Source organism: Rhopalosiphum maidis, chromosome 1 (assembly GCF_003676215.2).
Source record: "Rhopalosiphum maidis isolate BTI-1 chromosome 1, ASM367621v3, whole genome shotgun sequence".
NCBI classification, from domain to species: domain Eukaryota; kingdom Metazoa; phylum Arthropoda; class Insecta; order Hemiptera; family Aphididae; genus Rhopalosiphum; species Rhopalosiphum maidis.
Window position 1 is genome coordinate 66,333,910 of NC_040877.1, and position 144,179 is coordinate 66,478,088.

A 144,179-nucleotide genomic window follows, 5' to 3' on the forward strand; every position below is an offset into this window, starting at 1 on the left:
ATACCACTATGTTGGTCGCAAATTTCTCACTATATTGGACGACAGATGTTTATAATATTGCTGATAACAAACATGGGTCAAGTTAGTAATAACATGTAATACCTCTAGAGAACCTCATTAAATTACACGTAATCCTTAGTTAAAGCGCAGATAGTAAACTTCATCGATTTGAATACAACAGGGGTCGCCAACCTTTTCAAACAAGTGAGCAACTTTTGAAATTTTAAGACTCTAGGAAAGATTTATTTGATGAGAAAAAAAAGGTGTTTTTTCAAATAATAATAATATACGAGAAAAGTAAACAAAAAAAATTTAATTTATCAATGTGATAACTGGCATTGGTTTTCTTCTGCAAGTTTTGAAAATTCTGATATATAATTAGAAATAGCTGCTCGTATACTTGAATCCAAATTACTGTTTGTAATTTTTGACCAATGTTTGTTCTTCAAGTATTTCATACTCGAAAATATTGACTCGCATAACCAAATTGAACCAAAAAATTAAATTTTACGAAGGGCAATGCTTCGTAGATTTGGGTATTTTTGAGTACTTGCGTGTTTCCAAAACTGTGTCTCAAAATCCCAGAAAATGGATTTGATATAAACTGCGGAACTGACTCAAGTATTTTAGTCATTGAATTGTCTTTTAAATTCGGAAAGTAAATGTTGAATTATATTTATGTGGTTTGTAGGATCACAAATATTTTCAGAATAATTAATTATTGTTTCTTGAAGCGTAGGGAAATTCTGGACATCATCATTTTTCATTTTATTTTCCCAATATGCTAATTTACTAGAAAACGCTTGAATATCTGATATCATATAAATGATTTGTTTTTCTTGTAACTCTAAATTTAGGAAATTAATTTATTCAGTAATATCTACTAAAAATGCAAGATCTTCAAGCCATTTTATATACCGATAGTGGTGAATTCCTAGAATACAATATAGCAATTCACATTATCCGATTATTTATTACGTGATCGACCGATAGTGGTAAAATTAATTTTTATAACGATCGACATGTATTCCTAGAAAGATCGACTGGTTGACGACCCCTGAATACAAGATAAAAACAGTGAATCAATTTGATTATTTGGACTAGGTATCGAAACAAAAAATATGCTAAGCAATAAGACATAACTATTTAAGATACTCTTTAAATATTTTTGCAGTTATATAATGCTCAATGTGGATTGGTTCCCAATCATTACGGAATTTACTCCCGGATGATATGCTTGGTAACATTTAAATCGGTCCCGACGAGGGACTTTCACATTAATAATACAACTATGTTAAAATTATTTTTTTAACTTTAGTACAAGCAACAACATTTTGTTCCTCAATTTCCATTTACTTGATAATGTGTAAACTCTAGAACACAGTCTTAGGTATAGTTAATGCATTTGTGTATTATAACACAGTCAGTCTAAAAATATAGTTATAAACACATGTATCAATACTTATAATAAAATAGGTATTTAATACTGATTTAACTCAGCAAGTTCATATTAATTAAAAAAAACAATTATTATGATAAAATAATGCAGTAATAAATATAACAATACATTTAGAAAAACGGTTTTTTTCGAAATGTTAACTCAAAACTCATCAGTCCTTCAATTTATTTTAAGTTTATCTTGTTCACCAATTAAATTTTCCTTTTCAATTGGTTTTCTTTACTTAAAGAGTATTTCTTTGTGCTTCAAATTGGATCCATTTTTAAATTAATTAAAATATATTTTGGTGGGTAAAACTAAATATTGCATTCATTCCAACAAACGATTTACAACAGTACTATGTAGTTCGTGCTGAATTCCTGATATTGACAGTTATTAACAATATCATAATTATAATAATATTTTCACGAATGTTGTGATGATATTATGTAATTTCTATCGTGAACGCGTTCGTATATTTAATTTCTACCCGGAACCGAAGACGGTTATAATCGGATGACCCGTTTCGACGCGTGTCACCACAATATGGACAGTATTACTACCATGGTATAACGGTATATATTGTGTATACGACGAGAATCCTGCGATGGCGATGTTTGTCAAAAACCGTAGTGCGGTTTGAAAAAAAAAAATCGTTTACGATAAATCGCGAGCGATATTCAGCGCGGAGAAAGATTTCGTTTGCGCGTGCTGGACACCACCGCCGCAGTCCTATCCGAGTGAAATTTGCATTATACAAATCGCGCGTGGGTAATATTATTATAATGATATAAAGTTAGCCCGATACGTACGTGCGATTTGTGAAATATTCTGATCGTTTGTGCGCGCGAATTTCCGAGAAATATTTCGCTGTTTCCTCAGCCAGCCTATATACGATAATAATACACTCGTGCCCCGTCCAACTCGGTGGTCCAGTTCCGGGCGCGACAAATAAGGGGTTGTGGGGAACGCACAGACGATCGCGCTGGCGGTTGCTGATGTGGTATACGACGACGACGACGACGACGACGATGATGATAATAGTAATAATAATAATAATAATATAGGGTGAGCGCATGCGTTCCGCGTGCGGGTCCGAAATGCCGCCGTCTCCGACTTTTGAAAACGGCATTTGTACATCGCCGCGTAACGTCGCGGTTGTAATCCGCCGAGTTCGAGTTCACGGGTTTTTTTTTTTTTTCATATATATATTTGATTTTGATGTGTCGTCGTTTTTGTTGTCATCTATTCGTTTCGCTTGTTTTTTTTTTTTTTTTTTTGGCGTACGGACCTGATCCGCTTACGAGTTCCGGACGAGATTATCTCCGACAAACGAACGACAGACGATTCTAAAACACGATAAACGGAGTTTAATAATAATAAAAATTAAAACTAAAAGAACGATCGAAAAACGTCGTGGTCCAATTTGATGTTGTGTAGAAGTGTCAATTGACGGTTTCCCTACGTTTGACTAATTCACAAGTTTCAACGGTCGCTCTAAAGTTGTCGTTTGTTTGTTTTTGTTTTTTTTTTTTTTTATCGAGTTACGCAAGAATTTTTTTTGTAAGTATATAATATAATAATAAAATACTATAGCTGATATTAGTAACGGTTTCATAGTATATTGTAATATAGTTCAATTTGAATATGTATAGACAAACGTTTACTTCGTAAGCTTGAAGAATATTGTATCGTAATCGTGTGATGAGTAAACTCTGAACAACACTATTATCATATTAATTCATGTAACACTAATGACCGCAAGTTTTCGATGCGAAATAAAGATCGATTAAAAAAAAAAATAAACTTTGTATAAAAATAAATCCCGATTATAGAAAAAACGGAAATATTGTGATACAAAGCTTTGATATTTTACGCTGTTACATTGTAACTTTCTACAAAGTCAGGTGTTTGCGTAAAACTTTTTAGAGAAACGGTAAATTCACGAGAAAATATTTTATTATACAAATAAAATTTTTTTTTTTAGGAGTCAAAGTATTGTTGTCAGCAGGTTTACATAATTAATGATTTTAATTTTCAATAATTAAATAAAGAAATAGGTACATTATCAAAAATTAAGTTGTAATACTTAATAGGTTCCTATGTACGAGGTTTGGCTATTTAAAAACGGAATTTTTGTTATAAAAATGATTTATTTGTAAAATTACAATTATTAAATGTGATACCCTTCTATATACTCCCCACCCATTACTATACACGGTTCCATACGTGTTCTCCATTGTTCGAAGCAGTGTTGCAATTCTTCAGATGTCAAGCCCTTAAGTAGGTCTGCGGCTTTAGTCTTCACCTCTTCCACGGATCGAAAATGAGTCTCCTTCAACGCAGTTTTTATTTTTGGAAATAGATAAAAGTCGCAGGGTGCTAAATCTGGCGAATATGGAGGATGCTCGAGTACTGGAATTGGCTAAAAACTGCCCAACAGAAAAAGCATTGTGTGCAGGCGCATTGTCTTGATGCAGAATCCACGCATTGTCCTTCCACAAACCTGGTCTCTTTTTCCAAACTCTTTCCCTGAACTTAATAAGAACCTCAGTATAATATTTTCGATTAACTGTTTGACCTCGAGGAATCCATTCGATCATAATTATGCATATTTTGTTTGTAGTATATTTTTGTATTTCTATATTGTACCTCAAAAATATAATTTAAAAACGGCACAAAACGTTTGATAAGATATTGCATCTATACATTTTCTCAGAAAAACCTTTTATTTTACTCTAATTTATTGAATCATTTGGTTTTTATCGTATCAGTCCTATCACTCTTAATAAATTAAAGCTTTTATCGTTTTGTTTGAGATTGAATTTTATTTTCGAACCTGCTAATAATATTCAAATAAAATATAACTGAGATTAAGTTATTTATAAACGTGGTTTTAATGTAATATCATTCAGCTTATGAAGGAGCTAATGATTTTCTGCAAAATAGTATGTCAACTTAAAATAGTATAATGCATTATTATTTATGCATAGGTATTAATATTAAATATGAATAGTAAATTAGATAATTTTAATTTATTTTTATAACACTAAGAATTATAATTTGTTTCTTTCATACACAATTACCAGATTATAAATTATGCGAAATTCCTTTATTACAGTGAATTCGAGTAAAAATAATTATACAATAAACATATTATAGTAAAAAAACAACTCGTGACTTTTTACTCGTAATGCATTGTACATATTATAAACTATTGTCTTATGGCTTTTGAACATACACCTAAATCCACGAATACATGCAAACAATGTAGACTGTTGGTAATGATTTCCTTTTATTTAAAAATTTCATCGTTAATATTTACGTACTGCATCTATTCAATACGAATAATCCATTTATTATTTACATTGATTGGTCAACTTTTTTTTACAATATAGAGGTACAGATATCATACCGTATCCAATAACTCTGCTACACTCGTCAAGTTCGTAATATCCATTGTACCCATTCTTTGCATTCTCATAAAACATTCTGAAATTTTTCACGACATTTTCAAAGATTAATTTTAAATTTGGAATTCCATCCCATGCATTGTAATCGCAACAGTATAATAATAAAATATCTTCTATGAAAAAGAAGAAAAAAAAAATGTGTTCGGTGGTTCACACAGTTTCGTTTTTTGGAATAAGGATAGGGGAATGTATTCATCTGAATAAAACATAATACTTTGAGTAAATATTATAAGTGTATATACTATAGCATAATATTATACGGGCATTGTGGAGCTCTTTATCATATATTCCGAAGCCATAGGTATAAAGCCGTTTAATTTTCACCGGGAGCTATCGGTATCCAGCTTAACATATGCCAATATAATATTATGATGATATATAGATAATTATTTTTCCCAATTCTGTATAATAATAATAGCTTATTGTCAAAATAATATTTTACATACATTAAAATGTAATTCAAACAAAACTACGATTATTTGGTATTTTCCAGTTTTTAAAGTATTAACAATAGGTAACAATTTGGTGATAAAACAAACATTGCTTTTCTTCGCGAATCTGTGATGCTTTAAGGCGTTAATACGTTGGTCATAATAATAATTATTTTGAATAATTATTATGATCTCATTTGACAATGGCGTACGCCTGAAACGGATGCTGTCGACTTCTAATGTCGTCTCAACAATGTGTTAAATAATAATAATAATAATACGATGTAACTGTTACTGTCATCAAGTGATTAATATAATGAATAGTTTACCAACGTATCATAATAAATCGCTGAAGGTTTTGTTCTCTAGCCGCTATTCATAACGAATAAAATGCAACATATTCTTAAGAAATTTGTATATGAAGTAATCATCACTATTCGACAGTAAATAATATGAATTCTAAACATTTTATACGAACTATATCTAATTTAAATTACACCATATCAATTTTATATAACTGAAATAATAATTGATGAGTATAATATAGCCAATAATTGTCGTGAAATTAAAGAATTGTGTTTACTATTATTTTAATCAAAATCTATTTCAATTGAAAATTGTATTATATTTTTCTTAAATATACAAGTATTTGAGTGCAGCTTTCAACGAAATAAAAGAAAAAAAACCACAATGATCAAAGTAACCGTTCAAATAATGTGCTGTTGGAAAAAAAACAATAAACGGCGTGCACCTACTAAGAATGTTTGTGCACCTATACTAAACAACGTCAGCCTTTATATTGTCTGCAGCATTATGTAAGTACCCTCGAATTACGTTTAAAAACGGCTACCGTCGTATAAACGATTTTCAGTGGCATGGTATTTGCTGTTAAGATTCGGAAAATTATGAAAAATTGGCAATTTTCAAATACTTGAATAATTCTAGTGTTAAGTTCAGATTGCAGAGTCATCACAAAGTTCTCGACGTACATTTTTTATATTTAATTGTTAAAAAAAAAAAAAAAACAAAATCAAATTACGTAATTTCTTAGTTTTCTCACCCCGGCGCTAATCATGGAATCTAAAACACATGAGTGTTTTTATACGGCGATATAACAAAAATCATATGATAATATCATTATGATAAGGTAATATTATTATGCCTTTTATATTGGGACAGGACATTCTTTGCGTTCATTCGGCTAGCTAATTAATACCGTTCAGCAATTCGGACAATCGACGGACGTATTATTGGAAAACGCTGAAATAACAGCAGTAATTAAGGATCATAAAACTGTCACCATAATTAAACGCACGTAATATTTGAATCGTTAGTGATTAATATTATGCCATTACAATTAATAATGACCACCGACGATAAATTAATTAGTTCTTATGACAAAAATGCATAATATTCCAATATGACACGTATAGTGTAAAATATACGTCTTATCGCATGAAACATGTTGAAATATTTGGTAAGTAATCAATTGTATCACGACGATGATACGTTTTAACGTTGATTGGTACATAATATTGAGCACAAGTGTTTTTGTATCATTCACACCCGGAATAAAATATTGTTACCGGGGTGGCTCGAAGACGAACTCTAATATTTCAAAAACGTATCACAACCCGTTATAGCATATTCTATATATATAAAAAAAAAAAAACCAATAATCGAGGAACATTGAGGTAGGAATATATTACATTAATGATTTATATTAAGCTGAGATAAATTATTAAATTTCATAACCAATTTAAATCTTATATTAGATAGCACAGAAAATTATCAATATTTTGTGAAGTCCGATATAATGGTGCGTACTGAATGAGTATTAATTATTTGTTAATATTTTTTTAGAAGTTCTTTTTCCTACTGAAGTGACACAACAATAAAGTTTAAATTTGTTGTACTGTAGTCGCAAGATTTTTTTTTCCCTCAAAAAATACATATTACCGTAAATGAATAGAATACACCTCTGAAATTTTGATTAATCTAAATACTAAATAAATAATATAATTTATCAGAGAAAATTCGCTTGTAACTTAATAGGTACTTAAAAATACTTGAATTCGCTGTGGACAGCGATTACGTGTTCTTCAAAAACAATCAAATAATTATCCCTTTCTGAAATTAATAATTTATAACTAAGAAGGTGGGTTTTATTTTGTGCACCTGAGTGATTGTATAATACTAATATTATCTTAGGATTTATAGTAATTGAGCCTTAAAATTAATTGTTATATTTTCACAAATTGAGTCAAAATTAAAAATATAAGACTTTTAGTAGATTAAAAAATTAAATAACAGTTTAAACAGAATAATATTGCTTCGTAATAATTATGTTTTCGATTTTGACGTTTGTCTTATTAATTTGTCGGTTGATTAAAGAAAACGATTAAAGAATTAAATTTTAATTAAAAGTTATTGACAAAAAAAAAAAACAGAATATTCTTTGTAATAGTAGTATTTTAATATAAAAGCTCAGCCATAATTCAGCTATTAAAAACCCAATTAAATAAATTTAAATTGATAACCTGAATACAAAGTGGTTAAATAAGTTGACTAACAGAATTTATTAGTAAATTGTATATACATAGAAAAAATATATTTTCCTCACTTATTTTGTATTTATTTATTTTACCTTATGACCGTTTTGGTGTTACAATTTGTTCTATTAATATTAAAATATGCTATAATTAAATCACAATTATGTTCATTTCATACAAACATTTTTTGGTCACGATCTTACATTTAATTTATTATACTTTCATACTCACAAATTAAAAACCATTGAATAGTGCTATACACAATTATTGTGCTTAAGTAATTTAAGGTATTATTCTTCTAACAAATGTCACCATATTATTCATTCTGTACAAAAGCTTTTTTTTTTGTTATTATTATTGCAATTTTATAGTTAATTCGAAAACAAATAGCTTTGGCAATCGCACAAAAGTTTATTTTGCCAGAAATCGCCATACGTATTTTTCATATGCTATATATACGTATAAATTCTCTAGAGAACATTTTTTTTCCAACATCGAAAACAAAATCTAAAAATTTGTTGAAATATAACACATCGAGGTTTTTGAAAAATGTCAATAGTCTAGTAATTTGAAATATATAATATCAGGTTACACGCGATGTCAAAATGCGTCTGAAATAATAAACAATCACCAATACCAAAATATTTATACATTAATATATTTTTATTTTTCGTAGTTAATCTTCATAAATTATATTATAAATAATAATAGTTGCAATTTGTAGTGTGTACCATTCGATACGAACTGAAATGTTATTATATTGTACGGATTTTTTTAAACATAGTATATTATATATATATATTATTTATATTTAAATAGGTACCTAATATATATATATATTATAATAATTATGAGATATTATGTCAACTATAACGAGATTCTCTTTTCGAAGCGGTTTGCTCCCCGCATGATATGATTAAATTTAAACATGAACTAAATAATTGATATTGAATTTCGGGGTTAATTAAAAGGGCTTAAAATGTTGATTGGTGAGGGGGAAGGAAAGAGTTACTTCTCGAGCCGGTCCAAAGGCATCAAGGGATAACTTTTAACACGTCAGGCCACGCGTAGGATCGACCACCGTGTCCCTTGACAAGACGCGATATTATAATAACAACAGACTACTAAATACCACGGCACGTCATAAACATTATAAATTAATAATATTATGACGCGTATCGAATAGAACGATAATCGACACTGGACGTCCGTTGATCAGCAGTCAGTGTTCATTATTATAGCAAAAAGAAATATAATAATTATGTCATGTCATACACATTGTCGTCTGCAAACGGTCAAAATTATTTTTAGAAAAACAAACCAGATGCGACATAATATTGTGTATTTGTGTGTAATATTGTGTAAGATACATCAAATACTATAAAGTTGATCCGGGCAGTCAAGTCGCAGACGTGCGACGTCGTGACGGCGGATTTTTCGAAAAAGCGTGTTTTTCTTTATTATTATTTATTTATTTATTTATTTATTTCGTATGTCTTGTTCTCATTTCCGGTAAATCTAGCTTATATAAGTGGTCGAGGATACACCGCATAATACGACTTTGCTATACAAAAAATCCACGACGATCAACCTCTCTCCCTTCCCACCACCACCCACCTATTACAGATCAACCCACGCACGACTACATGGTTTAACTTTGACTCGACACTGACCAGAAATAAACCTATTCGGTTAGGAACTTTGTTGCTTTACACTGTCTGTAACAATCGCGATAAAACCAACGGTGGCACTATATGCTACGTTAAACGTGCAATTTAAATGATTCACGGTGTATCTCGACGTCCAAGTATCATTGTTTAGCGGCCAGCATAACAAACACCTTCATGCATTTATGAATAAACATAATTAATTACATACGCCCTTCTAGATGAACGTCACTTAAGCATCCTCAATAATTATGACTAATGTACTACTTGTAACGCTTCTATTGTTACGAGACCACGACGATGGATACATATTATATCCTAGTAATTTGTAAATCTGCAGATAACGATTTCATACATACAAAAAATAATATATAATATTATTGCTTTAAGTCTAAATATAAAAAAAAGTATAATATCATCGTTTTGAAAATATAATATTTATGATAATTTTAATGTAAAACATCGATTATAACTCAAAAATGTATATTTACTATACATAAGCTGCACATAGTTATTAAAAAAAAACACACACATAAAGAGTTTAGAATTAAAAATTCTCATTGAGATCGCAATGCCATTTACTGTTGTGCGAAATTTTAAAAAATATCGATTGCATACCTATATCAAACCAAAATTTATTTAATGGTTGCGTATTACAATTATTACGAAATGGATGTACATCGCGTACCTGACTTTCGCAAAAGTATGTAATGATATCCTCTGAGCTCCTTGCACTGGTTAGATAAACAACGCGTCCTTTGATATACAATATTAAAACCTACACACGAATATTACTTATCTGCCGTCTTATTGAACGCCTTAATATGAAGTCTAATTCTCAAAATCATATTTAATGATATACTGGCGTTTGTGCACGGTCGTCGAATGATTTATTCTCAACAACAACTTAGAGATTTGGTCCAAAGAAAAAAAAATGAAAAATAATATATAAAAAACTCTCATTCGCGATCGATGGAAGTGGCGCTACGACTGTGTAAAAATAAAACAAACAATCTGACATTATACTGATGGCAACCATGGATTTTCAGAGACAATAATCAAGTGGCTAAGTGTGTCGCGGACGTGTGATAGACGGAGTGATGAATGGAAACGGTTCTTGTACGACGTCGTCGTCGTCGGTAAAATTTCCACCGCCACTTTCATGCGCTATCGACAAAACTAGCTAGTGAGCGTTTGTCATAAAATAGCGTCCAAGCGAGAGTGGTGGTTAGAGCGATATTAGAAGAACCGATGAGGCGGACAATGAGAAAAGGAGGAGACAGTGACATAGAAAGAAAGAGAGAGAGTGAGAGAGAGCAACACACACACACACACACTCACACCCATGCGGAGACTTACACTTTATACCGGTGGAAGAAGCTCACCCACTACCATCGTCACGTGTTTTATTTTTTTTCTTGACGAGAAATACATTTAGTAGACGAATGGAAAAAAAAAGCCACTCGCGGGTGTAGGACCGTATCGAAGGGCGGCGTCGACGTCACCAAAATAGTGGTCGTTAAAACGATATTATTTAAACTCTTCTTTTACCCACACCAGAACAGACTTATTACTTTTATTATTTTTAATACAGTGTCCTCTCGCTGCAGAGAAACGACATAATATTATCATATCATCACGGCACTGTCTACAAAGACGACGCGCGACGCTTACTGTGATTGAGTAGTTTGTTATGTAGAGGCGTATTATATATTATAATATATATATATATATAACAACGTAGATTTAGAAAAAAAATTTTCTGGCATAGAAAATCTCCTCACTAGATCTTCACGGCTCGCAGCTAGACAAATATTGTCGTATTTTTTTTTTTTGTTTTGTATAATAAATAAAATAAAATCTCTTAAGACTAAAAAAAAAAAGTACGTAAAACTTAACTTGTGAACATTATATGATTACAAATAGGTATTATAGCGATAAAACAGCAATTTAAAACTATACGTCGAAAAGTACATCTTGATACTTAAAAAAATATGACGCTACATTTTATTAGTGAAAGGCAAACTAATAAATTTATCACTGATTTCAACAATTTAATATACACTTTTTACCCATTTAATATTTGTATACATCGATAGATAACCGTTGCTTATTTAAATAGGTCGTAATCTTATATATTTTAATAATACGTCCATTGACCATTGTGCATTTTAATATTATGTGATGACTGATTAGTTTTATTATAGACAGAAGTGAACAATTAATTGAGACATATAATTGAATTTCTTGAAGATTTTTTTTCTTTTTAATGATTTTTTCTCTATTAAATATATTATAATATTATATTGTTCAACGATGTCATTGTCACCGAAAAAAACGATACTATTATGTTCAGTTTATATTTTGTTTCGTAAGGTAATTGCTCCTTGAAAATATAATCACTGGCAACTAAATATACACCCATATTACAATTTGAATAAACTCATATAAATAATTTCTTCCGACATACGCCGAATTTGTAGAGTTCAAAACTTTTATATTTATTTTGCAACGATTGTGGAGTTCTCTATTGTTCAGCTAATCTGAAGAAAATTACTAAAGTTTAAATTTATTCCTTTCTTATTCCGTTCACGTGGTCATTGTTAGATAATTGTGCATTCTCAGTGATCAGTTAATTTTTTACTCATATCATTACTCTAATAAATATTTTATTTTCGAAATTTACTCATGACTTGTTGATTGTTTCTAATTTTCTATACGAAATTATCGATGTTTGATAGCCTCTTTAACTCCAACAGTGGATTAATAATTGTTTAGTCAAATGTTGAAATGCGTTTTAATCTTTGTTGATTTGTTCATAAATTGCATTACTCAGACAATAGTATTTTAGTTTTTGATAAAATTTTACATCAGTTTATGACCATTATTGGGTTTCGTTAAACGCCGATTATTATTCGTCTAGATTCATACGACTATATTGTTTTCTTATATTCATAATTAATTTAAAATTATCATTCGACATAATATTATATTTATGCGAAACTATTCAATATACGAATAATTAAGAAAACTGAACGAAGGATCTAAATTTAGATACGGAAATGTATGAGTATTCACGAGTTTGTGGCATTCAACATTTTTTAGACACCAATATATTTTCAATGCGCTTAAAAAATCGGTAATCATTTTATACCTACTACTCACTATATAGTTTACAATTTGATGTGTTCATAATAAATTAAAATAATATAGAGTTTTTGTATGTAATACTATTTTATGGATATAACTATCGTATAAAAATATAATGTCAATGTTCATATTAAATGTACTATAATAATATAGTTTTTAACTTAAATAACAAATAATTAAAGTATAGAATATTTACTGTTTAATCGTATTTGATGAGTGATCATCTATATTTGATACATTTTACAGTATAAAAAATATGAACATTACTATAGTGATCTGCAGTAAGAAAAATATTTTTAATAACCTTTAATCTAAACAACAGCAATAACAATTATTAAATTAGTACAAGAAAAAATAAATAAAACTATAAACTAACTCTTTCACCTCGTGAATAGTCAGATTTCGATAATTTTATTTTTTATTTGAAAAATAAACACTTAATGTCGATTAAGTTTTCCTCTAATTTCAAATACTTTATTTAAATTTTAACGATTGGCAAGATACATATCACATATTATTTTAGTGTTGGAAAATATATTTTTCTGAAATTATTTAAAGTTAATTTAAAAATCAGAGTTTATGTGACACGAATAAAGTTTTTTATTTGAAATAAAAAAAACAAATGACCAAAATCTGACAGTCGTGTTGGTTTTTGCTTGTATAGTCATTTTTGGTCGTTAAAAATGTTTGATTTTATTTTTCCGCACAGCTTAATACTTAGTGTGTGACCCTGTAGTGTAGTCTGTACTATGTAACAAGAAATTTCTTAAATAATCCTTTATAATAATCCATTAATAAACAACCAGCTCGGATAGATTTAAGTATACATTATATGATACAATATAAAAGAAAAAATACCAAATATTTAAAAACACGAATGCTACGCTAATGAAACTTCCAAAATTAATTAAACCCAATTCGGGATTAGGTTAAACGTAACCTAACATATTCTAATCTCATCATATTACCTGGTTTTAAACTTTTGTCAGTCTTGAAGCAATTTCAGCTTCTCTTATTTATATTATGCTCAACCCAACCAATTCTTTATAACACCCTTGTCGTAGATTATGTGAACGATAAGGCAATATTGACCCACACAATGATCTAGTTATTGCTGTTGATCACTTTCTAATGGTATACTAAATAGCATTTTACAGTTAATGAGACACAATATTATACACACATACAATTCTTCTTAAGTCAAATAACCTTCTCTTACGTAATTTTTAGTATTATTAAAGTTCCGAATTTCAGTAAAGCCGAATATTTAATGTATGATAAGCGACTTACTTAAATTCCTTGTATATGCAAAAGGAGATTACTACGCTGACCCATAGAAAACGCTTATTTCACAATCTACATCTACGTCTTATCTAAGTCTTCAAGACTTAATATTCATCCTAAACTAAATATTTACAAACTTTTTTTTCAGATTATTATAGCTGCATAGTATCCAAATTTTGGGAATCCCTCAAAAATAGTGAAAATTCAAACTTTTTAAACCGAAACTTTTAGTTATATTAAAAATACCACTTATACTATATAAGAAAATAAACGCACCAAACAAATTGTCATATCCGGTACTGTAGAATAAACTATCAGTAAAATTCTATTGTCGCAATCGCTCTAAAATCCAAAATTAGTATAATAATTATGTCTAAAAGAATTATGCCCAAAAACTCTATTTAGAAAATGTGGTACTGTGAGCTTTTACGAGACTAATAACCAAAACACATATTCCCAAATAAACGTTATAACGTCAGCATTGATTTCATCACATACGTTTATTAGATATTATTATGTTATTTAGATTGTGCACAGGTTAATTTTCTCAACAATAAAAATAATAATAATCTTATGAAAAAATGATTTTTTAAATAAAAAATATTACAAGTTGGTTAGTAATAGTTGCACGCTTTTAATATAGTATAATAATATACAATATATATTTATTTATGTCTAAAATTGCATATTTTTCGATATAGAATTAAAGACAAGAAGTTTAATTAAAAATAAACACATAAAATTAAAATACAAATAATTTTGAGACCATTTAATTCACGAAATTATATTTACTCGGTAACTCAGTATAGTTATAATATTATAAATAAATAATTTATTTTAAAAGTTACACATTTTATTAATTAATTCTATTTTTTTTTTTTACAGCTTTCAAACTAAATAATTAATCTAACACATTAATCCCAGGAAAACAGTTATTTTTTAATGTTAAACTTATTTGTTAAAAAATAAAAGTGTTAAGATCATTTTTTGCTTTTATTTTAGTGAATGATATTCCATTTTTCGTAATAAGTTATCTTATAAAACAAATGGTTCGTGTTAACCCGGTTTAATTTGTTTAACAAGGTCGTTAAAATATAAATATTTTATTATGAAGCGACAGAAAAAAATTCACAGAAGAAATACTTACTAAAACTAATTATCACTAATTGTTATTTAAAAAAAAAAAATGTTTTTTTACATTATATAATACTTAGATTAATGTATGTTATTATAGTATCAAAATTCGGGTCAAAATATTTTATGTCTATACAATTATTATTTTAGCTCAACGAATTGATCACTAGTGTAATTTCTCATAGGTTATAATAATTATCTTATTATTTGCATAACTATGTTGATTTATTGGAAAATACGAATTGATGACAAGAATTGAATTTAATTAATGACACTTAGATTTAACTCTTCTATTTTTTGGTCAAGAACTATTTAAACCACTTCTTTATAGCAGCATTTTATAATCCCTCTTATTGTTTGTGTTATGTGTATACCATATTTCACCAAGTTTATTTTTATTCTTGCACCATCTACTTAAATTTTGTTTAGTGTCTTGCATGGAACGTATGGGAGGTCATTTTCAGTAGATGTCTTTATTTTTTTGGAAACTGTGAGAATATTCTCTCAGTCTTAGTTGTATCCACCTCTAGAGATGAAACACCTAGTGGTTCACAATTGTTTAGAAAACTTATCTAAGGACACAGATTTTTTGGCGGTGGTATCTGTCTGTAATAGGGGGCCGCCTGTATATTTCCTATTTTGTTCTTTCTGTCACTGTGCTTACTTTTCATCGAATTCGTAGTGGAGTAATAGCGCTTATTTTAGTCTGTTTTTAATTTATCTAGTAATCGTTTGATCTGTTTCAGTTAGTGCCGTATCTAATTTAGTCGAGTATGCTAATTTCTCCTAGTCAGATAATATAATGATTAATAATAATGTTTAAATATATGGTTACAATTATACAAACAATCGATATCCAATTTAGTTGAGCTCTAACAACAGTTAGATTTAAAATGTGTTTTCAATTTTAATTTACACGTGACTACATGACCCTGTTATGGAAATAAACAATAACATAAATGAACGCTTTATAATAACAATACGATGCGCTATATGGAGAAATACAACAAAAAGTATTAATTAGACAATTTTAACAGTCACATCAAAAACAGAATTTTATTAAAACGGAAATTATTGAACTCAATAAATTGGCAAATTATATTACCAGTTTGCGTATTAGTATTCGTAATAATTGCAAGTGATTCTACGTATACGAATTGAATAAATCATTTAACATTACTGCACGTGAATAATACTTGTAAATTTTAATCATCAATAATTTATTTTAAAAAAACTATTGATTTTTTAATGTTCTTTTCATGTTAAATTTGATTGTCTGTTATTTAAAAAAAATATGTTTTTAAATATCAACCGCATTTATTGTCTCTACAATTTATTTCGAATCAAATTAAATTTTTTCATAATCAAATACAATTTTATGCTTTAAATTGGATATGTTTATATTTATTTTATTTATTTGTGAATAGTAGAAAACTGTAATAATTGATTGACGAGAAACTACTAACACATATATTTATTTTATTCTAGATATCTAATATATTTTCGTAAAAATAAAGTTCTGTATATTATCAAGACCATGTTTTTTTCTATGTAATTGTTATAAATATATATTGAAATATATGTAATAAAATCAATACAAAATTTAAAAATCAAAACCAAAATATCATACAAATTGATGAATTATTTAACAAATAATCACTAAAATATAAACTAAAGCCTGATTTATTAGATATAACATTGAATTGTTTCTATCAGAAATGTTCTGAATGATTTCAATTTTAGTAATTGTAATATTTTTCTAAAAATCAACATCGAGTAGAACTTTATTAAAAGTATCTAAGAATTTATCTAATTTATAAAAAATATATCAAGGTAAAACAAATGGTATGGTTTACTCAAAAATTATAATTTTTGTTTTAAATTAAATTACAACTTATAACTTATAATTAATCTATAAATACAATTCTAGATCTAGGACTGTTTTGTATAATACCTCTTTAAATACATAAGAATATTGTATTTTTATTTTTGCACTAAAAATAATAACTCCATACAACAATTATTTATGATGCACTGAAAATAAAAACACATTTTGTGACTCGTATACAACATGTGAAATTGGTATAATTGGTCAATGTATTTTTTAGGCTAAAAAATATAATGCTTGTATTTTTATATAAGTTTCTTTTATGTTACAGCATAATATTTGAATTATGCTTATAGACACACATTTAGAAAATACGTCTCATTTAAAATGAATATATTTCAACACATATAATAAATAACAGTATTATATTATTATAGATTACATTTGTTAGAATTCATCATAATAATCAGTACTTAGAAAACAATAATTACCAACTGAAATATTGTGACATTGTGTAATACATATACGCTCCACGGATTATAAAATAATGAGACAATATTATTGTTATTAAATTGAAATATCTATAGACGATATAGCTGTTGAAAAAAAAAATAAAAATAAAAATTGTATTTATTGTTGACATTATTATCAATGTCTTGATTTCGAGTATTTAAAACTGAAAATTTCAAAATATTCTCCACTATAAATTATGGAAAAATTTATTTTTAAATCGCAATTAACCATTATAAAGAGAAACTTATGAAGTTGATAATCATTAAATACCATATTATTGATTTGATATTTTCTTTTTAAATAATATGTATCGGTTATTACAAACCAATATTGGCAATATTCATATTTTTTAACATTAACTTGAAATCGTATTTATTTTCCTAGAAAATATTCGACTTCCAAATTTATTATTTTGTTTTCATAGTTTACTCCGCAAACATAAATTTGAGCACACGTGTAAATTATTTAAAGTTTGTTTAATAGTTTCGAATTTATTATTTTAATTTGATTTATTACTTTAGTTAATATATTATGGAGGTTTTAAGAATAACTTGATTATTTAACCGCATTAACGACGATAAAATGTTTAAAATATTTTGACTTAATGAATTCTGCCTGGGTCTAATACTATCTTGTAAGCACATGCGTGTATAAAGTTATTTCAAAATAAAAAAAAAATAAAAAATTCTTTAACTTTATATGATAATACAAAGTATATAAATTTTACTTAAATCAAGTAATGTGGTTTTCTCAAATATTTCTTACAAGTGTAGCTGTTAAAAATGAATAATATGTTTTATATATGAAACATTTTATTAATAGTCATATAGATAGAAGATAGAATTATTTTATTTAACAATGATTATATTGTATGTATAAATGTGTTCTGAGTGTAAAAACGAGGAATAACAGAAATAATTACAAGTGTAGTACATCTGTTAATTGGAAATAAATAATTATTCAAAAACATAAAATGATTGTATTTGTATATCATGTATAATATGATTGTTTTAGTTATTTCATTTGTTAATTAAAGTTATTGTACGAGTATAATAGAGAGTATAAATTATCCCCTAAAAATAAGATGAAAATAAAAAGGCCATCTCAAAACTTTAACTCCAAGACAAATAACAGTACGCCTTCCGCAATTCCGTTGATTCGGTTAATTTAAAATCGAAGCTTGTCACCCCGGGCTTTTACATTTTAGACAAACGTAATATTTAATTGCGTTATTGGTTTAATAATTGGTGGGTTCAGCTGCAATAGCATAACGCCAAATATCGTTAACGATTGATTCTGAATGTGAATATTGTTTTTGTTTTCGAAAGATAAAACTTAATCAGTAATACGAGTATAATTTAAAAAAATATATTCGTTTTTTTCCGAATGTTATTGTATTTATATTATAATGTTGTCAAACCACGTGCCAGGGTTTTTTGTTTTAAATTTTATTTCGTAATTTTATCTTATATTTTGTTTATAGAAAACGATGAATGGCTAGTTAAATATTATTGAAATAATATTATGTTCATGCCGTGTACATTTTTACAAAAGTAAATAAACACGCGTTACTGTATTATGAGCTGTATAAGTGGTATACACTAGGTTGATTAAGTTAATTCATAAATTGTGTCAGTGTAATTATTATGTATCGTGTTCTTATAAGCTCAACACATTTTATAATTAATTGTATTAAAAAGAAACAAAGCAGATGAGACAAACATAACAAAGTGGGCAAATAAGTACCGCTCTGCTGTATTGTAGGTGTCAAGTGTACCTCGTTGTAATTGAATAGGCCACTATAATGTATGTACTAAATTTGAATTGAATGATAAATCATTAACTCAGAAAAACGACTCTGTACTGAGAAGTGTCAATGACAGTCTACATTATTAAGTTTATTTTCCCTATATATTAGTAGTTATTTATTTTATAATATTAGTAATAATGCGGGTTAAATATAATTTTTGTTGAAAAAATTGCAATATTTATAATATTCTTAATATTATAATATATAGTATATACTATATACTTAATTATTAATTATTATATTGGTAAATATTCATATAATTTATCATTTTTATTAATTTTTGAGTTAATAACGAATTACCGTAGAACGTTATAATCATTTAAATAGGTTTGAGGTAAAAATAGGTGAAAATTATATAAAATATATTTTAAGTGTGTTATTGACTTAGTGTGTATATACAATTTAATATAAATGTTAAAGTGTTAATCCTACGAATAATATTATATTTGAATTGCAAATAAATAATTAAATTAAAATTGTAATTCATTGTTTATATATAAAAAAAAAAAATATGGTGATAATAATATCAAGTGATATTTTGGTGTACGATTTTGATTGTACCTATAATGTTTTGATAAGTGTGTGTGTATATTTCATCAGGCACTTATTGTTCCTGTGATAAGCGTAGGTATATAGGAACCGTATCATCGAGTCATTGACTGTATTGAATTCCAAACGAATAATGTAGATATACTATGTTTATGTATATATATATATTCGTTGAAATAACTAAGTAATAAATTATCATTAGCCAGACATTATATTACTAAATCCTATTTTATATATACCAGAACTCAAATGCTAGTCGTTTAAAATTTGAAACATAATAACTAGGTATATAATATAATTGCGCACTAGATTTTTACTTTTAACGGCCTTTAAATCATCAGGTTCCCAGATATATATCACGAGTTACGTGACATCGTACGCACGTGTACTTGAAACAAAATGATTTGTTTTTTCGTTTTAACGGAAACGAGATTTTTAGCTGTTAACATTCATTTGAAAAACCACGTAAAGCAGATTTATGGAGATTTCAATAAAAAATAAAAATAAAACCATGGCATTTGCTTAAAAACACTAAATTGAAATACGACAAATACCTACTTATATTTATAAAACTATTAAAAAGTAAAACTTAGTTTAAATTGTATTTATATGCAGCTCAGTAACACATTCTAAATGTGCAACAAGATAATCTTTTACGTTTTTCAAATATAACAGGATTTTTTTACTACTTATACTTATAATGTGAATTGAAATCTTGAATTATAATTTATAAATCAGAATTAAATACAATATAATAAAATATTTTATCATAATATAGTATTTATAGTTCTATATTATTTATATTCCTGTAATAAACAGTTTTATATTTTAATTTTAATTAATTAATTCATAAAAATGAACTTTAAATATTTGTAGTTTTGAATATCCATTTAATTTGGTTAATACAATAAGATTATCGTTTCTGTTTGAAATTTTTAAAATATCTATAAATATTAAAATTAATAAAAAATTTAAAAAATTAAGTTATTTATTATTCAATAGTTCTAATATTTAACAAAAAAAAAAAAAACAAATTAAACTAAATATTCAAAATATATTTTAAGAAATACTATAAACATTAAACGTATTAATGATATATAGCATGTTATATGCTTTAAAATACGTTACCTATATTTAATACACATTTGTCTAAACGTAAAATAGTGAATTTAATATATAAAACATTGTTGAATATTTTTATTCAAAATAATTTAACAATATTAGTACATCACTCTAATAAATGCATGTAAATGCACGGACAAATCGTTTTGAATAGCGTTTCTTCCGAACCTCGCGTATTTTTCACTCACGCTTATATTATATAATTAAAACATCATAATAAAATATTACATAAATTAATTGTGTAAAATAGAATTTTCATCTAGTAAGATACACTTTACAATGTTTTGTAAGTTGCATACAATTCTTCTAACTTAAATTATATGTTTTAAAAAAAATACATATTAATTTAAATACGTGGTGTTATGATTTTTTCACCAGGTCGCATTGATAATTAATAGGTACTTATTATAAATTATATTGAATACATGCTTAAATTTGTATGTGAACATGATGTAAAATAAAGCCATAAATAATTACTTAAGTCATCCTCATTAATAAATACAACAATAATATGAAATCTTATACTTAATGATTTGGATAAAAACAACATTTTTCGTCATTAAAATTATACGCAAGGAAATATATTTTAAATACCAGTTGATTTTAGACGAATTAATCGAATTTTATTCGTCGTTGTCAATTGTTTTTCGCGGAGATAATTTTTAAATTTAATATACATTGTTAAATAACATTATATTTAGTATAATATATTTTGACAACGTATCTTTTTGTTATTGACCAAAAATTATCTATAGTTGGTTATATAGTGTCTTATGATGATGTTATTTTTGCCATTTACTTAACCATTAAATGAGTATTACGTTTTTATATTATGTTAATAAAATATTTAGGTACGTATATTTTTTAATATGTAATATATTATGTATGTCGTTCCACATTCAAAAATAATCATTTATTAATTTATAGATTAACCATGTTTATCTTTACTGTAGCCGTTAAAGTAACTTATTTGATTTCATGTAAGTTAATTAATTATATACTAATATACTTATCAAATATCTGTAGGTAATGTGATAATATGAATCACAAACAGTTGTTTGCAGTTGATAAATGTTTGCTTTCCCAAAAGTAAGTTAATAATTCTTACTGATTCCAAAAATTTTCAAGTATAAATTATTCGAAGTGCTATAAGTAAATCAATATAATATTTATTATTTATGTTCGTCTGTAGTAAATAAACAACAAGATAAATTAAATAAAAATGTTTTATGTTTTTAAAATCATGTATATATTTTTTAGCTAACGCATAAGTAACTATGAAAAATAAAAAAATACTATTACTTAATATTGAACAGTTTATGTGTATATTTATTTGCTATATACTATTTAAAAATATATTTCAATTAAATTATCGAAATAAATAAAGATAAAGATTAAAGATCAGCTGTAACCTATTTAAGTTTCTAAATTCTAGTATTTCATATAAAACGCAAAAGCTATAAATGTAGCAAAAAAATGTTTTAGAACTTATAACAAATATCATTTAATTAGCAGTGAACTGAAAATAAAATGAAGTAATGAATTTAAATCTTAAATTGAACAATTGTGTTAATTAAAAGTTTTTATTTTTTCACATCTATAATAATAATAATGTTTTTGTAAGATATATAGTTTATTCTTCGTTATTTATTTATTTTTATGAGACTCAGAAAATGGAATTATGTTAACATAACGTGTTTAATAAAATAAAGTACCCGCTATGAATCTGACTAGAATTTTATTTCATTCTTACACTGAAAAAAATAAAACGGTGTGCCCAATGACATTAAAGTATTAGGATTATTGTTATCGATAAAGCGAATACGACTGTGATACAGTTAACGGTAGGTATATATTATAAAAATATAATATGTGTGGTGCGTTATTTGTGTTGGCATAATAATAATATTTTACCTGCGAAATTCGCGAAAAAGAGAAAAGAAAACGAAAAACGCCATAAGCTGTGTACACTGTTGTATTATACCGACCCACTAGCAGTGTATATGGCGCACATACCCTCTCCGAATTTCCATTTGGCAATAGCTTCCAACCAACAAAAACGCACCATCCTGAAAACGGTTAGCCGATATCCGTTAACCATTCAACGGATGTAAACACGCATAGCACGCCAAATATGCCTTAATGAAGTAATCGATATAGTATAAATCTATCGGCTTTGATGTTATGTATACGTGTCGTGGCGTGCGCCATAACCGAAATCTACTGGCGTAAATCTCTTTAACGGTCAACAAAGGGCCTACATCAAAATTATATTATTATAAATGCAAAGAGTGTGGAGGATTTTCGACCGAGTGTACTTAGTAATGCGCATCCAGAATCTCTATAATATATTTTTAATTTAAATTCACCGACGCAATAATGAACCGGTGAGGATTACAGCGTGTGCACTGTGCAGCGCCGTCGCACCCCCATTGGCCGCCGCCGCCGTCAGTTCAACAAACTGCGGGCAAAACGAGCGGAATGAATAAAAAAAAAAAAAAAAAAGATCTACTCAATGTTATCTATGCCACATCGTCGTCTTTGTCCCGCTCCACGACCCACCGTGAAAGTGAAGGAGCGAAGGAAATTTATTTTCTCATCGCATTACCCACCGCCGCCGCCGCCGTCGCCAACGCCGAGAATCCCTAAGCCAATTAGTTCTTATCCATTTGATTTGATAGCCCGCCCCGTGTGTTCAATACAAATAGGTGTCTGAATAAAAACCAATTTGCATTGAAAAAACAGTGTATTTTTTTTACTCTGAATAAACGTTTAAGAATTGAAAGCCGTTCAAAATATCCATTATGCTGTATACATATATATATATATTGTTAGGGTACGCGAATACTTTGAAGTTTTCAATTTTTCAATAGTAGTTTAAACCACACGATAAAATTAAAACGTCGTCATCGAATTACGTGCATGTCCGTACATTTATTCGATGATAAAAATCAGTTATAAATAAAAAAAAAGCGTTTGATATTATAATAACACAAAACAATATAATAACTTAACCTTTTAACCAATAAATACTTCAGAAACTTTATTACCGCACGCTTCAGCGTGGGTAGGTACTAGGTACTAGGTACAATGTACACAATGTATGTATATCGTAATAGTTCGACGTGTTTTTGCAATTAAATTATAATAGATAATAATATTGAGTGCTGATTTAATGTTTGTAATAAACATTAAGATATACAACAGTACTTTGAAATCTGTTTCCGGACGATAAAATATCGTTATTCTCAGATTGAGTTTGTCTTTAAAAGTTTCCATAGATTTTCATTAAGGCCAAAGGTACACCTATATAACCGGCCGTTATGTCGAGTAGTTTTCGTGTACCATTATAATAATAATAGGTATCTGAATTCGTAATTTGTTTACATGACTCGATATTGTGTACGTCTTTGGATATATAGTGTAAACGTTAAAATAATAATTATCCTGCGCGCGTACTCTTATTCGTTTCTGACTATCCAAGTTATCCACCACCCGAACGAAACGTTTGCTTCCACGGGTGAGTACACGATAACGGTTAGTTAGCGGTCAAATGGCAGAAAAGTAGTTAAATCGATCTTGTTTACAATAGAATTTGTAATATTCTGTTAATAATTTATGAATGTATAATTCTTGTCCGCTTACGAAATCAATTACCGTATTCTTAGAGAGGACCCAGAAGTTATTGTATCAATAATGAGTGAACCATAGTTAAACCATATTTAAAGGGCAAATAAAAAAAAGATACAAGTTTACTTAATATTATTAACGAAATATATAATTTGGTTTATGAAATATATGTAACAGTACATTATTATACTACAGTTACAAGAATTTTTGAAAATGGATTAAAACATTCTTGAAATTTATTGATAAGTGAATTTTATATATTGACTTAATATACATTGTTAAATAGTAAAATCAATATAGTTGTTATTTACAAATAATTCATTTTAAATAAAAGACCTAAAAATGCAATTTGTTTAAGTTTAAACTAAAATAATAAATTTAATTCTTTAAATTGGGATTAATTCCTTAACAAGTATATTATAATATTATCATGTACTACATTATTTCTAAATAATATTGATCACATTTTTGGTAAAGAAAATGTTACGATATACTTAATACTTGATTATTAAATCAGTGAAGACTTATATGTTTATTGTCAATGTTATAAACAACAGCTTTTTACAATCTACCTATTTGTTAAATAAATGCAAATGTGATTTACGTTTTTGGTGTTCACTATAGGCGTAGAATTGTAGTAAAAATATGTATATATGGACGTTAAATGGGATCTGTGAAATATGTTTAGTCAAAAATGTCAAAGGAGAATAAAATCTTGAGTGTCATCTTTTCTTATCTCCATCCTCCCTTTCTACCAATAAGAATATGTCTTAAGGGCATTGCCTTAAATCCGACTATTCATAATAATATACTTCATCTTCGTTGTCATTGAGCATTTCCATTTTTTATACGTATACATAAATACAAGTAAACCACTAAACAAATAACAAATCTACAGTAAGTTTAAGTGTATTTTAATATAGTTTTATAGTTGGAATTTTTAATGCTGAAACTAAAAAGATTGATTTTTATAACTAAACTTTATATTTACGTGTGTAGCGTGGTTGTTTTCGTTAAAAACGACTTTTCTAGTTCATTATTATTATTATTTTTTTTTAATGTCATATTATAACTGTGCAATCACATTATATTGGATCCTGTAACGATAATTATTTCAATTCAATGGTTTTTGGTATACAAATAAACTGAAAATAAAATAAAAACAACATTAATTTAAGTAAGGCAATCTATAATTTTTTTAAAAATTAACCTTATTGCTCAATTATAATTCACCTATACAATGTTTAAAACTATAAATATTACTATAAAATTATTAAATATTAGGTACAGTTTAATTGAAATATACTTATAATATGTTTTAACAAAACAAGTTCAAGTACAGTTAAATTATAATATTAATGTTCTATAACAATATGATTAAATGTTTTGATACTTTATGAGTTGGATTTATGTTTAAAATGGTATTTTCCAACAAAATAAACAAAGGTTAGTCAGCGAGAAAATATTGGTATATTTTAATAACAATAAACAGTATGAAAAATATGCGCATCGTAGAAAATAACAAAAATCTAATACTTTAAAAATTATTTCTATGCAATATTGAAAATAATTTGACCTTAATATTGTGATAAGCCGATTTTGCTCGCGGAAATTATTTCCAAATATGCAGTATTCATGTTTATGACTAAAAATAATTTAATAGTAATTGTTTACAAATATTAAATTATAAATACTTTGAAATAAATTTAAAATACTGCATTTTAAAATAATCAATTCTAGATTAATTCTTTTAAACAGATAATTAAATGGTTCATTACATTTTAAATTATCACAAAATGTTCAAATGATTAAAACAAGTGTCTAATTCCATTAGCATAATATGTTTGTCATAATAATTGATATTTATTTATTATATGCAATCAAGTTTATTAATCACTATTCCTTTTCATTTTTTTTGTTTTAGTTTCAAAAATATCATGCTGAATAAATAGCTCTAACAAATCGAATTCACCAAATTGTTAATAACAGGTTTGTGTATTATATTTATGTAATATTGTGTGAGTCATATTATTGTACCTTAAACATAATTTTCAAAATCCCGTGTCGTTAAACTAAACAATGACTGTCATTTGTTTGATTTTTTGATAAATATTAATGTATTCAATTTATTTTGTTTACAAATTCATTAAAATATAGAATTCACAATATACCATAAGGGAATATACGTTAGGAACTAAAATGTATATGAAATTGATAGCACGATAAATGAAGAAATTCTATTGAAACAATTTCAGGTATAATTTGGTTGGGAATAGTTATTTAGAATTAAATATTAAGGATATAGCTTTATAATTTTCTTTCGCGATAAGTAGCGGATAATCCAAAACAGTATTGCAGTATTGATTAATAATGAATTAGAGTGGTTTTGAGTGTATGCGTACTAAGTAATATACTTAGTAAGACTTTGTAATTTGTATAGCTACCTAATAGTGTAGAGTCAATGTGAATAGAGTTTGAATATTTATGTCGTTGTAAAGCGTTCTATGGTTGACACTCTAAAAGGTTTTAATTATAAGCCAAAAATGTATTGATTAGAAATATTTAAATAAAGTTCAATAAATATTTAATATTTTAACTGAACCCAAAATTTGATGCAATACACAGCTCAATTTAGTTGTATATTATCAATAATAATTTTGGTTTTAAGTGAAATTTTTGAACACATGAATTTACTTAATTTTCTGAGTTTTTAATTAAAATTATATGTATATATTTTTTTTTTTTTTTGATACAATTTGTTTCATATTTGTACAAAACAACATCTAAGATAAATAAAATAGTGTTATTTAAGTTATAAAATAATAAAAAAATATAATATTCCAGTTCTAAAACAAACAATTTCTTTTGAAGAGATTTATTTACCATAATAATCTATTTTAAATACTATTAAAATATGTAAAGTACATAATACGAGTATAAAGTATAAAGCAGTGGTGGATTCAAGGGGGAGACTCGAAGGTCCTGGGCCCATCTTTGACAGTTATATAATGTATTTAAGGCCTAAAATCAAATCCTAAATATTGTGCTTACAAAATTATATGTATTGAATATAATAATATGATAAATGTTGAACTCCCCTCCTAAAATAAAATCCTAAATGCGCACTGGTATTTAGGTGACAACGTCTATGTTTGTTTGAATTTTATTTAATGTTTATATTACATATTATAATGGATTATAGTTATGTTATATTGCATTTTAAGCTAACATTTTAGTTAGGACTAAATTGTTAGGTTATAGGTTGAACATTACAATAAATAAGCATAATATATATATTTTGGTACATGACATCGAATTATCTAACATTATCGGTATAATGTCAATAATCTATTTTTTTTTTAACCAAGCTTATTAATATGTAATTACAAAATTATAACACAACATTACTGGACTAGATTAATTAGCTCACTATAACTTGTAAGTTGTCATAATAATAAATTAAAATCATTTTGAAAAATTGGCTTACACAAAAGGTCAACGTTATCGTAAATACTAATCAGTGTACTCTCGTCGAAATACCATTGAACTTGTAATTATGCGGAGAAACAACAGCTTACTACTGTAAATTGGTGGTTTTTATCTCAAAAACCATTTTTTAGTTTAGCTGTACACTATTCATAAAAGCCGTTCACAAAATTAAGGGAATATATTTTACCTCTTTTATGACTATACTCGTTAATATTAATCAATTATAATGCACCTTGGTTGTTACTATCCACACTCGTTTAATGTAATGTGAATGTGGTTGTAGTTCCTATTTCTATAAAACTGGGAACGGTTTTCTCATAAAGTATTACATAGATACTTTATCGTACTTGCATAGATAGAAATGATAACACGTGGATGAGATGAAAAGTCATTGGTAATAATATTTACCAAATGTCTTTACAACTAACGAGTATCAGAACAGAACATTTATGGCACTTAAAATTGGATATTATTACTAAAATACTTATAATCGCATAAATCAATTATGGTAATACAATGCTAATATTATATTTCAGTGGATATTTTTTTTAATAATATATTTAAAAATTAAGATAGTTAAATTGTCTACATATTCGTTGGTATAGAAATTTAAAAAACAATTGCTAAAATATATCGCAATAATTACTCGTACGCACGTCCTCAAAATCTATGTATAAATTTGTTTAATGCTTTTATTATTTACTCGTTACAATATACCTAGGTTTATTCCGTGATAAATTTCCAGAATTCTATATATATAAGAAAGATAAAAATATATATTGTAGTTTAAGTACGTAGTATACTATTAAGATGTTTTTTTTTTATAAAATCACGGGTATACCGTGTATACTCACAAGTCTCAATGAATTAGCGAAAAAAATAGTTATTGTTTCTGTTGTAAGCGATTACATTTTTTTATCGAAAATCAAATTGTAAATGTAATTTAAATAAATTTAAAGGAGGTACATAAATTATTTTCCGCTGGAAAAATATTTGCACTATAATGGCATATGTTGTTTTTATTCGAATAGATTCGTTTTATATTTAACTGACAATACCGATAATAATAATTTTAAAATATAATATATATTCAATGTTATGCTGACAACGTTGAATTGAAAAGACTAAATCTATTTTTATCACGAAATTATTATTATTTTGTAAATGACGTCATATGATGATACACGGAAATCTTTTTTTAATATCCTAAAGTTATCAATTGAAATTATTAAATTGTGCTGAGTAAACCTTTAACAAATTTGATGATAACATCATTGAGTTTATTGTTTATTATATACTGCATTGTAAGAAAATAGTTTAGAAGTTTGAAACATAATATTTGAACCAAAAGGAAAAAATTGAAAATCAAATGAATATATTTCAGTGTAATTGGCTCGTTAATTTTCTATGACGACACATTCATATATCATTTTGAACATGCGATTAATTTAACATAACTAAGTGCTTATTATAAATAAAATAAATTGCCCTTGTGTATTTAGTTTTTTTTTTTTTTAAATATAAAATTAAGTATCAATGTAATTTGGTTAACTTTAGAGTAAATAATATTTGTTGTCAAATATATTGTATTAAAAACAAAAAAATAAATTTCAATAAAAACAAAAAGTGTGTTTCATAATGAATTTTTAGTTCAGATGGATTTTACTTAACAATACATTCTGGAAATGTAACTTGCACATTTATATTTATTTAAAAATGCCATAGTTTAAATCATCTGGACTATCAACAAAATATAGTTCCAAATATTAATTTAAAATAATTTCCATACAAATACCTTGAAATATACATTGCATGATATATCGGCTAAGAATATCATGCTGTTGTAGGCACGGCCGTATTACATAATGTTTAAGTTCAATATATTTTTATAAATGAATATAAAATACTTTTTTTAAAGCGTTTAAAACACATTAAACCATCATAATGAAAAAAAAAAATAATAAACTGTATACAAATAAAAAATAAATATATGTATTGGTAGGTTCAATTTTTAAATGTAAATTTGACAATATAATTTTTTTTTATGCTCCAACTTAAATTTGAAAAACAGCTGCTGAACGCTGAACATTTAAGTACATATATATTATATGATTCTTAAATAATCTTATTAAAAAAAAAATAATAATAAATAAACAAAATATCCAAAGGAAAATTATTTACTAACAATATTTGAAATTTATATTTGTGAATGTTTCATTCTTAGAGTTATTAAAAAAACTAATATGTATGTAGATTATACTAGATTTAACTAAAAAAACAAAATGTATAAGTTAGTTTTTAAATAATCATTTTTTAACTCATCGGATACATTTTTACGGAACAAACTTTATTTTGAGCTAAGTCATATTATTTTATTCTAACAGAAGTCGAAGTTTTTATTACCAATAATATATAAAATAAAGGACTGCTTGATCAAAATACATATATGTACAGTTTTTTTGTCATTAATACTTCAGTGTTTATTTAAATTTGATTGAGGTTTGTCTGACAGAACGTCGGCATTACCGTCGTGTAGTAGTAACATTTTTTTTTTTTTAATTACTGAAATTATTTTATAACTTTATTTTTATTTTTATTTAATTGAAAATGTCTGCTCATATTAAATAAAAATATTCCAAATATGTTTGATCACAAATCATATATTTTTGTCTTATTTACACAATTTACATGTACCTAGTCAATATAATAATCATACTTATCTGATTTTACATGACTTAATTTAAAAAAACATAATTAATACAATCGGAAAACAAAAATATTTATCCACAAAAAAAAAATGAATTGGGTCATTTTAAATATGATACAATAAAATTACATTATATACATGTTTTATAAAATGGAAAAGTATGAGAAACAGCTCTGATGTATAGTAGGTACCTCATCATTCAGGAAGCACTTAAGTGAATATGTTAAATTGTAATTCAATGATGAATTATCACATACGAAAAAAGATTGTGAGTGAAGACAATCTGTCAGCCTATATTACTATACAAATAATTTATGCTCTATTTATATTTTAATAATGGACATTTATTTTATAACTAGTAATATGGTACCTAAGTTGAATTAGTTTTTGTTGAGAAAATAGTATTTATTATATAATATATATATTTATATCATGTATCATTGTATGAACAATCGAGATAATACCTACTGATAACATATTGTAACTGTAAAAATAAATGTGTAGTATAATTGATGAATAAAAATAGGTAATAAGTAGAGAAAAGATTTTATTGTAAATACATATTTTTACTGGAAAAAGATATTTTAAATTTGATAAAAAATGTGTACGGTTTAGATTATCCTGATTGAAATAGACCCAAATTAATTTTACATATTTGGTAAATAAGTATATATTTTAGCAATTTTTAATTTTTTCATTGCCAACGTTTAACATTATTTGCTTCGTCTAAAACAACAAAATGTGTTATTTTTGACAGAGATATTTTAATAGGAAAAATTCAACAAGGATCTCTGGGAATTGAATACACTCCTTCTGATATAGTGAATACGAATTATGCCCCTATCACATCTGTTGATGTGAAACGGTCTTTTCCGACCGCAGTATTCTCCGACTAAACCATCGTAATTTTTTATTTACAAACTTACAGCAATATGTTGTTTCTCATTGCTTTGTTTCGGAATAATATTCATAATTTCATATACCTACAGCATTTACATTACTTTTATTTAATATTTATTATAATAAAATATTTATTTTTTTGTAATTTTCAATATTAATACATTTTTTCAATATTTAAATATTTTGGATTTTTATTCCATATTTTAAGAAAAATTGATACATATATAATACGTACATAATAATATATCGATTTTTTTTATTACAATAAAATCCGTTCCCTAGTAATAAGTAATATCAATAGGTAATAGTAAATAGGTAACAGCTTGAAACTATTGGTCTAAATATTTAGGAAAATTAATTGTGAAAAATTGTTTTGTATATAGTAAATAATAACATATTGGATAGGCATTAACAAAAAAATTCAAGTTCCTAAGAATAATATTTTTTAAATTATAACAAAATAATAAATATTGTTATTTTTCGTATAAATGTATTAATATGTGTAATATATGTATTTTGATATTTTTTTTTCTGAAATTTAAATTGATTAGAAACTTGTGTTAAAAGGTCAACATTTTTTTTCAAAAGCACATTTAACATCACAAATTGAAAAAAAAAAACTCAAAAAAGAACTTAAAATATTTTTAAATACTATCTAAAAACCAAAATATTTTTAAAAAAATATAGTAGGTATATCTTTAAATAAATATTTTAAGTTTTTAAGGATATTTGTGATTTGTTAATTTTGGCCATCAAAAATTACCAAGTTCCTACCTTTTAACAGAAACCATCATCAAATATTAAAAATAAAGCATTATTTCTACTATAATTCATGTACTACACATATGACATGCCAATAAAAACTCACATCATTATAGAATCAATATATTTATCCTTCCGCTCAGAATCTGAAATAAATTTGTAGTTAAGCATAATGAAATAATGTATTGATTAACTGTTAAATCAAAATCAATTGTATATCTATTTAAACCTCACAATGAAAGTGAATATAAAGTTAAAAATAATACACATTATTTTTTAAGTTGAAATATATTATGAATACATAAAATTATAACTAGTAATTTTATATGCATTCTAAGTACACGATTTTTCATACATATTAACTCTAATAATATAACGAATAAGTTCTGAAGTCCATTCCATAGAATTCATTTTTGTTCAAAATATTCAATATCGGCTATTATATAAAATAATGGCGTATTTATTTTTAATTTAGCCAATAGCTATAAACCACCTATATTATACTCTGTCTCATAAAAATCCAATTATCAATTATTTAAATTGTTAATACTACCTACAAAATAAAAAAAAATGTATAAAGTTGTTAGGGAATAAAAGCTAAATGCAGAAAAAAAATATTCAACCATTTCACGAATGCAAAAGCAAGTAAAAAATGTATTAATATACTTAATATATTTATTATTTTATGTTTTAATATTTAATATTTTAATTTATTAATAAAAGGTTAAAAATATTATATATATTTATATAGTCAGTCATAAATATGTATAATATAAATATATATATATATATATATATATACATATTGATTATAAATGTAATAAATTGTTCAATCGTCTGTAGAAGCATTAATAATGCAATGATTTATATATCTTTTACTATTTAATAGAATACTACAGCTGTCTCTGTACATGCGTAATATAGAAAATCTACATATCAGATTTTTATTCTACAATTAATTCTTAGTTAATATTAGAGAACTTATTTTATTTTTTATTTTTTAATAGAAAGAAGAAGAAATAGAAAAATTAAATAACTGTTATCGTGTGATGAGTTTATTTTTATTTTAAAAATGTATTATAAGTATTAGTAATTAGTTTTTTTTTCAAATTCATATTATTTATATTGAAATAATTCTAAAAATAAAACTTTTAATTATTTATTTTGTATTTAAAATATGATTTCCAACTAGAAATATATCTATGATATCAGTGCGAGGCAACGTTTGTTAATTTAATAAATAAATTATTACATGATCTTTAAAAGCTAGAACACTGGTGGATTATGTACAATTACTGTAGTTATAGCTAAAAATGTCTCGGTTTCATTTATAAAATAATAAATTGTGTCACCTCAACTTACAATATAGTTCCATACAGGTACATAAAAGATAAAACTTTATCTATTATCTACTCATAAGTATTGACGATGTGTTAACACCGAATATTTATTAAAGTATAAAATAATCTAACATTGTAATATTCCAATAATGGTATTATACTATTATACCATTTTAAATGTATTAGGAACATAATACACTTGTTAGACGCTTAATATTTATATAATCTTAATATACACTAAAATAGTAAATAATTATTTTATACCATTCTACGGACCGGAACGTTAGACATAACTAATGTATTAAGAATGATAATATAATATTATAGTTATAACTTTATAATACAATGTTCCTGATTGCAACAATTAGTTCAAGCTACCGTTCTTTTTATAGAAAAATAACTTACTACTAGCAATATAAAAATATATTTTATAAGATATCTTTAAAATTATAGGCCGATGAACGGTCTTTGCACAGGATGGATTGTTTTTCGTATGCATTGGTTTACCGTTGAATTCGAATCAACAGATCTATTACCGTGACGACTGACGATATATTATATTCAAACCCATGATATAGAAAAGCTACTTTTCTTAAAAGATTTTGCTAATTTAATTTATAAGTTTAAAGGTAAATAATATTAAATTACAAGGTTTTAATTTGAACATAATCTGTATAAATTTACTTAAATTGATATTTTATTAAATGTAGGTACATATTATACCATTTTGTTTACGAATAAATCTTTTAGGAGCATAACTTCTTGTTTTAATATTTACTTAGTTACTTAAAATCTAAAAAAATTAAGTAAGTACGAGTATTATAATGGAGTTATAAAATATTCATTTTATTCGATAAACTTAGTAAATTATAAAGACTGTATATATATATATATATATATATATATTTATATAATTTAGACTTAATCCGAAGAGATATGAAGTATTAGCTTATTTTTAGAGTACTAAAACGATTCAGGTAAACATAATTTAACATTTTAATCGAATTCTTCTGACCAGATGAAAATAAAAATAAATATAATATAATATATATAAATAATAATATAATAATAATAATAATAATATAATAAATATATTTATTTAAATCGAATTAAAAAAAAAAAAATAATTATAAATATAATAGAAAGAACTTTTAAATAGGCATCAAATATTATATACAGTGTGTTCACGCTTAGAGGTAACCACTAAATATTTCAGTTGGATAATCTTGTATTTAAATGGGGGTTTCGCTGAATAAAAGAGAGCATTTAAATACACATTTTCTTTTAAATTTCAAATTTGTAACCTTTTTGATACGTGCATCCGCTGATACAACTTATTTTGTTTTAAATAGCAAGACCAACTTTTTGTTTACAGGTTCGGATAGTGCTAGGAAAAGTTATACAGAGTGTGTTGAATTTTTATTATTTACGAACAATCTTTTTGTGAAGAAATTTTAAGTATGTTAAACTTACACTCAAAAATCAAAATAATATTTTCGATAATTTTAAATATCTGGTTTTAGTTAGATAAGAGTATAGACATAAAATGTATACACTTATTTGTTTTTGTACTGTTATCTTTTTCTATTCATTATAGATATCTATATTCAAAATAAGAGGGCAATGATCATAATTATAAAAATGTACACACTATGATTTTAAATGTCGAAGATTTTTAAAATTGTTTTGCTTCAATTTTTTTCTATGTGCAAGTTTACACTGCAAAATGTACCGTGTGTGAAATAAAAGACTCTTAGTGATAGTTATTTCCTAAATATTGTTAACTGATAAATAACGTGCTGTTTTCAATATAAAAACGTAATATATATATATATGCCCTCTGAGTGCATATCAATCTTGATTAATAATCGATTAACTCTGAACAATAATGAAATTTTGGTTGAATTATTTTACACAGGGCACTGAGAGAAAATATAATAATACGACATGTGTTTGTGTATGTGAGAGAGAGAGAGGAAATGAGATTCAAAATAAATTATTTTCAAACCCGGCTGTTTCCACGTGGATTAAATATATTTTATTGAAATAATGTTTGTAAACAAATTGCCTGCCAACTGCAATGTCCAAGCAAAGGGTACCGGACCCAATGATGCATGAGATGCGAATTAAAGTGCAATTATTATAATAGTGATGATTGTTATCATACTTTTTCATGGAAATTAAGCCGCGTTTGAAAGATTAAAGATTATTTACGTGTATTTTTTTTTTTTTGAGATTGCAGATGAACTAAAAACAACTAAACTTTTTGTATGATCTTCTTGCGGCTGTTATTCTAATTATAAGTTACTATATTATATACCGAAAATAATACGAATGTTTTATATATAGAAAAAAAAAAAATTAATATTAGATATTTGTTTAAAGCCAAATTTGAAGTCTCCGTCTTACAAATGTATAACATACAAATTATCTATCCAACATACAATGACTCATATCAATTTACGTTAATTGTTATACTAGAATGAAATTTAATTCTCCTGTAACCTCTATCAAACATTCAAATCTATTATCCAAAAATGTTGTAACCTTAAACAAAAATAAATATAATAATTTAGATAGCAAACTGCGTGTATACTTTGTTAAGAAAAAATGTTTGCCAAAAGCCATATGCTAGTGAGGGGCAAAAACGGCAGTGAAAATCAATATTTTTAAGATTATATAAGTTTTATCGATTATTACAGCTATATATCGATGTCTATTATCATAAATATAATATATTACACTATAGATATCGGTAAAGCATACTATCGTTTTTTTCTCTACCTGCTAATAGTGGCCAACTTCAAAGATAACAGAGTTTGCTATCTAGTTAATATATAATATATACGAGTCTTTAAGTTTGATATTCACAGTAATATTAAAACGAAAACTAACGAAACGTAAGACGATGATAACAAATACGGGTGTTGAGACTTCGCCTTTACGCCTCACCCACATATGTTATACCCGTCGTACAGGGGCGGAACGTAGTAAAATTACGCACAGCAATTCTCATTTAGGTACATTAGTTTAAATACTTGAGTGTATTAATTTATTGTCAAACTTAAATGTTAGCAGCATATTCTGTGGTTTGTCGAATGTGTTGTTTTTTTTTTTTTTTTGATATTTAATTTTTAGAGTGAGTTATGAGTATTTTAAAATTAATTATAAAATTGTACACGCTTACAACTCACTTCAGAATTAAAATATTGAAATTACATTTCTAACAAACTACAGGAGTATTGAATAATGTTTTGTTACCTTTAAGTTAAATAATAAATAAATTTACTCTAATATTAAAGCTAACGAAGCTCTATAATAAATAAGAACGGCTGAACGTAAATTTGCTACGTTACGCTACGTGACAACAAATACGGGTGAGACATCTTCTTAAGGGCGCTATAAATGGACCAATTCATGCATGAAACCCCTATTTTTATTTTAAAATACTGATTAGTCTTATTACGCGATAAAGATTTTGAAAAAAAAAACTTGGCTTCCTTTTCTTGTATTCTTCAGATCCTATGAACGAAATTTAAATAAATTAGGACATGGAGTATATATTATACGATGACAAAAACATAAACATTTTGAATAGTTTATTATTTGTTTAACTGTGAATTACCAACACTTTTTCGTATAAAAAAAAAGAAATGAAAAAAATTCTTGTAAGATACTAAGTAAATATATTAAATTATCATTCGTAATATCAGGTCGATCAGTATAATTGAATTAAAATACATCAATTTAGCATTGAATCAATATACGATTAAACAAGTGCAAAAGTGTCACCACATAATTTAACGATATCTACAAACATACTAAATTAAATCAGCCAAGAAAAATCATGACAAATATCGGTTATCCCAACTTTTCAGGAGGAATAAAAACCCGTTTCTTTGCTAGAAATTTTAAATTTTATTATCCCCCTCTGAACAATTATGAACTCTAAAACGTAAACTACGACTTTATGAAAAGTTGTTTTTACTTAACTTTAAAGACGTAGTATACTATTCACACTAAAGATAACCCATGATTCTATCTACGTTTAGCCCTTCTTTAGGTCATGATATTCTTACTAATTATTACAATATACAGTGGACGCCGTTTATAAAACTCGCTTTGGGACCAGCACACAGTGAGTCTCATAAGCGAATGAATTTTATAGGCAAAGTGGGAAAAGGAAACAACAATTTTAATTACATATATTTTACTGAATATTGTTTTACTTCAAATTTTACTTTTATTTTAATCTACCTACATAAACATACATTTTAATAAATATTACATATTATTTATTGATGAATAAATTTTAAAAAAATATGATTAAAAATTAAAATTATATTATTATTAAAATTATTACATACATTTACAAAACATCATTACTACTTCGATAAAGTATTTATAACACCCAAAGAAAAGTGGTGTCACCATCACCAAAAATAATGAAAAAATTGCAAATTTCACTTATTTAATATACATAATGACATACTTAAAGTACGTATTTTTAGTAATCATAAAGTAATGCAAATTACAATTTTAATAAGGTGAACAATGGCACAGATTACATAAAGCCTTTTGTTAAGTTTTATGAGACAAAAATTACAATCTTTAAAAATGGCACAAATTACTAAAATTAATTTTTAGATGTGACGCAAATGATATGTATATATAATATATATGTTTTTTATGTTTTTTTTTTTGGTTGTTTTTGGTGCAAGTTACATACGCTCAACATTTAGACTATTTATTTGAGTGTAAAGATAAAATAAGATAAATCTCTTGATTTTTAAATATTAAATTGTTTTACCATGTTACAGCTAAAATAATTTTATTAATTTCTGCTTCAAAGAAATGTAATGATAAAAAATAAAATATCCTACAAAATTAACTTTTTATTATATTGGTGGTAACTCAATTAAAAAAAACAAATGCTTATAATTTACAATTAGACATCAAGTTTACATCAAGTTAAATAGCACACAAAAACATTTATATTGCATCACTTAAATTCTGAATACAAAAAAAGGAAGAAAAAAATGGTCGAAGTTAAATTCATCCCAAAATATAATTAGCGCTCGTTAATTTTTTTTTTAAATTGTTCTCATGGTATTAATTATTTAAACAAATATGAATTTATATTAAAAGTTTTGTAACACTGCATTATTCATCCATGGTTTAGAATAATTTAGTTATCAATTATCAGTGTGTTTCACGTTTCAAATTGAATTAATTATGTGTTCATTCATCAATGCCACTAATATATTGATCAAATATTGACCACATAGTTCGTTAAAATCTGACCCAAACGATCTAATGAAATGGGTTTTGATTTATGGGTTACTAATTTATTATTATTGGAAACTTATACTATAAAATTTATTTTTATTTATAACTTGGATTTTCTACTTTTCATATTTTTTACCAGATACTTATTAAAATAAAAATAAATAAATTTAAACACATTATAATGCATATCTTAGTATTTCATAATAATATAAATATACTAAATCAACAAAACTATAAAACATTTTTAGTATTAAGATAGTCAAATATTCTTTTATTTAAGTTAGAATTATGTATTGTCCATATAAAAATAGTAACAGTCGATATGTTAAATTTAAGATTATGATTATTTGAGCAGTTATAACTCACTAACGGTTAAATGAAAAATAACGATTTTAACGTTTAAATTCATTAAAATAGCCCTACTTTTTTATGACACTTTAAATATAGGTTACCTTTTGAAAATCAAAAGGTGATAGTGGTTTCAATATTAAATAACAATTTCATACAGTTTGAGAAAATCATGATATAAAATATTTTGAGTCAATACTTAACGAAGTGATGAGTGTATATAAATTATAAAAGAACCATCCTGTATATATATATATATATATATTATTTTAAATATTATCCACTCAAAACTTACTAGTTACTGTACAATAGAGCGGAAGACACTTGCACTCTTTATATATAAATATATAATAACAATTTATTAAGTTATTTATTTTGTAAGCATTGTACAGTAAGCCAATTGAATATCTTTCGACTGTTTTTGTTAGTAGAAGGGAAGTAACGTAGAATTGTTCTTAAGTGACAACACATAGCCCTATTTTATTTTATACCATCAATTTTGTATTGATAGCAAACGTATTCATAATATGTTTTAATAAAATTATTTTCTATTGGTTACACTCACACGCAATATTAATTCAATATTAGTTTAATCAAAATGTGCGCTGTAGTACAATTCAAAGTAGGAACACTTAACCATATTTTATACTTTTATATTCAATACAATTAAATTATCAACAAGGTTTATTTTTATAAACATATAATGTATTAAAATAAATTAATAAATTAATAATAAATATGTTAATACATTTTTTTAATCATCTGAGCAGTGCAATAAATGTATCGCTATTATAATGATGTGTGTGGTTTTTTTGTCTCCATTATAACGGTAAATATTTATGAATTCTGGTTTCTGGTAACAAATTTTACCTGTAGTTTGTACTTTTTAGTGAAATTAGTAATTTTAAAAATCGTCAGGAACAGACAAATAATCAAGGAAAAAATGGGAACTTTTATGAGAAACAAGTTCCACAAAATTGATCTGTTTTATCTGGTTGTACTTCAAAAATGAATAATTAAAAATTGTAATTTTCCTAAAATGTTTTTATTATAATTTCCCATACATAATATAAATTTCAAACTATTTCAATTCATTTTAATTTTTTTTTTTTTTTATATCAATTAAAAATGTTTTATTTAGTTAAAAAGGTTTTTCTAGAATTTTTATCAATAGAAATAAAAAAAAAATAGTTTAAATTCACAAAAATAATTTATTAGCTTATTTAGTTATAATTTTAATGTATTTTCTAGTGAAGGTCATTTGTTCTTCATACGTATTTTATACTGAAGCCAAAAATTCTAATAGAATGAATAATCACATTTTTTTATAGCTATTTTAAATTCAAATTCGAACGAAATTATATGTTTAAACATAGAATAACGATTTTAGAACTTATATCAGATTTTAATATGTTATTTTAATTCAAGAATATTGTTCACGCGGTCTTAGAACTTTTCATTTATCACTTTATTGTTATTAACTACACATAATAGAATTTTCCAAAATATTTAGATTAATTTTATTTTACAAACGACAAACTTATTCACGCCGTTGGTAAATGTATTAACTTATAAGTAATAAATGATGATAACATTAATACATGATATTATCATGTCATAGCTAGATACTCAAACACGGTTTTCGTCTTTAATCTTATTTATACATAAAACAACACTATACGTGAAACAACCACCGCATAACCAATTCACCATAGATAAATCGCCCAGACAAGTATCGATTTACACAATTGACTGATAGCTTGACACTCAATTATATGTTTTGACTTTATTTTTTGCATACAAAATAGTATCAGACAAACGTGACATTGCAAGATATTAGCAAGGTATCGAATTTTCATGCAGATAACTAATTTTATAGAATCCAACAAGACTACCGACTTGACGGTTTTCCGATTTACTCTCCAAAACAATTTTCATTGAAACAAGTTTCGATTTTTTTCACACCTAGCCATTTTCCACGGGTTGAAAATACCGGAATTGAGTTATATCAACAGCTAATATAATATAATCGATGTTTTTTTTGTGATCTTAGTATTGTTGTGTAAATGCGTGTGAACAAGATAACCTGATTACCATGACACCGTTTGAATAATATAAAATAGCTGTCATATTTACTCCCCGAAATCACGTGTGTGACATTTGATGGACAATAATAATAACACGTGGACATGAAATCTGTTATAATATTATGCTTGCAGACATTTAATGAGTAATTATAATACTTAACGATGTACATTTAATAATACCCATTCGCTAATATCTTTTATGGGTACTTATATCAAAGTTTTATGTAGTTTAGTATGATGTTTTTAATAACTTTAATTTTGGTTCTGAGTAAATATATTTTTGATACATTTAAATAACGATATCTAAAATCAATATATTTTATGGAAATTCGAAAGTAATTAAATAGTAAGTCTACTAAACAGATTAAATTTAAATAAATTTCGTTCCAAAGAACGATTCTATCATAATAATATGATTATTTGAAAGTTGAAAAATGTTAATTTTTTAAAATATTTTTTATATCCTACCAAGTACCTATATAATACCCATATACAATATATATACATATTATAAATACTATGTTTATTACTATGCTATGGTTATTAATTAAATAGGAACCGATATTATATTAAGTAAAAATAAATCAATTTAACATTAGGTAGTTATATTTTTAATCCAATATAATTTTTAATACCTGTGTAAGTAAACGTTAGATTGAAAAGATAGACACAATGTTTAGAAAAAAGAAGTCCCAGGCGATCACGTATCACATTCAACGCAACATAATATTATCAATGGCGCATTGAGTTAAACAGAATAGAACTACTTTGCGTTGTATTGACATTTTATTTTGGTTTTAAGCTTGGCAATACGTTTATACTATATCGTATATATTTTATCAATATTTTCGAATCTACTTCATACTTAAACAATATAATTTCAGTGATATTAAATTTAATAAATTGCATTTTTAGAAATCATAATCAACAATTAATGTATATTATATTAATATTCGTACTCTATTTAGAACAGTGTTTCCCGACCTAGGGTGTGTCTACATTACATTTCTGAGGAGGCGTAAGCTGTCATCACGTAGTAAAATTTTTATTTATTTAACTATTTTTATTTTGCAATGCAGAGGAAAAATGAAAATTTCATAACGACCAGTTATCGGGTATCGATGAAAATTACACATTTTTGTATTTTATAATTATTATCATGAATAAATAAGAATATTATATAGTTTATTCGTTAATTAAATGAAAAATATGATACATTTTTCTTCATTTTATAGGAGAAGGCAAGGGATTTTTAAAAATTTCCAATGTGGATGTATAATAGTAGATGTTGGGAACCACTAATTTGAAAGAATTAAAATTGTACTAAATAATTTATAAATATCAATAAGTAATCTAAATACAGTAATAAGTTATTACTTTAAGATGATATAAAACATTAAAAACAACGAAAAATGCAAAATAAAAGATTTATAAATGAATTGGTTGTTATACGATTTAAATTTTATTCTTAGAAAGCTACAAAAAAATGCACTTTTTATAGATTAACAGGCTTAGTATTAATAACCATTTTCGTTTTTTGTATTTTACTATTAGTAATAAAAAAGATTGAATTAATTTTTAACGAAAACATTGTATTTGAAAATATCATTATGTGTATAAAATATATATAACTTACATAAAGGTTAAATGCCCATAAACAACATTTTGAAATTATAGCAAAATAATGAAAACCGTTATTTATTGTTGAATTATGAATTTTGTCAGAAGTTGAACTTCAAATACATATAAAAAAGAAAAAATGCGCTTATGTACTTTTAATATTTTCATATAAACATTAGAATAACTTATGTGGGGTCTTGTAATAAATTTCAAGAATTTTTACTCAATAAATAATTGTTTATTTAATTTTTCCCCCTAAAAGATGACGAGTAATGGCATACAAAAAATATAAAATTAATACGTTCACACTACGTTTAGAATTTAAAAATCGGGTAACTTAGTTTGTTGTATAATAGATTTAGAGTGTGCCTATTCATTGAGATGGTCACTAAAATGGACGTGTTAAATTTGAACTCAATAACGAATCATTGCAAACGAAAAACGATTTTGATCGGAAATAGTATGCCAGCTTTTATTTCCTGAGTGTTAACGCCGCTCCGTGTCTGTACGTCTGTACATTACAAACCTTGCTGTTCATATCTATTTATCAGAAATGTAACATATTGACCAGATTTTATTCTATATGTACATATACTGTATTAGTACCTTTGGTCAATATACTATATAATGTAAATAATAATACATGAACTACAGAAAAAAAGTCAGCCAGCTCACCAGGCATTAGATAGAACGCTGTAAATGTTACACGTTTGATGTAGCTATAACCATTCCACGGGATATGCATTCCGAAGCTATATGTTTTTATAACAAGTTTTCAATTTCCATAAGATATTTAAAGTATGTACAAACTTGCTTGATCAAAAATACATTGTTATTGATTGCACAGAATCGAATGTTTATCCATGAAAAAAAACAACACGGGAATTTCGGATTATCGATAGAAACTGTGTAACTATTACAAATTAGAAACGCTATCTTGTATGCTACGAATAAGTAACCTAATTAACTTAGAAAAATAACATGTCACTAATCATAGTCACAATATACAATTAGTATGGATCACCATTGTAGAATTTTAGTTCCACTAGAAAAATAGCTTCAATAATTTGATCACAATCTATTAACCAAGAAGGAGTCACCCGAATAGAATGTTTTATAAAAAATATCTATTTATTAATATTATAAAGCTTCATATTTTGTATAATTGAAAGCATTTCGTTAAAATGTATATTAATAGATAAATTGAGACTCAATATGGTGGTATTTTTAGCGCCTTATATGTTGCTATAGAGTGTATTGGTACCATCGTTTTATATGACTAAAATCGAATAATATTTTGTTTTATATTATAGGTTACTATTGACAACAGAAATCAAATTTTAAACAAATTGATATATTACATTTGTTAGATGTCCAATTTGCATTAATATTGGATTTTAAAAATAAAATAACATTTAATTTATTCAAATTTAAAACAAAATGCTATACCTATGTACTTGCTACTATCTGTCTACTGTCTGTCTACTATCTGTATGACAGAAAACATATTCGAACGATTTTGACAAAATTGTTTTTAGATATGTCACGAAAGTTTGTAGAATAGTCTAAACCACTTTATAAAATATACTAATTGCTATGTCAAATTCACGAAATAATTTTCCATTTCGGTCAAAATTCGTTCACAGAGATGATAGATGTCAATTTCCCGTAAACTGAGGAACACGAAAACTAAGATACATCTATACATAGCACTGTATTTTATTTTATGTTTGATCATTTTTTTTTTTGTGTGAGGTCGGGTCATTTATCTTAATATATTTATATAGCTATAATTTATTTTTCTATTAGTAATATAGTATAAAATCAACAAATTTCCACCAAAAAATCAGTTTTAATATTATAATAATATTTTAAATGTTATTTTTGTAACTTAATGTATAATTATAGTCCGTGGAAAAATATAATACGTACTCCAAATAAGTTTCTAGTTTTTACGATTAAATATCGTTGAATTATAAGCAAATGATTAAAATGTTTTAAAATAATCGTTTATATATCCAATTTTATCAATTATTTAACTTTATAATAATACGTTTATATTTTATTCAAGAACTGTTTTCGATGGCAACCAGTCTTCATTGGACGGCTGTCAGACAACACTCATTTGTTACCTCTATCAAGTCAACCATAATGTACGCTTGTTGTCTAGTAATACCCCGCCCATGCGTACAAGTTAGTCGTCGACTACAGTTCTTGAATCGAATTTACTGAATATAGTATATAAAACTGTGTGCGTATATTGTATTTATTTTCGATATTTTAAGATTTCTGGATGACCAAATTGAATGGAACCTTTATAAATTTTCAAGCTGAGATATAAATAGCAGACTATTAAAATTGAAAATGTTGTAAATGTCTAATTTGAAAGTTATTGTAATTTTCATCAAAATTTAAACTTAAAACGCATAGAAAAAATTGTGAATTAATTTTCAATATTTTTTAGTTTCCGTCAGGAAAAAAAAATGAGGAACATTATATTAAATCGTAAACCTTTTAAACTTTGAAAAAAAAAACAATATTACCATACATGAATTAAAAAAAAACCATAAAAATCGAACATTTTAAAAGCACAAAATACTCATATTATGTTTAAGATTACATGACGTTTAGAAATAATGCTTATAACTATAAATATTTTATAAAATTTTTACATTTTTACGGATATTAATTTTTGAATGACAATAAAAAAATAAATCAAAATTGTTAAAAACTAATTTTGTAAAAAATTTTCTTGTTCGCCATATTATAATATATATTTTCCTCGATTATTTAGAAAACTTGGAAGAAGTACTTGGAATATTTTAATTTTGCTAAGAGACAATTCTTAAAAGCTAACTTTGTTGGTGTTATAAAAAGTGATGTTAGACTCATCAATAAAAATATTAAATACAAAAAGAAACTAAAATAACAATAATTATGGTATACCTATCATAGATATTATCAATGACCTAACTAACATGCAAAATTATTACGTTTTAATTAATTGTTTTAAATTGTTTTTACTTCAAATTGTATTTAAATGAGTTTAGCATTCTAATTTAATCTGTATATTATTTTAAATTTGAAAACACATTATCGAAATATTATATGATTATATAATTATAAATATTACCGTTACCATTTCCTATATTAAAATAAAAGGTAAATGTATTATAACACTAATGATATTAACCCGTGTTAAGTCATTTTAAAAGGTTGATGTACAAAATTTAGTCCCTCAATACAATGAATACAAAGTAATTTGATAAATATATTTTAAAATCTAGACAATTCTGCTGATAATAAAATTCTTGAAAAATATAAATTCAACACAAGTTGCACTTACACAATGGAGATCAACCAGAAAGAGAGAAATCGTTGTAGAATGAAAGTGCAGCGTGTGTGTCAGTTAACACTAAATAACGTTTCTATTATTCCACGCAGTACGGTGGGAAATAAAATACTCTACAAAAACGTTCAATAGTATTCAGTATTAACTGAAACCACATTGTGGAAGAAAAAAAAATCAACAAACAGGGTATTGCACTTCTTTTATTCCCGTGACGTATACCTAATCCTCGAAAACAAAAAAATCCTTATAAACGGGACGGTTTAGCGGTATATACGAATCTGTAAAGGTCATCTAATAAGACTGCAGACATACGTGTAACTGTGTAAGTATTTCCACCGTACTCCTGTATCTCGGTATGTAAGATGTAACAAGTATTGCCATATTACCTATATTATTATCCCCCCACGGTTGATGGGTGAAACTTGGTGCTACCGCTGAACTTCGTCATTAAACTTCACAAACGATATCCATGACTCTAATTACACACCATTACACCAATGTCCAACGCGTGTTAGCAAAATACTTTTCTACCTCATAGTCAGCGCTGAATATTGTAAGTGATACAACAGTGGATTATACTTGTATTATATCATGCACAATGGTCAATGACCAAGATGGTTAAGATGGTCGATCAATTGGCAATTTTCTTTTCTCGCTTAGACAAAGTAATAAAAAAAACAACTTACTTTTAAACAAAAACTTTGAAAAACACAATGATGTACATACAAAAATACATTGATAACGCTCTATGTAATAGTCGTTGAAAACAGTGATTAATCGCTTACAATCTTGAAATGGGTATGTAAATCTATAACTGTTGATAGTGTAGTTTAAGTTTATAATTTTGAGTTCTAAATTCAATAAGTATATTATTATGACTTTGATCTCTAATAATATCAATAAATATATCTTTTTTATTATTAATCACAATAATGTTGAGTATATTAAATCTAAGTAGGTTCCCAATTTATTTTTATTATCTATTATCAATGTAATGTTGTATTATAAAAATAAAATTAAAATATTGTTCAAAATGCTAGCAGCACAATATAATATATATTCACACTATATTAATATATTTTTGCTGTTTATTAAAGGCTAATAAATTAAATATGATTATCGGATGGATTGTCAAATAAAAAAAATTGATGTTTAATATTAAGATGTCGACTAAATGTTTTAGATAAAAATAAAGGTATAATATCCTAGGTCAAAAAAAAAAAAAAAATTGTTTTAAAAAAATTTTTCTCGCTTGTGTTGTGTGTTGTACTTATGCGATATAGAACGTTGCTTATTTGTCATTACACTCTTAAAAGTCCTCACTGAACAATCGATATCGCTGTAAAATTAGTACCTAGTAATACTCTTACAGATCCGCTGGAATACGAGAACAAGAGTGAAACAAAAACATAAACTTTTGGTAGATAGCTTTATAACTGTAACAATGGTGTTTCCATGAAAATCCGAAGAGGGCTTAAAATCCATTCATTCGTTAATTAGTCATAATTATCATTATGTATATACACGATTTCTGTGCTGAACTCTTATTTATGTTATGAGGGAAATCTTGTGTTAAAAAACATGGACTTTTCACTCAAAAATTCATTAATCTCGTTATGGTATACGAATATTATACTGTACAACTCTGATATCGTTTTCGTAAATGCTCTTTATATTCAAAATATTGTTAATGCACTACAATAACAATCGAGTTTACACGTGTTATTGAGCAAAAATAATCATTTAAATTTAACGTAATAAATTTATAAATTTATAATCATAGTATTCATCTCTGTATAGTATTTCAGGTAGTTTATTTATTATTGCATTAACCGTTTAACACTAATGCAACTTATTGTAGTTGAATATTTTAACGGCTTTCCTCAATATTAGATTTAATTCGCGATTAAATACATTTTTTCTTCTCATTATTCAACTTTTTTTTTACTGTTGTATATATTTTTTACATTTTAAACACTCAGCTATCGTAGTAAAACGGAGAGAATGGCTTAAAAGCTTAATTTGATTACTCTGTGGCCTGTGCATGTATAAAAGACAACTCATTTTATTTGCGATCATTATTGTTTTGTGTAATATTCACATTAATACACAAATCCATACCTATATTAGTATACATATATAACTATGCGTACCTCTATAAAGTATATAATGTACTATGGTTTAATACACAATAATGAATTATATTTTATTTCGTTATCAAAAACTTTTGATATATTATATTATACTCATATATTTTTATTGGTAATTTTATGACAGAAAGAAGATATTAATCTTCTCAAATCCCTTTATTATTTATATTAATGCAGTAATTTATTTATGACAAGCAAAATGACAAAACACATTTTATATAAAGTACTGAAAGTTAAAGCACTTAGAATTCTTAACGTTTTTGGTATTCCTTAACTAAACGCATAAGCGTTTTAACAATACAATATGAGTATATATGGTATACACAATAGTTATGCATTTATGATTTCTTCAATACATGGTAATTTTTTATTACATTCCGTGCGTAGAGTATACTAAACATATTTACATGTCACAAATCATTAGACGCATATTTTGTGATTACATCTAAACTATTTCACCTAAATATTTAATTGTTTGAATAATAATATATTAAATGTTGTTTATAATATTTAATTTAATTTTATAGTTTGTACGACCTAAAAATAGTTATTTATAATTTTTAGGACTGCTAAAAATTCTAATCACGTATTAGAAAAATATCAAATTCGTAAACCGTAATTATAAAACGTAATTAATTATAATCCGCACTTGTTCTATAAACATACACTATGTTCTAAATAATGAATACATACATATAAAATATGTTATGTGTCAATGAAAATCTATTTTAAATTTATTAATTTAATTGTGTTATTTAATTATTAATTAAAAATTAGAGTAAACTCGTATAATGATAATAAAATTATGTTCTCATACCTTATTTGATTATCTTTAACTTAAATATAAAATTGATAATACCTTTAAAATTAGTTTTAATTTTGACACACTACCAATACTTAATTAAATGTTGTAAATTGTTAAATACAAATGGTAATTAAAAAACCTTTATTAAGACCCTATAAGTATAATATGTGAACGATTTTAAATAAATATATTTTTTTTTAAACTTAAGCATTATGTCTTTTTTATTAATCATAAACTTTAAATCTAACGAATTAAAATATTCATTACCATTTTCATTTTAAATAAATAATGTATGTTATAATAATAAAATTTTATTAGATATGACATTGTTAGTTTATTGTTAGTGAGCATATAAGTAATAATCTGTCTTGGTTTTATGAAAAAAAAAAATGGCGATATCGTAATAATTAATAATACTCTGGCTTGATTTTACCTACACCTACGTGTTTGTGTTCTAATAACTTCTACAACAACAACTTTACACATAATAAATTTATGCTTAAATAGTATATGTAAATATTATACTATATATATGGTAAAATATAAATTATAAATTATACACGTCTTTACAATAAAGTCAAACATTCTATTATGCAGAATCCTTTAGCAGGTCTGCTTGATAATTTAGTATGGTCTCGTATTATACATAAATGTGTACACGAGAAAAGGCCTAAATACTCTTTAAAATCGTTATTTTTAATGTTTATTAAGACAATGACATATTTTAGACGTATGTATGAAAAATTATGTCCACTAAAAATAATCTATGTTTTTATTATTTTATTTATACAATAGTTAGTATAAAACTGAAAGTAACCTAAAATATAGTTACTGTTATTAGATAATTAGAAAAAATAATAATTTGCCTTCTTTTGAAAATCAAAATTATGTATCTATATGAAATTGATCTAAAACGCATTATTTTTGTACATATATCTTGCATAGTTGCATGTATACATTTTGTATAACAAAAATAGGTGAATGTTATATGTATATAAAAATATAAAATGTTCGTTAGTGTACAAGCGATGGCATCTTTCTTTATAAATTATGACTTGAGCAAACATCACTCAATGATTTTGTTGGAAATTTAGAGGTCTGTTTTTGGCTCAATTGTTTTATTATCAAATAGATAAGTGTTATTGAACATTTGTACAACTCAGCAGAGTTTTCTAATACTATTATTAGCTATAAATTTGTCATGCGTGAATTTCGATATTGTTAAATTCAAACTATACTCAAATAATGATACGCTGTTTCAATATTATTATACTATAATATATAGTTTTAATTTCTCAGTCATGCTACCCATTACACTTGAATAAGATTTGTCTTCTCAATAGTTTCCTATTATTGTTTCGACGTTCGTTGAAATTATACACTACAGTAATTGATTAAATTTTAGCCATTCCCTATAAAATATTTACGAAAATAAAAGAGTTTAATAAACAATAATAATAAAGAGTTTTTACAATTTTTTTAATTCGTATCAAAAAAAAAAAAAAAAATTGAATAGCCTATTTAATTATATATTAGTTGTATATATAATATATTACTATTTAACATAAAAATTAAAACCAATATGTAACGTGCTTTTGGATTTTTGAGTGATGTTACAACGATACAAAAATGTGGAGCAACAGGAGACAGTAATTATATATTTAAAGTACGTAATATAAAGTGTGAGATTCCTTCGCGTGTCGATGACATTAAACATAATTAATACACCTTTAATTAAACAGAATGCAACTGGGTCTGGGTTTACGAAAACGTATTGTTACGTTTTGCTATTTTTTACGGTGGTGCGAATCAATTACACTTACTTTGAATGTACTTATGTACCTATTTTAATATTAGGTAAAATTGTTATTAACAATTGAAATTCTCATAGAAATGATACGGTTTTTTCGTTATATATAATAATATAATAAATTAATATAAAATAATGTAACAAAAGTTCGAAAATACAACGCCGGACACTGAAAAAAAATGATTTGTTGAGTATGCATCGAGTAAAAGATATACATAATGTATTATAGTATGCACATTGTACATATCTATTTCATAAATTAAAATAAATTGTCTAAAAAAACATTAATTTACTATATTTTACCAATAATTAATTAATTAATTTTATTTAATTTTAGATTAAAAATTTAATTTTTTTTTTAATGTGTGATTTCTGTAGTTGACGTGTACTAACTGGTGTACTGACGTGTGACATCATTTTTTAGCTGCCCCTGATAATCGAATTAGTCGAATAATACCTTTTTAACGAATACTTTGAAAATATAAAAATTCCATAAGTATTTATAAATATTATTATTGGAATAACGTGAGTAGTTGCAGTATAAACGGATAACAATTAAAATTTGTTCTTTACTTTTAGTAGAATATTTTTATATCGTATAGACAATTCATAGAAACGATCTATGGGACATAGGAACTAATATTGGTATTCTTATCGATATATTTTATGGTAATATACATAATAATAATCGATATTAATGTACGATTTGATATGCGTTAAAATATCTTAGTGGTTCGTGTGCATCAGTAGCGACACCTACACTGTCTGCGATTTTTATAAATTTTTCATCATACCAAAACAGATCGATTACCGTCCATTGAATTATCTTATCCATGACATTTTATATATATATATATATATATAAATACGAAATTGAACAATGTAAATTGAAAGGCAACGCCTATGCTACGAAACGCAGAGACAAGTCTGTTTCTCCGCAGCACACATACAGACGGCCTTATAATAATATTATTATGAACTTACTCTCTGGGGTGCAAATAAAATAACCGCTGTTCACTTGAAAATAAAATTATGTCGCATATGTACGTGACCGAAATAGTTGACCATTTAACACGATATCTGATATATTATTTTATATACTGCTCACACACACATATTCCGATTTATTATATGGGTAATACGTGTACATTATGACCTCGCCGGCCGGATGATTCTGTTTCCTCGAAGATTCGAAAATTTATTTATAATACACTCAAAATCAAACTCGATATCTTTCACTATCATTCTAGAGAAACTATATCATGTAGACTTGATAACTACATCGAAAACTTTTCGAATAGTGGTTCTATTATCCAGAGACGATTTTAACAAGAGGCTTATTGGTGAGCCAATTGATAGTTTGATATAATATTTACGAAAATTTATTTAAAATCAACTGTTCATAATGTTACATCACATAATAAAATAAACCATGATTTTTAACTATATTTTGTTTAAAAATTAAAAATAAGGTATGTATTAAATATAGATAAGTGGTAATTTTGTAGTTTTGTACCATTATAACATTTAAAATAAAATAAATTTAGATTTTCGTGATTGAAAAAAAAGCTTGTAAAATATTTTGCAGAACATGTTTGTGTCAATTTATGTAAAACATAAAATAACAAATGGGTGTATTTCTAAGTTTAGAACACCACCCTTGAGATAATATGTCAAATCAAACTTTATAATTCGAATACTATAAATTAAGTACACCAATACATAAAATAGTACAATACGACATGCAAGACACGTATGGCTTCGTAATTATCAATTGAGTTTAATTCATAAATGTAAAATTATTAAAAGAGCTTATAAAACTTAGCATAAGTAAAGATACTTAGATGAAAGCATAATCCCAATCTATTGCATTTTTTTTTTTTTTTTTTTATTAAAGATTATGAAGAAGTAAAAATTATTCTAAATTAATATTGTGTAATTAATATAAAAATAATTTATACATTTCATAACATTTCGTATTTTTAAATTTCAAATTTATGTTATAAATAAAAGTCAAAGCGAACAATAGTAACGTAGTTATATACCAAGTTATTTATATAAATATTTGTTTCTAAATACAGTTTGTAAATATTTGAAGATATTAAAAAAATATTTATAAGCAATTTTGTTCAATTGCGTTTGCAATGCATTTTAAAGTTCAATTTAAATTTAAAATAGTATGTGTAAAAAATATCTAAAAATACCATAGATAACTCGGTGGCGTAGTCAGAAATTAGTTAATTTGAGGAGAGGGGGAGGTTTATAGAGATTTTAAAAGATATTAAGGTGTATTTAACATATGCCCAGCGCCCAGCCCCGTAAGTAGACATTGGTGAATTTAGGCCACCCAAAAAATTTAACTTTCCGAAAAAAAATGAATGTACTCTTTACTTGTTTATGTTAGATCACTTAGATCCTACAAAAGTTTGACAAAATTTCATCTACACCTATCATTTACTAATTTCACTATATTTTATATTACTGTAGAATAAAAGTATCTATATTGCATGTGATATTATTCTTAATGATACAAATTCGTTTAGTACAATCAAAAAAGGAGTGTTATAACTTATAAGTTAATATCAAGAGGGGTAGGAGTGTACTTGAATAACAAGCACTTGATTAGCCAAAAAATAATATTTATTGATGTAAATTATACCTACTAAAAATTATATAAACCTATTATTATTAATTTATTATCAATGAAATAATTAAACTTATGAATTTAAATTATATGTACCTACTACCTATTTATAGTTTTTAATAAACTATAAATACCTAGTAATATTGATATATTTGCAGAATATTTTTATCTAAAATATTTATTAATTATTTAGATATTAATTTTCTGAAATCGTTTAAAAATATCATTAAATGATAATATTAATTATTTCACAACTAATAATTATTAATGCTATACTATTAATCGATTTTCTACATTATTTTTAAGTTTGAAATAGCCTTTTCTAGTAACTGTAAACATAGTGATAGTATTATATATATTATATAGTATGCATTTCTTGGGAACGACAATGAGATACTGCACTACGACACAATTCTCATTCACTAAAAACTATTATATGCATATAAATTAAATTAATAGTCCTCAATCATCAAGTTTTAAATTATTCTATAAGATGTTAGTCCCCAGCTAATACCACTGTACGTACACGCATTTATGTTATATTTTTTTTCAAATTAAGGAAAAACCTTATTTATTCTACTTTTACTACATGATTTTTTATTTTTTTTCTAAAATTGTTAAAAGTTACAAAGTAAAATAAACCACCTTCTTGAAAACTTCTAGAATTTTCATTAAAATAAAAAGAGATAAAAAGGTGTAAAAATAGTTAATTGAAATCAATTATTTATGCCTTTAAAAGTTCAAAATTAAACTCATTTTTTAGTTTAAGTTAAAGGTAAAGGACGGTAATTATTAAATTATTTCGGGAAACAAATTATACTAATTAATTTGTATTTAATTATTTTGTTCGTGCAATACATTATTACAAATAATATCTAAGCATATAGTTATTAGTTATCATATTATTTACTCACATAAACTTATAATTAATAAAATACCAAAGAATTTTGATACTTTAAGATTAAATTCTAATCATCACTAAATAATTTTAAGAGTGTTATAATTGTTATAAAACTTTGTTCATTATTCTAAAAAATTAGTTGCATAATTTTCAATAATTGTTTAGTTACCATTTTATCATCATTCAAAAAATTAAATTAAATTTAAATAAATGTTCATGAAATTATGAATCACAAATTAATATTAGTTAATTAGTGAAAATACAATTATAAAATTTTAATGATGAGTAATACACACATACAAAGATAAATTTCTATTTAATTGTATTATTAATTATCATTTAGCAATACATATTTTTTATTTATATGAATAATCAATTTCATAACATAATTCAGTAATATACGAATAATACACAATAAAGCTATATAAATAACAAAGTACACTTGAAAATATATAAATTGTAAGAATTGTGAACGAAAAAAATGATTTGCAAGGAGCTACCTAAATTTGTAGTTTTTTAATAGTTTACTAGTGTAATATGAAAGTGTATCAATATAATTTATAACATTTGTATATTTTTAACCAAATATAATAATATATTTCAATTAATACTATTGTAATCGAACTACTTAAAAAACAAGAAGTAATTATTAATTTAAATAGCAATGAATAAAGATATTTTAAAATAATGTCATAAAAATTATTACTAAGAGATTCAAGCTAATGACTGTACTGTAAAAAGAATAAAAATTAAAACAAGAAAGTGTGAAAACTTATATATTGGCAACATAACAATAGTCTTTGACTGTGTCAGTTATTTTTCGAAAATTTATTTCATTTAGTCCAAGTTGTTTTTTCTAGACGTAATTAACTATATAATTGGCAGCCCAGCAAAATATGTATTAATAATTATTATTGATTTAAAAATGTTGACGGTCTTCTATGATTTAATTTAGATATATATTATTTTTTTAATAGATACTCGATCTTGGTCAAAACAAAAATATTAACTATATTAACTATGTATTATAACCCATAAGATAAATATGCAATTTTTTTTAAATATATTTACATTAAAATAATATAGTTAACACATTCAAAGTACCTAATTTATATAATTAACTACAACACTGTTGACAACTGTGTTGAAGCGACTCTACTACGTAAACGTGTACTACACTTCTACACTAGGAATATTGATCAGTGCAAAATGCGTCACCTCAAAACTACATTCTAAAATTATTGTTACTGTTGCGAATCTTTAGATCATTTCTAAGTTCTTGATTGATTTCATTCATTGTACCTTATAAAATTGTTCTAAATATTAAGTTCTAGGTTTATGAAATAAATCATTAATGGTTATGTATTATGGTACTAATAACCTAATATTGTATTAATAAAATAAATATATTAAAAATGTGTATATATATAGTATTTAATAGGTTGTAGATTGATAAATAAATACATTTTACCGGGAATCAAGCTTGGAATAATCTATATAAATTATAATCTCAAATTCTAAAATAATATAATATATTATTTTTATTTTTATCTAAATCAGAGAAATTTGGTGTCTATAGCATTTTAGTATAATAAATAGAATATATTTAAAACAAAACAATAATTTATTATTACCTTCCAATTTATAGTTGCACAATTTAATTAAAATAATATATTAATTAACATTTAAATTTAACTTATAAACATAATTTGTATGTTTAAAAAAATAGAAATGCATTTTTGATTTATTTGACTTCTCAAAATTAGTAGGTACCAAAACCATAAAAAACACATTTAGCTTTAAATGATGGATAACGATATTTTAATATTAAAATATAAGTAGATAATTAAATTGTATTAATTGAATCGTATTGATTTATATATATATATTTTTTTGTAGTCAAGTAACATAAAAATATGCTGAGTTAGGCCTTCAAACATTTGAAGTTTTAATTTTCAAGTTGATTGAACATATAAGAATGAAATATACATTACTACATAAATGATAATCCATAATATAAGTATTATACTTATTAACAAAACATAACTTTGGAGTGTTGAAAATTAATCACATTTTTAAAAATGGTTGAAAACGTTAACTGTACAAAAGAAACTGTACAATTCCTCGCCGTTTAATATGTTTTCACAATCAATCATACTTTTCTATTCCTATACAAGTTAATAATAATGAAAATATTTGATACTTTCCTTCAGTTGTAAAATACTTTTCTAGCACTTTAATCGCAGTTAACAGAATTAGCACTTAAGTATAAATCCAATTTATTTTATCGATATTAATCCAATTTTATAATACCAAATGTAACGTATACATGCGTTAAATATAACAGCCCGTGTAATTTAAACTTTTTTTATGTCAAATAAAATCCTTTCAAAAATACAAACAAACAATAATCACCTTTGTATTTTGTATTTTTTCACAGTTTTTGAAAAATTAGAAATTTAAGGTTATTTAAAAATAATTGATAGATATTTCCATAACTATATTTAATATTATTTTTAAATCTACATACACTAAACGCAACATAATAGTATTGTGTGCTTCAATTGTATTACATATTACATTATATGACTGTATAATACTATCGGCGCTGTTTAAGTCACACGCGCGTATCAATTAATTAACATAAATCTTGAATAAACAGAACGATGGTTGGCGGGGTATATTTGTAGTGTAAATTACTTACCAAAAATCGTTATACGTACACATTTGAATAAATGGCTTCCAAACGTGACAACGTATTCAGACTGATACAATAGTAATAGTTAAGTTCCATCAACTAACTTTTGGATATAATAGTTTAATTGAGTTTTCGCCACGTGGGCTAGAAATAACTGAAAATCAACCCACCGATACTTTATTATACACTACTATAAGTTATTATAGACGACACCCGCAACCTCTAACTCATATATGATGGATAGTGATATTTTTTTTTTTGTGACTACCTTGAAGTTATGTTTTATACGTTTGATACTTTTAATACGTTATGTAATACGATATAAATTGATTTAAATGACCAACATTCTTTAATTCGTTTATCATCGTAGAGTATGCAATCGAGTAACTAATTTATTTATAAACTTTTTATTCCATAGTCCATACGTTATATTATGACTTGGTATTCAATAAAAGTAAGATCATCATTTTATTATTCCATTATTTTCTAGAATCTGCTCCGGAAAAAATCTTCTTATCGTTAACGTCATTAAATTAGAAGTTTTAATAACACTCGATTCTGTTCTTATCATAACTTTAGTGGTGAAATATGTAAATTTTCTCATAATTTCACATCTCATTAGATTTATACAAGCACTTGACGTTGTTTTCCGACTTTAATATCACTAAACGTAATACTTTACCGTCATCTAAATAGTACACTACAATATTAAAAATATAACAGTTAATAATTTAAAAATGTATATGAATTCTTGTTTGCTAAAATAACTAAACAAAATAAAAAAATAATAACAATAATAGTAATGTTAAAATGAATATCTCTACTGCAGTATATTGAAATAACCAAATACATTATTATTTTCTAAAATAATAAAATAAACTTAACCTTTTACTACTATAATATTAACAAAGTAGCTTAGCACAATACAGTAATGTTAACTTATTGAATGTTATTATTGTTTACAGTACATATATTATTTGCAGAATAATATTTTAGTATAATAATTATGGTTTACACAAAAAAAAAATTATTTAATCTATTTGTTACGAAAAATAATTACAATTCATAATTATACAAATGAAGAAATTTACCCGATATAAAAATAAAACAAATACAAAATGCCCAATATACTAAATATTTATAATAATACATTTATTAAAACTACGTAATAACAAATAGTTAAAGACCATAAAATTTATTGCTGACGAATACTATCGTATTTAGTGTAAAAATATTTTATATTATCAATATTGTATAAAGTAAATTAAAAATGACAATATAAATTCATTTTATTGAGTATTATAAATTATTAATTATAAGAATGGTTTTAAAATTTCATTTTTATGAAAAATAAAAAAAATAAATTATTATATCTTAAATTTTATAATCACGTCAACTTGCAAGTGAAAATTTTTAAAAGTTGGTTTATTGTGTGAAAGAAAATAAATATGTATAATAAGTAATAATAATAATAATAAACAATAAGGATCCAATTAATAATACAAGTGATAAATTCTAGGGTACGGGAGTGGTTGTATTTATTTTTTTTTTTGGAAAATTTAATTTATTGCTTAGTGAGCTAAAAATCTTTTTCCAATCACTACGAAAAAAATATCAAAAATGTATAGTGCATATTATTGCATATTTACTATCAATATTTTCTGTGTATAATTAATATATTATTTCTAATCAACTATAATCAAACACGTTTAAAAGAAGAAAAAAATATTTTTCAATATTTCAAATTTAGAACCCTAATTATAAGCGTTAGATTAGATCAACAAAGTATCAAACTATCATAATTTCCTAAAAGAAACAAACCAACATTTCAATTTAATTTAATCAACAACCGTAAATTTTAATTCATGTTTTTATTTAAATACCAATGATGTATAAAACCATTAAAAACAAATCGTGTAAATAGTATATCAATATATTAATGAACTTATATGTATACGCATTTTTATGAGTTTTATTCTTCTAAAAAATATATATAATATAATAACTATAAATTAAAATATGAATTATGAACTTGTTTACTGATATTCAAACAACAATATTTAATTTAATGATTAAAGTATGGCGTACCCTAAAATCTATATGAATATGGGTTACACAAAATTAATAAAAGTACTTTAAACTAAATAATGTAAATTTTTTAATAGGATATTTTATTTACAAAGTAATTTAAACTATATGGTTTATTTAAACTGTAAAAAGGAAATAATACAGTTACTGTTAAGAAAAACAGTTTTAATGTACTTAAAACTTGACGTTTAGTTTTTTTTTATTATTTTTACACAGAGTTTTCAATAATGTAAATACACATAAGTCACAATAAAATATTGAATATTAATACAATATGTTTTTCAAGATATTATAAAATATAATGTGTAAAAAGTTCACCAAAAATTATAATATTATTTTGCTAATGATAAATGTTTAATGAATAAGTACAACAAATAAACTAAAATACTTATAAGCATATTCTTATAATTAATTCATATACGATCTGGCGAATACTAATTTGTCTATAGTCTGTATAAATATTATTTGGATAGAACATTTAAAAAAAAATACAATTATTTCTCTTTTTTGAAATAATAGTCAAATATACTTCACATCACTTATATTTTATTCTGTTTGTTATTCAAATGATTAATAATTAATTTTTAATGATACATCGATTGATGTTATCGATACATTTTATTTTAATATTAGCCATTTCTGATAAAAGATATATTACACAATTTATTTCATATTACCTACAATAAGGTCCTCAATCCTGGGCAATTATTTCAACAGTAAACACTCTTTACTCGCTAAAAAAATATTAATCTTTAAAAATCTAAAATATTACGTACATTTGAATTTTTACATCAATACAAAATGTTTCATGTTATATTTATTCAAACTATTTATGTGTTTCAAGTAAGTAAATAAAAAACGTTTTAAGATAATGTTAAAAAAATTGCCCTAGGGTGATGTGTATAAATTATACCCAGGTGCGTTGACCTTATGGTTCAACTGTGACAAATGTCATAGGTAATTTAAGTGAGTGGGTAAGTTTAGAGTCTAGACACCTGAAATTGGTAAAATACAGGCTTTAAATTATCACATACCAAAATAGATTCTAAAATTTACTTATAATTAGTTTGTTTAAAGGGAGTTAATGAATCTCTAGTGAACTGGGGTGGGTGGTGGGTATACTATATAGAATTTTGTAATAGGTATTTCAGATGACAATGGCACCAATGTGTATACTATATATATATATACACACAATAATATGCGTGTATGAATACTATGAATATCTGCGATATTTCAAAAACAGCATAACTATAAATTGGTACCTTGCGGTATATATGAATTACGGGTATGTAAAGTTATAAGTATAATTTTGCAACGTGGTATTTCTTAATTAAACCTATGTAAATTCTATTCTAAGAAACATAACGGAATAACAATGTTTTAACCTCATACCATCACTATTTGAATACCTACAGTGCAAAACTCGCATACAACTCACTGCGAGAGGATTTTAAGACTTAACAGTGCCAATCGAATTATAGAAAACCGTTTGTATATCATATACGTATGTAATGTATGCCGTTTATTTCCGATATGGTAGTATTTAACGTTGACTCTGTTTAAATATAATTAGCTTAACAGTTATTTAAAATAACACGCGCACGCAGATTTATTATACTTATCTCGATAAATTTGAATAAACTCTAATATCATATTGACAATAATTAGTTATATTATCTTTATACGAATATGTATGATACATGCAGATGTGCAAGAAGTGTATATGGAAATATATAATTACAAGTAGTAGGTTTGTTCAACAGTCAATAATAATATATATATAGAAAGCATTTAAAAGCTTTTAGATTCACACTTTCACACTTAGGTAAAATATCTAATTTGCAAGCTGTTACAAAATAATAAGACGCAATAATATAATATTACATAAATCGAATTTGTTACTGAACATTTGTATTTTTTTACATTTTGTCGTGTACTTTTATAATCAAGTTTTAACTCATATAATATTTATGTCAATAAATGTAATTCAGTTATATAAAAACTAACGAACCTATTTTTTTACCTCGTTAATTTATTGTTGATGTTTTTTTTTAATAGTTTTAATAAAATTGCTGTGGATATACACACTGTATAGGTATGTGTATTGTTTGCTAATTTTAAAATTAAATAAAACAAAATCATACAAAGCAATTTCAAAATAATATTGTTTTCAAAATTACTATATAATTAAAGAGAATCTGAAAATTGTATTCATTTGATTATCTTTTACATTATAATTGTATTATTTTTACAAGTTAATCGTGTAAGATGTAGAATTTTATAACTGTACATTTTTGAATTTTTGTTTTTATTATTATTCTCACGGTGTTACCCACCAAAAAAAAAAATTATATACAATACATTTTTATGATACGTGTGGTTTTATTACAGTTTATTATATCTAAACTATGAATTTACTGATATTAAATGTCAAAAATCTGAACAACAGCTGACCAGTTATTTTTTATTTACAAAAAAAAAAGGATCATTAATCGTTATTTTGTCTTAATATTTAGGCAGTAGGCACTAAATAAATCACGACCAATTTAGTTTTAATTTTGGCTTAAATCAGTTTTTTTTTCTTATTATTTTATGTATAAGCTGAATATATATGTACTAACACGTATAGTAACATGGAGCTTAAAAGTTGGAACGCTAAGAAAAACAGATAAAAGTATTTAAAGAAATAAAACTAAAGTCATGAAATATTGTATTATTTTTTCATCCAAGTTACAAGACCACAATAGGTACTCAGTATTTAAAACTGTTTACGATGATTATACTTTATAAAGTAAGCTAGAAGTATATTATATATTTTTTAGTATTTTTCTTTTTTATGCGTGTCTAAATATTTTAATTAAATGGTTCATAATGTGCGTTACATAAGTAACAAACTATGTGAAATAATAAGCAATTATTCACATTTGAAGATTTAGATCAGTTAAATTAATATTTTATAAAACGTTATATATCTGCGCCTTTTAAAAAAATTATTAACAAACAAATAATGCAATACGCATTAAAATAAATATTATACAATATTTATTTTTTCATTCGTAATAGTATTATACAAATAATAACATTTAAGTATGACATAGTTAAATGTGTACGCATTTTATTTTACTACACACAATGTATATAGTATTATATCATAATATTAAAACCTAAAGAGGCATAAAATGTGATAAAATTTTTAGGAATAATATTGACATTGATTAATAATTTAACATTTATTTTGTAAACTTTGCAAAAACAGAGGTTTATTTATACTTAATTATCAAATATATTAATTAATACAACGATCTTTTAATAACGCGGAAATTAAATTTTACGCGAGCTACTACAATAAATAAATAAATTAGATGTAATATTTATTATTTAAACAATATAAATAGACGACGAGAATAAGTAACGATGCATACATTTATAACTGTACTTGCAAATTATATTTATTTATTTATTGTTATCTTTTTATGGTTTCAACATTGGAGGTAATTAGTCTACACTTGCTTAAAAGTTAATTAAAATTATAGTACCTATCTTAAATTGAATTAAATGATTTACACTTATTAACATTATTTGCATTTAGCTCATTATATGAAAATTAATATGTATAGGTAGTTTGTTTAAGAATTATCGTCATAGAGTTGCTTATCGTAGAGAAGATGGATTAGTTTAGATTCTACATTTTTCGGTGTATATAAGGAAATTGATTACTGCGTATTTTATTGTAGGATTTTATTTGCATACTTTGTCACAACCGAGAGCGGGTTCTTCGCTTATTAGGAAGGAGTGAGTTTGATATGTGTGTCATATTATTGCTAGTGTAGTAATAACTTCCCCTCTTAGTTTACAGTATATTTTTATTTTTAATGTTGGTTTTTACATTCGTGCGTTTGATTGATAGAGATCAGTTATTTTAATTGGTCATGCTATGCTTCCGTTTTTTAGCTTTTATATTTATAATGTAAACTATATGATGTTAAACTTAATTTATCGTTTGTTTATTTTTGTTGGAGACTAATATATCTCTATGGCCTTTTACGTCTTATATTTCATTTTCAGTGATATCAATACGGGGAACCCACGTAAATGTAATAATTTAACACACTTTTGAGATAAGATAATAAATTACCATGTATTATATATATTACATTATTTAATATTGAATTCATCAATTGTTTAAGTAAGTAGTTAATTGTAAGTTTTTTTTATTTTGCTCGTTGTTAATTATCTCAAATTATAGTTGTAAAAAATATTCGTTTTTAAATTGCCTAATTTAAGCAGTAACAGTATCAATACTTATGGTAAACATTAAAATGTTTATCATAATAATTAAAAACTATTATTATTCAATTTTTAAAATTAGTAAATATAAAAACAAAATCAGTATAATTTATTTTATTTATTGCCTTGTAAAATATTTTTTTAAGTAATCCTGATTATTTTAATTATAATGTATACCGGTAACTTTAGTGAAAATTTAACTCTTATAACTTCAATTAAATAATAAGAAAAATGTAAATACTAAATATGCAATATTATACAGTATGTTTAATATGCAACGAGTGTAAATTAATTGTTTAATATTTAGTTCGTATTAGTATGATGTTAGAGTACGACTATACTCTATACATAATGTCCAAAATTTCCTTCGAAAAACTTGTAGAGTTCGTATCATTTCCGCTTTTATAACATTGGGTTATATAGATTCCGCCTCGGGAACACCGATTATTTAACAGTTCTGTTATAGCTAAACACGTTAGCTGTGTATACATTTGTCTTTGACTAACATAATGATACTTAATTAGTTGTGGAACATAATAACATATCCTTCCCTTGTTCCAACGTAACTTTTACGTGCATCGCGGTCATCGTGGTAAAGCGTGCCCGAGAGAAATGTTTGATATAGTAACGTATCAATAACAATAGTCATAAATACAAAAAAAAAAAATGGAAAAGTAATTTTATTGTATAGTAGATTTTGATTAAATCTGGTCATTGGGTATGCCACTTTTATAACCGTGTTAAATATTTGTATTTAATGATAAACTATTGTAGGGGTATGAAAAACAATTTAAGTAGATATGTATTATGTACTATATTTATTTACTAAAATAAATATTTTTTTAAATCATACAAATAAAATATCAGTTAAAACTAATTTTTGACAAAAATAAATCGTATATATTTATCATAATTTATAATATTTGTTAATTTAACATTACTAGCTGCTTTTTAACTTATTAATTAATATAAACATATCACAGGCAGTGTAAATAGAACCGTGGTATAAATATTATGTTAAAATTATTTTAAAAATATCAATGCAATATATTATACTAAATAATAATATAGGTTTAGGAAAAATAATTATCATAATCATTATTGTATCAAGCTTCCAAGCTACCTACTATTATTATTTTTTTCTTAATAATGACAAAAAATTGTATTTATCAATAAAATATTACATTTATTTGAATAATATGTAAGCACAAATCAAAAATTTATAAAATTGATAACTTACTATTTTTTAGTTCTTAAATAATATTTTTAAACATAGCATGTAAATATTGTCACATATAATAGCTTTCATAAAAATAATTTAATTAATTAATGATTAATAGTACGATAGTAGGATAGTATTTAAATGTTTTAAAATAATGTTTTTATAAATATTTTTAACCAAAGCTTTTAATTGATTATTGTCAATTGAATACATTTAAAATACAATATAAAATGTATATTATACAGATGCAATCATTCATTACAAAAATACGATCGTATAAAAACCATATAAGAAATAAAAATGCTATTTACTTAAATTAATAGTATCTATAAAATTTGATTATAATAAGGAAATATGAAATTCACTATTTTTAGAATTTATTGAATCTGAAATCTGAATCCAATAACTTAAATGAGGATTATTTACAATGATCATAAAAAATAACGAACTTAAACAAAAGTCATAAAAATTAATTTAATAGAATACCAGATGGATTTTCATGACCTATACACCTAATAAAAAAGACAGCAACCGTAAACTGTTCATCCTCCTGAGTATTGTTAGTTGTTACACAATATGGTTGATAAATTGTGTTTTGTTAGTAACCGAATCTCATTGTGTTGTTGACATGAATAGATAGATATAACTTCCATGTTGTTAAATAACATTTCGGTACATCTAGATGTACATAGGTATAATATGAGTAAAATACTATTTTATCAGAGATATTGGTTTAATGTTACGATTCATAAGTGTATATAAAATAATATATTAAATACATTACTTAGTATATGGATCATAATAGACACCTAACATAATGACTTTAATATTCATTAACTTTATATAATTTATATTTTCAAAAACATTTGTTTACTTTCGATGACAATGGCTATTATATATTGTTATGAACCTCTTGGATAGTATTATAAAATTATAGATAAAATTTCAATTCAATTTTAAATTCCAAGTTCAAAACATGTTCAATATTTTATAATATGGGGTTTCCCCACGAATGAACAGTAAAAATGTCACTCATTGAATTTGATCGTTGAGTCAGCAAATTTGTCCAAACAACTTTTTACAGATGGTTATATATTTATAAAACATGTACGATGTAACATTTATTTTATTTGGACACTTTTCCAAAATAGCGTTAAAAACTTAAAAGTAAAATAAAACTTTTAACTATAATTTTTAGACTTCGTGTATAAAACAATAATATTTTTGAGATAAATCAATTTAATGTGATATTTTTAAGACGTGCTAAACAATAAAAAATGTACTATTATAATATTCAATAGGTATTTTATATATTTATTTAATTATACACTATTGTAACCAAATATAATACGATATTATATGAAGTGTAATATAATTTATTTTACATGGTATATAACATATAGCAAATTAAATGTTTCGGGTTTGTTTCCTGTGACTCTACGAGTATTTCTAGATAATATATTTATCACCGATGTGCATTTAATATTATTCTTAATTGATTTATAAAATAATGTCTTCTCAGATTAATACAATTTTAAATCTCAAACCAATTATCAAAAGATTTGAATCATTTGAATCATTCAAAAATGTCAGGAGTAATGTATAGTAGTTGCTGTTATTATAATCGCGTTTAAGTGGAAGTTGCTATTAATACCTATGGCTTGGAGTAACAATAACACTCATTTATCTGATGTCCCGATACGTCATCATCGGTAGTTTTTTTGGAAGAGGAGGGTGGTTATCGTATAAAACTGTTGAATGGAGTTTGAAAATGTTGATTTACAGCCCATAAAACACGGGTGCGTTTTCGGTAAATTTGAGACTCGGTGGCTCTGAATTAGGTGTCTAGAAATTGTGTTCAGAGGAGAATGAAGAAATAAATGAGGGATGTTGCGCGAAGAAAGAACGAGTCTGAGTTTTTGCTTAAACCGTAGGCTTATTGATGACATTCTAGTGTATAAGAAAGCTTGATTCATGACTGGACAACCACAGAACCAAAACGCAATACATTAAATGATTAAATGTCTACATAGCTAAATATAATATTCTCAAACACACACTTTATCGTCCACTATGGCCGTATCGTTTGGTATAAGGACGCGCCACAACACTACTATTTCACTGTGTTTTTAAGAACAACGAAAAACATTATGTCAGGATGCGATAGTTTTGAAATCATAAAATAAAATATTACAATAGCTTTTGACGCCTTTGTTAACGATGGTCACTAGAATTGTGCGTTTAAATTGTTTGATTAATGACTGCGATGAAGAAAAAAATGAAATATATGAGTTGAACGATATTTAATTACTATTTATCTACGAAAGAATCAAATCATATTGTAAAATACAATTTATAATACAAAATTATTTGATAAATATTTTCTAAATTTATATTAATTTATTAAAATTATACAACTTTTCTAAAATTGATTTCTAAAAATCAGATTTAAAAAATTTTAATTTTATCATTTTATAATAAATTAAAACTTAGCATTAAATTATAACATTTTATATATTCGTATAAATTCTTTCATAAACATAAATTTGATTGAAAATTGGATTAGTGAATATTCTAAATGCTTCATGTAAATATTTTATCTACCCATGTATTTAATAATGAAGTATTGATTGATCTTGTTTACATACCTAAACAAGTAGTATTGCAGGTTTTTTTAAGAAAGTAAAAATACGAGATTGAATTATTATTTACTTAGTGTTCCAAAAGATACTCGTTGACGTTGACTTACTTACAAAGTTTACTGACCTAAAAAACCGATAGCAAGAATTTCAAAGCAGTTGTATCTTCTTTCATTTGTGGTATCATGAACAAACATTAACTAGGTAACTGAATAAGTAAAAAGTAGAGAATACGCTTCTATGGCGTTTAAATAAATTTTAATAAAAATATCCTTAAAAGCCATTTTTTCTTGTAAGCAACAGAGACCCCTGATTTTTTCCATTCATATTAAAACTCAATAAAATGCACATATGAAAAAATAATTTGATCGAAGGACATTGTTTGGCTGTTTCTACAGTCAATTAATAAAATACTGTTTATCGCAAAGTTTTCTGTTTGTTTCAATTCTGATGATAATTACATTGGATGGCAATATTTCTACTTAAATGTTTCATCAACGCAACTGACTTTAAAAATAATAAAACAACATTTTATCACCGTAAATGCAAATTTCTTTAACATAATTTAAACAAAGAACGTTTTCCCAAGAAATTATTGTAAACTTCCTGACCATGTTAATATATAAAAATAATAACTAAACATATGAAACTACTAATCATATTTGTTTTTCATCGCTCAATATTTAGTTACATTCAGTTTTATAGCAATCACTGAAATATGCTGTTCTATTAGTACTGCATACTAACAGTATATAATGCTTTATGCATTAAAAAAAAAAAAACTCAACTTGATGAAAATTACCAACAAATGTAAACAATACTGATTTTTATTATGATTAAGTGAGTGGTTTTATATCAAAATATGTTTTACAAGTCACTGTGTGAGTGGTTTAAAATATGACAGATCTTTAATTTAGAGTACATATATATATATATATATATATATATATATATATGAGAAAAAAAATAAAAATTGAGATGATTTAAAACATAATTAAATTGTGTTTGGGAAGGGATTGATTGAATACTGTACCTAACACATGTTGTGTGTTTCCATTAAAAATGCATTTATTCGGTATCTTCGAGAAAACTACATGCCAAACTATACCTCTGTGCAGTTAATCTGTCATCTAGTACCATCTGTGTCAAACTTAAAATAAGTAAAATGAACAATATATTCCTTACTAATTAAAAATTTTAGAGGAATGCCTTACACATTACTTATAAAGACATAATAATCCATTATTTTAAATGTCTAAGCTGTAAACAGAAAAAAATAATTACAATTTTAATTGAACACCGCACATAATTGAATTATAATTGTTATAATATTACATTTGTTGATGTTATTTTTATTTTTAAAAATATAATAATATCATCTAAAATTTGAACTAATTTTAAAAATTATGTTATTTATAAATACCTCATATCAAATTTTTATGTCAGTATTTGTTTAATGTCCATTTTTTATTTGATTAGAGTACTTTGAAAATTTTATTGCAAATGGATAAACTTTGAAGATATACAAATAGTACTATGTATAGTACTAGATTAAAAACAAATTCTATATGCAAACATATTATATCATGATTATTTCCGTGGTCAATTTTGTTAGATAGACATTAGCTTTTGCAACATGTTTAGGCTATAGTATCTCTACAAATTGCAGTTACATTCGTTGAATTAAAGTTTAGGTTATTAAGTAAAATAATGTTTTGCTTAATGCTATCTTAATTGTTAATGTATTACTAATATGTGCAGTTTGGATATTCTTAAATTAATAAATCAAATAAATACGTATATATTATTATAATGCATATAAAAACTAACGTTTCTTCACATAAATGAAGGCAAATAAGTAGAATAATATAAACAACGAACACTGATCTCAAATATTATAGGAAATCGAATTGATTTTGATACCACGTGTAACAAATTGACTGTACGGGAATTCCGTAACAGACATTTCACGAATATTCACCAATATTCCAGAAGACGACAGTTGAACCTAAATCGAAATGATTAATACGTTCAGATAAGATTCAAGCCGAGGTAAGACAAAATATCAAACAGCAATAAAGGCTGACCAAGGCATGTTCATTGTCGGTAATTCCTAATGGGGAAACGAGACAGTCGACGAACAGCACGCTGTGACAGACCTAGTAGGTACTAGGACACCACACCGATTTACTAACATCTAATTGAACATCAGCGAGTTACTAGGCATATTTCCACTATTCGTTAGAAGTGTAACAAGATGAAAACTATAGGCCCACACCATAAACTTGAACCAATTCGGGTAAACCGGAGTCGACCACAGGCAGACATATTAAGTGCGACCATCATCGGCACGTCACTCATTACAACGGCTCATTCGCATTTTGTCGGCCGCTGAGTTAAGTGCAGTTCCCACGCACTATATTTATTAAAACACTGTATACGTCATATTTTATGCGTTCTCATTACTTGGTTTTAGTTAGGTTCGATTAAAATTATTTTGATGAACGTTATTTTTGTGTAGGTTTACACATGTTTATAGTATTTTTGTCGGTGACGTGAATCTCGCTAACAGTTTTTTTACACATTTCACAATATTATGTCAAAAGTCAAAACCATTATTCTTACTCTTTTTTGCACGGTTGGTCATTTTGCTGTGAACAACGGCATAACTAATAGCCGAATATACTACGAATTCATATATGGAATACTTAATAAGTTGCTATGAGGCTCCACGGTATTTGTGCTCAAGTTTATCCAGTGGTGTGCTATCGTACTGTAGAATTATGTGTGAACTCGTCAGTGATCTCCGCAGTGTACCACAAACGCACTATTTACATTAAAATAATTATGTTAACAGAATCTAACTCGCTAATGGATACATTATATTTCACCTGGTTAATTTTTAACATAATTCTCTGTGATATACAGATATATTAATAATCAGATCATAAAACTGTTGTCGTTTTTAACGAACTTCCAGTCGTAATTAACAAGTATTTGGTCATTTGACCTAATATAATCCCTTAACCTTTAACCCCATTCATTTGGTGTCAGCTCAACCAAATAATGTTATTAAAACCATGTAGGTACCCACTACATTTAATTACATTTATGGTATAGTAAAATCGTCATCACATGATGCATTAAGTAAATTTACAGGTCGATGAAATAATTTTCTATGCATTATTTTTAATTGACTTCCTATAACCGTAATTGATCAACAGATTTTTTTTTAATTATTAGATTATAAGGAGTCCTAGTTTAAACGTCTTTATACACATAATTTCGGGAATCATTCACAATATTTATTTCAACATTTTCAATTTTTTTTTTTTACAAGTTTGATACTCGTAACTATAATATAGACAGTTTCATTTCCCTACTATTGTTTCATTGTCTGTGTACTACTCGCTAGTTTTAATTATAAATCGATTTAAGTACCAACCATTTCCTTGAAATTTAAAGATATCAGAGATATTAATACTTATGCTTCATGTTTTCAAATAATTTATATTATTCATGTTATTTTTTTTAATTTACTAATAAAGTAAAAACCAAATATTTTTAATTTAAATTCCAACCATACAATATTTAAAAAATACATTAAATTATTTGAATACTTCAATCGTATAATTTACATATTAATAGTATCTTTAATTACTTAACATATTATATAGGTAGTACTTATTACTTATGTGTATCAGCATCACATTATTTATTACTTGGGGTATTTCTATTCTTCTTTACTACTTACATTGAAGTTAAATCTTCTACATTTTTTCGATGCACGTTTGAATTGCATACTTTTTTCTACTCAACAATTAGTTCAATTAAATTTAAAATCATTAGTTCAGGTTTCTACCTGTTTATTTTTATTTTATTTCGGTACATTTTCTTTTCATTATACCTTTCGATTTGATATCGATTATTATAATTTAGAAATATTAATTATTGTTTTAAATTATTTACTATCAATATCGTTAGATACAATGAAGTCCTTAATGGTACAAGTTTATGAATATGTATACAATAATTATGTTATTATCAATCAAAAGTACCTAATATCCCTAAAAAATTATGACTATTATAGTGTACGCCACACTATCTATAGTATGTACAATCTATATTATAATTGGTAACTGTATAGTATTTTAAATATTTTTTTTTGTTATGATTACAACACTCTGATCTAATCCATCAAACTTATATCCACATAGAGATAATAGACTTAAAATTTAATAAAATAATGTCAGGAAGATGGTTAGTATTATTTTTTTATGTATTTGTTGAATTATGTATATCTTAAATAAACCTGGTACTGAATAAAAAACTTAAATCTAACTTCGATAACAACTTGCACTTTGATTTTCAATGATTATACTGAATTTGCTTAGATTGTGAATCCATGTATTCAAAAATTGTGATTTATCTACAGTTAATCAATGCAGCTTACTACAAATGATGTATTTACATAAATACATTTATAGCAAACAACGATAGACAATAATTCTCTTTTATACTAAATTTCCTAACATCATTTTCGTATGTAATATTCATCTATATTTTTCCTTGTAGGTACTCCGATCCGATGCATTTTCTTTATCATAACATGTATCTCCATGTATGCCCTAGAGGCGTTGATATTTATATAAATAAATAAATATAATAAAATGGTATGCTTAGTACACTAAGTACCATATCAATGCAAAAGTTAAATATCAAAGTGTATTTATTTTTATATGAATTATAACTACCTATTATCGTAGTGATCTATCGATGAAGTTACATTATTTAACGAAGTGAAAGTGTATACTAGATAATTAAATAAATCAGTTTGTTACAAATTCCATTATATTTAGATAAATGTTTTTTTTTTGCAGTACATTTATTGTAAAATGGTAATTTATAATACTTCAATTTGTATAAAATTGTATTGGCTAATAATACCCACGTTATTTATGCCAAAATATGTTACAGTTATTAATTTATCATTATTTTGTTAATTGATTCAAAACTTTTTGACAGTTTAAATATACAACAGCATATTATTTTTGATTCACTTCGATCTAACTTGTAATTATTTGATAAAACCCATATTTTAATGTAAATTTTTTTCTTTTTTTGTAACTTTTCTAATATCTAATATATTGGTACTTACAATTTAAAATTACTTTTTTATTTTAAATAATATCAGATAAGAAATTAATTGTATTTACTCGTAATATAATATTATTTTACGTATTTTATATTAAATAAAATTGTAAAAATTATAAATGCCGGTATAAAAAATTATTCATTATATTTACTATAATATTATCCATTTCTTATTTACGTATTATTGTATAAATGTTATAGTTTCTACAAATAGTTATTAATAGTTATTATCGAACAAATAATAAGTTAAGTATAATATATTTTATGAAAAAAAGAAACTATTTTATAACATAAATCATAAATTATTATTATATTATTCATAAATATTAAAGGTATAATTTTTACATGATTTATGAATTGCATTGTTTGAAAATGAAATAAAAGTAAATTACACTTCATAGTATGTATAAGTATTTATCAGTAAAATTTGCATAATTTATATTTTAACATTATTAAAATCTGGTTCTTCCTGTGAGTTTTAAAATATAAATAGAACTAATTACATAAAAATTGTTGAAAAAAAAATTAGTGACAACTATCTAGTATTCAGGTCAGTAAGCAATTTATCTGTTTTTGACAAACATTAATCATAATCGGTTTGTCGAAATATGCTGGTTGAACTGTGTTTCTAACATTGTTACGTTGAAACCCCAAAGATTAAACATAACTAATCATTTTAATAATAATAACAATACTGAACATTAATCATACACTTTTTAGTTTGGAAAAAAAATATTTGACGAACTTAACGATTTTTAAACGATAATGTAACACAAACCACACAATTATTTACAAGGTCGTTAAATATTTGTATTTTAAAATGTAATTTTATTTATTTGGCAACTTTAAGTTGTATTTTAGATACTTGCATTTAAGCACACGATAACTTAAATAACTTTGTTTAAATAACTAGAATATAAAATAATTATAACTATAAGAATTTGTTATTTATTTAAATCTGATTTGATGTGAAAATAATTATTCAAATTATTCCAATCATTATTCTTAGGTATGGAAACGAATAGTCTCAAATCAAAGCCAAAATAATATGTAATACGTTCAAATATCAATTCAATATATTTTGTGCTCTTAATTTTATTACATTTAATAATTAAATTTATTACACATTTCCATTAGCACAATATGAAGCTTGATGTAGTTAAGTATGATACAAAATGCATGTATATTCGTAATATAAATATATATTATTCGAAATATAAATATTAATAATTATAAATGAAATGTGTTTTTTTTTTTAGTATTTACCCAAATAGTTATTTATATAGAAAACAAATATTTAATTAATAAATAAATTTAATATCTACCAAAAAAATACTTGAATTCATTAAAAGTTAATTGTCAAAATAGTTAGTAAATAATTTTTTTTTTGTTTAAAATCAAATTATATACGAATTACGAGTATACTATATTTCATTAACAACCGTTTGTTATTTAATTAATATTTAAATATATCAGAATTGAAATATAACATAATAAGTCTAGTTATTTTAATTTTTAGTATAAAATTAAGTGGTTATTACATATTTTTATGATATTTCAATTTGTCATTACAATTTTAAATTAATAGCAAGATATTAGTAGCATAAATAATTACAAAATAAATATGTTTACATACTGCTATTCTCGTACAATTGAATAAGTTAAATTTAAAAAAAATATATCTTTTATGAATAAACATGTCGAGTATTTATATTTGTTCATAAATATTTCTTTTTAAAAAGCATTTGAAATGTATTTTAAATATTTAACTTTTGTTCTCTTTCAAATCGTTAAATTCTTTCGCTTTTAAAAATATTTTCTTAATGAATGTATTTGTATCAAAGCCCATCCGTACATGAACAAAAAATTGTTTTGCGTTGTTTAGAATTAAAACATTTTGGTTTTTTACAGTTAACGATTAGCAAAAATTCTACAGATTAATAGGTGGCATACTATATAAATATGGCTATGAGTGTTAGGACTTAACGTTCAATTTATATTTACTATAGTTTATAACTAACATATTATGATAATATTAAAAATGTAATGATATTTAAATTTCAATGCACTATAATTACTATAATAGATGATCTAATAACTGAGGTTTTTGCTAAAATAAAAGTAAGTTCTATAATTAAATTTACACAAAATTAATATAAATGAAAAAAAATATATATTTTTACAATACATTAACATAAATTTATGGTTCTAAATTATTTTGTTTTGATTTATTTTTCGATAAACAAAATATTTTCTTTTGATTTTTTTTTTTGTTAAATTAAATTATATGTATTTTTGTAACAATTTTGTTTTGTTGTATTTTTTTTTTTTTTTATCATTTTCCATTTCAATTACGTTTAAAAATTTCAATCATTATATGTTGTTCTATATAAAACATACAATTAACGTATTAAACGTTATTATAACGTTCGCAATCCATGATTTATTATCTACCTGATATTTGTATTTAAATGCAATTTTAAAAGTATCTTTTACAAACTATATATACTATTTAAGAAGAAAATAACTTGTAATAGTATGTTTTTACTTTTTTGAAGTTGGAAATGAAAAAAAAGTTATTAAACCAAGTCGACCGTGTAATTTGGTTCAGCCGTAAACACTGTCAATGGATTTTATAATCCTCCGATTATGGTCTAGTAGTCGCATCACTGACGTTCGACTCCAACAACTGACCTCTGCTGAGCCATATAAATCTTTTTTTCGCCTCGTCAGGCATTTTATCACCCTTGTCCACCAGCAACAGGTGTTTAAGGATTAGTGATAAGTTCTATGGAGAATGAACAGAGAATTTAAACATATTTTACAGCTGATCCCTATGTTTTTATTTGAATTACACAAAATTATTACCGTTTGACTACGTAGGCATTTAAAATTTTAAGTTGGTCGTGCTGCTTTGTTAAAATAATAACTATTTTTGACAACAATCTTATGACTTTAGCCAAACTTACTTTTTTCGACAGTTTTAAATTATAATTAATCAATATTAAAATTTACAATATTGAAAAGAAAAAAAAACTTTAAAATGTAAATCTATTTTTCTAATATAATAAGATACTAGTTCAATAGGTACATTTCAGGACCTCTTATTTAACTGAATTTATTAATATTCAACCAAATAAATATTAAAATGTTATATTATTATATTATGTTGTATCTTGCTTAAATATTCTAACATAATTTTCTTATTATTATTTACAGAAGAATAAAATTATTTTTCTTTTCTTTTTTTTAATTCGTAACAAATTGACTTTTTTAAATTTAATAAGTTAGTTGGATGTGTTTAATATTATTTGAATATTCGTAGTGTAGATACATAATGTTTAGAAAATATACTTTTATAACATTCATTTTTTTGTGTTATCACATTAATAATTATATTTCTAATGCTAGACTATCCATCAACATTTCTCATAAATAATATTACTCTAAAATGTAAAAAGAAATAATTTTAACTTTAATTTTGTTGTAAGATTGAACTGTGTGTGAGTGGTTTTAGAAATAAGAATTGGAATACATATTTAATAACGAAATGCATATTATAATATTTTTGTTTAAGAATAACACAAAACGCGAATTATGATTTTTCATTATTTATCCACCATAATCTAAAACAATTCTGACTATCATGGATTCTGAGGTTACTCTGAAATAAAAATGTATCTTTCTATTGCCTATAGAATAAATTATAATAAAATAATATAATAAATGTTACTGTGTGCGCTGATAGTTACCGATAAATATCAACATACCAAAATAAAATAGTGCTAAAATCAACTAATATTGAATATTGTCATTTATTCGGTGAATATCAACCTACACAACACGGTTAGGTTATTTACATACGTGTGATTTCAACAAATATTGACAATTCATAAAATACAATACAGTATAACCTTTATTTAACAAACTTCTAATTAACAAAACTCTATATATAGCGAAATATTTTATGAAACCATAACATTTTTCTTCCTTTTTATTGACAAAATATTCTATTTAAATAATTAATTTTGTGTAAATTTTTATAGAAAATTTAAAAACTATTGTATTGTTACATATTTATAAATTACACACACACTCATTAATCAGACTTATTTAAATAAGTCCGAGCATTTTTATAGTCAATATGGCACAAAAGTTGTTCAATAGGATATCAGAAAGTTCTTCAACCGATAAAGAATAAAATAAATTATTATTATTTACATACTTAGTATAATATAAATATATTTTTTGTATTTTAATTGACCTAGCAATCGATATTATTCACATACTTATATTTTATACATTAAAAATGTGTAAAAAAAATATTATTCCTTTTTAAAGAACCTTAAAATTTGTTAAATAGAGGTTCAGCTACTGTGTGTATAATTCAATCTTTGAAACATCACAATAATATATTAGATAGATTTATTATCATGTATTTTGTATAAATTATTATTTGAAAACATAATAATAATTTTGCATATTATCAATAAGTTTTATTTAAAAAAAATATAATTATCGCTAAAAATATACAGTTTTATAAATTACAGTGCACTTTATTTTGCAATTGTATTATGTAGGTATGCATAAGGGCTCACTATTTTTTTTAATTCAAAATTAATTATTGTAATCATGCAATTTATTGGTCTGTACAATGTAGATAAGTCATAGAAAAATATTAAATTTCCTTTGCATATTGAATTTTAATTTTTGGCTTATAGTAAAGTTGATTTATATCATGGTATTTAGTATAAAATGTATATAAATATTACTGATATATAGTACATAAGTATGACATACGTTTTTGAGTAAGATAATAAATTATATCAATTTTATCTTATAGTACTATAAACTAATATTATACAACACAATATAATTTTAAAATAATATTGTTAATTTTATGAAATATTTAGATTACCGCTACCATAATTCACCAATAACACTTTGTAAATGTCAACATTTTCCAGTAAATACTTACATATTATGTATAATAGCACAATTTTAAATAATATATGTAGACATACAAATATTTTGGTATATATTTTCAACATTTATCTGTGACTATCAGCATTCATCAATAATTGTGGACATTAACAGTACTTTGCTATCAATAATTATTCTCATACTTAGTATGCCATTTTGTTTATTCATATTTTAGTACGGTTTACAAAAAAATAACGTAATAAAATTAATTTCAATTTTATTTTACTATACCTAATATAATATATTTATCTACAATTTCAAGTGACATACCTTAATACCTACTATAAATAAAATTAATTTGTATTAAATTTCACATAGTAAGTGATATTTGAAGAATATTACGTCGATACAAATATTTAACATATTAGGTATGTTTAAAAACTTAAGTTTTATTTGCTGTGTTATGTAAATAGGAATCTAATTGTGAACGAATTACATTATTTAATCATTTTTTATAAAGATAACAATTGTCCAATAACATATAAACACATTTTATATGGGTAATTGAAAAATATCTTTATAATATTAAAACGTAATCTATTGACTCATTAATTATGTTCATTAAACAGTAAGTTGTACCTATCACTATTATAACAGTTAATCTATGGTTAAAAGTTTTACCCTCATTACACGTATCAACGTTGCACGCAAAGCTTACATGCTTTATTTTTATTATTTATATATTCAAGGACTTCTAAAGTTCTTAAGTCTACTTTTGTATAAAACTTATATTGATATGAATAATTATTAGCTAATGTATACAGAAAAAAATGTAATTCATTTATTAGTATTAATTATTTAAAAGTTATGAGTGACTATAGCTTGCAATATTCAAGTCTGTTTAGTAAAATTATTTAACCAATTTTAAATAATAAATTAATTTTAGAAGAATTAAATTATTATGATATATTATATATTATACTCTAAATACGGGTTCAACATTCAAATAATTTAAATTTTCATTGTATTATGGTTTTTAATCTCGTTTTTACTTTTTCGATCATTATATTTTATTTCTGTAAATAACCACGAATTACAAAACTTTATGAAAGTGAAAAGTTAAATAATAATATCAAACGATTAAAATGTAATGTTATATTTTTTACATAAAAATCAACAAATCTTGGTAAATTATGTTGAATAATATTAGTTATTTATGAAAGTGAAAAGTTAAATAACAATATCAAACAATTAAAATGTAATGTTATATTTTTTACATAAAAATCAACAAACCATGTTAAATTACGTTGTATAATATTTGGTATAAAAAGTTTAAATCTAGAATTTCTTTCAAAGTCCAAATGTGGCTTATTCCTTCATGATCGAGGAGTTTATCTCTGTTATTTTGTCAGTAACTCGAACAATTAATTTTTGTTTTCTATTCATTGGCTTCCTAGTCACATTGTCTGTACGTACTGAATGATGCCTAGCTGCAGTATCATATTATATATGTTTTATGCTGACACACTAACCATCAAATACGCACGAATGTTTTAACGATTTTATCGATTTCCAGTGTGATGCGCAAAATTGACTTTGAATAATGTACTGTTTTTTTTTTTTTTTTCATCACATTAACCACCGTTGAAACTATAGGTATAAACACTGTATTAAACTATAAGCCGTTAACGCTGTCACATCCAAACACTGCATGTATTAATCGTTAATCGTACCTACAATAAATCGTGGTTTTTATAAATCTATTATTTTTCCTCTTCCAGTCTTTTATAACGACCGAATACATCCAGCTGCAGTCAAATTGTGGCAAGAGAGGGACGGGTGTATAGCATAAATACAGCTTTCATTAAATACGGTGTGTTGTTTAATATAGAACGGACGTGGTCGTAGTCGTATTATTATATACGGGGATTCACTAACCGAGCTCGTTGAACTTGTATGTATTTATTTGAGTGATGAATTAAGGAATTTATAAACATACTTAAAAAATATGTTATAATGTTCATCATCCCATTTATGAAGAATATTGCCCTACTGCAATTTAATTTTTCGTTTTAATGTAAAAGCCCGAGGTTTATGAGATGTAAAAATATACAAATCTATCATAATTTTATAGTTAATTTTGAGTAAGTCAATTTAATGATTTGAGTATTAGGTACTTAAAGTAATATTACTGCGCTAAATATCAAATATGTTCTTACTATATAATAATATGTATTACATTGTAAGCCACTATATTATTTTATAAGTCAATTAGGTGTGAAATATTATCCTTGGTGTCTGAAAATCTGATATTTTAGTGTACTTGAAAATTCTAAAAACCAGACTATATACAAATGCATTTATACGAACATGCTTGACGAATCCCTCTGTACACACCGCGACAGCAATCCTGCTGTAATATATGGGTATGGCGTGTCCGTCCGGTTTATGGTAGGCGCCGCGGAATGAAAATAAAACTTATACACGTTATTTGTAACTGTCCGATCGTTGGACGGTTTTAGATTGGGGTCGGAGACATCTCCTTGGCCAACGTAGTTACCGTATTTTGATTTCTTTTGTGTTTCACATGACCGGGTCGTATGTTAAATTGAAAACGCTTCAAAATGATCGTCTCGGGACGCATCTCGACGGTCTGGTCCAGCGGCGGGCGTGCGATGTGTACCAAGCGTATACAAACAGAAGAAGCGATAAGTTACAAAAATCCGATAGTCTACTTTTAGCGTTTAGGTGAAAAGTATGAAGTATGAAAATTATCGTCACTTCGGCGGTGACAATAATTTAAATTAACAGAGATATTCAAAAAATAAAATAAAATAAATATACCAACCACTAATTTTATTATTCGAAATGAATACACAGCCCGAAACAACAGGAAAAATGAGCGTTTGTCTTAACGTTATGTTACAAATACGCATAAGGCACTATTTTGAGTAAAATAATAAAAACGATTTAAAAAAAAAAATGGAATAGCCGCCAAAGGTTTTGCAAATCAAGCGAAACAGTCACCGGTCCCGGGTTGATTAATGATGTTTATTCGCCGTTTAGCGTTCTTCCCTTCAGATTAGTGATATTTTATTAAAAAAGTTTAATTATCCCGTACAGATTAAAATGGCACTTGATTGGGAGTTCGGCATATCGGAATATTTCTTGGCAAACCTTTTTTATTAAATATAACATGCCATAATTCTGCCGAAAAAAAATAAATTTATTTATCACATACCATAATATATATATATATATATATATAGTATTTATTACGCATCAAGTGAAAAAGAAAAAGAAAAGAAAAACGTTGGAATTGATTATATTCAGTGAACGATGATGTTGTTCCAAGTGTAAACGGTATATCTTGTGACGTCAACTGTATAAAAGTTGACAAGGGATATCAGCTAGATACTATTATAAATTCTAGAACTAAGTCAATGAAAATTGTTCATTCAATTTAACGACGGAACAATATATTATACAATGTATGGATTCATTTATTATTGGATATTATGTTTTTTTTATTGTTATTATTATTACTATTAACTATAATTTACATTTTAAATACACAGAAATAACTAAATTCATTTTTTATTAATTGTATTATTATTTACTCAATCACATTATCCGGCTCATAATTGTTCCTATCATTTTTTGATAGATTGTTTATGAACAAACATACACATTTATTTTTAATGACCTAAAATGCAAATTTTAATTAATTAATTTATAAAAGTTTGTTGTTAAAAATAAATATATCTATTGTCTATTATTTGTCTACTATTTGAATATCTAAATTCTGAATTAAAGCTAGAATAATATTAAATTACACAAGTTTTTTTTTAATCTTTAGGTACTACATAATAATTGACACGTTTTATTTGTCTTTATATTTAACCAGTAAATTAAATATTTATTTTACGATTTTTTATGGAAAATAAATAATCACATTCAATTTCATTTTCATACCTATACTGAAAATTTAAATAAATCTACAATTGTATTATTTGTACAATTTTATAATTCCGTGTTCAAAAATGCTGTTGATTTAACACAAAAAAAGTATAATACCATATCATATTATAAATAGATATAAATACATAAAAAATATTAGATATCCCTACTATGAAAAAAAAAAATAAATATATTTAAAAAAAATAACACATTTAAATAGCACAGCGTTATTGTTCTATTGTAGAACAATTAAAGGCCTTATCTACTTGACAAGTTAAACTTAAATGTAGTTACTTTCATTTTTTGTTAGAATAATAATAATAATAATTATTATTATTATTATTGAACATTACTTGGGATACTATCAATTAATTACTTAAAAACGTGATAATTTTACATCGTTTAATTTGATATCCTAAACATATAGGCATATAATAAAAATAAAATACCGATTTTAAAAACCAATATAAAAAAAAGAAAAAGGAAATTCTGTTTTTTTTTAAACCAAAATTGAAAAAGAAGAAAGAAAATATTTTCGATTTACAGCCCCACAATAATAAATAAATAAATAGAAAAAGACATTTTTCTAATAAATGTCATATAGCTATACAAAATATGAGTATAATATAATATGTCCTACTGCGCAAGCCCATAAAAATACAACCGGAAGAATGATTTTTCATTTTTAAAAGTTATAATATAATACAAAATGCATAATATACTTATTATGTTTGCATTCTTTTTTTTTTTTGTAAGCCAACACGAAATTCATATAAAATATCTAATATTCAAATTCAAAATATACTCATGTACACAATAAGTTTTATTACGGAGTCCTTAAATGATGTGAGGAAGACTTATTGGAAGATTCTACTCCAGATACTTACTTGATAAACATTCTGCATAATTCTACAGTATGAAAAAGGACATTCTTTCTACAATAATATTAGGTACCACTAATTAATAGGAAAATAATGTGACGTGTACTAAAATTCTAAAATCTTAGTATGCATTTTTTTTTAAATTAATTGTTTTCGAAACATATTACCTTCCAAATTGATAAATCACATAGAAAATTATAATTAATACCGGATTCGTTAAACAATTTTGGAATTAATTGTTCTAGAATTTAATGCATGTTCAGCATTGTTATGGGAGAGACAATGTATTATGTTTTTACGCACAATCAATTACTTTCCGGAGTAATGTATGAGATTTTCAAAAGTTTATTATTATTTTTTTCCAAACGTAAATAATTAAAAAAAAAAATACCATGTGATTTATTGTGTGATATAAAAATAAGGTTTACAATTATAGAGCAAAAATAAATTATTTAAACTAACGTGCATACATTTCATCGAGAGTTATCTACGTTAAAAAGTCTACACTATTCATTGTTAACCAATTATTTTTACCAAAACCATTTTAAATTAAAACAGAAATTACGAATGTACTATTTTTTAGGGCACAGCGAATTAGGAAAAAATATTTTGTAAATAAACTTTTCTACGAATTAAACAATAAGAAATCATTTTGTGGAAACATACCTTACATATTATTTAATTTTTAAATTAAATGTCACATAAATTATGAAGTTTCACGCAATGTAAGACGAGGTACGAGACGTTGTATATTTAAATTACTATATTATTTATCTATTTATTCTATAAAATTCAAGAAGTGTCATAGTAAATTACTAGCCAAAAATATGAGTGTTGTTAAAAATTAAAAATGTTTTTCAATAATTAAGCTACTATAAGCTACTATTGTTTTGCATTTATAGAAATATAAATAAAATTAGAGTTTAAAAACCTATTTTTATTACATAGATAACTACGCATTTAAACGTTATCGTGTATTTTCTTACATGTTAGGTAGTTTTAAAATAAAAAAAATATGCAATTAAGCTTTAGCATCATTACATAAATTAACTTGAGAATTGATGGTTAAGTAAAATCCTATTAAATGGTAACTCACATTATTCTTGCTTTTGGTCATAATGTTTTTCTGAAAAAAAAAATAGAAGACGACTTTTATGTTTAATTAAAATTAATTCTGAATATCAAGATGAAGACATATGAATTACAAGTAGTTTTTGTTGGTGTAACGAACACAATGATTTTTACAATAATTAGCATGCAATGTCAGTATAATTTATTGAGTCCAAAATAGTCTGTGAATGGTGAACAGAGTAGCTTATAGAAGCTTTAAATATTATGTTATCGCAATAATATAACCACCTACTATATTCGTATTTATTAATTTATAAATATAGGACATTTTGTACAATCAAAAATAATTACTATACTAATTTAATTCATTTTTATATTACTTTTAACTTTATTAATGTTATCATGCTATAAAAATAATCATTAAAATATTTATTTTTTAATATTGTCTCCACATCGATAAAAACTATATTATAATTACATTCATCATCATAATAATATTATAAAAAGGTAAAAACTAAGTATTTATTTATATTGAATCACGAAAAAAAAATGTATGTAGATATTGAATTTCTATCCTAACCTAATAATATCTATAGGTAGTCTATAATGTTAAATAATTATTAATAGTACAAATTTTAGAGTTTTAACTTGATATTTTACTTCTACACTAGAAATGATATAAAAAAATATTGGTTTTCTCATTTTCCCATAGAGTTAATGAACAAATGATCTATACACGTGGATGCTAAAAATGTATATTTAAATCAAAGTTCTTTTTAATGAAAGCGAACTTTATTTTTTATTATTTTGCATAGCATAAAGACATTTAATTTTGTTTATTCAATGAAATTATCATCTAAGTAACGACTTAAAAAATTATGCAATAACATGCAGCTAAACACTATAAGTTTATTTATTTTTACGGACTTTTATACCAAACATACAAATATTTAACATATGTATTTGTTTTACAAGTTCAAAATAGTTATTTTAAATCCATATAAACATATAAGTTTTTTTCTTTTTGAATTGTTCAATATAAAAAATAAAAATATAAACATCATGGAAATAGATTTTTATAGTTAAGCGGTGCACGTCTTTGCACAAAACTATTTTATTTTTGTTTAATTCGTTTTTTTTTTTTGAGAATTGTCTGTAAATATTTATATTATTTTATATTCAGGCATTTATTATAATATGTATTCATATTTATAATAATATCTAATTGTGATAATTTTTATTTAAAATTACATTTTAAAATATGTTAGGAAAGATAAGAATTTGTATCTTTACTCATAGGAGCCAAAATCCACTATTACATGTTGTGATTGAACAAAACCTTGTAGGTAAAATACTTCTGGGAAGACCAAGAATGCGATGGGAAGATATTATAAAGAAGAACGTTGAACATTTAGGAGGTGTTTCCAACTGGAGAAATCTGGTATTGGAAAGAGAAGGATGGAATCTTGGTTGAAAGACGGGATGGTCTTAAAGGCCCAATAACCCCCCCCTCAAAAAAAAAAAAAAATCTTTACTCATATTTTTAAGAAATATTGTCTTTTAATGAATAACTAATAATATAACGTAACTTATTATTAAAAATCTACTGAAATTTAAAAATTAAAAAGTCTATTTTATAGTTCTAATATAAGTTATTTATATAATATTATTTCCATGCGTGATAATCGTAACAGAAAAAAAAAAAATTAAAATAAAAGAATTGTTATGACAACATATTTAACCGTTTTCAATCGTCCATACCAATAGTATGCTTTGAACGTATATAATTACACGTCACTATTATTTTATGCGAAGTTTTAAGGGGGAAAAAGTCATTAGAAAGCCTTTCCACAGCTCTCTCGCTCCAGGGGGTTCCGCTACTACTTATCATTTTGGCCTTACTTGCATGAAAAGTTCAAATGAAAGCGTTGGCTTACCACGGATACGGTTAACGGGGAGAAAGCGACCGAGTGTATACAACCAAAACCGACAGTAAAAGTAAAACAACAAAATTCTTCTTTGCAATTAAGATTAACATCCGTAGCTGGAGGTTGACAAAAACAGGTGGGCGGGGGTGCCAAAGGAGTTGTTTTTTGGACGTGGGGTTAAATCTTATGTGACGATTAAGCCCCGAAAACCTTCACCCCCTCGTAGATTAAATTACTCTAATTTCCGTTTCACCCGGATACCCCCCGTAGGACTTTAATAGTGTATATATACGTCGAAACATTCTATTTTATTTACGTAGACCAAGAAGAAAAAAATAAAACCGTCACGCCAAAACAAATTAGTGTTTTGCTGGTGATAATTACGCTGGCAACTGTACAATACCTAGTATATTTCTTCAAATTGCTAGATTCGTTGTATGGTAAATCATGTTTTTTCAATTTTCTTTTTTTTATATTAACTGTTTTACTAAAATATATTCATCACGTGATTTAAGCACATAATACAAAATATCCATTTTACTATGAAGTGCAAATGCAATGAAAGTAGATAAAAATTCTATGAGTACATTTTACAATATTTAAGTATATATATCTTAAAACAATATGTATGTATCTACTCACGCAACATAATGTATTCTCTAATTGATTGATTTTATGTATTTGTAACATTAAAAGGACAGGTACCTATTTTTAAAGTTCAAAAACTTTTTTACTGGGTATGTGAAGATATATATTTAGTAAAAAAAAATTTATACTTAAAGTTCGAATTTATCGAAAAATGTAGCTACGATGTTTCAACTTCCAGTACATAAGAGTAAAAACTTGTCTAACTTTAAATAATACACTTTATTGTTAAAATGTGAATTATTGGAGTATTGTATAGTTATTAAAATAATACCTATACTGCTGTAAACAGTTTTTAAATTAAAAAAAAAAAAATATATATATATATATATTTTGATATTAAACGTGTCTTAATCTGTATGTTTTTAACGTTACTACGTATTTTAGTCCAATATCAAATCAATATACATATTTTAAGAATATAATGTATTATTATTGTATTGTTATGTCAGAACAGGGCTATGTTAAATGTGTTCACAATGCCAAATGTTAAACAAAATATTAAGTCATTCTCCATTGAAGTGAAGGCGAAAATAATCAATTTAAATAAAATACTACATTATTTTGAGAAGTTTGGTTGTAATTTGTTAAAGTACAGCCAACACTCAAAATATTCGTTTTTATTTATTATTTGACTGAAAATATATATTTTTATGTAAGTAAATGTACTTCAATTTACTTTATTGAACAATTTAATCATGCAATAGGTACTTCTCATTATTTTTTGATAATATCTGAAGACATCTTAATTCATCTATTTAAAAAAATAAAAATCAACAAAATAATGGTGTATAATATGGTCTAAAAATGTTCATAAAACAAATAACTATTTACTGAAAAAATGTTCTTATATTTTTATCTACTTGTTATTAATATTATCAATGTTTAAATTAACTATATTAAGTAAGATTTAGTAGTATTTTATTTATTGATGTTCCATACGAATATATAATATGTCGGTTTATGTTTGGTCGTGTAATTAGACTTAAAAGTCGTACGAATTGGTATTTACTTAAATATTTATCTACTATGAAATGTTTAAATTATTATCTATTCGTAAAATTAAATTTTTATATTATTTTGAATACTTACTTTGTTTAAAATGCTACTCGTCACGATAATCTATGAATACATAATATAATGGATGTAATAGTTACGTGTTAACTTGTAATTCCGCAAACACTTTATCCACTGACTTCATACAAAATATAGTAGGTATACATCGAACACGGAACACATGGCTACAATTGTACTCGCAGTTGGATGTATAAAATATCGTTTTTCATAACTGTATTCATATTGTACATCACGTGGGATCCGATACAACACATAATATGCATGCATAAATTATTGATAGTGTAAAAGACGCCGGAAATAAGAAAACCTTAACGATAAACTGTAGCTCCCAATTTAAAGTATAACTATAATAATATACTTCACGGTTAATACGATTTATCAAACTTGAATAATATTTTATAATGTTTTGTGAACGGTTTATCTTTTGGACTCCGATAAAATATTACGCATAGTAGCAAAAAAACTGAGTTTTTGGTACTTACATAATTACTTATAATTTATAATATATACATATATATATATATACATAATTTAAAACTATATAATATATTTTAAGTAAAACAACTGTTTTAGTTTTTAATCTGACCGGATATGGCGTTATTATAAATTGGTGTTGTATGTTGTATAAGTATTGATTTTTTTTTCAACAATATTATATAGAGTATAAAAAATATAATAATTATATTATGTATAGATAGAAAAAGCAAATCACTTCTACCTATATATTATGGGTACCTATACTGACTTTATGAGATCATCCATTATATGTTTTATTATAGCACGGTGTCTCTTCAGTTAATAATTTTATTTTAATCTATATATTTTGATTTATTCAATTAATTTGTTAACATAGGATACTAATACTATATATTGCTGTATAATCACAAATTTAATAAATTTAAAAGTTTTTCATATTTTATTTGAATGTTTATGTTAAAATTAATTTAATTAATTATCCAGTTAATTAATAACACATTTTTTCCATTATTTATATTTTATTAAAATATCATCGAATCTTCTATGGACAAAAGGAAGATCGTATTCTATGCATGAGTTGAAATTGAAACTTTTAAACATTCAGTAGATACCTTATCATATAAAATTTTAATAATACCTTCAACCTTGTCTTAACACAATTATTGTAACGTGAGTAATACTGAAACCCTATAACATAGTGGACAGCCCCTGCTGTATGTTTTGGACGTGATGAATTAATAAATAAATATAATACATGCTCTTATCTGTTTAAATTATTTAATGTGCTATAGAAAAATATACAGACGTATATAGATATTATGTTAGATATTATATAGCTTTAAGCTGTATACATTTCCCGTATAAGAAAAATTAAACTCTTATCTATGATAATTTCAATGTTATAAGCATTATAATATATTTTGACGTAATTCGGTGTTTTAAAATTGGTAATTTTTGTTTTAAAGTGTGGTTATTTTTAACTATAAAAATATTTAACCATACTGAATATTATAAATAATTTTAATACAAATAAATGATATAAAATTGGGAACAACTTGAAGATTGATAATTGATTTTTATTTTTGTTTATTTAATTGAATGTTTTGTGAATCACTATAAACAAAAGTTATTAAATTATCTACAACTTAGTATAATTGACGAGATTTTTTTATACGATTCTCAGATTATATTTACCAAAATAGGGTAGTTAACTAATTTTTGAAATTTATTTAACATAGAGCAATCGCTATTGAATTTATGATCAGCAGCAAATTTGCTTTTTAAATTAATCTCATTTTGTTTGTATAAATATTTTGTAATAAAAAATTCAACTTGTAGTATCAACAAATAAGATCGATCAAGATAAAATCTATTGCACGGGGTTAAATATAAATATTTTTTTTTCGTATTATTCTAGTTTAATCTAATATCTTTGACTTTATGTTTTACGTTAGTAATTAAAAAAGTTGAGAGTATTGATATTGTAATATTATAATTCCTACCTTTAAAAAAAAATAAATTATGAATTGGAAGGTTAGGTAGTCATTAGGTTATAATATTAATGGTTAATACACTTGATGATATTTAATTAATATTTAAACAAACTACGCAGCTCGTTCATTATTTGAAATGATTGGGTTGCAAAATTCGCTTTTTATGTGTTTACACAATTATACTTCCATTCAAGTTTTAGACATTGTAAGTGAAATACCCAATATTATATCATACATTTTTTTAGAAGAGTCTTAACGTTCAAAATATTTAGTATTTGAATATGAGTTATAGATTCATTCGGTTCAAAAAACTAATATTATACGTCCGAAAACATTCGGTTACTTTTTAACAAAAGCTCTTATTTTATCCACGTTGTTTGAATGTCACTTTACATATTCTAAGTCTTTAGAAACGATTGATGTCAGCATTTCAAAACTTCGTTGAAATGTATTTTAATTCTTGAAATGATGGATATACTCTTGCATGAATTGATTTTATACAATAAGCATGTGTATGCGGGGTGATAGATTACGAATGAGGCTTTTAGGTAGTGATGGAATAGAAATTCATAATATTGACTAAGTAAACATCGTAAGTATTTTATTTCAAATTTATTAAATTATATTGGGAATCAGAATTTATGCTTTATAATTTATTTTAAATAATTGCTTAATGTGATAAAAGTATAAATATTGATGGAACTTATATAAACGTACGAAACAAATCAGCACAAACATGGTAAATAATCGTATATCGCAAAATAGATCCAAAATGTATAATAAGTATAGCAAATATTCATTTTCATTATGTCATGTTATCATAATTTTACTATTAAAATGCATAAAAATAAATATGTTTACTGAGATATTAGAAAAAATGTCCGAAAACTGGTGTAAAAGTCAACCAAAAATAATTAAAAGGCCAGTTTAATGTGTGAACTCGGTAGTTATGTCGAGACAGGTAATCTCTGAATTAAGTACTTTATTATATAAAGTTTAGGTTACTTAAATTATAATATTTTCATTAGAATTTTTTACATTTTTTCATGAATATAGTATCGTAAAAATATATTAATTTGTTTTCATAATTACATACCTATGTTGTATGATAAATCAAAAAATTTAAAACAAAATCCAATTATAAACATAACAATTAAGACCTAAAATTAAATTGTATATTTACAACAAAAAAACCATTGTTGGGAACACATCATTGCACAATTACATGGATTCATATCACACAAATGGTTTGACAAATCTTTTAAGGAAAAATCTTTTTTGAAATGTGTTTTTTTAAATTAAAAATGTATTTACTATAATAGAAGAAAAATACAACACAAAAAAAGGAATTTGTAGTTTGTATTTTACATTAAAAAAATTTATATATATATATATATATTATACTTATACTATAGGTACTCAATATTTAAAAAAAAATGTAACAAAATCAATCGATTTAAATTAAAAAAATAATACAATATACCTAATACATTTTTATATTATTATTGTATCTAGTCTTATTTATTCTATTTAAAACTCTAAAATATGTATGTTTAATACTTATTTTAATTTTTTAAGCTGTAGAAGTATCATTTATCATGCAATCTGATTAAGTAAACCAAAACTCAATTAGTTGTTTTTGTTCTTGACTGTTTGCCTAACACTTTGTGACATGTTGGTTATATTGTTGACCACCTATTTTTTCTTCTCGGTGTCTGTTAGTAATTGCAGCAGTAGTTATATCATTTTAAAAATAAATCGAATATAAACAATTATTCTTTTTCTATTTTTTAATATTAAATTAACAATAATATAGTATTATAAAAACTAAAAATATATAACATTTTATTAAAATATACAAATTATGTCATAAATATATTGTAAATTATGATATTTAAAGTATTTAATCAATTTTGTTTTTTAACATCTAAGTTGGTAAAATCTATATTAAAAATTGCTTTTTTATTAATACCTTTACCTGGTTACACTAGTCAACTAAAAATGTATAACATAAAAAATATTAGTAACATCTCACTTCTCACCAAGGTATTAATTTGTAAGTACAGAACTTGTAAAATTTAAAGTTTAATTTACCAAAGTATAATAATAATTACTTAAACTGTAAATACTATATACATTATAGTTTAAATAAAATAAATAAAAATATATTTTCAATGAGCAATAAATTATTCGTGTTTTGCCAATTTTAATAAAACATTGAATGTACAAAAAAAGACCATTCTAATACACTTCTCGCCAACATTATTTTCGGAGAATATTGTTTATTTACAGTAAACCTTGATTCACTTTTGATTATAAATTATAATCAAAAGAAATTAACAATTATTAATTTGTTTTAATAATTTATTAATAATGAAACAATTTTTCTCAAACACTTAACAAAATTAAAAAGTCTAAATGTTTTTATCAATCTCTCTATTGATTTGTGAATAATAAACACATTTTTCATTATTATACATTATAACATCAATGTCATTTTTTTAATATCAGAATCTTTATTAATAATTATTTATAATAAAAAATTAGACAATAAATGGATATCGCTTTACTGTACAGTAGGTGTCGATTGGGTTACTGTGACAGTTGTATTGAATTTTTAATACAATAACATATCATTATATAAAAAAAACGATTCTATATTTATTGAAACATATTACATATTAATCACCTAACATTAATAATAATTTGTATAATTTAAAACTGACAGTATGAAATTATATTATATCATATAATGTGGTTTCTACATTTTATTTTTTACCAAAATGGTTTTTCCTCTTAAACCAACCAAGATGAAAATTTCTTGGAACTGCAGTCATAAATCGTTCTAGCTATAGAACGCCCATTAAACCTTTATAATTTACTTCTAAATACAAATGACTATTTTTCTTTGTTTTATTTCCAAATAAGTATTGGAGCATTTCTTTATAAAAATTAATGTAATAATATTAATTCATTTTTATTTCGCGATTCGAGTTATTACGCATAGAAAGTCTATTTTTGTTTTGAACACATATGCATATATTTCTGTTAGTATTTATAGTAATACTATTAAAATGTGGTGTGAAACGGTTTAATAGTTACATAACTATAATTTAATACACTAAGGTGATTCTAAATGTCCAATCAAACATTGAACATTACTGTGATTAATATGATTATCTATTTGCATTTATAGTTTTAAATGTATAATAAAGCTTTTTTTAGTTAAGTTTATGTTTATTATGTTTAATATATCAATTTTATTTTATTTAAAATTTATATATGTATATATATATTTATCTTATAGTGCTAATTTTATTGAATATCTTATGGTATACTTTAAAATCACATTAAATAAAACAAAAATGTTAAGCCATTAAATATTTGATAAGCACATGTACTACTGTATTTTGGTCGTTAAAAGTAATTAAATTACTTTTTTTAGATTAAAATCTTCTAAATGTAGATAGGTAGATACTAAAGAATAATATTTCAATGTTATCATACAAAATAACAAGTTGTCCCATTTCCATTTAAATATAGTATAAACGTTATCAAACAAACTTTAGTATTTTTATTATTTTATAAATAAATATGATATTTGTTTCAATACTAGTACCTACTTTATATCCTTTTAATAAAATATTTGGATTTTATAGAATTATATACTAAAATTAATCATTTAATACGTATACATAATAATAATAATAAAATATTATAAACGAAAATCTGATACATTTATTTCAACTATGGTATGCATTTATTTTTTATTTAATACTATCTCAGGATATTATATAATAAATATTAAAATTAAATCATCATAAAATATAATTTATAAATTAAAAACATTTTGTATTTTATTAATCGATAACCACAGGGCACAGAAAAATAGAAATAAATTGATTTGAATAAAAGTATTGAAGTATTTGAAACTTTTGTTTTGAAAAATGGTTCCTCAATACATTTTTTTTTTGTAAAGATAATGGGTGATATAATTTAATATTTATTTATTTATTTGTATATTTTAAAAAAGAGAACCCAGTTACAATCCTTAAAGACACACGTCAAGGATTTGCATGATATTTGGTTTTTATACTACATTACTGTTAATCTTCAATATAATACGACAGTACAGATAGAAATAATATTGGTAATTGTTAAATAAACATTTTTAAGTGTAATATAATTAATGTGATTTTTGATTATCCATAATTATTCTGGTTAGATATTCCCGTTCAACAGTGTGTTGTTATTGTTGACTTTCATCGTACGTTAAACGATATTACAGTTAAACATAACGGGGATGGTATCAGAGATTTCTAAAATCTATACGATTAATTTTCACTTGTTAGACTTAAGGACGTGCTTGTTTATTCGAAAACGTGTAAACACAGGTGCACGGAAATGTGTTCGCCATGTTTTCGTTATAACATAACAATATAGCCTGGTTGGATAATGTTGTAACAATTAAATTAAGGATCCTCGCACCAAAATCGAATGAATTGGATGATTAACGAAAAAACTAGGAAATATTTATGTTTTTGTTCTAATAACTTTCTATTTATTCTTTTTGTCGACTGTATTATTTGGTTGGTTTAACTTGCTATTAAATGCACTTCCAATAAGTACGAAAATGAGTACATCTTCTAGTCACCTCTTAAATAATACATTGGATTGTAAAACACCAAATAAACTCGACCATTAGACATTTTATAGTTTGAAAAATTAGTTTCTGTTTTTGACAGAATCAGCCGGCTACTATAAATTATCAGTCGGCAAGATAGGAAGTATATGTCGATACCTCTGAATCACCTCCACATTATGATCTATAGATATCGAACCAGATTTTTCGGTATTTTTTTTTTTATCTTATAATAATATATTATGTACATAACCTATAATATATTATAATACTATACAGAAAAAAAGTACATTAAATTTTCGATAAAGCGTAACATATAACATATCGTTTTCATCAAGAAACATTTTGGAGATGAACGATTTCATTTTGAGTGGCAAAAATAGCATCGAGACACTTATAAAATATAAAATTTAAGTACGTAATATCATCGTCTAAACGCTACAATAATAAATCAAAAACAGATAGAAGCGGTCATAAAGCACTTAAATACATTTATTGCAAATATGGATTCAATAAAAAGACTACCATTGAATGAATAAATCTGACAAATTATGAATTGAATAACTATCTCTTATAAAAAAGAAAAATGTTTGAACTGAAGAAATAATCAATTCTAAGTCAAAACCTAAAAAAAATATTTAATTATTTCCTAACAGATATTTTATCTTTTTACTTTTTTTACATACATAATATTATAATTTATTCAAAACATTTTTTTTTCATGTTATACAGTGTACAATTAATAAGTTTATATGATAAGCATATCTATACCTACGTGAAAACTTAATTGTATCATACATAAATACCTATTAAGTACGTTTAGAAGTACTATTAGTTATTTAAATAATAATTCTTAAAACCAAGCTTATAATTAAAGTTTTAAATATTTTTTCTTTTAAATATAAATTAGGTATACCCATCTATCTAAGTATATTTACTTGTAAAGTTATAACTATTTTGATAGCGACAAGTAATTGTTGTCATCATAGAAAGTGTAAAATATTTTGTTAAAATTTACTTTTTGTTTATCATAAAACAAGTATACAACAAACATATATGTTGAAATTTAATGTATAATAAAAGTCAAAAATAACAATGAAGTATTAAAAGACATATAAACTATGTAATTACATTTACATACATACGATATTTATATATTTTTTAATTTACGTAAAAGTCTTGTTTTCTCTTATGGAATTAAAGTTTATATATAATACTGTGCTTTATGATAAAATAGTTTTATCATTTAATCTTATTATTTATAATAATCATTTTTGTTTTAAGTTAAACACAAAATAGGGATATTTATTTTCGATAAATATAACACAATTAAACAGGAAAAACTGTATACAGAATAAAATTAATAATAATTTATTTAGTCTAGTTTGAGTTTATGTAATACGTTTGTATTGATGTAGTTTTGTTTAATCTAACACTAATTAATATATTTATTTTAGTTTTTAATTTTTTAAATATATTTATTAATAGTAATAAATTGTAATTTGTTTAATTATTTAAAAACCTAACCTTAATGGGTATAAATTTATGAAAACATGTTATTAAGTACATTTTATACAGGTGATTTAAAGTAAATTAAAATATAATAGTTCCATTTCAATTTTTCTTAAACAAAAAAAAAAAAAAACATAAAAATTAAATAAATAAATAATATCTTGACAAAAAAAAATTATAAAAATTAAAAGTGAAACGTGATAAATTAAAATTTACATAATTTATGATCAAACGAAGTATTCTTTCAGCGGGATGAAAGAGATGAATAGTAGTAATGCTCCAATTTACGTCAATTTTTAACGAAAACAATAATTATTTATTTTGTTATCTATTTAGTATATTTAATAAATTATGTATGTTTATCAATATTATTTAAGGAATTATATATTTGAGTTTTTAAGTTTTTAAGTCGTTTGATTGAGCTCCTCTATTTATCTTTCTCAATTCGAGCACAGAATAGTAGAGGCATTTTGGATGAAATTGTATGATAATTATGATTTAAACAAATTAAAAATGTTTTTCTTCATTCTTGTATTTTCGACGGGAACAGTTAAATCTGAGAAAATAAATCAGTTTCTTGCAGTCAGGCGTGTATATGGTGAATTGTATAACTGGACAGGTTAAGTACACAGTTACTGGATAATAATTGTGCATCGTGGTGAATAATACAAGAGACTTTGAGGACTAGAAACTTATAATAATATGTATAAAAAAAATAGGCAGTAAGAAGTACTATTCACGGGCCCATTCACCATTGGAGCCCTAGATGTGTGATGATTCAAAAATACACAACCATATTTTCAAGTATTGCCTTACGAGAATAAAGTTTAGTGATTTTACAGAGACATTTATGTAGTTTAAAATCTCGTTATATCATTTTGACCCTGACCTTGACGAAACCCTGCCGCTTAAAGTTATAAATCATATTTCTTCATCGTGCATTTGAGGACTCGAGTTTATAGTTTCATACCAAGAAATTAAACAATGGTCTGAAAGTTTCAACCACGGGGGTGGGTTGCAATAAACGGAAACAACGCCTCTTTTCACTACACATCAATGAATTATTTCATTTTTTTTTCTCCGTCAACAATAAATATAAAAATAAAATATAAAATAATTATTAATATGTTTTATTTTACTAATTATTTAATGGTGATTTGACAATTTCCTTTGTTTTTCAAGACAAAACAAAAACCCAGACCCGATTTCAAGCGAAACACCCCTCCTAATCCTCCCTGAAGATACGACTTGTGCCCTGCAGACCACAATTGCGTAGATGATAAAATAATAATATTTTTAAAATCGTGTTGTCTGTTGTTCCGCAGATTTAAGACACCGATGCTGCGTTCCGACGTCGGACGGCAAGTGCTCAGACGGTGGTCACGGACGCGATGAACTCCTCGTCGGCCGACGATCACGGTGGGGGGACGTTCGGCAATCGGTCGTCGTCGCCTTTCCCCGATTGGAGCGGCGGTGGCGGCGGAGGTAGCGACGGTAACTGGTCCGCACACGACGAGACGACCGCCGTAGTGTTCTGTCCCATATTCGAGGGCACGGACGAGGACGATTACAGCCTGCTGTTCGAGTTCGTCACCTATGGAGTGCTGCTGAACGTGATCGGCGTGTTCGGCATACTGGGCAACGTCATATCGATGGTGATCCTGTCCCGGCCGCAGATGAAGTCGTCCATCAACTACCTGCTGATCGGCCTGGCCCGGTGCGACACGGTGCTGATCGTCACGTCCATGCTGCTGTTCGGGCTGCCCGTGGTCTACCCGGCCACCGGGCACCTGTTCAACTACTACTTCAAAGTGTACCCGCTGATCGCGCCCGTCGTCTACCCCATAGCGATGATATCGCAGACCGTGTCCGTGTACCTGACGCTCACCGTCACCCTGGAACGGTTCGTGGCCGTGTGTCACCCGCTCCGCGCCCGGTCCCTGTGCACGTACGGCCGGGCCCGGGCCTACGTGGTGGCCACCATCGCGTTTGCCGTCCTCTACAACGTCACCCGGTTCCTGGAGGTGACCGTCCAGAAGTGCATGCACACCGGTTCCAACCAGTACGTGTACCAGGTGTACCCTAGCGACCTGCGCAACGACCGCGACTACATATCCATTTACATACACTGGATGTACTTGCTCATCATGTACTTCATACCGTTCGGATCGCTGGCCGTGCTGAACGCCGCCATATACCGACAGGTGAGCTCGACGCAGCAAACGACGCAATCGGTTTGCCGACTGCGGCAGCGATATCGCGCGTGGTCCGGTCAACGCGTGAGCCGGGTAAAGTCACTGTGATACACCAAAATCGAGCGATTAATAATATTACTATCCACTGTTCGATGGCTCAATATTTTCAGTTCTAGTGTTGCGTTTCCCCGCGCGATGTCTGATTTTCCGTAATTCATTACAGCGGCGTTCGCTGCAAACGTCTGAATAAATCATATTTTATAAATTGTTATTTCCGTGGACTTCGTGTACACTAAATTAAAATCGTATAAATAATTATTGAGGTATTATTTGTAAGTAAGTATTGGGAAACAACTGCAATTTATTGGACATTAAATAAATAGAAAGTACATTAATTGAGCATTAAATAATGGTGTTATTACAAAAATGAGTGATGCTCTTACATTTATCACAAAACCCCGAGAAATCGGGATAGTAACTGAGGACATTGCGTTTTTTTTCCTCGCAATGTCTTATCAAACGACGAAATTTAATTTCGCTTTTAAAACATTTATTAATTTTATTTCAATACGAGCGAATACAAAACTATTGATTAAGTTAAAATAGTATTAATGACCTTTTCTTCCTTTTATTTTCATGACGAGTAAAAAAAAGTCACCATCGTTAAAATGTTCTGCTTCAATTATTATGTGTAAATATTATATCAACGAGTAACAAAGACTTTTAACAAATTCGGAACTTATATTATTATTTTTCGTTTTCACCAATCATTAAAATATTATCAATTATCACACAACAATATTCATAAATATAATTTATTGTAAAATACATAAGGGTCCGTAAAGAAATATTATTCGTGGTTGATTTTTACAGGTATAAGTAAAATAATGATTAAACAATATATAATATATTCGACACTGATGATTATTATTAAAGGCAGATATTATATCATAAAACAAATCAGGCCACTATAATATCAATCATATCTCACTTTAAGTTGGTACACTACTGATTGAACGTTATTTCACTGCATGTTATAATTGATATCTATTAAACGATTAGTGTTTCAACTTAAAAGTAACTTACGAGACGTCTTGTCAATAATAACAACAGATTAATAGGTGTACCTACCTTTGCATTTATTTTATACTCTACGCACAAGCAGCTTAAACCAAAAAAAAAAAGATTTATGTGTTTTATTTGGTATCTTACACATAGTTACAGTAAGTTATATTATATTTTTATAATATTTTATGCGTCACATTTGTATTAGATATTGAATTTTTATTTTTCACAATGCATTCCTTATAACATACATGGAAGAACACGTATTATAGCAAGTTTTTTCAGGTCAAACGTATTTAATTTAATTGTATATACTATGAAACAGTAACAAATGGTGTGATTTGTAGATACTTTGGTTGCTTATAAGCATTTGTAGACAAACTTACGAATAATTTAACAATTTGTAGTTCAAAAAGTGTTGAGTTTTTATTTTTATTTAATCTAAAAATGTTCATGCCTAGTAACAATAAGTGTCAAATATAAATAATCATCAATGAGAAAACCTATAGTTGGTATTTATAGTGTTTAAAATAATAAATTAATTAAAATTAAAAAATTAAAATACCATGAAATTGAGAATGATTAAGATGTTAAGATATTTAATAAATTATTTATCAAATCAATGCCTACTCAAATGTTTTATTATTTTTGTTTTCTTTTGTTATATTTGATTTAAAAATGAACTTCTTCAAGCTGTCAAAATAAAACTATGGATAAATTAAATGTAGCGTCTGTTATAACTTATGTATAGGTACATCAAAACATTTATTAATTATTATTATAGTTTATAATTAAAAAATTACGAACAGTACTTATGTTCTTGCTGAATAAACCATTAAGTTTATTATATAAATTAAATAGATTTAACAGTTCATTATAAGTTTCATAATCCTTAATTAATATAATATATATTGTAAATCAAATACAAAAATTATTATTGTAGATAATTCGGAGTAAAATATTTTAATCAATTAATAAATAATGAGAGGGAAATTACTGAAAAAAAGAAGAAATATATTATTTAGAATGATATAGAATATAAAAAAGTATCACATAATATTAAATAAATTTAGTATGTATGTATCTGAAGCGTACCAATAGTAAAATAAATTTAATGATAGATTTATAGAGCAAGGCAACAGCGTAAAAAAAGATACAAAGTAGTCAAGTAGTTCAAAAAAAGTTTTTGTCAATAATTATTCCATGTAAATTATGCTATTATTTTAAACCAGATATAAACATTTAGTAAAAAATTCATTGAATAATTGGATATTTTATATAATTGGATTGGATATTTCATATTTTTGGGATATTTTCAATTTTAGTAATCGGATAAAAAAATATATTAGAAAAATAACACGTACACCTACCAACGATCAAATATAGTTAATTTTATTTTATTTGTATTTTGTAATTTCACTACAATAAAACAAATACACGCGTATTGTAATAGAAAAATATTGGTAAATTCACGTTTATAACTATAAATTATGAATATTAGTGACTAGTGGAGAACGGATTTAATTTTAAATACATATTTTAGTAATTGTTGATTTATCCCGATTTTTTATTGATTATTGACTATGACTAAAATATTTTACGTTATCAAAATAATTAATAATTTTATGGAAATTTTTTTTTGAAAAATAATTTAACTTACATTTATGAAGATTTTTATATTCTTTGTTCGTGTGATTAATATTTGAAAATCTGAAATTTTCCATGTAAGATGACTATGCATTGTTGAAGATGCATAAAGTCATTAAACAATTTAACTGAAACATTTTCAAATCAAATCGTTGCCATCAACATTTTTAAATCACAAAAAATATATTGTAGTATTTGTAATCCATTTAAAATGATTTCACTATAACATTTCTGTTTGATCCTATTTATTCTATTTTTATATCTCTCAAAACATTTAGGAATTATATATGTTTCAAACTATTGAGAAACTTAACTGAATGTATATTTAGGGATTACATAAAGACGTTGATTGACTTAATAATTGGTATAAGCAATTTAAAATTTACCAAACATTGAATGAATTGTAGACTTTGTAAGTACAATTTTATTTTCATAAACATACATATAATCATAGTAAAAAGATAATAATCATGTTTCAAAATATAACTCAATATTTTTTTTAAATACACAAGAAGCTAAATATATTAATGTATAGTATATTAATGATATAAATGGAATCGATATATATATATTGAATTTATTAAAACATTAAAATAATATTAAAAATATTGTGTTGAATACAATATGGTTCTAGAGAATATTGAAAATTTTGTAAATGCTTATGGTTTATACAGAGGTACTTAAAATTTAAATTCTGTGATACTAAAAAATAAATACATACCTGCTAACTATAAAATAAAAACTCGTTACGTAGGTACTCGTTTCAATCACCAAAAAGCAACTACCAATGACTTCGAATAAAAAAAGGTTTACTACCAGCACCTTTTTTTTTTTTTGTTTTTAAATAATGCGTTGAACAAAATAAATTGATCCTCACAGAACTGTTCTCATCCAACTGATACCATTAAAAATCGAAAAATTATAGCGCACACTTTAGATTAGGTTTTTTCGGTAGTTTGAGGACAATACTATCATATACGTTTTGTACTAAGTTCTATTAATGTTACTAAAGTTTGTTCAATGGGTGAGGTTGAGGTTACGGATCATGAATCATGTGATTCACTGCGTATGGCTGTGACAAGTTACTCTCCAATGGGTTAAGCGCTCTTGTGTGATTTTACGTCATCTGTATATGAGCGCGTGGCTTTTTGTCGCATTAAATCAAGATTATAGCACGGCCCGTGTATTTGAAAATATTATAAATATTATACTATAATTCATTGTTAAGTAAAATAAAAATAAACTTCCTCTTTCAACAAGTGGATTGAAATATGTTTAATGCTCGTTGGCTAAAATGAGTACGCCTCTACCAATGTTATTTCAATCGATTACAAAAACTATTATAATTAAATTGTATTGGGTGCTTTGTTTAATCTAATATCACGCAATTTTATATTATTTCTGATTAAGTCGGTGTGAGTGAAATTAATAAAATATTGGATAGTATATTACTTACTGAAAACCCATTCAGTTCTATTCGTTTATTAATGGTTTATGCTAATTATATTTACGTGACTAAATTTTTAAATTTAAAAGTCAATTCACGCTATTGAATTCAATTATTTTAATACATTTTTATCAAGTTAATGATCATAACAGAATAAATTACTATAGAAAGTAGAAACGAAGAATTCTCAATCTATTAATATGACTATTATTTGTATTTTTAAAATTCCAGCACAAGAAATTCAAACTAAAGCTTAACTTAACCGAATACTGTAAATATATAAAATGCATTTTAAATTATTAAGTTATTTACATTGTAGAGTATTCTATGGTTTTAAATAGTTAACAAAACAATTTTTATGATTTATGTTATATTATTCAAAATAACTTACTTAAGTTTTGAAATGTGTTATGGGATATTTTATTTTATTTTATTAATTTAAGTATTTACAAATTAAAAACCATGAAACTGAGGTAAAATATAAACCTTGTATAAATAGTTTGGAATAAAAAATAGTGACATGTCCATGAATACGCTTTTGTATAAAATATATTCAATAATTAAAGCAAGATAATATTGAATATTCAATAAGGCACTATAATAAGTCCGTGTAATTTATCAAATGCCTTTGAAATATAAAAAAGAACCGCTAATATTAGAATCATTTTGAAATATAGTAAGTTTAAGGTCGATGAAATTATATAACTGATACAGAGTAGTAATGAAACTCTTTAATATACTCGGAAGGAAATACCCACTACGAGTAGAATAATATATCACACTATATATCAAATAGTATGTACATAATATTACTGTAGTTAACAAAGAGAATATTATGCTTATAGTTTCTTTGTGTATTTTATTGTGTTTAATTTTTAAGCATATCTATTATTTACTCACTATTATATGTACTTGGATACAAGCATTAGGATGTTTGATAAATATTAATATCTCGTAGATAGCCATTTTAGACGAAATGCCCGAATGAATTTTACAGGTGGAGTAAGTAGAGAGATAGATATCACTAATATTTATATTTTATATGATATATGAATAATAATATCAACAATATTAACGTAGGTATTCAATATTATGTTTGTCAAATAGTTAATATTAGGTTTGTTATATATGTTTGGCAGATACTATTGTTTTTAATAAAACTATTTTCATTTTAAAATAATAAATAAATACGTATTTTTAAATATTGCCAATATATTATCATGTAATGTCTCACATTTCAATGTTTCTAATATTGAATGTCGTATATTGTAATATGTAATTTTAGTCTGAATCATTGTATGTTTTCGATTCTGTTACTTGATTTTTTATATGCATTTGGTTAACCTTTTAATTTTAAATACAATTTTTAACAATGAGTACTTAATTTTAGTTACAATTACTTGTTCGGTAATAATTCCGAATTCGTTCAATTTTTATAGCTATTTAGATGATAAAGATTTCAAAGCAAGTTCATTTCAGTATTTAGGTGTTTAAGTTAAATGATAACATTTGCTAAGGGTACGTTACCATTGAGCTATTTAAGGAGTTTTCGTTTGAGATTTCAACCCGAAAGTTTAGCTATTTTGCTCGAAAGTAATTGAATAACTTTAAGGTACAAAGTGTTATTGGAACGCACATTAATGATCTTATAACACTCTCCGAAAATTATTTTATCATATGACTCTATTATGCCTAAAAATTGCATGTTATTTTTTGTCCATAACAATATAATATACTATAAATAATTCATTAACTAATATTTTTCCATCGAAATTGTTATTTTAAATCAAAGTTTTAGGAACTCAAATAAAAAAATCTAAATTGTGTAAAATGTATTTTATCACTAATTCAAATCAAATTAACATTTTTCAGTTGCTATAATCTTACGATATCTATTTAGTATACATATATTAAAATATACATAATACATTTACAAATATTCAAAATAATTTATAGACCAAAACAATTATTATTATCGCAATAAATTTGATTTTTATACAATAAATTATTGTAGATATTAATTTTGGATTCTGTGCATTGCTTAAAGATGGATTATTTACACTACCCGAAGTACAAAAGATCATAATATTATTATCTGTGAAAATAAAGATAAATGTATGTAGGAAACTATAAGGAATTATAAATAATTCGTTTGAAATAGCGTACTTGAATTATTGTTGTAATGCACTTTATTGCAGTTATAAAATATAAATTATTTTATATTGAATATAGTAAATATTTAATTAAAATACAGATATAATCGATCCTTAAATACCTCTAATATTTTAGTATGAATTATTTTCTTATTTTTTTCATAAAAAATATCCACTTATGTTCATGAAAATCTATACATGATAGTATTAATAATCGTGGGTAAACATTAATTGAATAAAATGTTTTTCAATGTACTCAGTAAAATAAATATTTTAATTCAATTTTTCTTTTTTTTTTTGGGACTCTAATACTTCACATTTTTCAAAATAAATATTAGGTATTTAAATTTTTTAATTTAATGGAAATCTTTTTTAATACAAAATTATTGTTAACACGATTACAGTAAACAAAAATATATGTATTATAATATACTTGTTCCAATATGCAAAATATAATATTCGATATTTTCGTTTAATATAATTGAATTTATCTAACAAAAAAACAATAATTATAACTGCAACAATACATTTTTATAAAACTATTTATTTGTATCGTAATGTTTATTATTTATAAATAATAGACAATTTAATATTTTAATATTAGATTCTAATGGATTCAATATTTTTTTTTAATTTAAATGAAACTTAACATTTAAATAATACTAATCTTTAACTCTAAATAATACAACACAAATGGTTTAAAATCTTAATTTTTCACGTTGCCTATACAGTGGTTGGTATAATTAGTTGATGATCTTTACAATTTTATTTATTATTTTTTTTATCCATTTTTAAATCAGATACATATATTACCATGTAAAATAAAAACAATATGTTTTAATTAGGTTTCAAAGGTTCCTTTTGTATTTACTTATTCATTTTAAATATTTCGTGAGCTTCCTAGCATTACGTTCAAATTGAAATGTTGAAATGAACGTTTAGAAAAAATAAATAATTATTTATAGTTATAAATGTTTTTTTTTTTGTCTGTTTTCTTAAATATATTATATGTACTTAACTTTGCTGGGTTTAATTTTATGTTATTGGAATTGTTTTCTTATTCTTCAACTAGTTTTCATAATAAATAGATTTGTATATAATTTAATTATAACAATGCGTTTTGCTTAATTCACCGATAAATATTTTTTTTAAATAGTGTTTTCGTTTCATATTATCATGATACCCAGATTAATTTTAATTAAAATTTAATTTAATTAGAATTTTATTGGTCTATTGGATTTATTTAATATTATAAATACCTTCTAAGATTTAATGTTGTATGTTTTTAGCGATTATTTTAAAATAAATAATACATAGGTTATCCAGTTTTAAATTTTCGTTTGCAATACTGATTTTTCGGACAAACAGTTATAGTAGAACCCTTTTTCATTGTAGAAAAAATAAACCAAATTTATATTATCTATAAAAACATTTTTCGGGTACATGTCATTGAATACATTGAAAACAAAAAGACAAATGGATAAAAAAAAAAAAATTCTTTTCTTACATCATTTTTTATCCTACGTTTGACGGCGTTTTTAATAGGCAATTTTACACACATACAACTACCTTAATCGAGAAATATACAACTACATAGTATCGAGTTACATACATAAAAATACTTATATATCATTTGCGTGTAACTAAATAAGATTATTATTTTTACAGTTATAATCTATAATTGAGGTAACTGAGCCAACCATAATTCTGGATACCACTGTACAGGTACATTCAATTTCTAGTAATTGTCAAGCACTTTTTTTATTGTATAAATATGTTTATAAATATAACATTTACTATTAATATATTATTACATTCAATCAAATCGAATTTTTTGAGAATTCGTAATAAAACATACATTCATAAATCAGAAATTGTGTATTGATAAAAAAAGCAGCAATGATGTATATGTTTAATAGCATGATGTTCCGTACATGCATTTAAAAAATATAAAATGTGAAAATATAGAAAATGTTTATGATTTCAGACCGAATAATATGTTTGTCGTTTCCCATTACCTAGTGAAATCCGTAATGTCCTTCATTTCATCTAAGGACTAGCAACTATGTATTTTTTTTTTTTTTTTTTTTTTTTATTGATTTTGAAAATAATATATTCGTATACATTTTATTCGTTTTACAACTATTTCTCTAGTAATCCAGATAGATCAATCGTTGCGGTTTGAGTGGTTTGACAAGAAATATCAATTCGATTTCTGATAAGTTTCCGGGAATAATAAAAAATATTCGTCTTTTACAATCAATATCATTGAGTACAGTACAAAAGGATTGTTTACATAATAAAATATTGCAATAAAATGCACTTTCTGTTAGTCGAATGCATTTGCATTTGAATGACATTAAAAAACTATATTACCATAATTGTTATGCATCAAACTAAAATGAACATCTATTACGGTCTTAATTTAAATTCTCAGATAGCTTAAGCAATGAACATTTTATGTAATATAATTTACTCTTTAATAAATAAATAACTATTACCCTGATATAACAACATGAATATGTGTACACACTAGGTAATCCAATTGAAAGTCTATTCTCATTATTTCTAAAAGTCAACTTTAATTGTTTATTTAAATCACTTTTAAAGTTTTACTTTTATGAATGATAAATTACAACATAATCTCATGATTTCACTGATATCAGATTTAAAATTAGAATAATTTTTGTAAGTATATTGAATATTGATACAACAAATCAAATTTTGAACGATCAGTCTATTAGCTGTATACTTAAAAGTGTTGATAAGTGGAGTAAAATGGCTTACAGTTTCTCGGGAAAATGTTATTCCACAACTCCGGTCATCATAACTTTAAATATTATATCTAACTAATTAGTGTAAAATTTAAACTAAATTATATACAATTTTAATACATTTAAGACATGTTGAATTAATAAGTATAAACACTTAAACGGATCGTAGTTTATTACATATTATGTATGATCTATAGTAAATACACGTAAGATATAGATAAATTATATTATTATTATGCGTAATATATGTGGATATTTTTTCAGCAAACTAAAGCTTCCGATTCAATTGTACATTTTTTGAATTACATTTGCTTAAGCTTTAATAATTTCATAAAAATAAATATATAAGACTAAAGCTCATATAATTATAATATGTATAGAAAATAAAATTAATTAATTAAATACGAACATTATTATTATTATTATATTATTATACATAATATATCTAAACATAACTCTAGCAAAATGTATTTAATAAAGTTTTCCAATTTATTACCTACGTTGTAATAATTTTATTAACACTGCTCAATTTATACAAACATTTTGTTAAAATAAACTATGAATTCTAAAATCATGATGGATTATTCTTCTACCAAATTATAGATTCAAAAAATATTTTTACATAATATGATATTTTTGTTTTATTTTATTGTGTTAAATATAATTGAAAGAAATTCAGCTTCCTTTTATTTTATATTTAACTCTACAAACTCTTAAAATTCTAAAATAAATATTTAATGAACCGAATTCAATTCAAACTAAAAATACTATGAGCATAATCAATGCACACCTTTACCATTATGATTCAAACGATAATTTCATCATCAGTTTTACCAAATGCATACATTTATAATTTTGTATTTTATCACCATCATATTCAGTTATAATCTTATTAAGTTAAAACCATTTTCCAGATTATAAAAATGAAAATATTATGGTAATGCGTCGTTTTAGGCGCCACAGAGGAATGATTCAACCGCAATTTAGACGTTAAAAAACTATATTTTCGTGCTCTAAAATAAACATTATTTTTTACTATATTTAAAAGCATTTTTGTCAATTTTCTTATGTTGTGTAACCATACAATACTATATACACTATAGAGCCCCAATTCAAATATATACATATGTGTATATGTGTGTGTGTTGTATTACGACTTTTGACTATTCGTACCAAACTTAGACATAATTTTATAATTTTGTTTTACTGTTAAAATACAACTAAAGAAAATAATTTCAAATTATTTAAATTTGTTTTACCAAAGTAGCTCAAAATAATTGTGTATAGTTTCGCGAAATTGACATGTAATTAATAAAATAAAACCTAGAAAATAGAAATATAAAGTAGTGCAATAAATTAGTTTTCTTATCTTATCGTTGAATAAGACACTGCACGAATGTGTAGAATTTGGATTCAATGATTAATCATTACACGAGAAAAATAATTTTCAGCGGATACAGTATAACAACTTCTCTCTCTAAGAATATTTTGTGATTTATTCGAAAAGAAAAATGTAATAAAGCATAATATATTATATAAAAATAATATTATTTAATTATACTATTTTTAAGTCAATACTATACGTATCGTAAACATAATAAATACAATTGTAATTAATATGCATCGTTTAAAAATAATTGTATCTATGTAAGTTTGATGTTTTTAAATTGATATGTGATATTTGGTTGGTAATTTAGAGGGTCAAAATCAAAAATATATACTTAAAATACACTTAAAAAACAACAAAAATTAATAACATTAAAGGGTCGACAGTTTTACCAAATATTTAAACCTTTATTGGTTATATTAGTATTTTACTAAACATGAAAATTAATATAATTAGTAATATTATATTATATTATTTTGAAAGAAATTATACAAAAACGTTGGTACATATATTTCCCCAAATATTTTGATTACATTAATACGTCCAACGTGCTCAAGTATACAGAAATTGTTATAAAACAATGTTAGTCATAATACAAGATCATAATAAAATACGACTTAATGCTGTGGAGTCAGACTTAAAAGGCCACTGTATCATGTCAAGTAAATACGAACGCCACTAGCTATTTATTATACCTACATTTAAACCGTACTCTTCTAGTTCAGTGAATTATTTCGGACAATTAGTTTTTGCCATCACACTTTACGTGTAGTTGAAACAAACGGTGTCCAGTCAAACAAATTGCGGTAGCTGAAAATAGTATGTGCATCACGCTGTTTCATTTCATCCGTGCTAGATAAATATATTAAACAACCCTACGTCAAATCATTTAATTTTCGTAAAAATTACCAAACCTTTAGTTTAATATGTAGATGTGTAAACTTTGTAAAATAAGTCAGAAGCATAAAAAGTACCTATTATTTTATCAACTAACTATTAGCTTTTACAAGAAAATGATACTATTAAAATATATACCGTACAGTAATAACATATTACAATATAATACGTATAACTCGATGGGTTGATCGGTACATATTATTAGGTGTGACTTATTAAAATATTGTAACTCTATAATACCTGAATGGCTGTATGACAAATAATAACAGTTTTTTCGAACTCGATGTGAATTAAAGCAACCGACGTGTTCGTGTCCAGCTGACGAGCCTATAGAAATCGAATTCATATGCCAACGATTTAATGAAGTATTTCAACAAGGATTTAGTAATAATGCGCGCTTGACATGTTAAATTGTACAACATTTATGTGACGCGTTCAATTCTGTTACCATGTGCATAATTTGTTAAAGCGCTCCTTTAGATGCCGTTATAATGCCGTATCTGAATCATATTTTAAGTTTTTAAGTGTATAATATTATTATATACGCGCCGGTTGTAAATTACGCAGTGTTCACCCTCGGATCGGTGTTCTTAGAGAACTGACGTATAAAATATTGTAAACCGTAAATGTGTATATGGTATACATTAAGCTGCACTTGGCACATGAGTACATGCGTCTTAATGTACTCAAATCATAATATGACTGACACGTGATGCTGAAATATATACACACGTACGGTGCCTACCTATTACTATTGCAATATATTGTATAATAATATTTTACAAGTGAGTCGTGTGTCGTACCGAGTAAAACATTCATTGTGTCGCGTTTTTAATTCAAAAATAATCACGTATTATATAATATTTTAATGGAATTCTATAATAAGGTTACACAATAGTAATTTCTCATGCGTATATTATACACATCATAGATTTTTGATAGGTATACTCGTATGTATCAAGTATTATAATAGTTCTAAGTTATTCTAATGTTACGCGCGAATTCATAACACTGAGATCTGAGAATATTTAACGCATCTATGCTATACGTCAGACACGTCTACTCGAATTATTACTTAGGCTAGAACATCTGTACAAAAACCTAGCCTAACCTAAACGCATAGATTTTATTAAGATTCTAGTATTAGTTAATGATGATTTTTTATAATTTGTAGTGTTTTGTTTATTTATCTTTTTAAATACGAGTTATGTAACGTATATACATTAAAAATATATACTTGAAAACGATTCAATTCTTTTCATTTTATATTCAACCCCACGTTTTCTAAGTTTATATGATAACGAAATTCCATCCAACCCAATGTACCTAGATTAAAACCAATGTGCACTTAACCGCGTGAGTCAAATAACTTCAAATTCGGTTTTTGTTCCGGTTGTATTTGAAATAATCAACGGCAGTTTTTCTATGAATTTAGTATATGTATAGGTGATTTAGAAAATAAGTTACCGAAGATTAAATTTAACGTAAACAAACCGTGTTTAGGTTCACCAAACGTACAGCAATAGTATTAGATATCTAATACGGAACGTTTTTCCGTAAACGAAAACAATACGATTTTAATTTATTGCACAGTGAACCGCGAAATAACCCAAGATCACCACGGATTCGCCAATTTCCGTTTAATGAAACCCGTTTTCACAACATCAGTCCATACGTATATAACCATGATCCGTAAATCAAATTATATTATATCATATTATAATACAATTATAATTGTCATTGTCACGCGATAGTCATAGAAATTATAACTATATGACATCAATTTTTGAGCATCAAACAGTGTTTTCAGTGCAAATTATTAGCGCGCAGTCTGCTTAAGCTCATGATCGGATTACTCATATGATACCAAATTCTGTACTTAATAGTTTACCTACACTATCTCTAAGTTATCAAAGCACGTTGAAACAATTCATTCTCAAGCGTGAATTATGGCACACAATGGATGTATGTATTTAGAGCTGACAAAGAAGGGATACTGCATTATTGCGTTTGTTATGGCGATAATAGTTTTGGTAAATAATCAAAACCTCTGTTGTTTCCGCAACGAAAACAGACAGAGTGTGGTTTATTGGCTATCGCGCGTTATAGCGATTCAGAAATTATACAAGTTACTATAATAATACTAGTTGGTGTTATTATACAATATTAAATATTTCTTAGATGCCGGTTACTTTGAAGTGGTTAACAATATTGGTGATGTGAGACAAAAGTTACGCGTCTTATCCGAATCTTTAAGTTCCTTACTAAACCTTAACAGGTTACTTTCACTGTTATAATCTGAAACAAATAATATAAAACCACATTATATCTACCAATGGAAACAACATTTAAGAATATTTTATGGACGTAAAAAATAATAGTGTAAAACAAATCACCAATAAACAAACATAAAGCGTTATCTCAACAAATATAATTGTTCATGAGTACAAGTTTAAACATTAAAATGTTATATAATTATCTTCATACAAAATTATGATATTTAACGATTATTAAAAGTAAAAACTAACGAAAGTGTTCTGCACTAGGCCTTATAATTTGGACTTTTTCATAGCAAAAATGAATATAGAAAGAAAATCTAGTCTCAACTATTTCTGTTGAGATTTTCAGCGAGATATTTTCAAATATTTTTCTACAATACATCTATTTTTAGAAATTGATTTTCTTAATTAAATAAATCTTTCTCAAAATGAAAATTTGGTTAAACAAAAAATGATGTGACTAAATACTAAATAGCTGGGTCTAATACTTGATTAACGTCTCATTTTGAGTCACCACTTAAAAAAAAAGCATATTTGAATTCTCATTGAAAACTAAATGGTAAATCTAAATGGCTCTTCTTTACATGCAGTACTATGATATTCAACTTTGAGGCTTACCAGGTAAGGTATTGATTGAAAAATGTTAAGGCTTGAAACTGAAAAGTTCTGTTTAAATGATTAATGAAAAAAAAAATTGGTAATTGTGTTTATTTATAACTTTATAGTTCTTAATAAGGATAACTTTTTAAACAATGTTCCTAAACAATTTTTTCTGAGCATAAAAATAAAACATTGATAACACAACCTATTATGTATAATATACATTGTATTATAAAAATAAGGATAATTAAAAAATCATATTTTGGTTCTGGTCCTACTAAAACGTAAACCTACAACCTACAGAACCTTTTGGTATTTTCAAAATCAAATCACTGATTTCTTACATGTACTATCTACGCAATAACTTGGGTGAGAAAATGTATGCAAATTGTATTCAATTATTATATTATCTACCATCGTTATATCTTAATACCTAGTTTAAGTTAAAGCGTATAACATAATACATAGCAAACAATCAAAATGGTCTTAACCCCGCACTTCAATTTAAAATCATATTTCAAGATGTATTTTGTATTCAAAATTAAAATATCGAATTAATACAATTAATATTCAAATAATTGATTTTTATTATGTATTAGATATATTACATATAGCCGTATAGGTTTTCTTCTTAATATTTTATTACTAAAACATGTTGATTGCTTTATTTTTATAAGATAAACGTTATAAAATAACTATTGAAAAACATCAAAATTTCAAAACATATAAACACTTGACATACATACAGACTACTACCAGAAAAGGTTTTTTAATGTAATGCAAATTGTTTTCTCAATTTTACAATAGCAACATGTTAATATTTGCCTAACATCCATTGCTAAAACGAGCGTAGTCGAAACACAACAACATAACAACATCCAGTCCCTGGTTATACATAATAGCATAATATTCTGAACACAGTGTGTTGTATAAACGAATAGATAAAAATAAATATTTGATCGATACGATTGTTTTTTTAATAGTAAGCAATCATAAAAAAGCCGCATCTATTATTATGAGATTAATTTAAATTTAAATTAATATATACAATATACACATGGAATATTAAACACCAATAATACACATTATATTACGTATTGAATATGAAATGTTATTTCTACTTAAATGTTGTACATTTAACTTACATATTGTAGTTACGTACACATGACAGCAGTATTAATAACGTCGAAATCAAATATTTTACATAATGTACATACTAATTAAGTTTGTGCTGTATTCATGCGGTTACTGTGACTTGCGTGAAAATTTAATAATTAAATTAGTACGAGTGTATTTAATCGGAATGATTCGTAAACTCGTAAAGTGTTCGTATGTTCAAATAACTTCAAATGTTTTATCCTCAAAATCCGTCGATTTATACAAAATGATTCTCTTAAAAGATTAAACAATTTTCCACTACATAAAAAACCCACTTTAAATGTTCCCATAAACTCAGAATCAGTCGTTTTATTTTTATATTACAGGTACTGTATATTTTGTAAGAGTAGATATACATTATTTTTACTAAACATAATATTATTATTTATTTAGTTATTTTTTTTTCCGTCAAATATAGTGATTGTAGTATTACTTGAAATTAAATAATGAAAATTCACTGGCAATTAGTTTAGGATAGTTTTGGTGAGAGTTCAACATAACATATTAATTATATCGATATTATGATATGTTGTGGATACGTCGTCATAATATTAAATTGATACGTACCATATTATACGAATCGTACGTATCGTGAAGTTTGTCTTATATCTATAAAAAGATAACTTTAACGAAATAGTGGTTTATATTATATAGCATTATTTAATATAATAAAAATTGTAAAAAAAAATCCTTTGGTATTGTAGAAAATCGAAAACAAAATTTTGTGTAGATATTTTATGTTACGGGATAGTGAATCACTATAACTAAAAATATGTTAAGACTACTCATTAAGGCCCTACTAGTTACAACCTTTTTTACAATTTTTTAAAAGGAAATCAATTTATAATTTGGTTATTATACTTATTATTAGGGTTTGCATTTGTATGCAATAAAAATTCTTTGAATATTCTGTATATTTATACATATATTATAAAAAAATATGCAAAATTTTGTTTTTTGCAAATATAAGGCAATCCGATAAAAAAATGTATTAAAAAAAAAAATCCAGAATAACATTATTTCTATGACACTGTATTTAAAAATATTATACCATTTATATGAAATTATTATTATGTGACGAATGCCAGCACGAGGAACTACAAATTAATGTTTCGTGTTTTCTAATCAAACGTTTTTGAAATTTTATCAAAGCATGCTTTTCTAATTATTGTAAAAAAAATCATACCACCTCCTAAAATACAATTGGTACATGTTTGAAAAAAACAAATCTTCAACTGACAGTTCCTCGTCTTCATAGCGTTACGTTATTTCACCGTTGATTATTATACAAACGATTTTTTTCCAATGTAGAATATCCTCGATTTTTTGACAGATCATTCGTAAGTTTGAATGTAGTGAAATCTATATCGGATCCTCCTTCGTATAGTTTATTTATAATATTGTCTATGAACAATAAACTAGTGGAAATATTCGAATTTCTCTAGTTTTTTTTTTTTTTTTTAGTTTCCGTTAAACACTAAAAGTGTGTAATACTTTTTTTTTTGTACATTTTTTCAGTTATTACCTATTATTTGAATTAATACCCATTTATGATATATTTCTACTTTTTTTATGTCATCTAACACTCGATAGGTATCATATTGTGTTGACATTTAGGCACGAATATACTTCCAACAAATGCGAACGTGTAACAAAAAACATGAAACAACAATACGACTTTATTTTAATGGTAAATAAATTATTATTGAATACTGAATGCGAAAGTTTTAAATCTTTTTGTCAGAAATTTAAACAATTTAGATAGACGAATTAAAAATAAATAAGGTATATTCGTCGAGCAAAATATCAAAAAGTTCAAAACGCTGAGAATTTATTTCGTAAAATGTTCATGATATTCAATAATCGATCAAAACAATTGTGTGATATGCAATTAGTGTGAAATTTAAAAAATAGAAATAAACATATGATAATAGACATAGACAAATGTTTAGGGTATAATTCAGCTTACCTTTTCGCAAAGGAATTGATTTAATTTCAACTGGGTCGCACATGAGCTTTACTAGGATAAAAATATATTTCGGCATAATATACACTTGTACTTTTTTTTTTTTTTGAAAATCTCTCGAAAGACCCCACTACGTACACGAGCTCCACTTCTCACAAAACGTAGGTAATCATCGCCCGCGTTCCTGTCTAATGCGCGCGACCGCAGTCAGGCGACCCACCAATCAAATAATCAAACAGTATTAATAACCGCACGCCACGGGTGTTGCAGGTGAGGAGGGCTAACCGAGAGCGGCAGCGGCTGTCACGGCTGCAGAAGAAGGAGATCGGACTGGCCACCATGTTGCTGTGCGTGGTGGTCGTGTTCCTGCTGTGCAACGTGTGGGCGCTCATATCGAACGTGGTAGAGGCGTTCTACGGCATCACCGTCGATCACCTGGTCAAGGTCAGCAATCTGCTGGTGACCATCAACTCGTCCGTCAACTTCGTCATCTACGTGATATTTGGCGAGAAGTTCAAGCGGCTGTTCTTCAAGCTGTTCTTCCCGAGGGGCGTGTGGATGTGCGGCTGGCACTTGGCGGCTGACAGCCGGGGAGGGCCAGGCGGCGGCGCCTGTGTCATCGCCGCGATGGACGACAGCGAGGCCACGTGCAACGGGGCGACGGCGTTCGAGTGCAGACAGTTGGGCTCCGGCGTGGGCGGTTCATCGTCGTCCACTGACCACTTCAGGCGGTCTCACCGAGGACGTCACCATCACCACCACCATCACCACCACCATCATCACCATCACCGCGACGGCGACCGTCTGGACCGCCAGCACGGGACGGTGTCCATCAGCGTCGGTGGATGTGATAACGGCGGAAACGGTACATCTGACGACAGGGAACTCTGCTTGAAGACGCCTACCAGCAGCGGTCTGATGTGGGAACACTCGACCACTACCACCACGACCACCGTAAACGTACATCAAATCTGAACATCCACAGCGTTTGATTTTGTCGTAGTCATGTCGTAGATTCCCCAACAATGTTTGTGTGTGTGTGTGTGTGTGTGTGTTATTTTTATAGGTATATTATGTTGACATAATTACATCGGGTGAGCGGTATAGAAATGATATGAACGGGATGACGATGATGATGACGACGACGATCAGAAAAGTAGACGGTTTGGACGATAATGACGGGATGAAAACTGGGATGTGTATAGCATAGTATTTCGCGTTGGACGCAGACGGACGGGACGTGATTACAGTCCAATGTCATCGCGAAAACGGACATAATACGTTTTAAAATCAATTAGGAAAAAAACGTATCATTTGATTATAAAATATATTATTTAATACGTGCTCGGTTGTGCTATCACAACGGTACTCGATGACGCGAGATACAAGTGACGGGTGATTTGATATATTTCACGTGGATCGGTGTATTTTTCGCCAAAACTTCGTAGCTCGTTGAACGTCATCTATTTAATCGCGCCGCATTAAGATCATTACACGCCAGCACCGTCGGGATGATCGCTGGCCATTGCAGTTACACGACTCGCGGTACCTACGTACACATTATACCGAGGCTGGGCAAGTTACCATTTTTTTTTTGTTTTTAACTTGTTAAGTTGATATTGTAGAAAAGTAGATTATGTTTAAAGTTAAAGATGATATTATTTTATTTTTAACTAGTAAAAATTGCCAGTCGAATAGAAAAAAAGTACCTATCGTTTAATTTTTAGTACGTTTAATGAAATTAAAAACACGAAAATAAATGTATTTATATATAATAATATTAAAAGTTCCATTAATAGAAACACATTAGGAAGATATAAAAAGCCATACCAAAAGAAGTTTTTATTATTATTTTATAAGACATCGCGACATCAAGGTCTACTTAAGCGTCAAACTCTGTTCCCTGGTAAGGTTCTTTTATTAAGAGATTTAAAATTAATTGACTAAGGTGAAACAATGGAAATTTATTTAATTTATATATTATATATAATACATATACAAATAATTGTAAATGTTACTAAAGATTATTAATTTTTTTTTTATATAAACAATAATTTGTACAAAACTATAAATATAAAATCTTTTAGGTTTGATATTAGGAAACAGTTAACTTGATATGTGAATAATTAACTGATTGTCTGTAATGGAAAACAATTTCAATTCAATAAGTTAAAAGTTACATTAAAAATTGTGACTTGTTATATTATAACATTTATAACCTAATTAAAAGTAAATTAATTCTGACTTTTTATTCATGCCCAGCCTTACATATTACATTACAATTCGTGGACTACATACATAACGCTTGTATAATACATAATATGATTTTATAATTGTATTAAATATCAATAGTATCACATCAGTAATATAACGGTGCATATACCTAAGTGAATATTCATTCAATCGATATTGAACAGCTAAAGACAAGCAAATAATTGTGTCAGTGACATCTGTGAGTAAAAATATCGAAAAAAAAATGTTTGATTTTCTTTTATATAGCCGATATTATTGATATTATAGTATGCAACATCACATTTTCATTACATAACTTGTTTTGCTTATATCCCAAACAACCTCACTGTTTTCATATATTTTACGGTACAACTGAAATTCGAATTCAATTTTCATATACTTATATAGGTATATTGGCATTTTTTTCAAAATAAAATCCAAAGACTGTCAGATAATTGAAAACATTACGAGTCTTACTGAAACGCGGACAAACTATTGCCGCGACGTAAGGTAAACGTCGCTCGGATTTTAATCATTTCCCGCACACAACCTGAACTCAAAACCAAAACGTACCCCAGCAACGACGACATGGTTTCAGCTTTTCATATCCACACAATTGAAACCCCACGCATGTCTGCGATCGCGAGATCGCCTAATAATATCATTTATTATTATAAATTTGTATATACGTATATGCATACCAATTTCCGTGTATATACTAAATGTAATATGCATTTATACGCTATTATGTGTGTTTGTGTGTTATATCATTTTATATGCGTGTTAAATATTTTATAATACATGTGGTGGGTATATTGAATTTTCAGATTCAATAATACACGTTAAGGTTGAAATATTTTGGGTTTCAGCGCAAACTTGTTTTTAATTCTATATTTATTGTAAATATCTACCTACTTGTATGAAACTCCCATTGATGTTATCATTGTATTAATATCGTCTACGTATGTTATAAAAAAAGCTTGAACCCGTTGTAATATAAAAAATATGATTCATCGATATCATATAAGTCAATGTAAAATTATACTGTATACATATTTTATTGTCGATTTTTTTCCATTCGGGTATATCATGCTATATATAATTAATATGTTATTTTTGGAAATTGTGTTCAGAAAAAAACAGTATACCATATTTAACTGTAATTTTTATTTCATTTTTTTTTTTAACATATGGAAAATCAAAAGTTTATAAAATAAACATGTTTTAAAATTTAAAATAACTTATAACAATATTATGTAAAAAAATAAACATATTTTATTGTACTTATTAAATGGCATTATATAAATATATATTATAAATCTTTACCAAACAACATATTTTTAAGTTATACTAATGATATTTGCAAGCTGATATATAAAAAATAAACGCTAGACAAGTGGGTACTGTAAAACAATAAAAATAGATTCATAATATCTAAAAATAAAATATAGTAAATTCATAATAAAATAATATGCAAAGTTTTGAATTCCAATGAATAATGTTTTGAAATTATAACTAAATAATAATAATTATTATTATTATTATTTATTGATTAAATAGGTAATTTCGTCTAAAATTAACTTAAAATGTCTATAAAAATAATGTCCTTTATGTATTTATTAGATTTTATGATTTCAGTATAAAATACTTATGAATAATGTTATACTATACTTTAAAAACTTAACATACATATAAAAGCTTTTATATATTTCTAACTACAAACAATTAAGCATAATTTTTCCCATTTTTGAAAATTAAATCATTTTTGCTGCTCTAAAAAAAGTTGACAGATATATACAAAACATACACTTCATTATAAAAAATCAATATATACATTGTTCCACTTAAATTCTAAAATACATATTTATATATATATATATATATACATTTTAGTTTTAATTAAATGGTAAGGAAAGTGAATGCTAAATTTATTTTTAGATAATGACATATTAAAATCAAGATTGAGAATAATATAATTAAAGTTATTGAACTTAAATTTAAAAACAAAGATTGTGTCATTAAAAAATAGAAACTATGGAATTTTAACTATTCAGACACGAATCATGGAGGATCATGAAAAAACTATATGGTAAATAAAACAGCACAAATTAAATTTGTCAACACATCATTGGATCTTGAATTTTAGTCATTGAGATTGAAAATGGACCTAATTTTTATACAGTGAGGAATGTACGCATCAGCTAGTTTTAAAGGCATTTCTAAGTTATAAATGTGTCAATATAATATTCTATATTCATTAAAACTTTAAAATTTTAAAAATTTTAATAATTATAGTAATGATTGTTTTTACAATCATATGAACATCATATCTTATATTTTATTATATTTTTATGCTACTATGACTTGTCGTGACTTAATATTTTATAGAATGTTATAATATGTTTGTCATGTGATTCATTAGAATTAAATAAATAATAAGCGGTTAAAGGTACAATTATATAGGTACTGTTAGTCATGATGGTATATTATTTTAAATAATATATAACACGTAATAATATATATTTAGAGTCATAGATATACAACCTACATTGTTCATTATTCTGGTAGACAAGGTAATATCAGTCAGAGACGCATTTACTGTATGCTCTAAACAGTCTAAACGATATACTTTTAAGCTCTTTTGGATTTTAGCGAAAATTATAAAGCGAATGACTCGAAAACATATTGAACACCGTCAAGTCACCTTTGCGGAAGCAAACATACACAAGCTACAACGAAGATTAGGTAAGACATACTATACTTATAATATTATTATGTTATATTTTAAACTAAACTGTTTATAAGACCACAGTCCTAACTATAAAAAAATATTTTGGGTATTGATACAACATAACAAAAAATCATACGAACCATACAAAATAACTAAAACATTAAATATACAGAGTATCCCGCAAGGATTTACCCATTGCAATATCTCCTGAAATAATGGATATATCATAATTCTGGTTTTTTAATAAGATTCACAGGGACAAGAACTACAAATATTTCATGTTTTAATTTATTTTTATGTTTTGGTAAAAAAGTAAAAAAATTTATTTTTTTATTTAATTATTTAAAAAAAAATTGGAGATAGCTATTTTGTAGAGTTTTTTTTTTCTGAAAATATTGACGTATTAACATTTTAATTTAATCGATTTCCTGATTTTTAATATTTTTTCTAGTTTCGAAAAACTGCGAGTTATTTAATACGATAGTGCCATAGTGTTATTGTATCAAACATATGGTCCGCGTACTCATACGGCTGGCGAACGGGTTTCAGTGTGGCTTGCAATAAACGTCGTATTTTATTTCTTCAACATTGTTAAATTTTTAAATAAAGTTAATAACTATTGTACAAAATATCAATATGTACATTTTTTTATATCTAGTATTAAATACGGTTATATTATAATAATTATTATAAATAGATAAAACAAATATATTTTGTTTACTTTAAATTTAGTAAAAAAAGGTGTTTTGTCCGCCAATATTTAAATACGTAACAGTTAATATTTTATGGTTTGTTGGTAATTTAAGTACGGCATAATCCACAATTTAAATACCTAATTTAATGTTTTGATATTATTATCTTGTCCCATTTTTCGCAAGACATTAAAAATCAGGAAATTGATGAAATTAAAATGTTAAAAGGTCAATATTTTCAGAAAAAAAACTCTAAAAAATGGCTATATCCAATTTTTTTTTTAAATAATTAAATAAAAAAATACATTTTTAACTTTTTTACCAAAACATAAAAATAAATTAAAACATGAAATATTTGTAGTTCTTGTCCCTGTGAATCTTATTAAAAAACCATAATCATGATATCTCCATTATTTCAGGAGATATTTCAATGGGTAAATCCTCGCGGGACACCCTGTATATATATTTATTATTTATAGAATATATTGTTTAAGTTGCAAGTAAAATTAGATTGTTATATATATATATATATATAATTAATATCCATTAGGATTAGTTAGTTTTTACCAATTATTTTAAAATGTACTGAGAATTTAAAATGTTGATCTATAGAATTATTAAGTACCAACTAGATCTGACTTTCATAAGAAAAACATTTTTAAGTTCATAGAATTTTTTTTATTATAAAAGATACAGAAAATTAAAAATAAGATAATACACCATTTTAAAATAAATAAATTTATCTCTACGATTAGATTCTAAAATGTATATAGACTATAGCTTAACCTTCAAGCATTGCTCAGGAATTTTTTTTAAACAAAATAATATTTAATTTTTTGTTTTTTATTTAAATGTACAACATAAGACAATACTCTTATGTTTATAACTTATAGACTTAAGAAATGCTCAGCCAGTTTTGACGAAAGTTTCAGAGATGGTTCAGAGATATCAGAAAAGTTTAAAAAGTAGTTTTAACCATGTTCAAATATACCATAGCTAATATATACTTAGTACTAAATCCAGTCTACCACAGTTGGATTGCCCATTTCAGTCGGATTATTTCACAAAGCGAAATACGCCGATGCTGACTTGCCCATGAAGTGAGGTAAACTAAAACCAAAATATAATTTCAATATAATTATCAAATAAACAAAAACATTGCATACATTTCTATTATTTATAAATTTCAGTTACAATGCCTGAAATTTGAACTTATTTTTATTTTTTTTTTTTTTTTAACCTATTATTAATATTAAATAGGATTAATTCTTACTTATTATCAGGTTTTTATTTTTGTTTTATATGATTTCTGTCTTTATTTGTTGTCACATAATATTGTGCAGTTTGTCAAGTACTTAAGCTATGTTGCCTATGACTTTATATTATGTTCTTCAAACTTATAAATTGTTTTTTTTTATCATATCAAAATAGTTAACTACGTAATCATATATATATTATATTATCTGCAATTGTCATACACATACAATTTCTCCTACACTATAGAAATTATCTAATTGTATACAATACTAAATACCAATACAAATTATATATCTATTTACCATCGTAAATATTATCCACTTTATTCCCAAATAATGTCAAACGTGTAAGTTAATATTTACAATATGTGTCCTGTTTCCAGATAGTAAGTTATCATTTTATTTCCTCTCTTATTTTTTTTCATTAATATACAATAATAGTACATAATAAGTGCCTATCCTATTTTTTTTATATCTACAAATATTAACATATTATACAATTTTTACTATTTTAACATAAAATAAATTAATATTTAATAGCTACAATAAAATAATAATATAATAAATCTATTATTGCTGTATAGTTTTAAATATCATATATTCTTATGATAGACAACTATATTTGATTTCATATAATATTAAGTTTATTAAAAAAAATTACCAAGATTTCCTTACTAACTAGTAACTGTCGTACAATAAATTGTCATGTTATTTTCTTTTGATTTTCTTGATTGTCTCAAAAACTTAAAAAACAAGAATAACTATGACATTCTATGAGTTTAATTCATAGATACTTAAATGTAAAACGATATAATAAATGTAAAGAAATTAGTGGCTTTTAAAAAATGTTCTGAAAAATATAAAATCAAAGTTGAAATTTCACATTTTAAAACTTAAATGTCTACAATAATTATACAGGTAAGTATTTTGGCATGTTCCTTCAACATTCAATGATTTTGTTTAATTTTCAACAAAAATTTAAATCAATAATTTCAAAAATTGTTCAGTGAGTGATTTCAAATATAGCATTGTATACCTTTTAAAGTATATATTCGACCTGCAAAAGTCATAAAATACTGTCCACAAACTTATAATCATACGACATACCTACAACCAAATGTAAAAAACTAAATGCACATTTATCACGCACGATGAAGACATTTTCTATTTCGGAGAAAAAGTAAAAAAAAAACACTAAGTTTTACGTGGTTTCTTTTATTCGTATGATTTTCATTTTTATTTATACTTCGATATTTTCGTATATATTATAAGACAATTTTATTGTAAACGTGATTTATTAGTTATAACTATGCGCAAAGCTATTGACTGGATTCAAATATATTTATATCGCCTATACCTATTATAATATGTTTTTATTGAAACTTTCAGATTTTATTAAGTATATATTTGAAATTATTAAATACCTTAAGTACTAACAATACTGAAAATTAAAAGCTTAAAATTCCACGCACTTTGAGTAGAACAATTGTTTTAATGAAACACAAGGACAGTTGTATATTAATACACATATATCTATGCCTTAATACATTAGCCAACGTTTAAGTTGAGTACTTACATGTTATGAGAAAATTAACAATACGAACTTCTAAAGAACATATAAATTATATTTTTGGACTAACAAAATGCGTTGTAATAGAAATTCCTTTAATTCATCTCGTTACACAACAAAGGCTTTTAAGCAACCTGATATATAAGTTTACAGTAAGTAAAAACGGTAGGCAGAATAAATGATTCATTTTGGTCACAAATTCTTCGTAAAACTAATCAAATAAATCATCTATATTGAACTGATTATGTATACGAGTTTATGTGTTTGTTAGAAAGATTTGTCGGAATGATTTATATTAATGAGCTTTAATATAATATAAAAGAATAAATCTTTCTTCAGTGTATGTTACGTTATATTTATTTAATACATTAATAGTTAACAATATTTTTAATAGGTAAATTAGAAAATAGATTATATATTTTTTTTTTTTTTTTGTAGAACGTATACAACTTGTAAATATTTTGTTAAAAATAAAAAGAACCCACTCAATAGTGACACCTTTTTTGTTTGATAGTATATTTTAAAAATTAAATTGGTGTAACTAGGTCTTTGCATCATTGGTGAGTTAATCATATAAGTAGATTTTCGAGGATATTATTTGAGTTGAGATCTCTAAAGAGAGAGTTTGGGTAGTTGGCTAAGCGATATCGGAATCGTTTATAGAAGATGGATGTATTTTTAAACACAGTGATATGTGTAGGTTGGAGTGTAAAATGTGATAGGAGACATAGAAAAGTACATATGTTATAATAATATGAAATGATGTTGATATCATGTTTGGATTACTTGTAAGCTTCATGATTTGGCTGCTTCCCAAATTTGTATACTTTAACACCAAATAGACATTAATATTATTTTATATATAATTAATTTGTCTTTATGATTAATAGTTAATTTTTCATTTAATAAAAAGTAAAGGATGTTGTATATTTTGGTTAAGTAAGTATGACTAGTGTGAGTCATTTTATTTTAATATGGTAATACAAATTAAGTAGTTAAATATATATAGGTAGCGGTATAATGCACTAGAAAAACATTTTATAAAAATAAAAATTATCATAATATTATAGTATTATACTTATTAATGTATAATTATTTTTATTATTGTAAGAACATAAAGATTTAGTATATAGAAATATAGAGATAATAAATAAATTTAAATTACTACATAAGTCAGCCAAGATATTACAAACATAAATAATACGAGTATAATATAAAATATAAAAAACAAAAATTTCTTTTCTCTTTTCTCTTTTCTCTTTTCTAATGATACAAGGAAAAAATGTTTGATGTTTTACTATTTTCAAAAAATATATTGTGTACAAAGTTGATGCTATCTTAAGATTATTCTTAACTCAGTCACGCAGATATTTTAATTTAAAATATGTTTTCCATTTAGATCAGAGACACTATTTAAAATTATTTTTTAATTATTGAACAACATTTAAGATAACATAATATTATAATTTAATTACTATAAAATATTATTTTGAGCTCATTTTACATTTTTCAATCTTTATTCACAGTTTTAATATCACCATATTTCATATTTGTATGTGATTATAAATAGTAAAATATCGTTTTAAAATACCATGCAAAGGATTTTGATTTGAAAAATAAAATAGTACAGATGTTACACATTGACTAATAAAAATTATACATCCTAATTTTTTTTTTTTCATTTTTATCTGTTAGTTGATCAAACATCAATTTTAATTTTGAATTAAGTAATATAAATTAAATATATATATAAATATATATTATTTATAAATTAAATACGATAATAAACACCCAGTAAAATTTGTTAGTCGATAGTTGTTACTGGATTTTGGTAAAATGAATTTATTGAAAATACAAGATGTATTAAATGAAAAAAAATACCCTTTTGTCAAAGTATAGTTTTTAAAATAAATAATATAATTTTATTATTCGTGTAATTATGGAAGATCTAAAAACGAGGCTACTACATGTTATCTATAATATTATATTCAAAGATATTTAACCGAACATTATGTTAACTAAAAGAAATTATATGTATTACCTATTATTATAATATTAGCTATATTATAACTTTTATTGAAATAAGCAATGATATTTTATTTGTAAGGACTACTTTTGGGTTAGGTGTAATATAATACCTAACCCGTTATTATATTTATATATATATATACTATATACACACTACTATAATATTCTAAAGAAAAAAATAACTTTGTTCGTCAGTCGTTGTCTCATATCGTATTTTATTTATTTGCCTAATTTCTATCTAAGTAAGATGTTCTTGTAGTTTAAAGATAAATCGAATAGGTGATAACTATTCTCTTTAAATTGACTACGATAAGGTAAATATAGGTAAAATGTCTACTATATAGTTCACGGTATGTCCATGATCAGTTCAATGGGTTTTTTTTATAAATAATTAATTAGATTAAATGATAATTTAGCTAAAAACTAAAAACATGAAATTTGTCGACAAAAATAATAATACATGTGCAAATAGTGATCCTTATAATGTATATTGGCATTATATTTCGCTAAGAAATCTTTATTATAAATCACCTTTGTTAATCGGTTACAAAATTGTACTATTTATATACTTAAGTAGCTAAGTAAGTAAGTGCACTTGACGTTTAGCCGTGGCTTCTAAGTCGAGTATTGTGTTTAAGATTTTTCAAAGAAGGCTATAATTTAAACATTTTCAGAAGCTGTAAAAGTGTAGATAGTAATATTATTAATAATCTCAGCTCATGGCTAATATTTTAAAAACTCAACGTTAAGTTAGCACTTGTAGAATTTTTTTATATCAATAAATCTTTTCGCCGTATTTCTCAGTAGAGTGTAGCCAACAAAGTAAGTATTGTGATTACAGTATCCATTTTTAGTCTTATGTTTTCTGGACGAGATAAAATCTTAAATGAAATTGGCACCTACCAACCTACGTAATTACGTAATGTGTAAGACTAATAACTAATAAGTTTAATAAAATTCTAAAAAATAATATCAAAATTACATAATACAATTAAAGTGTCCAATAAAAATGTGAACGCTATGTTCAATTTGTCAGTGTTTTTAATGTTTAGAGCTGAATAGCAACTTTATTTTTGCTATGTTTTTCAATTGCATATACATGCGCCGTATTACTATCTTATGTAGTCATATTGTGTTCAACTTTCTATTAATATAAAACTGTTTTATATGTATATATTCCTTCCACATAAATTAAAAAATTAGTACAAATAATAATTATTATCTACTATATTATTTTTCTTATACTTTTTATAGAATATGGTATCTAATATAAAACACATTTATGTGTAGGGATTAAATTAATTATTCCCAATAGAAAAAAAAATTGATTATCAAAAAGCAAAGCTAGGCAGTCCACTATTAAAAATATAAAATTTAAGTTTTCAGTAAACCTTTTTTTGATTAAACTTAATTTAACTACTTAAAAAATATAGATTGTTAAAAAATAACTTAGTTATTTTTTTTTTGTATATATATATATAAATAATTTAAACTTAATTTTTTAATTTTTAATTATTTTACTAAAATCAAAGTTATTTATAAAAATGTATATGAAGAATATAGTTCATTATTTAAGTTTATTTTTCGACAAAAATTACGCATTTTTATGTGAATATCATTATCACATAACAAGACATTCAGAATACTGCCTATACTATATACACTTGCGATTTGTATGGTCTATTGTCCATAAACACATACATTTCCAAGGAATAATACCAGTTACACACCCATAAACAACCACCGAAACTCGCCGTGCAGTGCGTACAACCATAGTCTCTTGTCCGAGCTTGTTCATTCTAAATTAATTACGTAAATAACAATAACTCAATCATAAATTAATGTATAGTACAAGTAATATATTATTACATTAATTTACTTTTTTGTAATACTATAATAGAATAAAATGCTGAGAAACACCTGGATGGCAGGATATCTAACCACAATAATTGTAACAATATATATTTTTCTTATCGTAATTATTGAAATACAATAAATTGCGTGTTTGGTGTACTTTATTTATTTTTATTTTCCTCGAAATGACGTTAAAAACAAAACGATGTGACTAATGTCAGATGTTTACAACCACTCCCAGATCCCACAGTATGTAAATTAAGTAAAATACTTATATATAAAAGTCGGTCATATTTGTTATTAATTTATTATTCTACATCAAGACTAAAATATGTATATGAGTGTGGTTAATGAATATTTTTTAAAAAAAGGTAATTTTTAATTAAACTTATTATTTCCCTAAAGATTTGTCACTTTGCTTAGTCACTCAAATGAGTTTATATTTTTTAAATTAGCTTAAACGTAGTTTAGTTTATTTTAAATACTGATTGGATGAAATTTAGAGATGGTTTCTAGGTATCAAATTAAGTCCAATTGATACTTAGAGAGGTCAAAAGTAAAAATTCCAGTACTTTCTTTAATTATCAGAAAAAAACATAGTAAAGATAAGAAAAATGAGAATTCTTACCAATTTACCAGTTTTCAATAAAATTTTTTTCTTTATTTATTTATAATTTATAAACGAATAACCGTAAAAAACTATAAATTTGCACCAGGTGCTTCAATTATAATATTCAAAATGTTTTGACTTATTTTAATGTATTTATAAATATTATTAATTTTTAATTTTTTAGTCGTAATTTTTATAAACTCTGATAACAAGTCATGAAAAATTAAGCATGATTGAAAGTTTAATACAAAGTTCCTAATAAATAGTCTGTTTTTGAATTGAAAAATATCAACAATTTAAAATCACAATTTTGTTTATAAACATTTAAAGTTAGAATTTTAACAAAATTCGTCACACCTCAAAAATTAAAAATTATATCATCGTTATAAATTAATTTCACAAATTTTTGATTTATACCTTTCCAATTTAATACAAAATTCTGTATACATTTTTCAACCTATATTAAAATAAAAATGTATACCGGAAAGCCAAATTAATTTTGTATGACCATCATTAACAGTAGTTAGTTTAACTATTTTTATGGTGAATTAACATGGATTTAGATTTAGATATTTTAGCTCTACCATCATTGATTTTAGAAAATATTTTCAAATCAATGGCTCTAACCACTGGCCGGTTATCCGTACCGCCGTTTAATTTTCAAGACAATGCCTATTATTATTTTAATTTTTAATTTATATATTATTATATTTTACGTATGAGTTCATGTTTAAAATTGTCCGTGATCCGACGCAATTAATTTGCCAACCTGGGACGCTTAATTGGTTTAAAATATTTTTCCCTGACCTAAGTAAAGTCTTCTTTCACTAATATAAACATAATATATTTATAAATTTATATTGGTTTTAAGACAGTTCAATTTTAATAAAATTGCCCTCACTGTCATCCAACTATCATCCGTAACTATTTCAAGGAATCGCAAAAATTTAGCTAAAATACAGTTTTCATAACCTTCTTATCTACAAAAAAAAAAATCTTGATCTCTAATGTCATATACATCTCATAATAATTATTATTTTCAGCTCTGTAATATATAGCATAATACATTTCATGCATTAAATACTCTATCTTAAATTATAGTTTTTCCTAAGATTTGTATAAAGTTATTTCTAAAAATGTATTTGGCTTTATTTATTTGAACAATGGTGAAATTACACCAGCTTGTTAATCCTTAATACTATTATAGTTTTTCAACTATACATAATAAGTAATAACATTATCATATCAAGTCTCTCTTATGTCAATTTATATCTTCCTATTATAAATATTGTAAGACAGTGACTTTGATAGTTGAAGCTCAAAAAAAAAAAATAATAATAATAATACTATTATTAATTATCATACATTTATTAGATAATATTCCTATTTAGTTCTAAAAATTCATCTTGTCATATATATTATTATTTTGTAAAGAAAAACCACAATAGATAATTTATCAAACATGTTACATAATATTTACGTTCATATAATAATTAATAAAATATTAATAATCGTACAAAAATATATTGTATCCCAAATAATATACATTGTTTATTTGAAATTGCATAGTTGATACAAATGATCAAACAAATAATACAAGAAGTATATTGTTTAGTGAAGATTAACAATTATTTTAATTAAAATATTTTATTATACAACACGCTTTGTGTAGTTACTCTAGTTTCTCAAGTAAATATGATTAACCAAAGTTATTATAACATACACCACATCGTCTTTCATGGTATTATTTCATCGTTATAGATTATTTAAGTTGTAATTAGGAATATAATGTAATAATAGTATATCGATTAAACATACGTTAATTATATTTACACTATATATTATTATTTCAATGCTTAACTAGTACCAAATAAACCTAAAAAATATACAATCTAGAAGAAATAAATTTGTAATTTTTCAATAAAATATAACCCACAAACATGCACTTTAGAATAAAAATAAAAACAATAAAAGATTAAAATAGATGTTACATTTTTAAAATTGTCCGTTTATATTATATTTAAGTAAGAACAAAAAATAATTGATATTTAGTACCTATTTCTACGAGGTTCCATGATACTTTAGAGTTTAGACAAATCGCGAATTCTCATAACCGATCACTGAAGGCCAACCAACTGACAATGACTAATAGACTAAATATTTATGAATTTTGAAGGTTGAATGTATCTTTTTTCCGAAAAGAACACTATTATTCGTTGGCTTTTATTTTCGAATTCGGTGGCGCCAAGTCCATTTCAAAAGTTATTTGAAATAAGCTTAAATTAGACAAACTATTTCATCTATTTATATAATAATTTATGGCATAAATCTAAGTGAAAAAAAAAACCATATATTTTAAAAATTATTATTTATAAGTTAAAACTAAATTACACTGATTGCATTACAATAACTTCCGTCTACATATGTTGTATTTAAATTGCATAAGTCTGCACCTACATATAGTACATTATTAATATTATTATTCCTTCAAACAAATTAATTTATGAATTTTATTACTAAGGAAAATTCGGTAGTTTATCGTTTGAATATTCTTTTAACATCCCACATTGAAAGAACCTTTGTAATAACTTTTTTTGTGTAAGTACATCTGCATATTAATGCTCATGTTTACCATATTGTGCTAAATATTATAATTAAACTACATATTAAAATTAATCAAATAATTCTATTCAGTGTGACTAATACAGACAAATTTCTACAAATACATAGGTATGTAAATTTTTGCAGCAAATTGTCTATAGTTTTTCTTTTGAATATTCTCTTAACGCCTTGAGTTTAAAGCTCCTTTGTAATGACTTTTTTGTATACGTATATCTGCATATTAATACTTATGTTTACCATATTATGCTAAATATTAGAATTAAACTTTACGGGAAAATTGAAATAATTTTTCAGTATGATTAATACAGTAAAATTTTAACTAATACGTAAAAAGGTACAAGGATAAAAATATTTAACAATCTAAAAACATAGGTGAGTATGCTTTATAGTTAATACAATATTGAATTAATTTAATTTCCACAATTTAGAAGAGTTATACATTTAGTGTTTTGTTATAAATTAACTCTATATTTCTAAAATATATTTGATTGAGTAAATTGACAAAACACAGGATGGTAGGTCATTACTCATTAGATTAATAAATAAAACAAAACTTTTTTGTTCCATACAATTTGTTCAGTTATATCATAATATATGTACAAGATTTGTTATCTATCTACTTGACAATAATTTCATTAGTCTTGTCATGAAGATTACATAAAAATATTTATATTATGCTAGGCTCTAGTAAATTTTTGGTTCGTAAAATATGATCTAGTTTTCCAGTTACTTAGCCAAAATAAACAAATAAACAAACACATATTTTAAAAACTCTATTTAATTTTATCGTAATAATATAATATGCACTTGACAATTTTTCATTTAATATAATATATTATATTTTTAAACAGCATTGTACAAAGAACTACATTTGGACTTCTAAATAAAAATTATTTTACAAGATTGTTTATCATATTTAATTTTATAACGAAAGGAAGTAAAACAAAACTTTGAATACAAAATTTATACCTATTAATAATAAATCTTTAATTTTTGTGGTATTTCAAAAATATTGATTACAAAATTAATAGTTTTCATTCTATTTTTTTTTAAGCTATTATAATATTAATAAATAATTACTATATAACTATAAATATAAAATACCGCAATAAATGGGTTTAAAGTAAACAAATTCCAACTGAATTTGAATCTAAATTTCTGCTAAAATTGTACTACACGTTTATATATATATCAGGGTTTTCCAACTTTAATCGACTTGTGATCGACCCCCAAGATTTTCTAGATTGTCACAATCGACCAAAAATAAAAAAGGTTGTCAATATAGCTGTGTATAATCTCGTTTTTAATAGTTATTTATTGTTTTTTTCTTAATATAATTTTTATATTCGTGGAAAGTACAAATATGTTTTCTGAAAAAACTTCAAAAATTTAAGAAAATGCGAAAAGGTGTCGCGATTGACACGAATTCATCTCGAGATCGACTGGTTGGCCACCCCTGATATATATAATAAGAGTGCATATTTTTAATAAATTTCGATTGTTAATAGTGTTAATACACAAAAAAATAATTAATAAAAAAAAATGACTAGTAAATAAACAAAATAAAAATTGAAACTCGCGAGAAAAAAAGTAATAACTAAGACCGATGGTCTACAATACATAGATAATATTATGTGAATATATGATAAATCATTCAGGGTTTTTGCTTAACTGCTGGCAGGTACGTAAACCAGTAGTAATCATCAACTCTTAACTACAACAACCGTCAATGAATCCGCACTTGGATTATTATCGCCAGTTATTTTTGTTTATACATAATTCACATGAGTTATGAAAAAAAATATAAAAAACATTTACATATCTGCTTATTCTTTATCAATCACCATTTACAGTCGCTAATGGTTCAACTGTAAGTTTCGCAAGTATTAATATTACTATATAGTTAGTGTAAATGATTATTATGCAATAGTAAAATCTAAAAATAAATGATACCTTTTATTGTATATACACTATATTATAAATATGTGACAAAATTATTTTGCCTCATAGTGAATGTAATATGTAGATATAATATAAAAATAGCAAAAGGTTTTTTTTGACCAAATTTGTTTATAAATAAAAAAATATGATAAATTTATACAAAACACTTGTTTTAAACTTCTATAATTATATAAAATAGTTACAATACATCAACTATCAAGTCTTAAAAAATCCACATGTACAATAACGTTTTAATTTTATTAATTTTGAATTAAAATATCTAATGAATCTGAGACATATTAGTATGCATAACCCTAAAACTACTATTATTATAAAATGGGAATTAAATTAAAACCACTGAATACTTACATTACAATATACTAGTTTATGCGGTGACTATGTGATTTATATCATTAATTTGAGCAACGGTATTTTAGTGAGATAAAAGTTTTCGAAAACTTAGAGAAAAGCTCTGATGGGTTACCTATATCAAATGTCAAAGCATCATCTGCCAACCGCAATACCGATCGCCTACCGACTTTATAAGTTTTCAAAGTAAACATCAAATTTTAATACCGTGAAAGTTTGAATAAGAAAACAATTCACAACCAAAAACTTAGTGGTGTAAAAACGTCCGGTTAATTTTCATTGTTCAAGTCAATAAATATATATTATTATCCAAACAAATGTGGAAAATTCCATTCGATTTTTTATTTCTATTTTTATTGGTGCACGCGTTTTCACGTTTTCAGATAGTTATGAATATTATTACTATTTATGGGAAGGTGAAGAAATCGTGGTACTTGTTTGCAACACATTTTAGATTTTCAAACATTTTCTGTAATGTTAAATATAAAATATTCCAAATGAAGTTATTTTATTCACAGTATTCGTGTGGTCGATTATATTATTATTGTGTAAATGAATAATATACGTATAACCGTAGGCTCATAAATCGCAAAATATTATGGCATAAAAATTCTGAATAAATAAATGTAAAAACACAGGAAAATAAGTTGGAGTAAAACGTCCAGAGATAGGTGCAGCTGGATGTATATTTATTTATATCAATAATGTACATTGGCGGTTATGACTATCATTGATCACATTTATCTTTGCGGTCTTCCTGTAGAATGTATCATAGGCGCCTACACCTGGTGTTTTCGGTACCTATAAGAAATGGGTGAAAATGTATGTTTTTAAATTTAATATTACATTCTGTGGTCACTGTATATATCATAACCACGCAAGTATATACACATACTATGTAGGTACATAAACTTATGCAAATCCTTTCAATTTATAATGGTCTGTAAATGTTATAGTCAGTTGCTTGTTATTCACCTACAAACAAATATTTGGCACGGCGATTATTACAAACGTCAAAATATTAATAGATATTCAAATTATTGTATTAATTTAATGTATTTAAGATAAGTTTATAAAGTGACTTCATATTATTTGTAATCTAATCTCTACGTTATATAATTTAATGAAAAACATAAAACTACAGTTGTCATATTCTTTTATATTTTTACATAATATTTAAATATACCAGGATAATTTATTTCATAAAATAAATGAAATCATAAATATAAGTATGTATTTGTTTTTCTAAAGATATATAAAATATTAATTTATAAATATTCAAATACTTAAATAGTATATATTATATTATAGTTAATACGTATAATCAAATAAGTATATAATTATCTATTTGTGTTTTTTTTTTTTAATTACGATGAAGTCAATGTATTACGATTTATGTTTATAAATAGTTAATACATAATATATTAGCTAATTAAATATTAAAAAATTAATGAAACAGTGAAGGAATTTAGGTAGGCTTGGTCGGTAGGTATACATGATAATAATAGCAAACAAAGCATTGGTAAAATGTTGGGTATATTATTGTTCTCCGTGTCGTACAAGTTGATCGACCTCATATTTCTGTTATAATATTATAATTTTATGTAAAACATTATTATTATTCACACAAAAGTAATAATATTAATTACAGTATAACTAGAGTAAAATAGTCTATAGACAATATATTATACAAATTAATATTGTTATAATATCACCATCTATTATTGTCTATTATAATAATAGTATTTCAACCCGAAACGATGTCGAAAATTCATTAGGCACGTATAGTAGGAAATAAAACTGATATTAAATTCCTAATAAAACTATGTGTAATGTTGTATTTCGTAACACAACAAACCTTGGCCGATTCTTGTAACCATCTCAATGTATCCGTCCAATCGTTTTCGAATTATTGTCAACAATTCGTTAAAAAATAATTGTCTTTATTAACAACGGCTTCAAGGAAATACCAGTAATACGTAGTAGGGGAGGGCAAACGAACATCAGTTTTTGCAATCGGTAATATAGCTCTTCGTCCGTTTTAATCATACAAACTGTAGACGGACTTTTAGTTAATTACGATTTACTATCCGAATATATTGTTATCGTGTCGCGGTCGTATTAGAGTTGTTGTTTCAACTTAAAAGAGAAACGAACGTGCACATACACACGCGCGCAACGTTGTGCGGGAAGAGGGAGAGTATAAAGTGGCGTTCTTGGACAGAAACAGATTGTTATCCTGCTCGTTGTATACCACCACCGATGTCGCTGCCGCCACTGAGCGGATATCGTCCGCAAGGGGATGAAAAAAAAATATATATATACACGCCGCCCTTTATATTTAGAAACGATTAGTCTTCGGACCTTTTAGTCACTTCCTTCATCCTCTGTTCCCCGACTCGTGGCGGGGCTCGTACGGCCACCGGAACAACGCACCGCAGCGGCGCACTGGCTGTTATCAATCATACCGGAAACAAACAACGATATCGAATGAGTGAAAAAAAAATCCCCCTTCTGATACCTCTACCCCAAAACAATCACCGCCGATGAGTCGGCCAGAATATTATAATGATAATAATATATTATTATTATTTTAAGCCTAAGGGACGTCGTTCATGAAGGTTTTAAAAAAATAAAAAATACAACAAACCACCGTCGATCTATCAAAAATAACATTTTTGTATTGGATATTCAGCGGAAAGTTTTGTACACCACACCATAAATGGCGTAAATTAATAGTTGAACACGTATTTTCTGTGAAAGTGTATAGAAATAAATTTCAGAAACTCGCTCCCCGGAGAGATTAAGACTATCATTAATAAAATGGACCGCAAAATTATAAAAATTAAATTCCTTAACTTTTGAAAAAAAAATGTTATAATATACTAACCACTTATAATTATATTTAATTAAATTAAATGTATATAGGTACCTCCTATTAAGTTAAAAAATTAAAATTCAGTTTATTTTTATACAATAGTAATGTAAAATATAACCTATACATTGTGATACGTAATTTTTAATTTTGGACAAAATTATTATAACAGCAATAAATTATAAGGATTACACTAACGTGTACTATTTTCTATTTGATATTAAACAATATACATTAGTATATAAATTTAAAAATACAATTATAGCTAAACTGTGTTTACTTAAAATATCTATATTTGGTTAAAATTAGTCGTTTGCATATGTTTTACTAATTTAATGGGAAATTCTTATAATAAGTAATTTAAAAATTAAATAGAGCCAACTAACAATAATGCATTGAAAGAACCTTTTTGAGTATTTATAATGATCACAAAAGCGTTATATAGGGAAAACATTGTATACCTCATTCTAACATAACACAAATATTATAAAATCAATAGCACAACCAGTCGACTCAGATTAGTCAGATCCCACAATAATCAAAAAATAAATAAAATGTACTGAATTATTTAAAAATTCAAATAAAAGACGTACATTTCACGTTTTTTCAAGTTTTTTTCAAAAACATAATTTCACTTTTTATTATTTATGTTTTTATATATCATATGTACCCTATATTAAATAAATAGATAATATTTTAATACGATGTTATTATCTACATATATGAAAAGTATGTGTGAATCATAAACATTATAAAATATAATAATAATGAAATAAGTAGGTAGGTACTGTATAAACGTCAAGTGTAAACAAATTTTCTAGAATACTAATATTAATTACTGTTTTGAAAAGGTAAGTAAAGGCACGGTCGTAAAAATTAATGAACATTTTCATAATTTTTATAGTTAATTTCACTATAAACTGTTTCTTTATACATAAATATTAATACAATTAAATACATTGCAATTATTATTTATAAGTTAAATTGATACATTTTAATTAATGTTGGATATATACATATTATACTCGTATTTTATTGTTTTAATATGTAGTTAAATTGTTCGATCCATAACTTTTTTTAAAGTATGCCATACTTGAATGTATTTTTTACATCATTAGCGTTTATAATTATAATCAATTTTTACGCTGTTATTTTTAATATTAGAGTAGATAATTGTCCTCTTTTAGACTTAATGTCATATTTAAAGATATACATATTCTTAATCTCAGAATTCATGCTTTATATATTTCAATATTTAAACAAGTCATGATATTTTTAAATTTGTTATTTTCTTAAATTATAAAATTCTCATAAATTCTTTCATTATTAAAATATAAAATGTCCTACGATAGAGAGGGGCATAACTATTTCTAAACCAATAATAGGCAAAGACTATAAACCCAGTCTTTGCCTTTAGTCATCGGTCCCTAAACTATTCTACGAATGGGTCAAAGGATGTTCTTGTTTTGCATAGACATTTTTCGTCAGGAAACTTCTAAAATGTAATTAAAAACCAATTTCAAATAATTATGGAGAATGTATACAAAACATGTCAAATTTCTAGTTGTTGACCTATTTTTCTTAGATATTTTTGTCATTGTATAGTGATGGACGATAGCGTTTAGGGAGAAATAATCGTGAACAACAGTGCGTAATGGCTGGAGGGCGATTTGAAAAATAACTTTACCAGAATAAAATATTATACATTTTACTAGATCCCTATAGAGGACTTCGGGCGTGGAGTGATGTCAACAAAATACCAAATTTTATTTGAATTCTGGTTGTAATAATTTTATAATAAAATAAAAAAAACTACCACAGAGTAGCGGCGTACCTATACATTGTTGTTGTTAAAATTATTATTTTTATTGAACCATAGTGTATAAACGAAAAATTTTGCTGCAATACATGACTATGTAGTTTTTTTTATTAAAAAATCGGTGGTGATTTAATTACAGCAGTGACAACTAGTAAACCGTTTGTCGTTAAACAGCTCACAATATAGTCGCATCGTGGCTTTTATAGAACTTTTATTTTAAACGAAAACAGAACTACTGATTTTCATGCTACAATTCGCATTATAATATAAGAGATTATAATTTATCCCAAATTATAATCGTAGATTTATCAAATATAATATTCATAGTTAGATCGGACGTTTCTTGTGATAATTTATTTCCTCAGTAGATTTTTAAGATTTTTAGAAAGAAAAAATGAGTGTAGTTAGTTTAGTCAATATTTTCGAAACGTTTTTGTTATTAGTTTATTACAAAACATCAACTTTTTTTTTTACAGTGGTTTTTAGGTTCATAATATTTTATTTAAGATTATTATGCTCGTATTATATTATTTATAATCAGTCAAAGATTATTTTTACAAGAAATAATCTCATATTATGGAATTAGATCCCAAGAAATTGTAGTGTCCGGTCCAGCTCATTGCTTTCGTTTTGTGGTATTCTTCATCTGTAATGGAACTAACCTATTGGATTGTTAAAAAACACCATAACTTTTCATATTGGACAAAAATATAAGCACTCGAGCATGTTTAAAAAAAGGCTCTAAAGATAACGATAAATAATAATAAACTACAGCTTGGAAAATAGTATTGTCATCTGCAGTGCAGTAATAAAAAGTGTCGTCGAGCTACAGTGTTTCTCAACCTGGGATCATCAACACAAAATATAATTTAATGCAAACAATATCAATAATAAATAAATATATCATCCTAATCCTAATCATTATTTCATGGCTAACATATAAACAATATGTATTTATGTATTACATTTAAAAAACTGCTATATATGTGTTTTAAGTTCCATAAGTATCGTAATCGTGTTTTAAGAATTTATTTGTTTAATGGTAATCTACAAATATATATTTAGCTAAAAAAAATTTAATTTTCATATGAATGGGAGGAGGGGTGGCTTGTCACACTATTAAAGAAAGTTGAGAAACACTGGTTTAGCCAATCAATAAGATTGTTCTAGAGTTCTAGACGACACGACTGCGGATATGTTCCACCTCATCTATGACCGTTCCTACCGAAAGGACGATGTATTCTGCACAAAACCACCACCAATTAAAATAATATACACTTACGTGTATCGCATACAGTGATAGACGTGTTAGTTTGGAGCATTATTTTCAGTGGTATTACTATGTCACCTACTCGCCTATCGTTCGCGTAAACAGGAATGCACCGGTGTTTAGATTTTTTTTCTGCCATTGTTTTATTTCATTCAAAAAATGCGACTATGTTATTTGAGCATTTAGCGTTATAAGCCTGAACATATATATTTCAATGGGTAAATATAAAAATACTAAACTGTATTTTACAATTATTTTAAAACTATGTACCTACAAGTATTTATTTACAAGCACTGTACTCATTGGAAATACGATAGTAAACTAAAAACACAACCTTTATCAGAGAATATATTTTACAAAAATAAATAAATAAATAACTTGAACGGTGTTCTCTATTACCGCGTTTCTCCAGTTATTTAGTGTATACATATTCGTATAATTTATACCGGAATATATTTTTTTAGCTATTGTTTTCATTTTTTAAGTTGTTAAAAGCTGACATTTAATACCCCTTGTAAATTATAAGCTTAACTGTTTTCCGACACCTTGAATTATTTTATTTTAGGAAAAAAAAACGAAGAGTTAACGAATTTGAAGAATAATCGTGCGTGGATTATAAGTGGTCTACATTTTCAAACATTTGGTAAATTATATACAGGCGCACAGACCAAGCCAAATGGTTTTTATATGTTACAGCAGTTGAATGAAAAACGTACGAAATTTATATAGTATAGTTTGGAAGTTCAGATCGTTTTGATTTGGCAGTTATATATCGTCAGTAGAACAATACAAATTTCAACAATTTAATTTTCACCTCACCCAACCAAACACTAACACAATGTATCAGTGTTGGTAACAAAACAAATCAGCATTGATTATTATTTTGCTAACAGAAGATTGACAACGTGAAAAAATCCATTTTTAAAATATAACTAAAACAAAAAAAAGCAAATAATATTTTAACATTATATAATTCATTAGACCTTACTAACGTATAGTAATATTAAGTACTTACTATAGCAAGAACATATACTTTTTGTATAATATGACGTACCGTACCGTTCTGTGATTATCATATTATAAATTGTTAGACGTGTTAGAAGTACGCATAAATATACAAAACATATTCAATAACATAAACAAAAAAAAACCTAAAAAATGATAATTCGTATTAATATACTTTACACCAATTATATATATATATATATTATATGTGTGTCGGCTTAAACAAAAATAATCAAACAACAGAATTATCGTTTGTTTTATTTAATCGATTTTCAATTGAAAAAGTTTTGTTAAACACTCATAATATTTTTTTCACAAGTTCAATAATAATAAAAACAATAGACAAATATCAAAATAAGGCTGACTAAAATAATTGACTGACTTAACTCACCTAGACATAACAAAGACGTGTAGTATAATATTAAATTTAAGAGTAATGATAAATCATAACATCTGAAAAATGATTCAAACCTCATTTTAACCAGCACTTATTAAAATCTCTTCAGATTTGTTGGATGTTTTTTTTTACGATTTGCTAAAACAATACAATTGAAGAAATCTAAAAAAGTCTTAAAAGTTTTGACTATATTAGATTTATTATTATCTATAATGTCATAATGAGTCTGAATAAAACTTCCGTTGAACACTCTTTCTACCCAAAAAAGTTTTCACAGAGAAATACAATGATAAAAATACATGAATATAAAACTAGTAAATTCCATACAATTTGATAAACATGATTAATTTAACCGTTGGATTATACATTTTTAAATAAAATAAAATAATAGCCAACAATCTATTTTTTACTAAATTCAAATTTAAACTTTAAAAGTATCGATTATACATGTCAAAATCAAAATGTATTCTCGATCAATAAAAATAAGACAGAAATATACCGTGTTACCACTATTGTCTTGACAATATTTCATTATAAAAAACACAGTCGGTTTTACACTACAAATTTTATACTCATAATTTAATTTTTAAAACAAGTATGAAAGTATGTACTGTTCTGTAGTACAGTAGATTTTGAGTAGGTCACTGTGATAGACACGAATATGTTAAATTTGAATTCAATGGTCTATCATCGTATACATAAAATGACTGAGCGGAGACAGTCTATTCATTGTAATATATCACTAAGTGTATTTATTTTAGTGTTATATTTTTTAATATTTATAGGCAGAGCATTTTATTTTCACTATACCTTATATATAGGGTATCCGGCTTAAATAAAAAAAAAAACAATCACGAATATAAAAATTGCGAATTTTAAGTAAGAGCCAAAATATAGTATATTTTTTTTAATACGGCATTAAAATAATTAAATAATAATAATGTATATTAAGATAACACATTGACGACGACCCGATACGATACATGGGTATACGTTTATTGCCTCAGAAATAACAGATAAACAAAAAATGATACCAATTTTAGAAATTAAAAACTGTAAAGTGGAACATTTAAGAATATATAAATTATATAATTTATTTATAAATTCCGCTATCATGATCACTTACTTAATTATTTTAAAATTCCCTATTTTTATATTCGCAATTATTAATTGGCGATTTTTACATTTATGGTTATTGATTTCGCTATTTTGTCCTAGACAAGGAAAATAATATAATAATATAGCTATTTATTATACTAGTAACTATATACATAGTTTTACTATAAGTAGAGTTTTATCGAAGGGCGAAGACGTTATTGTGTGTACGTGCACAATATAATAGTTAGTATCGATACAAGTTTTAAGTAATTTATTTTTATTTTAGTATTATAATAGGTTGATACCTTTTTTTTAGAAAAAATTAAATGTATTGTATTATTAGTATTTAATCATCAAAATAATCTATATTTATGCTATATTACATTAACTTGTAAAACTCAAAATTTAATATATTTCTGTAAATATCATAAAACAGTAGAAATATATTCATAGTTAAATAGTCAATAATATCTTGACAGTAATCAAAATAATATTATCGCGTATCGTTAAATTCAAATTAATATTATAATATGTATATTACGTAAAGGCTAGGAGTTTCTACAAATAGTGTTTTAAAATTATAACAAAATAATTAACATCGCTATATTTCATTGTTTAAAAAATTAATTAATTTCAAATTTGAACTTAGAATGTCTATAAAAAATAATTGCTTTTAAATAATCATTAGATTTTATGATTTTTCTTTGAAAATACATATGAGAAATCTTATAATAAATTTTCAAGACAATGTTTTTATGAATTTCTTACAATATTTTTGTGAATTTAATGATTTTTATTAAAAGTTTAACTTTAAATGTATATGAAAAAAGTGTGCTATTGTATTAACTTATGTGGGATCTTAAATTGAATATTCATTAGTTTTTAAATGATGAATAATTTTTTATCAACAGCTATGGAAAAAAAATAAAAATAAGAAATTGTCTATAAATACAAGTAGCTCGATTTTGAGATGTATTTTCGATATATTTTAATTGAAAATTGACAACGTATGAGGAACCTTATAATAAATTCTTATACAATAATACATTTTTTATCAGCAAATTTAGAATATCAATATCTTTAAACAATTTCCGTTTTTCCTTAATTATTTTTTTTTATGTTTTTCTCAGTTATTAATAACTTTTAAGTACTGAGAATTTTTATTTTTAATCCTTCTTAAGAACAAACTAGATTAATTTTTTTGTTAAAAATAACTCTCAAAGTTAAAAGTCTGATCATTTTTTTAACTATACCTATCGTGTATATATTATGTACAAAGTAACACACACAAACATTCACGACACGACGACGCACATCATTGTAAAATCAATACATTAATCACTCAGCTCAGAATCAAAAGTACAATAATAATACAGCAAAAAAAAAAAACAATACAATAAAAATATACTTTAAATCTTAGTCAATGTTGAGTAGTAAATAAATACAACAGGTAAAGATATAAGTACCAGAAACCAACTATAATTTCTGCATAAAACGTAGTCATTATTATAAGTACCTATAATAATACTCTTTATATTTTATAAACGCTATATAACTATTTTTATTATTACATTTAAACCTCATAAAAGCGTTTTGTTTTGTATAATATAAGTTGCCATGTCAGATTCGCCATAATGTCTATTGTATTTTAATTAAAAATAACTGCCTATTGTAGAAAGGTATGAGTAAAACAATAAAAAGCATAAAATGATTACTGATCCAATTGTTTGTATCATTTCAAATTAATTTCAGAAGCACTAGCCACAAATATGCGAAATTTTGTCTAGTTATTAGTTACATAATTATATAGTTACATTAGTTAAACACCATAATTATGACAAGCGATTGATAGTTGTCACAATATTTTAAACGTACGTATTATATGTATGCAATTATTTCCATCGTATAATATTTTAAAGAGTATTAAAACCGTTTGTTTTTAAGAAAAAATCCATGTTAGATACATAAATATTTAAACATAAAAAATAAGAATCCCGAGTAAACATGATTGAAAAATGGTTCTCTTTATTTTATAATAGCTCTACTTTCCACGCTTTAAGGTAGGTATTAGTTTCGTTAAAGTCTAACTATATTATCTGCATTTTGTACAAAATGATTAAATATTAACTCGTTAGATTTATGTTAGATTTTTAATTAATTTCCAAGTAGTAAATTCCAATTCATAATATTACTTTATATTTTTGCCAGTTTTAAAAATGTTCAAACAAAATTTCTTTACAAAGCAATAACTGCAGCTAATGGAATCGCAAAGATAATAAATATAAATACACATTACGCATTTTAAATGTACTCTTTTGTAGTAAACATTTTGATGTATTGTTTAATCTCCTGAAAATAAACATTAACATTGAAATGATCGATTACTTCTAATAACGCAGCTGAAAAAATCATAATCATTAAATAAACTGTGCATGTATATTATATAGTACTGGAATTTCTAGGCCCCTAAGGCCCTAATAATTTTTCTATTTTTCTTGTTTTTTTTTTTTTTTTTTTAATAATCAGTATAATATAATAATGTTTAATAAAATCAATTTCGTGCAATAATGAGTTAATCCCCCTACTTCACCACTCCAGTTTACAATATAAAGTATTTGATCAAACTACCTCGCCACGACCGTCAGCTGTTCGTGAACGCGAAGCACTGTTACCTTCCCTCGTCGGCCATCGGTGTTGTCGCCATACCACTGATGCGCGTCCGCAGTACATGTACGATATGTAAAAAAAAATCCTATT

General features: G+C 25.2%; 1 protein-coding gene across 1 annotated transcript; it reads left to right on the plus strand.

Annotated features, from left to right (window-relative positions):
- Window positions 1-26,505: 26,505 nt before the first annotated feature.
- On the plus strand, window positions 26,506-116,994 carry LOC113548282 (FMRFamide receptor). The gene is made up of 3 exons (XM_026949083.1): window positions 26,506-26,570; window positions 96,811-97,689; window positions 115,324-116,994. Exons 2-3 carry the CDS (start codon window positions 96,877-96,879, stop codon window positions 116,026-116,028), a joined length of 1,518 nt encoding a protein of 505 aa, XP_026804884.1. The 5' UTR covers window positions 26,506-26,570; window positions 96,811-96,876; the 3' UTR covers window positions 116,029-116,994.
- The last annotated feature ends 27,185 nt before the right edge of the window (window positions 116,995-144,179 follow it).

Excerpts from the sequence above, each read along its gene's own strand:
- LOC113548282 (XM_026949083.1), top strand. The coding sequence starts at position 96,877 with ATGAACTCCTCGTCGGCCGACGATCACGGTGGGGGGACGTTCGGCAAT. Across the intron at positions 97,690-115,323 it reads ACGCCGCCATATACCGACAG|GTGAGGAGGGCTAACCGAGA; the intron begins GTGAGCTCGACG and ends CGGGTGTTGCAG.